Source organism: Trachemys scripta, chromosome 3 (genome assembly GCF_013100865.1).
Source record: "Trachemys scripta elegans isolate TJP31775 chromosome 3, CAS_Tse_1.0, whole genome shotgun sequence".
Lineage (NCBI taxonomy): Eukaryota > Metazoa > Chordata > Testudines > Emydidae > Trachemys > Trachemys scripta.
This window is the reverse complement of record NC_048300.1, coordinates 167903588-168047766: the sequence shown is the minus strand read 5'-3', so window position 1 is coordinate 168047766 and position 144179 is coordinate 167903588. Positions and strand designations below refer to the sequence as shown.

At 41.7% G+C, this 144179-nt stretch overlaps 1 protein-coding gene across 1 annotated transcript; it reads left to right on the top strand.

Moving 5' to 3' along the window:
• Positions 1-26424: 26424 nt before the first annotated feature.
• On the top strand, positions 26425-129193 carry PXDN (peroxidasin). The gene is made up of 21 exons (XM_034766414.1): positions 26425-26491; positions 28068-28139; positions 52755-52826; positions 53439-53510; positions 55161-55330; positions 63056-63173; positions 64273-64442; positions 66179-66451; positions 67913-68029; positions 69875-70033; positions 74631-74743; positions 77995-78151; positions 83790-83898; positions 84469-84626; positions 87740-89243; positions 89955-90089; positions 108155-108363; positions 117027-117147; positions 120222-120354; positions 123591-123704; positions 126205-129193. Exons 3-21 carry the CDS (start codon positions 52801-52803, stop codon positions 126328-126330), a joined length of 3984 nt encoding a protein of 1327 aa, XP_034622305.1. The 5' UTR covers positions 26425-26491; positions 28068-28139; positions 52755-52800; the 3' UTR covers positions 126331-129193.
• The last annotated feature ends 14986 nt before the right edge of the window (positions 129194-144179 follow it).

The following is a 144179-nucleotide window of genomic DNA, read 5'->3' as shown; positions in this document are numbered from 1 at the left end:
TGTTACTGGAATACAAATAATATAATTATGTAACAGTTTTTATTTGCAAGGTAGCTTAATTATTGCCAGTAATGATTTCAGAGGTATATGGCCTCGTGTGGATGCCCTATTATCTATGTGAAGAAAAGAAACTTGCTTTCACATTCCAGTATTATTCACAATGCAGAGACTCCAGACAATTCAGGCATTTCACAAAACAGTTTTCCATGAAGTTTCCTTCACTTTTTTCTCTGGATTCCATTGGGAATAGGATTTCTAATACTATTAACATATGATCTCTATCTAACTTCACTTGCCTGTATATAATTATTGCTCACATGGTTTATATCTGCTTATTTCTCTTTTACTCCCCCATACTCTTCCTTAGACTTATGATTGAATATGTATCTGAACACTAATCCTAAATGTTCATCTATCATAATCATACAAATGTACATTCTCATTTCTATGTAAAGACAAAATATCTTTGATTTATTTATTGGCAGTTGAAATGGATTCTGCTTTGCAGAGTATCTTTAACTTTGAAGACTATATTTCAAAATTCTGGTTCTTCCAGATGCTTTAATTTAAGAGGTACTAGACAAAACAAATGTGAGGGCATAGTGTCTTTTTAAAAATCTTTTTGTCCACTTACTGTATATCTGGAACAAGATCTGAAAATAAGTAGAAACCTATTGCATCTGGTAAATGATTTTTCTATAGCAAGCTGAACTTTGTGGCATTCATAGCATCTGTTGAAATTTAACTGGGAGCTAAAAGAGACACTTATTAACATTTTTTTAAAAAGGGAAAAAAAACTGTGATTAATATGTAGTTAAAAATAGATAAATACTTTCCAACTTCGACTTTTCCGTATAAGCAATTAGTATAGCAGTCACAGAAATATTGCATTAGCATGAACAGGAAATAGGGCTGGGTGATCTTGAATGGAGTTGGCTGAAATTTTTCATGCACAATTTTCTCTTTGAAAAATGTAGTTTTGTCACTGGCTGCTGCAATAGTGGTGTTTCCACCATAGTCCTACTTCCCAAGTCTCCATTTTGAATCCTCCTCTAGCTCCAGTACCTATGAATCTGCAGCTGCTTGCAGCTTTCCCAGAAATTGCAGTATGAAACTGACTTAATTCGTGTCAGTTTCTGAGAAGGTTCCCAATAGCTGCAATAAATACTGCTAAGTATCTTTTTGCAGTGTTGTAGGCCTGTTTGGTCCCAGGATATGAAAGAGGCAAGATGGGTGAGTTTAAAAACTTGTATTGATCCAATATCTGTAGCTTGCCAGCACCAATAAAAGGTCAATACCAATAAAAGGTAAGTATCTGGTCAACTGTCATTCTCCTAGTACTTGGAAAAGCTGTGAGCAGCTCCAGAGGCAATGAAGCTGTCTCTCTGCAGACTTTAGAAGACAGCAGTGAATCAGTTTAATGTTCATTTCACATCTGGAAGGTTATCTTGGGAACTTAAAGGGAAGACACTTTGGATACAACACTCTGGTGGCCTCCGGCAGCTCAGTATCTTTGTGGTGGGACAAACTAGCTGTAGCATCATCTTAAATGCCTTTGCCTGATTTCCCCTATGGCACTTTCATGGTTAATCATTACATCCTCACAGTTCTGTGTCAGTGCAAACTAATCACTCAGAATTCTGGACAGATATCTCATAATGCATGGTTCTTCCACACTGCTCCATGCTTTGTTTTTTCTCACGGTGCATTATGGGATGCATACTAGGAACTATGGGACTTGGGATCAAATTAACAAACTCCCATTATTTCTTTCCTGTCAATGCATATTGTTTGCTTGCAAATGAAAGTTTGGATGAATTAATTTTAAACCGTGTGTACTACAGTATTTGATATTCATACTGGGAAGAAATTCTCAGTTTATTCTCCAGAACAAGTTTTTTAGTGGATGAGACTGCATTTTGGATTAAAATGTAGTTTTGTAAAAAAAATCCATATTTCATAGCTGAGAAACTAATTAGGAGGGAATACTTTTCCTTATTACTATTTTGAGTTTTATTTACTTGGCTACACATGATGTTCACAACTATGACAACTTCATGAGAAATCTTGTCTATTTCAGCATGGTACATTTAGTATATTAATGCTACTGTGTGCCCGCTTGATTTATTTAAAATACACCTATCCCTTGCTTTAGGCACAAACACAGCATTTTAATTACAAAACAGAGATTGCACCAATCCCACGATTAAAGAATCCAGATACACCTAAAGTAAGGCTGTGTTTACACTACAGAGCTGACAGTGACACAGCTGTTCCGATGCAGATGTGCCACTGTAAGATCACTCATGTAGCTGCTCTAGAGCTCTCCCATTGGCATAATTAACCCACCCCCAACGAGCGGCGGTAGCTATGTCGGAGCTTGTGCCGCTGTAACTTATGTGGCTCCGGGGGGTGGAATATTCACAACCCCGAGGGACATAAATTTTGCTGACATAAGTGGTTGTGTAGAAATGCCCTAAGACTGCCCTCAATCACTCAATACCTTATGTCCCCAGAAGAAGCACAAGAGAATAAACTGGCTTTGTAATTTGACTTCAAGATCCACAAATTTGGGCTCTGTCAAATAAAGAGGTGGACGGAAGTGAATTCCATAGTTGAGGACCCTCTTGTGAAAATTCCCTTCTATTCTTTTTCCCCCTTCCTCCGCCACCAATTAAAACGGGTTTAAAACAGTGTAATTATTCAGATGGTCTTAATTGCCGCAATATCACATGAGGAGAGAGGCAGTCTCTGTGATAGCTAGGTCCCAAACCATTTACAGCATTTTAGGTATTCAAAATATTGACAATTCTAAATTATTTAAAAAAATTAATGTTGGTCCCATCTGCTCTGTCTGTAATGTTAGATTTTTGGGGTGTGTGTGGGTATTTTCACACACCTGCTCTTCTTAAGCACATGTCTGTTTATGCTAGGATATCTAGTTCTAAAGATGTTCTTAATAGCATTTTCTATTTTTCTCTGCTTATTCCATTTTTATGAGAGATGAATCAAATATTAACCTGCACAAGATTTAATTGTATATGTGTGTGATGTGTTGGGGATATTTTTTTTTATTAGGAACACTGGTGATAGAGTAATAAGTACCCTAATTAAATATGTTGTTTTTGTAGGATGTGCGTAAAACTGCTCTCAGTGCCCCAAGTTGTGTTTTCATTGTCTTGGAGCAAGCTGGTTTTACCTCACTGATGATAACAGATGATGCCGGTGCACAAGGAACTTAACTGTTAATTTTAAGATTTGGGTGCCAAATGAAAAGAACTAAGTCAATAATGAAAATAATAGTTTTTAAGCTGATGTTAACTGTTGGAGAGTGAAACAAAGTATAAAAAAGTATTTGACAAGGTATATGTCAAGGGTAATTCCCCATTCTGGCACTTCAAGTGCAGAAGGTGCGGGCCGCAAGGATTCTAAAAATTAATACTGGCCACTCCAGGCTTGTATTAAACTCCCAAGGTTACAGCTTTTCTCTCGCCTTGGATTGGTAGATGCTGCTACCAAACAAGTGCAGAACCCCTTTGAGAGCCCAGGAAGGCATACTTGGGAATCCTTCCTGTGGGGTACCCTCAAGCCCTTTCACCCCCCTATACAGGGTAGAACTGAGGAAGAAAAGAAAAGAAAAGAAAAGAAAAAAAGAAAGAAAGAAAGCAGCTGATGCCACCAGCTAATTAAACCAGATGTGCACAAATCTCTTAAGACACAAAAATCCAATTCTGTTCTTAAAAAAGGTAAATGTTATTAATAAAAAAAAGAAAGAAAATACATCTGGGAACTCAGGCTATTGCTAGATTTTAAAAGAGCAACTACAAGGATTAAGCACCAAGAATAGCTTTCTTGAGGTCCAGTTTAAAGATTACAAGCAAAGCAAAAGCACCTGGGTTAGCACAGAGGAATCTACCAGCCATAACAAAATAAAAGGGATAAACCTAATCACGTCTTTCTAGATGTTTCCTGATCTACTTACATAGCTGGGGTTTTAAATGAGTAGTTTCTAGATATGATACTGATGATTTTTTCATACCTGGCCCAAGCTTCTTACCAAGCTGCTGCCCTGTCCGCCTCTCCCCGGGAAAACAACAGACAGATAAAAGGGGAGTCTTTTTTCAATTTTAAAAAGTCCTAGCCTTCCCATTGGCTCTTTTGGCCAGGTGCCCACTCACTTTCTTTTACCTATGCATAGCAGTGAGACTTTTAAACCTTTTACAGGTAGAGCAATTTGAGAACAGTTACTAAGAGGGATTTTATAGCAACTGGCTGGCTGGGTGTCCATAAAATGGAGCTATTCCTCTCTCCACCCTCCCACCCCCCATTTATCACAGTATATCTTCATTTATATGGAAGAATGAACTTTGTGTATTGTCTTCTACCACTTTGGTGTCATTTAAAAAAAAAACAGACAAAAGTATTTGTATGTGTACAACTGCTTCTTCCTGATATTTTATGTTTCCCTTCTTTGTTTACTGTAATAAAAGAATTACAGGAGATTATAATTTACTTTGAAACATGTAATCTCCTATTTCTGTTTCGCTTGGATTCAGAAGACTTTCATGTCTACTTCCCCCTTTACCCACATTTTGTATGAATAACCAGTTGTTGGCTGAACACTGATGATACTATCATGGCTTTGTTTGTTAGGAGGAAGAAGGTAGACAACTTAGACTAAATGAATTTGATAGCCTGAGGCTGTCAATATGTAAAACGATTAACAACATATAAGACAGTCTTCTTGGAAATGACAGACACAGCTGTGGAATCTGTAACAGTCAGGTTTTCCACTTGTCCTTGTGCTTTTTTGTTAAGCAATTTAGACTTATTTTTGTGGTGAGAAGAGATGTGTGAAGGAGAAAAAGTTTCAAATATATGATATAGTTTAGTCCTATTTTCTAACATGGAATGAATTGCTTTGGTTGTCAATAATGTCTTTCCAGTGTGCAAAGCATTGTACAATATGATAAAAAGCAATAATACATCAACCTTTTATTTCCTAAATGTAAATATGAATGTAGAATTTAAGGTAATTTGATACATGATGAGAGGACTGTAGCTTTAAAGCTGTTATAGTAGAATTGTTTGTAAACTTTTATTATCAGGACAGACAAGACAAGCATAACATGGTCTTTCTAGTGGTCTCTTTTTATCACCTCATATATTTCTGCCTTTCAAAAAGCACTCTGCTAGACTATCTCATTGATTGCTCATTTCTGTTTTCAGGGAGACAGCACTGCTGTTTGTGGGAGTGAGTTCTCCTTTCTGGAGCAGCAGCAGGAGCATGAGAACTTTGCCTCAGTGTTGCTTCTCAACCACAAATGTAATCTCAGGGTGGGATTTAGTGGGCAAACATGTCCTTTTCTCCTGTCCCTACTGCTAGAAATCTAGTCTGGGGGTATAAGTCATAACATATCTATACCCTCTTTCCCCCATTGAGATAGGCAGTGTCAGCATAAAGATGGTACTAAGCATGTGAATAAGTGGGGGTCACCATAGAATGCAGTCTGCTCTCCTGACACCCTTAGATGACATCATCACTGAATCTTCTCCTCCCCTGCCTTTTGGGAACAGAAGGAGCCATTACCAGGGCACTCTCTCTTGTGGAGATAAGAGTAGTTATGCTCTGGACATATCTCACCTTGCACAAGTAGAAGGAGTTGCTAACCAGAATGACCTGTGGGGAGGAAAGAAGACCTCCTGTCCTAGAGCTCCGCAAGCAAAGGAGCTGTTCTCTCAGCTTCCTGTGCAAATCAGAGGAGCCCTAGTATATGCTAGCCACAGTCTTTTCCTTTCTTGTGTTGATGAGTCTTTCACATCTGCTTAGTTCCTTCTTGGGGTGACCAAGCTGTGGTACACTGGTACCTTCTAAGCAGGCATGGAGATTTTGATTGAGGTGGAATTGTGAATGGCTGCTTCTCCTTGTGGATTCTGGGGACAGAGGTTTCTCCTCACTTCATCATTATTATTTATTTCTGGCAATACCCACAATTTCCAAATAGAAAAAAGGGTGTGACTTCTGCTTCAAGGAACACATCACATGGGAGAATCCTAGAGCAGCTCCACTGGACCCTGTAAGATAGTTTGTCTCCTGAGAATAACTACTATTGCCCCTTGCAGGAGGAGCTGTTTTTCTGGGGGTAGCCTCTTCTGCCCATAAAAGGGGATGTCAGTAATAACGGAAGTTGGGTGGGAAAAGATAGATGCGATTGTAGGATTGGGATTTTTAGCATAAGTGACTGTATTGAGGCTACCTGCCTTTATGAGAGTGGGGAGATGGAGATTCAATCTTGGCTCCTTTGTTGGATCTGTTATGCTGGGAAGTGAAAGGATCTTGGAAGAGACTGGAGCACAACAATTACTAACTCACCTACTTCTATCCATGACCCACTTTGGTGTTCAAAAGCATCATGAGGCAGAAAATTCACGAAGCTGCAGCTTGCCCCACAAGGGGCATGGGGCTTTTCCATCCTATATCAGACAGGAGGCAGAACTGTCTGCCAACAACAAGTAGGCAAAAGGAAATATAGTAAAATATCCAAAATATCATTTCTAAAATTGAAGGCAACTTTAAAAGAAATTAAAAAACCTAAAGTTCATGGAACACTTGTCCTGACTTTTCCAAGCATTAAGTGTTAAATTAAACTACAGAAATGCTTTTGAGTCTATCTGCATAATACAGTTAGTCCAGGGATTGGCAACCTTTGGCAGGGGAAGTCAAGGGGAACAGAATTATCACACACACACACACACACACTCTCTCTCTCTCTCTCCATGCCAGATCCACCAAATACCCCTGAACCCATCCTGCATCCTTACCTACTGACAAAACATGGGGGCTTTTTAGAAGAGCATGTTTTCAAATGCTTCTGATTTAAAGACTAACTCAGGGATCAGCAACCTTTGGCACACGGCCCATCAAGGAAATCCACTGGCAGGTCGGGACGGTTTGTTTACCTGCAGCCTCTGTAGGTTCGGCTGATCGCAGCTCCCACTGGATGCGGTTTGGCGTTCCAGGCTAATGGGGGCTGTGGGAAGCGGCAGCCAGCACATCCCTCGGCCCACGCTGCTTCCTGCAGCCCCCAATGATCTGGAGCAGTGAACTGTGGCCAGTGGGAGCTGCAATCGAACGAACCGGCGGAGGCTGCAGGTAAACAAACCCGAGTCTTGGGCATCTGTAAATGGATATAACAACAGTTAAGTAACTTTTCTATTTTATTATCGATCAATGAAATTGACCTGTGCTTTGTTAATTTCACTTGCATAGCTGATTGGAAAAGCTAGCAAGACAGTAGCACCAGAAGCACTGAAGCTAATAAGATGACTGCATCAATTTTAATTTGGTTCACATTTGGAATATTATCTTCTCTTGAAAACAGCAAACTATTATTATTATTATTTATTTATTAAAATTAACTTTTGCAGAAATTAATGACTTAGGTCTCTCCACATTTAACTGGAAAAGCATATTGTGAGTGGATTTTTACATTTTTTTAAATGCAAAAGGTACTGATAAAAAGAGTGTGGAGAAACCAGCATGTATTTGTGCAAATTATAGACTATTTGAATAGGGCAGTGTTTCCCAAACTTGGGACGCTGATTGTGTAGGGAAAGCCCCTGGCGGAGCGGGCCATTTTGTTTACCTGCCGCGTCCACAGGTCCGGCCGATCGCGGCTCCAGGCCAATGGGAGCTGCTGGAAGTTGCGGCCAGTACGTCCCTTGGCCCACGCTGCTTCCAGCAGCTCCCATTGACCTGGAGCCGCGATCGGCCGGACCTGCGGATGCGGCAGGTAAACAAAATGGCCCGGTCCGCCAGGGGCTTTCCCTACACAAGTGGTGTCCCAAGTTTGGGAAACACTGGAATAGGAGAATGTACAAATGAGTGAGGCTGCACTGTTGGTAATTTTTATAAGCTATTTTGTAAAAAAAAGAATCACGGCTATGAAATAAGTTTGCATCCCGTGGTAATAGTTTCAGTTGTGGAAGAGTATTTTAAAGGCTTTACCATTCCCTTGTGTTATGAAATAATAGTTATTAAAATGAAAAATAAAATAAAATAAAATCCATTCACCAGCTAAAAATCCTCTCTTAGTTCTTGATTCAAAATTGATAGTGGTTGTATATTTATGTTCGGGTCTCTTTCATAGTTTGTGTTGTTTTTACTTATGAGAATTTAGGATGATTGTGTTTTGATATAATCAAATACTAAAATATTTAATTGTTTAATGAAAGGAGATCACTTACTGCTTTTAATGATTAGCCAGTGGGGAAGAAATCACCCACAAAATGAAATGCAAGGAGAATGAACATGCATTGTAGGTTTGATTCTAAAGAGTCTCTGAAAATAAAATTTCAGGTTTAACATTTTAAAATGATTTTTTTTTTAAATTTCCTTTGTTGGTCTCATATTCTAGAAGATTATAGGCTTTTACACAGAGGGATATTATAAGTAGCTAATATTGTTGAGAATTCACTTTAAGAGTAACAGAGGGTCCTGTGGCACCTTTGAGACTAACAGAAGTATTGGGAGCATAAGCTTTCGTGGGTAAGAACCTCACGGCTTGCATCTGAAGAAGTGAGGTTCTTACCCACGAAAGCTTATGCTCCCAATACTTCTGTTAGTCTCAAAGGTGCCACAGGACCCTCTGTTGCTTTTTACAGATTCAGACTAACACGGCTACCCCTCTGATACTTGACACTTTAAGAGTGACAAACTTATCTTGTTTGTTCAATGTGTCACATAAATGTATCGCTTTTTTTTTTAAACAGGGCTGTCATTAAAACAGCATTAATGTGCCATTGACATCTTCCAGTTACTGCATTGACTTGATTATATAACCTCTTTTGTGCAATTTTCATGCTTTGTTCTGTTTGAATGTTTTTGCTGTGCTGATGGTTGTTTTTCATTTCCTGCTGCAATGACCCTGAATAAAAAAGAATAAGAATAAAGTAGACATAAGCAATGTAGTCTTGTTGGCATTTGCAGATCTTTTGTTCTGCATTGAGAAACATAGTGGCTTGGCATTTATGCTAGGGGATTTTCTGTTGCTGGTAATTGGTCTTCAGCTGTTAGAAAAATATTTACTATTTCCTTAAAAAAAAAAAAAAAAAAAAAAAAAAAAAAGCTGTAGCAATGACAGAGTGATCTATTCGTGAGAATTCCGAGAGTAATGCTCACTGTTCTGAAGTACTCCTAGGAAACTGGAATGAATTACCAAAATATTTAATCAAGAAAAAAATTGTTTAATCACTGATCTTTATCTGTAGAATTTCTGTAATATAGGCCATTAACTTACATCCTTCTCTCTTTAAAGGAAAAAAAAGTTTTCTAGAGATTTGCGCTATTTTTCTTGACAAAGGAATATAACCAGTTAGGACCAACTACATTTGATGAGTTGGAGGCATCACCAGTTATTGCTAACTGGAGTTTCATAAGTGCCATTACATGCTGATGGAAGGATACATTCATTACATTTCACATCCAACTTTTTTTCAGACCTCTGCTGTCATCAAGTTTTGGAGAAAGTGCAATGATGAGCGAAAGGCCCACTTCTAATTTGATTAAAATCCATCCTTTGAAAACAGTTTTGAGTAATATCATCATTCCTATCTATTCAAGTAGAATCAAAGACCATATTTCCTCCCTTCAACTTGCCAAATTAAAGCAATAAAGATTGTTTTACCATATTATAATATTTATATCTACATATGGAGGAAAGATTTCATCTTTAAACAGGTGTTTTAAGTAAAGATTTTGGATGAAACTTTCAAAACTATTTATCTGAGATCTTGGTCTCCATTACTATATGTAGTATCTGATCTCCTTACAGTGTTTAATGTATTTATGGTAACAACACTCCTGCAAGGTACCCAGTACCAATATATTTATTTGCACCTGGGACAACTAAATGACTTGCCCAAGGTCACAAATGACATATGTGGTGGAATGGGTAATTGAGCCTAGGTCTCCTGTATCTAAAGATAGCATCTGAAATACTGGTCCATCCTTTCTCTCAAAGGAGCTAAAAATATGTAAATGATCAGGTGCCTAACTCCTATAGGCACCTTTAAAAATTCTAGACTTCATTCTTTTTCACTGATAAATGTTGCAGATTTTTCCTCATTTTGATGAAAGTCACTACTGGTGTCAAAATGTAATGTTAGAAACACTGGTACATTGTACAAGTCTGGTGTTTGTGCATCCAAATTAACATTTTTTTCTTCGTAAAAGCTATATAAATCATTTTTTTTGGATGGAAAAGAGCAGCATCTCACTTTGCATATACTGTAGTTTGCTGTTTTTAATGGGATAATATAACTTCTGTACTGCCAACCCTATATAAGTTAATGTGGTTTTGCCAATCTTACCTCTGATGCAGGCAACCTCACTGCATCCTCTGTAGATGACAGATACTATATTGAGACAATCGGGCAATGCTGCCTTATTCCCCTTTGCTGTGGAATTTAGTAATTTCCTTGCTTTTATTAATTTTTTATGTAGTGTTGTCATGACACATCTTTAATATTGTAATTTGTAGTCTGCCACATTTTAGACAGTACACTGAAAGAATTAGTGCAATTAGTGCTTCAGAACAACTTCTATAAAGTTTGCATTTGTCAGATGTTTATTTGCTGTGTTCAATGAGTTTTACTGATTGCATTCCAGTATTATAAAGCAAATGAGCAATGCATTTCCAGTATGGCTGGAAGAACTGTTGTGATGAAGGGGACTATTGAGCAATCACAGGGAGCCTGAGATGTTTTGATGATGTGGAATTGAGGTTCTTTCATGTCACAAAACATAGGATTTCTATATAAGTGAAATCCTTTATTGGAAAAATCTCAACTTCCTCTGTCTCCTCAATATGCTGCGAAACAGTAAAATAGCTAAATGCATTATTTTAAAATTTGCTTTGTCAGCTGAAAGGAGACTAGAATTTATAACAAAGAATTTTGTGTTGACCCTCCAGGAGAAGGACTAAAGCACAAACAAAAGAGAGATTACACATTATGTCTAAATCTTGGCATATGCATAAAGATAAATTCACCCTTAGGCAGTTTTTACTGCAAGAACAGAGGATGTCCAATGTAAACATAAGCTCCCTGATTTACTCAGTTTCAAGATTCTGAAGATATCATTATATGGAAAGTATGTTAGTGCATTCCAGCTGTTATTTCCAGAAACTATTTCCCCATGTTCTGTGTTATAAAGCTCTTTACTAAATATTGTAGCTAGCAAATGACTCTGTTTTCATTCTTTCACTGTGTGGTTGGTGTTAGTTATCTCAAGGATGTTTAAAGCTGTTGTTTCCATCACTTAGCCAGGAAGCTGAGGCTTTTGATTTCAAGAGTTCGGAGTAGCTTTCAGCTGCCCTTCCTCTTTTCTATGTTTTGTTTGAAAGAATTCATTTGAAGAACAACTGCATGCAGTTTAAAGTATGCTATTCATTAACTGATGAGAACACTATATATAATAACAACTTTCCTGATACTATACATTACCTTTGCATAGGAACATACAGAACTTGTTTCATGATAAATGTAATACGTTTATCACCGTAAAGATTTTTGGCTGATGTCCTGATTCCTTGCAAATAATGTACCCATATATAAGACACGTCATAGCAAAGATATTTCATTATCTGTCAATAAATCAGTATGGCGTAAGGCATCCTTTATTCATGTGAGTTAGAGTATCCAAATTTCTGATACTGCAGTTTTTTGTTGTTGTTTTTATTGATCTGAGAACTCTTTAAGAGGATTTTTCTTGCTTGGCTGTATATAGCTTCCCTCCCACATTCACCAATCTGAACGTTCAGGAGGCAAGCAGGGCCCAATAGACAAAAGAACTGGTACGGTGAAGCCATGATGCTGGGGGACTATGTGATGTGGGGAGGAGGAGCTCTTTCTACTGTATCAGATAAAGGAATTGTGTATCTGTCTAGTGGAAAATTAGGGAACCTGGATCCACAACTGTGTGGATCTACCAGCTAAACACAAACATGTCCAGTATGGCTCTGCTGCCTGCCTGGGAAGGATTTGGTCAGTCATCCACAGCCCAAGTCCCATAGAACTCCCGTATGTTGGTGGTTTACTTGGGATGTTTTATGGGGCGAGGATTTGGCCAGTGGAATATATAGAGATGGATATGCACCAAGCAATATTTAATACACATTTAATACCCCCTGCCAAGATGCAGGATTTGTAAGACTAAATCAGTGGTTCTCAACCAGGGATACATGGACCCCTGGGGTACGCACAGGTCTTCCAGTGGGTACATCAACTAATCTAGATATTTACCTAGTTTTACAACAGGCTACATAAAAACCACTAGCAAAGTCAGTACAAATTAAAATTTCAGACAGACAATGACTGGTTTATACTGTTCTATATTCTATACACTGAAATGTAAGTACAATATTTATATTCCAATTTATTTTATAATTACACCTCTACTCTGATATAACGCGACCCGATATAACACGAATTAGAATATAACTCGCTAAAGCAGTGCTCCGGGGGGGGGAGGGAGGGGGGACTGGGGCTGCGCACTCCAGCAGATCAAAGCAAGTTCGATATAACGCGGTTTCACCTATAACGCGGTAAGATTTTTTGGCTCCCGAGGACTGCGTTATATTGGGGTAGAGGTGTATATGGTAAAAATAAGAAGGTAAGACATTTTTCAGTAAATGTGCTATGATACTTTTGTATGTTTATGTCTGATTTTGTAAGCAAGTAGTTTTTAAGTGAGGTGGAACTTGGGGCACTCAAGACAAGTCAAACTCCTGAAAGGGGTACAGTAGTCTGGAAAGGTTGAGAGCCACTGGACTAGATGACTCTTGCAGCCCCTTCTAACCCTATGATTCTATGGTACTATGCTCTGATTTTACTTTTCTTTTTGAGTACTTCAGAGATTTGCGTCAGACTTACCATAATAATCAGAAAAACAACGAGGAGTCTGGTGGCACCTTGTGGATACAGACTAACACAGCTACCCCTCTGATACTTCATAACAATCATGTTCTTCTTTGAGTGCTTGCTCATGACCATTTCATTGTAGGTGTGTGTGCTTGCCATGTACACCGGTGCCGGAAGTTTTTCCCTCAGTGGTATCCGTAGGGGACCGGCTCTGGCACCCTCTGGAATGGTGTGGAAATGCACTGGTATACGTGCACCGCTGGATCCCCCATCCCTTAGTCCTTCTTACCATCAGTGACGGTGCTGGAATGTCTCCTTTCCTCAGCAAGCTTTCCTATCTCAACTGTGCCTAGTAGGGAATTTGTTGTATATAGTTGTTAAAAGTTGTATAGTTAATAGTTCCCTTAGTGTTAAGTTAGAAATAGTTAATTAGTCCCGTATGTCTAGGGACAGGGCATGCCCCGATCCCCAGGCTTCAAGGCTTGTGACTGCTGCAAAAAACCCATGCCAGTCAGGGATCCCCATAGAAGCAGTCTGAAGTGTTTAGAGGAAACCCACGTGAGCGATAAGTGTTGCATTTGCAAGAGATTCAGGCTGTGGACCAAAAAGGCTCGGACATTCATCTCTGAGTGCTCCTTATGGAGTCAGCCCTCGCACTGAACTCGGAGCTGATGAGATCAGACTCTGCTCCAAACACCACGGCCTCGTGGCAGAGCGTGCCGCTGGCACCGACCTCTGACCGGCACCGACCTCTGACCAGTGCCGATCCCCATCCCCGGTAGGATGACCAGATGGTCCAATTTTATAGGGACAGTCCCGATTTTTGGGTCTTTTTCTTATATAGGCTTTTTCTTATATTTGAGCTTTTGGACCCACTTCAGGACCCGCCCGCCAGGGCTTGAAGAAGGCTAGCGAGACATCTATTAGCCAAAGACTGAAAAGTATGTGTCAAACCAATGATGTCCAGGAGCAACACCCTGATGAGAAGCCCTGTTCTGCTCCTTCTCACCCTCAGCTGATGTAAAGGTGGAGGATGTTGGGATTCTTGCCAAGGAGCTGTACCTTTACCCTACCTCAGACTCCATCTTTTGGATTAGCCTCAAGTTAGTAAATGTCTGCTACTTACTGATGGCTAACAGAATTTATCTCAAGTGATAGGAAGGTGGGGTTTTGGTGCTTTAGTTCCAGAGCTCGATCTGTACTGGTATCCATTGTGCCTGAATGTCTGTGACCACAGTTCATCACAGAAAGAATGCCGATTCAAGGTTCCCATTGTACCAGCTTCTACATTTCACTATGAGCACTACCTTCTAGTAATCATATTAACATTATTCATTCTTTTATCTTAGTTTGGTTAATCAAGAGAGTATTTAAAAACCAAGCACATGCAAACCTTGCAAAAGAATATTTGGATTAATCTAGTTAAAGTAAAACACAATTATTAAAGTAAACCAAGTGCACTCTGTTGTACTTAAATAATGAAGTTCCAAGCCTTAATTTCCTTCCTTGTATACACATCTGCTAGACGATGTGTTTTCCAATTACTGGAAAGCAGACCTGGTTTTTAAAAATCACAAAAAACAAACAAACAAAAACCACTTACACCAAAAGAATGTTAAATGTTAATATTTTTAAAAGCAATTTCCTGATTACAAAATTAAATTATGTTAACTAAATTGAATAATATCACTGCCTGAGTATAAGAGCATGTTTTGTTCTGACTAAAACTCTTCACTAATAGAGATTACTGCTACTGGAGTGAAAGACGAAACAAAATACCTTTAACATGAGCCTTCTTAACAGCTGTTTGGTTTTTAAATTCAGTCATTTGGTACCCGAGGAATTTATTGTGTAGCACAGTAGTGTGGTGATATATTCCCTCCCCACCCACAGCCCCAATGTGATGTAATTTCTATGCCTTAAACAAAGCTTTATTTCTTTATTTAATCTTTTAGCTTTTAATTTAATTTTTCAGTAAAGTCCTGAGCCTCTATGTTCCCGTCCCTTATGCTCTCGCTCTAAATAGGAGGTCCCAGGCTCCATGCCTGTTAAGACTGGAATCTGTATGTGTATGTGGCCTTGGGTTTATGATGTTTCTCTCCAAGGGCTACCTCCTATGCATTCAGATAAATAGAACTAGCAATGTCATCTGATGATTCCAAATAATCTCCGCACTGCTCCTGAAAGGGGGGAAGGGAATGGGATGGACGGGGGCATTGTGGCGCTGACACACCCCCTGGGAATGTGAGGGCTGAAGGCTTTAAAAGGTGGAATCCTGGGAACTGGAAGCCCTTTCTCCATGCAGCAGGCAAGGCAGCACCCACCCTCCCACCCACCCTTCTGGTGTGAATATCAGGTTGGGTTAGGCCCTGCTGTGGGCACTGCACTAGTTGCTCCTTTGTAGGGGGGCTGGGAAGGAATTTTTCTGTCACCACCATATTGGGTTTGGTGAAGTGGGATTTTTTTTTGCCTTTCCCACAGCAGGTATTAGGGAGGGCCTATTATGGGAGGAGAAAAGTGGTTAGGTTACCTGTTGCAATTTATTTTGCAAGTGTGGGGCAAATGTCCAGTGCAGATACTCCATAGGGAAGGCACCCAGTGACCAGATAAATGTCCTGGTAAGGGACTTAAAAGAGATGCTGGTTAATGGAACAGGGCTGGGGGTTTGGAGCTCCTCTGATTGGTATGGAAGAGAGCCAACTCCCTCCCTTTCTTATGGCTCACCTTAACCCTTCTACGACGGGGAGAGAGGTGGATGGTAAGGTCCAAGCTATGGGCTGACTGGGGGACCTGGATGGAAAATGAAAGGGGGCTGGTGGAAACCCTGGGTAGTTATTTGAATGAACATGGATTTGTCTGCACCGTACACTTTTATCCACCAGGTAGTCCAAGACATCTAATAATAAAGTTGCAGCCTGATTAAATCCATATCAAGTGTCTCCTGTCCTTCTTTCGGTATAGCCAGGCAATGCTACCTTGCTATTCTGGAATATGAGATCTGTAGAAGTATTTCTGCTGACAGTAGATTTTGAATTTCAGGGCAGAGGGCGAGTGCTTGTATGGCATGGTCTCAGGTCTGGAATTCACTCTCCTTTTGTGATAGAATCAGTCTGTTGATCTGGAGGCAAGGTATATCTCTTTACATAGCTTTTACCTACGGGTGGTTAGTTCTTATGGTTTTGTTTAGATACATTGGTCTGCTAATGCAGTAACTTTCAACCTTTCCAGACTACTGTACCCTTTCCAGGAGTCTGATTTGTCTTGTGTACCCCCAAGTTTCACCTCATTTACAAACTACTTTCTTACAAAATCAGACATAAAAATACAAAAGTGTCACATCCCACTATTACTGAAAAATTGCGTACCTTCTCTTTTTTTTTTACCATATTATTATAAAATAAATAAATTGGAATATAAATAAAATATTGTACTTACATTTCAATGTATAGTATATAGAGCAGTATAAACAAGTCATTGTCTGTCTGAAACGTTAGTTGGTACTGACTTCGCTACTGGTTTTTATGTAGCCTCTTGTAAAACTAGGCAAATATCTAGCTGAGTTGATGTATCCCCTGGAAGACCTCTGTGTACCTCCAGGAGTACGTATACCCCTGGTTGAGAACCACTGTGCTAATCATTAGGTATGGAAACTGCTGATTAGAGTCAACATATTGCAACAGTAACTGATGCTGTATATAAATTTTAAATGCTCTTGGAGGCTTCACAATTGGCACAATTCACATTTTATTCTTAAAATGATAAATATCAGGAAGAAGTCTTCCTTTCCCTTGAAGCATGCTAATAATTTTAAGGACTGTAACTTGCCCCATTACAGTAGTGTTCCCTCTTAACTTGTAGTTGCATAATTTTACATAGTCAATGATAACTTGAGCATTGGGATACATTGTACATTCTAGAACTTCAAGAACTGAACAGCAACCACTGGGGTATTAGATCACATTTGTTGGTAATATCTGCACAATGCTCTCTGATATACGCTTAGAGGTTTGCACTTAATTTGGCCAGGAAAAATATTATTAAAAGATTTTATATTTTAAAATTGTATTTCCACAGTGTTGCCCTTAGAAAAGACATCAAGCCTAAACAGTGACTGATGAGCTTGCTTTTTCCAAGAAGCGAAGTTTACAAGAACATATTTTCCTGTCACCAGTGTCAAAAGTAACTAGAGCGCAGCTTTCCTATTTTGCTGTCCAACACATGCTGCTGTTATTTAAAAAAAAAATCAATGGTAATATTTTAAAATATCATAAAAAAATGAAAATGGAAGTAGAATTTCAGTCACTGATTTAAAAATATAAGATGCATAATATTTACTTTTTTTCCCACCTGAATTGATGGGTTTTCTTTTATTTAGGAGCTTTTATCACTCAGATATAGATTTATACAAAATACATGCACATATTGGAGCATAGGATGCACACTAAGCAATCTCCTATGTGACCCTCTGAACGCTGTATTTATACTCATGTTATACAGTAGGGACTTAATCCTGCAAACTTCCAAGTGCCTTCAACTTCTACAGAAGTCAGTGAGATTTAAGGCTGCTCAGTATATTTAATGGTCAGGCTCTAGAAGAGGAGGGAGGGGGACAGAAGAAAAACAAAACTGATTGCTGGCTGAGAGGTTTTAGTTCAGGGGCAACAGGGAAAGATCGAGGGTGGGCTTCACATAGGAGGCTTCGAAGGGTTTGTTGCAGCAACTCTTTTTTTTTTCCTAATACATTGGAAGGGGGGATGGACTGTAGTTCAGACAAAGAAGGTATTTTGTATCCTTTTGGGGTACTGTTCTTTGTATCAGACTTTGTAGTGGAAGACTATAATGTTTATTTTTCAGAAAAATATAATTATTGCAAAATTAATATATATACTTGACCAACCAAAATGTCATTAAATCATTTATAAAAGACAACTTCTGTAACATACAACATTACGGATTTTAGATGTTGAATTCTTTTCATTATTTAATTTATAATGAAGGATAGAAAATTGGAACTGGTTGCTGAGCTTGCCGAATTCCACTGGAAAAATTGCATGTTTGACAGTTGGCTTTGGCTGATGATTTAAAGGTCCGAAGCCTTCAGTGTGCGTGTGCGTGTGTGTGTGTGTGTGTGTGTTTTGCAATGGTTGAAGACTAGTGATCAATGGCTTCATGTCTAGTTGGCAGCCGGTATCAAGCGGAGTGCCCCAGGGTTGGTCCTGGGACCGGCTTAGTTCAATATCTATATTAATGATCTGGAGGATGGTGTGGATTGTACTCTCAGCAAGTTTGCAGATGACACTAAACTGGGAGGAGTAGTAGTAGATACGCTGGAGGGTAGAGATAGAATACAGAGGGACCTAGACAAATTAGAGGATTGGGCCAGAAGAAATCTGATGAGGTTCAACAAGGACAAGTGCAGAGTCCTGGGACCGAGTGGCTAGGCAGCAGTTCTGCAGAAAAGGACCTAGGGGTTACAGTGGACAAGAAGCCGGATATGAGTCAACAGTGTGCCCTTGTTGCCAAGAAGGCTAACAGCATTTTGGGCTGTATAAATAAGGGCATTGCCAGCAGATTGAGGGAGGTGATCATTCCCCTCTATTTGGCATTGGTGAGGCCTCATTTGGAGTACTGTGTTCAGTTTTGGGCCCTACACTACAAGAAGGATTTGGAAAATTGAAAAGAGTCCAGCGGAGGGCAACAAAAATGATTAGGGGGCCGGAGCACATGATTTATGAGGAGAGGCTGAGGGAACTGTGATTATTTAGTCTGCAGAAGAGAAGAATGAGGGGGGACTTGATAGCTGCTTTCAACTACCTGAAAGGGGGTTCCAAAGAGGATGGATCTAGATTGTTCTCAGCGGTACCAGATGACAGAGCAAGGAGTAATGGTCTCAAGTTGCAGTGTGGGAGGTTTAGGTTGGATATTAGGAAACACTTTTTCACTAGGAGGGTGGTGAAGCACTGGAATGGGTTACCTAGGGAGGTGGTGGAATCTCCTTCCTTAGAGGTTTTTAAGGTCGGATTTGACAAAGCCCTGGCTGGGATGATTTAGTTGGGGCTTAGGTCCTTCTTTGAGCAAGGGGTTGGACTAGATGACCTCCTGAGGTCCCTTCCAACCCTGATATTTTATGATTCTATGGAGATTTCACCACTTCCATAGGAAACCCATTCCAATGCCTCACCAGTTCCGAACAGATGGGAATAATCACTTCCCTTGATCTGGCTGGCAAAATGCTGTTCGCTTCTTGGCAACAAGGGCACACTGCTGACGCATATGCAGCTTCTCATCCACTGCAATCCTCAGGTCCTTTTCTGCAGAACTGCTGCTTAGCCAATTGGTCCACAGCCTGTAGCCATGCATGGGATTCTTCCTTTCTAAATGCAGGACTCTGCACTTGTCCTTGTTGAACTTCATCAGATTTCTTTTGGCCCAATCCTCCAATTTGTCTAGGTCACTCTGGACCCTATCCCTACCCTCCAGCGTATCTACCTCTCAGCTTAGTGTCATCTTCGAACTTGCTGAGGGTGCAATTTATCGCATCATCCAGATCATTAATCAAGATGTTGAACAGAACTGACCCCCGGGGCACTCCGCTTGATACTGGCTGCCAACTAGACATCGAGCCGTTGATCACTACCTGTTGAGCCCGACAATCTAGCCAGCTTTCTAGCCACCTTATAGTCCATTCATCCAGCCCATACTTCTTTAACTTGCTGGCAAGAATACTGTGGGAGACCTTGTCAAAAGCTTTGCTAAAGTCAAGCTATATCACATCCACCGCTTGACTAGGGGTTACTCTCACTCCATCCAAGAACCAATATGACACCGTCACCTATGTGGTAGATAAGTCTTACCTGGTAAGCATTTGTGTAAGCTATCTATTGTTTTATTATATGTTTTCTCTGTGATGCTTTTGTTCTTAAAAACAAAACAAAAAAATCCCTAAACTTTGCTTTAGAGGGCTGGCTGGTCAGTGGTAACCCTTTCAGTGTCCCTGGAGATCAAATAATTTACAGGTGGAATTGTAGCTTAAATCCCCAATTGGAAGGGAGAGCAATGTGGGTTCCTGCCCTGAGAAAGGTGACAGCTAGAGGCCTGAGACCTAAATGGGGTTCCCTCAAGGAGACCACAAAATGATTAGAAGAGCAGTTACCTGGGGAAATGTGACAAAATGGTTCAGCTATTTCTCAAAATTAGGTTAGGGGAAAATACATTATTTTGCACGTTAAAAATTTCTTATGACTGTTTTACTAAGAATCTCTTAACGTTTTCATGGTGTGGATCAGGGATTTGAAAGTTGGCAAGGAGTTGCTCTGAGGTCAGAGAGGTGCCTTTTGTTGTCCCCACGCAAATCCACCGGGGGTGGGGAGGGCAGAGACAGATTGCAGTGGTGGACATGGGCAGAGGGAGGCTAGAAGGGAGGCAGGGGACACGCAGGGGCAGAGGCAGCTGCAGAGGGTACATGCAGGGGCAGACTGGGTGAACGAAGAAGATGGGCCCCAAACCACTAGAGCACATTCCCTTCCTGAACCTGGGATAATACCCAGGATTGCTGAATCTCAGTATTCCTTTGTTGTCTGGCAAATAGCTGTGAACCCCACCGGCAAAGTGTCTCTTTCCATCGTAGAGTGACATGGGGATGAGGTAATATTTTCTATTGGACCAACTTCTGTTGGAGAGAGCGACAAGCTTTCAGGCTTTCACAGAACTCTTCCCTTTTTAGTCATTCGTGGACCTGAAGAGTATTGCTATTAGTTACTCTATATAACTATTTACTAAAACAGTAGATGTCAGTGGCATGGATCTCGGTTCCAGTCCTGATGCTGATCCATATGGGGACACATTATTGTTCCAACGTGATAGAATGTCTCTGGGGTTATTTTGGTTTTGGGTTTTTTGTAAACTAGGAAATGACATACTTAGCAAAACCCTACATTAAAAGAACAGAGCCCAGCACTGGAAAATTAGGTTGCCCATTCAATCTTAAATCTGCCCCCTTGTGCATATGCATTATGATAGTCTTTAATTGCATGATCAAATTTTTTTCCACCAGACCCTTGCGTTCTTTAGTCCTTGGGGGGGATGGTGGTCACACAATGAATCAGGGTTGTGGAGCACATGAAATTGTCTGTAAAATCCCTCAATTGTTGGTTGCAAAAGGTGCTGTAGGAAGAGAAAGGGTGGTCTTGTGGATAAGGTAACATGCTGAAGAACTGGGGTCTATCCCTGCTTTCCCCACAAAATTCTTATGTGCTGCTGAGCAGGTCACTTTAAGTAAAACTTTGGCCACAAATTGTGTTGATGGTTTTATGAGTGCCAAACTTGAGACATCTGGGGTCAGATACGCAGAACTACTGAACCGGTCACATTGGCAACTGAAATCATTAGGAGTTGTGCTTTGAACATATAAAGTGCTATAAAAATGTTAAGTACTTTGAAAAATGAGGCCCTAGATTTCTCAAGCTGGGCACCAAAAATTAGTGCACAATTTTGACCTTAATCCATTTGCGCCTTATCTGTAAAAATGGGGATGGTGATATTTTACCTTATGGGGGGTTTTAGAGAAAAATTCATTCTCATTTGTGAAGCACTTGAATGATGATGGTGAAGCACTGGTGATGAGTGTTCATTATGAGAAAAGCCTATGAGGAAATTAATAATTCTCTAGTTAGTGTAGGGTTTACATGATGTGAAGTAAATAAGGCATGAGGCCCTTCATTGAATAAGTAAGAAAAGGTAGACTGAATAGTTTCCTATTTAGCAAGCACCATTCATCCTATATACTGAGTGAAGCAGGGGTCCTTTATGTGTGGGGGAAATGGTATGTGAGCATGTAATTTAAGACAGAATCGTAATATATATGCATAAAGGGGTGAAATTAAAGTTGTACAGGCAATCTTAACTGGCATTTCCTAAATTTGGGGTGCTTGACTATGTTTTATTTGTTTGTAGTTTTTTAGCTTGCTTTATATGTGCTATATGTTTTCTTAAAAGTCTTGTCACATAGTCTCTAAGGTGCCCAAGGACTTCTCGTTGTTTTTACTGACACAGACTAACATGGCTATCCCTCTGAAACCTGTTACCTATCTGTGTATCTTAAGGTTTTCTATGGTGCTTTCTAAGCACGTCCCAGGTAAATTAGGTATGCATAACATATTTTTTATACATGTGTGTGACGCACACATACACACACATGTTATCTGTATTTAAAAGATTTTATTGGGGACATGGTTGGCACAATGAACTAATATTCTATTGCAATATTTATGGAGACCTTAGTTCAGAGCTAATACAGGTCACAAGTGAAATGAGTGTGATGATCTTAATTTAGCATGGTGGCCTCTCTCAATTTGGTATAGTGGTCTCTCTCTAGTCACTTAAAATATCCCCATTAATTTCCTTGAGACTTTTACAAAACTTAAAGGGACACTGTCAAATTAAAAATCATACTTCTGTCTAACAATTTCTTACCTGTTGTTACGAGTAACACCTAAGACTGCTCTAACTAAGATGGATCAGAGAAAAAAAGAAATCTGTTATTTCAGATTGCTTATTCTTTATTTTTAACAGCATTTTAAATATGTTTACTTTCTCAATTTCTCCCCCTCCATTTTGGGGTGGGGGTATTGAAGTGGAGGGGCTCATATATAACCAGGGGAGAGAAAAAAAATTACTAAAATTCAGAAAAACTTACTGCCAAACCATAAAGCTTGATGGGAATATGTTGCCATCTATTTACCAGATTGGCCTGCAGCATCCCTTTTCAAGGAATGGTACCAAAAATTTGACATCCATTATTATGAGCAGATTGATAAACAGATTGGTTTTTTTCTTCTAATATCACATCTGATTTTACTAGTTTTTAAACAAGATATATATGAGAGAGAGAGAGTATTTTTTTCCTTAAATATGTAAAGTAAACAAACTAAAATGTGTGTGGTCACAATTTTTAATGAAACATAATTCCGTGAAGATGCCAGAAGAATCTGACTTTAAAGAAAATGTATGCACTGTAATTTGTTTGTCATGGCACTTTCTGAAAACTACTGAACAGAATGAAATACGTTGCCATGCCTTTCTGCTTGACTTCTTATTCAGTCTTGCAGAAATTAATATGCAGATAGAAACTATAGGAGTAGCTAGGGTAAACAACCTTAACGCATCAAATAATGTGTATTTACGGTGGTCAACATTACCTATCCATAGTTATCACAGTGGTATTTCAGTTACTTCATTAAGGGCTTGCTCCTGCACTGTGCTGAGCATTCTCGTACTGATTCAGAGGGTTAAATGCTTACCTAACATATTTAGATTAACTACATACCGCCGGTACTTGTTTGCTGGATGAAGGCTTGGATTCTGAGTCCTAATTTCCCGTTCTAAATATAGATCACGATGATTGTGCTTGTTTTGGGCAAATGTTGACTTTGGTCACAGGTGCTTCTTTTAAAGGGATAAAGAGGCCCAGGAGCCTAAATCCCATTGGCAATAGGACTTAGGCACTTTTTAAATTTTACTCAAAATTAAAAGCATTGGAAGTATGGTGTAATTTTTACCTAAATTACAATGAAATGATATATTTTGCAAAAAATAAAAATAAAAATGGAATTATTGTATGTATAATTATTGTGTGGGGGAGGGATAGCTCAGTGGTTTGAGCATTGGCCTGCTAAACCCAGGGTTGTGAGTTTAATCCTTAAGGGGGCCATTTAGGGATCGAGGGCAAAAAAATCATTGGGGCTTTGTCCTGCTTTGAGCAGGGGGTTGAACTAGATGACCTCCTGAGGTCCCTTCGAACCGTGATACTCTATGATTTTAACATGCTGGTGAGTGTATTTCACAAGTCTCTTTCTGTGCCAGTCCACAGAGGATATGAATCTGTTAAAGCTGTAGCTAAGGAATCTTGGCTGTTTAGCACAAGCTGTAACAGCTCATGCTTTTTACCTTTGGAGGTCCCTGGTTAAATCCTTGGAGTGTCTGATGTTAGTGGGAATTTGTTCTGGGATTCAAACTGCTGTGGGTCTCAGACATTCAGGATGAGCTTCCTTTTATCAGAGCTTGTGCCTTTAGCTCTAGAGATCCCTAGTTCAATTCCTGGTGAAAATGGCAGCTGTTATATGCACATGCAATTTAACTAGAATGTGTCTGTGTGGAATGTTTTGAGATAAAGATAACATTTTATGTTATGTTCCTGGCATATAAACAGATACAAACAGATACATTAGATAAAAACATAAAATACTCTTTCTGGAAGTTTGCAATGTGACACTACTTTATTTCTTGGAAACCAGAAACATAACACACAGCAACCCAAACAGAAACAAAGTAGGCTGCTCCCTAAAACAGAGAAGCACAACTCATTCTACCTTACTATGGGATGTCTGCTGAGTAGAAACTGAGTAAGCATTTAAGGATTTGGTTCATAAAAAATAGGGGTTTAAGCCGGGGTGGGCAAACTTTTTGGCCCGAGGGCCACATCTGGGAATAGAAATTGTATGGTGGGCCATGAATGCTCACAACATTGGGGTTGCGGTGCAGGAGGGGGTGAGGGCTCTGGTTGGGGGTGCGGGATCCGGGGTGGATCCAGAAATGAGAAGTTCAGGATGCGGGAGGGGGCTCTGGGCTGGGGCAGGGGGTGGGGCACTGGGGGGCAGTGAGGACTCCAGCTGGGGATGCGGGCTCTGGGATGGGGATGGGGTTGAGGGGTTTGGGGTGCAGGAGAGTGCTCCGGGGTGGGATCGAGGGGTTTGGCGAGTGGGAGGGGGATCAGGGCTGGGGCAGGGGTTTGGGGCATGGGAGGATGAGGTGGTGCAGGCTCTGGGCAGTGCTTACCTCAAGCGGCTCCCAAAAGCAGCGGCATATCCCTTCTCCAGCTCCTATGTGGAGGTGCGGCCAGGCAACTCTGCGCACTGTCCCATCCGCAGGCACCGCCCCTGCAGCTCCCATTGGCTGTGGTTCCCAGCCAATGAGAGATGTGTGGGTGGTGCTTAGGGCGGGAGCAGCGTGCAGAGCGGAGCGTCCTGGCTGCCCCTATGCATAGGAGCTGGAGGGGGGCCATGCCGCTGCTTCCGGGAGCCGCGTGGAGTGGCCTCCAACCCTGCTCCCCACTGGAGTGCCAGAATGGGGCAAGCCCCAGACCCCACTCCCCAGAGGGAACTCGAGGGCTGGATTAAAATGTCTGGTGGGCTGGGTTCAGCCCACGGGCTGTAGTTTGCCCACCCCTGGCTTACGCATACCCTTTGGAAAAGACTTTGGGCTAAACTATGCCTTCAATTATGTACAATCTCAGTCAATGGAATAGGATGGGTGTAGCAGTCAGCAGAATGTGGTTTTTCTATTCTGTGATTTTTCCCTGATTAGTTTAAGACCTAGCTCTGGGATTTGGTATCTAAAATAATTAAAATATTATATGTATTTTTCACCTGAGATGATTGTTTTGATTCAAGGAGTGAGATGATTGTGATGTATGTATTTATATCATATCTTTTTATAGGTGGATTGAAGCTATTAATTGTAAGAACAGTAAAACAATAGTGTGACCTACACCACCACAAATTCTCATCTCCTTCTTAGTCTTTCCCTTTGTGTTTGCATGCTGAAGCTTGATGGCAACAGAGTTTATTGGGAGTAGACTCTTCTGTCCATGCTCTTGTGTGAGACTGAATGGCAAGATGTAGGCTCCAGAAATGCTTTACCGTCAGCATTTGTCTTTAAAACTAGCATGGTTCTTTTCTCTTTGATATTCTCTTTATATTACCCATACTGCAATAATTTGAATAAAACAACATTTATTAAAAACAGAGAAAATGGGATTAAAACAAAAACAGTTTGTTTAATGTAGTTAGATTTACACTTTTCATAAGCTACACTAGATAAGTAATTTTCCTCTTTGTTGTTGCGTGAAAAATAAGATGTGAATAGCTTATGTCTCTTGAAAGCAATCCCCTTGTTGGCCAGACTGGCAGCCTCTCTGGCTGTCCTTATACCAACTCTTCTTTTGTCCTCCTTATTATCCTTCCTTATTATCTTCCCTCCCCCATTCTTTCCTCATTTTTCCCAAACGGTTTCTGAAGACAAAAGATAAATCTACACTTCAAGCTGGAATATTTAAATTCCAGTTCAAGGAGACTACCTATACTAGCTCGATCACAATTGGAGCTGGAATTTACATCTTCCAGCTCGAAGTGTAGACATACCCAAAGAAAGACTGTAGAGTTTCCACCCACTAGGAGATGGTCCTCTGAGGAAGCGAAGACCCTTCATAATTAATGGCTACTATTCAAAGGCTTAATAACCTAGCTTGGATACCGCCCTTCACAGACCACATTGTCTGACTGCACCCATTTTTGTTCAGCCCTCATTTTAAATGAGTTTCACCCACCCTCCCCCTGTTTGGTCTTGAGCTATGAATTATGCACAAAGGCGAGGAGCCTTTGCCAAAATGGTGACCCACAGTAATGTTCTTCATACTGATGTGTTTTTGTTTTTTACCCCACAGAGATCTACGGTTTAATAGAATTAAAGAAATTCAGCCTGGAGCATTTAGACGGCTTAAAAACCTGAACACACTGTAAGTTATTTCTCTTGCTCCCCGAAAACACTTTTCCCCACTTTCAGTCAAATGATTTTTCTTAGATTATGTGCCAAATTCTGCTAATCCTAGTTAAAAAGTCAATGTGACTATTCACCGAGTGTGGCTAGCAAGATTTGGCCGAATTGTGAATGAATATACATGTGTCTTTGTTTTTTGTTTTGTTTGTTTTCAAATATGTTGGACACTTCGTTAAAACTTTAGAGGCTTCAGAAAACACATTGACAGCCCCAATATTTTATTAAAGTTTATTACACTTATTATGAAAGATATGAAAAATATATAACTACTGTGACAGACCCAGACCAGTGGGGTACAGGGATCTGGTAGAGGGCAAATATACTGGTCACTGGATGAGTAGTTTTCTGTTCCCTGAGTGACCAGAGCAGGGGCTGTACTAGAGTAATCAGGAACCTGCTAGAACCAGTTAAGGCAGGCAGGCTAATTAGGACACCTGGAGCCAATTAAGAAGAAGCTTCTAGAATCAATTAAGGCAGGGCACCTGGGTTTTAAAAAGGAGCTCACTTCAGTTTGTGGTGCGAGTGTGGGAGCTGGGAGCAGGAGGTGCAAGGAGCTGAGAGGGTGTGCTGCTGGAGGACTGAGGAGCACAAGCGTTATCAGACACCAGGAGGAAGGTCCTGTGGTGAGAATAAGGAAGGTGTTTGGAGGAGGCCATGGGGGAGTAGCCCAGGGAGTTATAGCTGTCATGCAGCTGTTACAGGAGGCACTGTAGACAGCTGCAGTCCACAGGGCCCCGGGGTGGAACCCGGAGTAGAGGGAGGGCCTGGGTTCCCCCCAAACCTCCTAATTGACCTGGACTGTGGGTTCTTCCAGAGGGGAAGGTCTCTGGACTGTTCCCCAACCCACATGGTGAATCTCTGAGGCAAGAAAATCTGCCAATAAGTGCAGGACCCACCAAGATAGAGGAGGAACTTTGTCACACTACATATTAACAGTTTTTCATAATTGTGTTATGTTTTTTAAACTCTAAGGATGTGTAACATCGGATTCTCTAGACCAGCCAGTTATAGGCAAGTTGTTCAAATGCTTCTCCACCACTGCGTTTTTGAAACTATGTGGAATACTCTAGAAATTGGCTGGAAAAGCTCAATGTAGGCATCTCAGAGGGGCAGCATCTCCTCTTCCAGCCCATAATCTAGAGTAGCATTTGGGGAAGAGATTTTTTTCCCCCTTCTCACCATTCTCAGTACCTGCATGAAGCCAGATTATTTAGGTTTTATGTGTTTTTGTTTAATTTCTCTCTGTTTTTTAAGGATTTCACTTTCACCTCAATGCAGCAGAGCACTTAAGCACATGATTTTGTAAGGAAATATTTAAGCACGTTTGGATTTAAAACAGAGAGCACAAATTCATCAGTGTATTTCTGGTAGCAATTCCTGATGTTCCATTAGTTTATTTTTGTTTAATCTAGTTTTTGATGCTTGGCTTGTGTAAATTTTCAGTCAGACAGCCTGGCATTCTGGGTTCTTTTCAGTTGAAAATTGTTTTAATGATTTATGAATTAAGAAACATACTGTTTTCATTTTTTTTTTAGGCTTCTAAACAACAATCAGATTAAAAGAATACCTAGTGGGGCATTTGAAGACCTTGAACATCTAAAATATCTGTAAGTTAATGTGACTTTTTTATATCAAAAGTGAATTAAACATGACTTCAGAAATGGGGAAAAAACAAACATAATTTAATTTTATTCACATTCTCAGCTATCACACTCTTTTGAAAATCTTAATTGTAATTTCTACTACTGTGGGTGGAGTATAAATAGATGGTTTGGCATTTGCTAATGTAATATTGAGCCTTTCACAGCGATATTGCTGGTTTGAATCCAAGCACAGTTGGTACTAACTGAAAATACTTGCTAGTTACAATAGAAATCTGTGTCGGGATTTGCAAAACATCTTTTAAGGATTGGATTTTTAAAGGAGTTCAGAGTCCAAATCCATAGGATCCTTTGAAAATCTACTGTACTATTTCCTATACTTCACATACACCTCTTCCAGATTTGTGCAATTTTCCAAAAGATGTTTTCTTTCTATTTTGCATTCTAGTTGTTTTTGTCCCTACATTGTGTTTTATAACAAATAAACAATTTAACAGGGTCATTTAAAATCTTATGTATGGATATGCTTTCACTGCTGCTGGTCAAAGCTTTATGGCAATTTTAACAGTTGTGCCATGCGGGTTTAACATTTTTTAGTTATTTAGGTTATGTATGCACCATTTTCTCCTAATTTAAGGAAAATAGCAAAAGACAGTCAATAAAACATTGGCCCATTCGTTGATATAATCTACCTATCCATATACACTATAGAGAAATAATGGTCTTCACTCTTAAGCACTCAGACATTGCACCCTTTTCAAAATTACTTTGTGAATTAAAAAAAAATCCTGAAATAATTCAGATTTGTATAATTATAATATACGAATTCAAATTTTGTGGTATATTAGATGCAGCTATGAAATAGCTATATATTGTCCCGACATATTCTACTTAGATATATCTATGCACATATGCCATCTGTGTGTTAAAACTGATTTCATTCCATGTTGTTTAAGTAAATCAATAAAAACATTGTTTTCTAATTATAAAACTGGAAGAAGAAGAGGAGGACCCAATGAAGTGACATTTTCTGGTGTTTGTTTCTATCATAAAGGTGTACAGTAATTGAGATAATGTTGAACACAACAATTTCAATGAAAGGTTGAAAACAAACACTTTTAAACAAACCTCCTGAGCTTCTCCAATATATTTGTCTTCCATTGTTATTCAGATCCTGAGTCTATAATATCCAGACAAAGGTTCTTTCCCTTTCCTCTGCCTCTCTGAAAGCTGGGGATGTGACATGGCAGTTGAATAAGATGAAACTTGGCACTGGACTCCTGATCAATAACAGGACTTTGTCAGCAGAATTCTTTTTTTAAATCCTCTCTCCATTGTTTAACATAGCCTTTAATAAGGCTCTTTTTACTTTGTTTTTAGTTGACTACTGAATGCAGTATAAACAGACACTGCTATAGTGCAGCCAGAAGATTTGTCAGCAGTACTGATGCTAATCTGGTGTTAATGTGTCAGAATGGAACAGTTTGCTTACATGGTAAAAGTGTAGTGAGAGTGGCCTGCAAGTTTCAGTTAACTAAGCTGTCACACCAGGAGTGGCTCATGACCATGAGTGCCTACCTTAGGGCAGGTTGTCAAAAACAAGCCAGACACTCCAAACTGGTGGTGGTTCTATAATTAGATTTCACCAAGCCAGTAACAAATGTGAACTCCTGCATCCCTGTAACAGTCTTACCATGGAGTCACAGTCCCCTTAGACCAGTGTTTCTCAAACTGGGGTCGCCGCTTGTGTAGGAAAAGCCCCTGGCGGGCCGGGCTGGTTTGTTTACCTGCCCCGTGCGCAGATCCGGCCGATCGCAGCTCCCACTGGCCGCGGTTTGCTGCTCCAGGCCAATGGGAGCTGCTGGAAGTGGCGCGGGCCGAGGGACTTACTAGCTGTCCCTTCCAGCAGCCCCCATTGGCCTGCAGCGGCGAACCATGGCCAGTGGGAACTGCGATTGGCCGGACCTGCGGATGCGTCAGGTAAACAAACGGGCCTGGCCTGGCCTGCCAGGGCCTTTCCCTACACAAGCGGCGACCCCAGTTTGAGAAACACTGCCTTAGCCTCTCCTATCTTACCCCCTAGACAAACTGGACTTACTGATAAATGGTCACTTACACCAAAAATCACACCACTCTGAGGTTGTTTCTAGTCCTAAGAGGCCAGTCACTTACCCCAGGTCAGTTGGTACCCTAGATCTTACACCAAAAATAATGCCTGTAGCCAATCCTGTAATAAATTTTCTCAAGGTTTATTAATTAGGCAAAAGAAATAAGAGAGTTGTTTACATGTTAAAACAAGTCATCTAAATCCTAAGAGTGACAGAGTTGTAGTGTAATTGTAGTCAATTCAAAGTGTCTTTCAGGGTGGACCCAGGGGAACTCATCCTCAGTTTAGAGTCTCTGACCCTGTCAGAGCTCAAACAGCCAAGAAGATAGAACATTTTCCTCTGACTTGGTTTTATATCCTTCATTCAGCTTCCAAGCCCACAGGATGAGGTTCCTGCCCATAGTATTTCCCAGATGTGATAGGGCCATTAACCAATCCTTTGTATTGTGATTTTCCTTGATGCCCGATCTTATTTTGATAGTCCTTCTGCATAGGGGTGGTGGTACAACAATTCCCAAACCTCAGTTCACAAGTTCATTTTCAAAGTTATAAAGCAAAACTTACATATTTTCGTATAGTGTGGAATACAGACATAACAAGTGAGATTAATACATGTAGCAATTTGCAAGCATTTCCTAGCATCTAAACACTAAATACATTCTTATAAGACTAAAACCTGTTTTGAGATAAACTAACATACCGGTGAACTGGTCTGGTCCCCAGCTATGAGTTTTTCAGTTCTTATGCTTGCAGCCTGGGCAAGAGCAGGGAAGGAAAGCTGGCCCCTTAACTCAGAAGGGATCAGCTAAAATCTAGGTGGGGGGGGAGGGATAGCTCAGTGGTTTGAGTATTGGTCTGTTAAACCTAGGGTTGTGAGTTCAATCCTTGAGAGGGCCACTTAAAGATCTGGGGCAAAATCAGTACTTGGTCCTGCTAGTGAAGGCACGGGGCTGAACTCAATGACCCTTCCAGTTCTAGAAAATAGGATATCTCCATTAATTTTAAAAAAAAAATTATTTATAATTTAGGTTCTTTTATTAAGAACCATAAATTTTTTCATGGGAAACATTGCCAAATAATCCAAATTATTCTCAAATCTTTAGGTATTCACTCAGAAGGGCCCTGATCTTGCTAACACTTACAAACATAAATAACTTTATGTACTTGAGTAGTTCCATTAAATTGAATGACATTATTTGTGTGTGAAGTTACTTATTGTGACTCTCCTCAGGGCAGCCCAGAACCGTAAACCACTATTACCTCTCTGCCTCAGTGAGTTTTATTGAAGATTAGACTGTATGTCAGTTTCCTGCCACACAATCTGTCTGCTTCACCAGCAAACTCCTCAAAACTCTGCCAGTTTGAATCTTGCCTTGCAGGCAACTGTCAGTGAACCCCAGTTCCTGAGTTCCCCAGCAACATCTCTGTAATGTCCAGTCCCTCTCACTGGGTCCTTACAGAAATTAAGTTTGCTGCCTCCAAGTGATACTAAGCAAGAGACTGTTATGGTTACAAACAAAACAACACATTTTCTAGTGACTAAAAATTAATGTTAGTAAGTTACATTCATTGCCTAAGGAGTTTTCTCACTTACATCATTACCAACATCTCTAGCCCTCCAGGCCAGGGAATCCAACTTTCACAGAATCAAAGGGTGCTGTCCGCTTTGTTCCCCAAGTGATGGGTAACTATAAGGTTTTTTTGTTCCTTCTTATATTTTCCAAAGAAATAACGTGTCTGTATCTGAGAAAAGTGAATATCTATTGAATTCTTTTTTTTTCCAGCAAATTCTCACAGAAGTGTTAATTTTCAAGTATTTATACTACATACTTTCTTTCTGAAAGTGAGCCTGCTCTTTCCACCTTTACCTTTCCACTGGAAGAAAGGTTAAAATGGACTGAAAGAGAGTCCCAAAGGTTACTTGAGATCCATAGGCTTTCATAATTGTCTGTTTATAAAGGACAAATGATAAACAGGGTTCAAAAAAGAATAGATACATTCATGGAGGATAAGTCCATCAGGATGGGCAGGGATGGTGTCCCTAGCCTCTGTTTGCCAGAAGCTGGGAATGGGCAACAAGAAATGGATCAGTTGATGATTACCTATTCTGTTCATTCCCTCTGGGGCACCTGGCATTGTCCACTGTCAGAAGACAGGATACTGGGCTAGATGAACTTCTGGTCTGACCCAGCATGGCCGTTCTTATGTTCTTAAATGTTGATGACATGGACACAATTTTACATTCTTCTTTGTGTGCTTGCAGATGCATGTTCCATTCAGGTGTGCGCTTGCCAAGCACACCGAAGCTGGAGAACTTTTCCTAGTAGTACTAATAGGGGTGACGCTTGCACCCTCTGACGCTCGCACCCTAGCCCCTCCCAGGAGTATTTAAGGACAGCACCACCTTGCGTCCCCTCAGTTTCTTCTCACTGCCTAAGGCTTGAATCACACCTTTTTCTGTCCAGTGTTTCTGGAGTTGTTGTATATAGTTACTTAGTTTGTTCATTAGCATAGTCAGTTTAGTAGTAACCGTAGGTGTTTGTTAGTGGTAAGCAATAACTTTTAGTTTGCTGGGATGCCCTTGCCAGGTTTTAAACACTACTTGTCATGGGGTGGCTATCCCTAATAGTGGCCCCCACGCTCAGTGCTTATTGTGCTTGGGAGAAGGGCACGTTAAGAAAAGGTACTCCATCTACAAGTCGTTTAAAAAGAGAATGCAGGTGATGAGGGATTTGCAGCTCAAGCAGCACCTTTTGGAGCAGGCCATGAGACCCATTTCAGTACTGGGGACCTCTGCAGATTGTCTGGTCCCACAGAGACCTTTGCAGCTGACATGGGATATTGTTCCAGACCCAAGGTTGGATATTTCTCCTAGGAGGATGAGAGATAGTTCTCCTTCCTTGGGTCCTCTGAGGAAGAGGTCTCATATGGCGGGACGAAGGACATTCCAAGGCTCAGAGAGATTTCTCCTCATCTTCTAAGAGCATTGACCAGCACCGTGAGTCCTTGGGTATGTGGGATGAAGCTGGGCTATCTAACCACTCCCAGGTGCTGCATAGAGATCAGTTGGACACCATACTGTCAATTCCGGTATTAGCCATAAGGCATCAGTTGAGTCTGGTACTGATGACATTGGCATCGGCACAGGCTGCCTCAATGCCAATACTGTACCAGGTGACATCAGACCTGATCTGTTTTTCCCTTCCTGACTCCATTAATTCAAGACACATCAGCAGCTGTGGCTTCTACTGTACCTTCGGCTGTGCCTGGACTGATCTCAGAGCTGTCTTTGTTGCCAGCGTCATCTCTCACATCGTCTAAGGTTCAGAGTGCAGGTCAGCTTCCCTTTTGGTATTGAGGAGTCCATTGACAAAGATACTGTCTTCGGCACTGACGATACTTTCACTGCAGACTTGAGGATTGGTACCAGCCTGGCTTCAGTGCCAACTGGAAGTGCAGTGCCTCTTTCAGTGCTTAGGGTGTTGACTGCTCCTCCGTACAGATACCATTGTCGTATTGTCTTTTGGATGAGGCTGGTCGTTTGTTTGCTTCATTGGAGGTGGCTCCTTCGCTACCACTGGACAATTTCCAGAGCTCATTGAGCTTGAGTTTGAGGACGTCTTCCTCCATTCCGTCACCTTCAAGGTGACACTGTCAGAGATCCTCAATACCCCCCTCGAATCACCATCAGTACCGATATTGGCACTGTTCCTGTGGCTCTCAGCCCATCATCTAGTGGCCACCAATGCCATATCCCTATCCTCAGTGGCTTCCCTAGTCTGCAAGCTCTCAGTCTTTGGCTCAGGTCAGGGCAAGGTTGCCAGACCTGTCTGCAGTTTTTCTACTTAAACCACGTATGTTGCAGACACAGATTGAGGTCATTCCTGAACCGGTTCAGCCTGAACCTCTTTTACAGGGACAAGTAATTCTGCAGGAGCCTCCATTTGCCCTGCTTCCTTCGTTGTCCTCTGCACTGGATGATTCCATGATACTGGAGTCGTCTTCTGCCTTGGACGTTCAAGCCAAGCTTGTGCAGTAGAATATGCATATGGATATTCTCGAGTCCTCAGTTCCAGAGAGAGCGGCTCGCCCAATGAATGAAACTCTCTTAGAGTATGCAGAGTCCTTGTGGAATACCCCAGCTTCATTACCACCTATAGCAAAGTGTACCGAGAAATGGTATTATATTCCTATGCATAAGTTCGAGTGGTTCTATTCCCAGCCACCCCCTAACTCTCTTGTTGTAACAGCACTAAATAACAGATCAAGGCATGGGAGATACAAGTCGAAGCCTAAGGACAAAGAGTCTAAGAGGCTGCACTTGATGGGGAGAAAAATTTGACTTCGCTATTACAGATGCACACTGAAAATCATCAGGGCACTGTTACCTAAATATGACTTTGTCAATTCGGACCTTATGTCTATATTCACAGATAAGTTGCCAGAATCCTCCAGGGTAGAGTTTAAGGTATTTATTTTGGAGGGCCATCTGGTAGGCCAAAATATTGTTACCATAGGCTCTGGAGGAGGCAAATGCTTCTTCCAGAATTGTGGCATCAGCTGTGACTATGAGAAGGGCCCTGTGGTTACCGAATTCTGGTGTAGCTCCTGACATTCAGGAGAGCATAGAGGACTTACCTTTTGATGGTCAGTTTTTATTTCCTCAGAAGAGTGACAAGACTCTACATTTTTAAAAAGACTTCCATGCTATTGTTACATGTTACATCCATTGGGGGTTTTTACCCCAGCCACAAAGGCATTATTATAGAGGTCAGTAGCAACAGCAGCAATATTATTGCAGCAGTTTTTCCGGCAGTCATCCTTCCCTGTTAGGCAGCAAGAACTTCTCCCTGAAAGGACACAAGTCACAGAGGTAGAGGTCTTCCGGGTCCAATTTTAGACAAACAGCCTGTCCTTCACCAGCATTGAGCAATCAGCCATTTTGACTTGCAGCATTCCAGTTGTGACCTCCCTGACTGTATCTCCTCAGTTCATGGACCAGCTGTCTTGCTTTTACAGTGCTTTGGATAGAGTAACCACAGACAAATGGGTCCTAAGCACTGTGAGATCAGCTTATTCCATACAATTCCTGTGCATACTTTCTTCCCACCGAACTACCTGGTCCCTTTTCAGGCACCCCTCTCATAAGCCACTGCTCCTTCAGCAGGTCCAGATTCTGTGTGCTTTGGGAGCTATAGAGGAGGTCCTCCTGCTGCATCAGGGAAAGGGTTTCTACTTATAGTACTGCCTGTTCCCCAAGTCTAATGTAGGAATGAGACCTATTCTCGATCTCTGCTGTCTCAACAAGTATATCAAGTACATGAGATTCCACATGGCTACCCCGGCTGCTATTCTTCCTGCTTTGCTGCCCGGGATCTGCAGGGTGCTTACTTCTATATTGTGATTTTTTTTCCAAGCTACAGGAGATTCCTGAGATTTGTCATGGTGGCTTTACACTACCGATACATCATGCTTCCCTTTGGCATGTCTTCAGCTCCACGCTTTTTGGCCAAGTGCATGACTGTAGTAGCAGCATACCTCAGAAAAGAGGAATTGATGTCTTTCCATACCTGAATGATTCCTTAGTGAGGGGTAAGTCCAGAGAACAAGTCCTCCTGCACGCCCAATATACACTAAGTCCCTTTGATCTTCTGGGTCTGACTTTAAACAAGGAAATGTCAACATTAATACCAACTCAAAAATCAAGTTCATTGGGGCCCTTGTAGATTCTAAGACTTGGAGGGTGTTTCTGCCATATGAACGTTTTGAGATGATTTGTCACCTGAGTCTGTCTCTCCACTTTGACCCTTCAACCACGATCCAGGTTTACCTGAAACTGTTAGGTCATATGATCACATTCACTATGAGGTCAAGCATTCAAAATTGCACCTTTGTCCTCTTCAGAGCTGGTTGAGATTGGTATATCCCCCCAATTTGTCAGTTATTGGACAGTTTAGTGTGAATACCATTGTTCATCCTGGAGTCCTTAATGTGGTGAAGGGATCAGGTCAATGTTTTCAAAGGTGTTCCTTTTGCTCATTCTCTTAAGACCAGGAACTTAGATACCAATGTTTCCCCAATAGGGTGAGAAGACCATCTGAGGACATTGAAGTTTCAAGGTTTGTGGGAAGAGCATGAAGCTTATCTTCATATCAATCTCTTTATTATGCATGCAGAGCATTTTGAGCGCAGATCAAGAACACAATGGTTAACATACTTACTGACAACACCACTGTAATGTATTATGTGAAGAAGTTAGGGAGGAGCCTGCTCCAACTAGCTTTGCCAGGAGGCAATAATGTTCTGCCAGTTCTGCATCAAGGAGAGCATCATTCCCTTAGTTGCTCATTTATGAGGAGCCCAGAATTACTTGGCTGATCATCTCACCAGGAATTTCTCCCAGAATCATGAGTGGTGTCTGAAAAGCAGTGTGCTGTGGTTCATCTTCAGGGAATGGGACGTTCCTGCTATTGACCCGTTTGCAACAAAGGACAACAAGAAGTGCCATCGATTTTGTTTGCGAGGAGGTCTCAGTCAGGGCTCCTTAATCGATGCATATCATCTGAATCGATGGTCGACACTGATGTACCTTCCCCCAATCCTACTGATTCCTCTCGTCTTCCTCAAGATGATGCTGGATCCAGTGGCATAGCCAGCTCCTAAGAGGCAGGGGAGCAAACATAAAAAAGGCTCCCCCCCTTGGCTGGCTCCTCCGGCCCTCCCCTCCCATGGCTCCTCCGGCCCTGCCGAGCCACCCCCCCGCCCCCCCCCCCCTCGCTCCTCTGGACGTGGCTGCCGACTGCCAGCCTGCGCCCCCCCGCTCTTCTGGCCACCCGTCCGCCGCCCCCCCATGGCTGCCGGACATGCTGCGGGCAGCCAGCCTGTGCCTCCCCCCCCCCGCCCCCTCCAGCCGCGGCTTCGGGCCGCATGCCCTGCCCCCTCGCTCCTCTGGCCGCGCACGCACACACGTCGCCCCCTCCATGGATGCCGGCCGTGCTGCGGGTGGCCAGCCTGCACCCCCCCTCGCTCCTCTGGCCAAAGGCACCGCTTTTGGAAAATTTGCTGAGGGGAAGCAGCTGCTTTCCCTGCATCCCACTAGATACGCTAGTGGCTGGATCATGCCAGACTGATTCTCATTGCACCAGCTTGGCCAAGACAATGTTGGTTCTTCAACCTCCTCTGTGTTTTGGTTTGTCTTCCCATTCCTTTTCCTTTTTACCCTGACCTACTGACTCAATGTCATGGTCAGATTTCACATCCAGTGCTGATCAGTCTGTATCTCACAGCATGGATGCTGTGTGGTTAGTTAAGGAAGAGGAGTGCTGTTCCAAAACTGCTTGACAGGTAATAGCAGAAAGTCCTTTACTAGGGCTACTTATTTGGCTAAGTGGAAGTATTTTTCAATTTGGTCCCTAGTTTGGGGAATTTGACTGATGCATGTCTGCATGCAGGACATTTTGGAGCATCTGTTACACCTTCAGTCCTCTGGTCTGTCTCTCAGTTCACTATGGGTGCACTTGGCAGCAGTTTTGGTGTTTCATCCTCTGGTCCAGGAGAAATCAGTTTTATTGGACTCCGTAGTAGTGAGATTTCTGAGAGGGATCATTTGTCTCTTTCCCACTGGTGAAGAGAGTGATTCCTTTGTGGGGCCTTAGTACTGGGCTGGCTGTCCTCATGGGTCCTCCATATGAGCCCTAGGCAACTTGTTCTTGGTTTCTCAAATGCCAAAAGACAGTGTTTCTTGTGATAATTGCTGTGAGGTGAGTTTGTGAGTTGTAGGCCCTAATGGCTTCCGTATACCTATTTTTTTTTTTTTTTTTTTTTTTAAGACAAGGTGGTCTTGGGGCCACATTCTAAGTTTTTGTTTAAAGTGGTGTCACAATTTCATCTCCAATCCAGCAATATACTTATCTGTATTTTTTTTCCCAAACCTCACTTGACCACAGATGAACAGCATCTTAGTTCTTTGGTTGTGAAATGAAGCTTGGCATTTTATTTGGAAAGAACTAAGCCATTTCATTCATCACCTTGACTTTTTATTTCTGATGCAGATTTCATGAAGGACCAAGCAGTCTCTGTGCAAACCATTTCCAGGTGGATATCATTCTGCATTCTGGTGTATGGGATAGCTCGGACTTTGCTTGGGGCCTTTTCAAATAAGCTCATAACCTCTCTGCAGGCAGAGTTGATCACATTCCTCTATGATGTTCTGATATTGGATATTCTTCTTCGAGTGCTTGCTCATATCGATTCCAATTAGGTGTGTGCATGCCGTGTGCACAATCGTCAGAGAATTTTTACGCTAGCAACACCCGGTAGGTCGGCTGTGGAGCCCCCTGGAGCGGCGCCTTCATGGCGCTGGATATATATACCCCAGCCGACCCAGCGCCCCCTCAGTTCCTTCTTACCGCCCGTGACGGTCGTTGGAACTGTGGAGTGCGGCATAGCTGTCCTCCACTCTCCCTAGCTCTTGCTTCCCGGTTTAGATATAGTTGTAGTTAGTTAGTTGTATAGTTATAGATTTAGTGTAGTTAAGTAGTTCATAGTTATAGAGTTAGTTTATAAGTGAAGTTAGTGGGCTAGAAGGGGGTCCCTCCCTCACTCCTCCCGGTGTGCCGCCTGGGCTCATGCTCAAGGCTCCGGGGTTTAAACTGTGCTCAGTCTGTTGGAAGCCTATGCCAACGGGTGATCACCACGACTCTTGTTTAAAGTGTCTCGGGGAGTCTCACCAAACCGAAAAGTGCAAGATCTGTAAGGTTTTCTGGCCTCAAACCAAAAATGAGCGGGACTTTAGGCTGAAACAGCTCCTCATGGAGGCGACCCTTAGCCTGGACCCTCCTTCGACACGCCAAGTTCTGGCACCGAGTGCCTCGGTGTGCAGTACTCCGGTGGTGACCTCCAGTACTGCACCGCGAGGAGACGCGAATAAAGTCCCACGGCACCGACCGCCGGCAGCACCGAGCCCTCCGCAAGCATCTAGGCGCCGGTCCCCGTCTCCGGGTCAGAAGAGACCTTGCAAACCGGAGGCACCGGCACCCCCCTTGTCAACTTCGGATTCGCACTCAGGACCAGAGCGATCGAGGATACAGGCGCCGATATCGGCACCGTTGACTCCGGCACCGGCAGAAGGGCTGTTGAGTCTGGTACGAACTGGCTCCCCGACCCGTACCGTGGTTGAGCCCTGTCTTCCATCTTCGCCGGAGACGTTTGCGACGGTGAGGGACCTCGTTGCCCTCACAGAATTGGCACCGACTCAGGCTGCAGCACCGCATCTCAACCGTACGGTGCAGTCTAGGGGCAAGCCCTAGTATGTCCACTATCTCCGAGTGTAGGCTCTCGGCACTGCTCCCGATCTAGGAGCAGGTCCCGGTGCCACTCGCAGTCTTGGCGCCGTTTTCTATCATGGCACCAGTCGTACTCGCGGCCCAGATCTTCCTTCCGGTACCCTTCCACCTCGCAGCACCCCCCCCAGACCTCGGTACCGCTCGGACTACCGACGCAGATCCCAGCACTGCTTGAGAGGCCGCTCCCGGCACTGCTCTCACAGATGGTCTTCATCACGATCCAGGTCTGGATCTCGGTACTGGCATGACCATCGGCACTGTTCTCGATCCCAGTACCGCTCCCCGGCACTGCGCAGAGACCGCACACCTGTGGGCCGGCACCACTCGGCACCGTTCCCAGTGGAGTCAACGCAGGCAAGCTCTGCACCACCCTGGCCCTCATGATCCTCCTCCCGCTCAGCCTATCCCACTCCGGGCCAGGCAGTGGACGACCTGGGTCACTGGCAGGATGGGGCTGAAGACCCTAGACAGGATCCTGCACAATGGTCTTTCTGGACCCCGTGGGCATATCACCAAGCCCAAGGGGTTCCACCTGCGGCCTCCCGCTCAGTACATTCGGAGCCCCGAGTACCGGAGGCCACCATCAGTCGTCCCCCCTCGGGGGGTACGGAGTCACCTGCGCCCACTCCTACGCAGGTCCCAGATCCCGATACGATGGATCTTGGATATCAGGACCCCTCGCAATTGGACCCACCACAGGATTCATTACCCCCTGAAGCGTCTTCCTCATCTTCTCCAGACCTCTTCCCCCCCCCCCCCCCCCCCCCCCCCCAGACCTACCTGCTCACCTTTTACACAGGGTGGCACGTAACATGGATCTCCAAGCAGAGGAGATAGTGGAGATGGAGGACCCGGTGGTGAGTATCCTTTCAGCTGATGCCCCGCACCATACCAACACAATATGGCAGACCCCTGCCTCTATCCCACCTACTGCCAGAGGGGTTGAGAGGAAATACTTTGTTCCCTATAAGGACTATGGATACCACCCTCAGCCATGTTCATTGGTGGTGTCCTCAGTGAACGCAAGGGAACGTCATGGTCAACAGGCTGCAGCGTCCAAATCTAGAGATGCCAAGTCCCTCGATTTGTTTGGATGCAAAATTTACTCAGCGGGCCGTCTACAGCTCAGAGCCGCAAACCAACAGGCGATCTTGAGCCACTATGATTATAAATCATGGAACTCCATGGGTAAATTTAAGGAGTTGATTCCCCAAGAGTCGAGGGATGAGTTTGGGGCCTTAGTGGAAAAGGGTGGCTAGGACCTCCTTATAGGCCTCTCTTGACGTAGCGGACTCTGCTGCTAGGACACTGGCGTCGGGTATAGCTATGCGATGCATCTCCTGGCTGCAGGTATCTGGCTTACTGCCAGAACTACAACAGACCCTACAAGATCTACCATTTGATGGGTAGGGCCTGTTCTCGGACAAAACGGACTCTCGGTTACAGAGCCTAAAAGATTCCAGAACCATCATGCGCTCCCTGGGGATGCATGTCCCAGGACCCCAGCGCAGGCCCTTTAGACCACAGCCCCAAAAGTTCTATCCTCCCCCTCGTCCAAGAAGACTTTTCCAGAAGATGTGGACGAGGTGGTAGAAGGAGATCCACCGGCCATCAACCCGTTCAGAACCAAGGCCCTCCTAGACCATCTTCAGGGCCCAGGCAAAATTTTTGAAGGTATGCCCGAGGACAGCGTACTAGTCGCCACCCAGGATCCATTCCCTTTATTTCGGGATCGCCTCTCCCATTTCACCATGCGTGGTCCCTTATAACTTCAGACCGATGGGTTCTTTGCATGGTGGAAAGGGGATACTCTCTCCAATTTTCTTTTCCCCTCTCCCCCCATCCTCCCTCCCTGTCCCTCTTCAGGGACCCCTCTCACAAGCAACTCCTTATACAGGAGGTTTTTATGCTTCTGTCCATGGGAGCGATAGAGGAGGTTCCATCAGAGTTAAGGGGCAGGGGGTTTTACTCCCGCTATTTCCTAATCCCCAAGACAAAAGGGGGACTTCGACCCATTTTAGATCTGCGCAGACTCAACAAATTCATGGTAAAGTTGAAGTTCCACATGGTCTCATTGGGGACTATTATCCCTTCCCTGGATCCTGGAGACTTGTACGATGCCCTCGACATGAAGGATGCGTATTTTCATATAGCAATTTACCCTCCACACAGGCGCTTCCTTCCCTTTGTAGTAAACCACGTGCATTACAAATTTGCCTTCCTTCCCTTCGGGCTGTCCATGTCTCTGAGAGTGTTTACCAATGTATGGCCGTCGTGGCAGCCTCCCTTCGTCAACAAAGGATACAGGTGTTCCCGTATCTGGACAACTGGCTCGTTCACAGCCACACGAGGGAAGAAGTACAATCCCACGTCCAAGTCACCCTGCGCACATTCCACAAGCTGGGCATCTTACTCAACAGAGAAAAGTCTACTCTGGAGCCAACCCAGAGAATAGAGTTTATCAGGGCAGTTTTAGACTCCAGACTCGCCCGCGCTCTCCTGCTGGACACTCGTTTTCAGGCTATCGCAAACATTATCCACAGCCTTCAAGGCTTCCCAACTTTCATGATCAGAATATGCCTCAGCCTTTTGGGGCACGTGGGTTCGTGCGTTTACGTAACCAAGCATGCCAGACTTCGGCTCCACCCGCTTCAGGCCTGGGTATCATCGGTGTACTGTCCAGGTCAGGACAGCCTGAACATGGTGGTCACAGTTCTGAAATCGGTCTTGACCTCTCTCAGCTGGTGGCTGAACCATACGTCGGTGTGTGAAGGGGTACCATTTCACACCCCACAACCTTCCCTATACCTGGTCACAGACGCATCATCTCTGGGCTGGGGCGCTCACCTTGGGGAACACCAGACGCAGGGCCTTTGGACCACATCCGAACTAGCCCTGCACATCAATGTACGAGAACTGATGGCAGTACGCCTAGCGTGTCAGGCGTTTTTTGGTCTCCTACATGGCTGTTGTGTGGCAGTCCTCACAGACAACACCACGGTCATGTTCTACATCAACAAGCAAGGGGGAGCCCGATCGTCCCCCCATGCCAGGAGGCTATGCGCCTGTGGGAATTTTGCATAGCCCATTCGATACATCTGATGGTGTCGTTTCTCCCTGGAGTCCAGAACATGCTGGCAGACTGTCTCAGCAGGTCATTCCAATCTCACAAGTGGTCAATTCGCCCAGATATCATCCACTCCATCTTCTGGAGCTGGGGGTTTCCCCAGATCGACCTATTCGCCTCACGCGTCAATCGAAAGTGCCAAATGTTCTGTTCTCTCCAGGGGTGCTCTCAGGGCTCCCTGTCAGATGCTTTTCTACAACTGTGGAGAGACCAGCTGTTCTACACATTCTCACCATTCCTGCTGGTCCACAGGGTCCTGCTCAAGCTGCGCAGGGACAAGGCATGCATGATTCTGGTCGCTCCAGCATGGCCAAGGCAGCACTGGCACACCGCACTCCTGGAGTTGTCGGTAGAGCCTCTGATCACGCTCCCTCTGTGGCCAGACTTGATCTCCCCGGACGACTCTGTCACCCCGACCTGCAATCGCTCCACCTTACTGCGTGGATGCTGCATGGCTAACTTGAGCGGAGTTACTCTGCTTTCAATCCATGCAGCAAGTTCTATTAGGCAGCAGGAAACCTTCTGTTGCCGGCACAGGGGCCCGAGGACAGCAACAGTGGGGTTCGTTGCCCGGAGTGCTTCGCGCCAATAAACATACCGGGGTGGAGAAACAATCAAAGTTTATTTGAGATATCAAAGTGGTGCAAGGAGACAGGCAAGTCTCAAATCAAGCACACCAGCAAAAACAGTTTCTCTCTTCTTTATACATTTTACAACTAAGCCCCCCTCTCTCCCTCTCTCTATCACCCCCCTCTCTACTCCCTCTCCCCTCTCTACTGAAGGCATATTTATATATTTAAGCAATTAAATCATTCTAGGGCTATAAATCTAGCTTGTTAGTAACTTCTCCCTAAACTGTTATTTGGTTCTGTTTACCCTTAGTTTATTACCCCTTCCCCAGCTAGAAACATGCAAACCTCATCATTATTGTTTGGTACCTGGTATGAACAAGGTCGTAATTGCTAACTAGCTGTTTACACATTCCAATTCCTGTCCTTGTTTGTTGAGGTCAATTAGAGTTAAACATGGAAGGACAGAGTTTTAAACATGGAAGAACTCTGGCTCAGGCAGGCCTAGTAACCCCAACACCTCCACTCGGGCCACCTACTTAGTCAAATGGAAGCGCTTCTCCTGTTGGTGCGAGCAACGTGCCACGCCCCCCTTGCAGATGTTGATATCACTTATACTGGACTATCTCTTATCCCTGAAACAGCAGGGCCTGGCGATATCTTCTGTCAGGGTACACCTGGCAGCTATCTCGGCGTTCCATCCAGGAGAAAATGCTTCCTTGGTCTTCTCTAACCCGATGGTTGTCAGATTCCTAAAGGGCTTGGATCGCCTATACCCACAACTGCGTCAACCGGTTCCGGTGTGGGACCTTAACCTGGTCCTCTCCAGGCTCACGGGGCCCCTGTTTGAACCAATGGCTACCTGTTCACTCTTTTACCTAACTTGGAAGACAGCCTTCCTTGTAGCCATCACTTCAGCAAGGCCTGTTTCTGAAATCAGAGCCCTCACATCGGAACCTCCATATACAGCAATCAAAAACGAAGACTAGAATATTGTCTTCATTTATTAACTAAATAAATGATGCACAGTATGTTTTATTCTTTCTGTGCTTTGTTACTCATTATATATGTATATGCTTTGTTCACTTCTGGTAAATTATTGGGTTGACTTGACAGTAGCAGTGAGGAAGGGACAGATTTTGGAACTATTAAGATGATGGAACAAGTGGCAAGATTTAGTGAAAGTTTGAGGGAATAGGTAGAGAAGGAGAGAGAAGTAAAATGTAATACCAAGACTACAATCTTGGGAGACTTCTTCAGGATCCTCCTCTCTAGATTCACACACACACACACACACACACACACACACACACACACACACACACACACACACACACACACACACACACACACACACACACACACAGTCCCTCACCAGTTCATACAAAATGTAGCTGCTGATATTATCTCCCTTGTTTGATGAGCTGATCATGTCACTCCCCTCTTTGAATCTCTCCAGTGGCTCCCCATCTGCTCTTCCTTACTTATACTCGCTTGTCAAGTTTTCTGTCACCCTCCATTAACATTGCTGTCTTTTTCCACATGTCTGTCAATCTCTCAAACAATCACCTCCCTGGCTTTCTTTACACAACCTTCTATACGTTACTTGAATGCTCTGAACTTGTATGCAAGGCCCATATCCCATCCACTTTTAAGTCTCACATAAAAATCCACTTCTTCTAGGCTGCCTGTAGTGAATCTTATTGATATATAATAAAATCCTTTTTGTTATTCCCCTTCTCTGACCGCTCTGTCTGTCTGTCGGCTGTCCATCCCTACACTCTGAACTCGCTGGGGCAGGGATCATCTTTTCCTGAGTATTTGGAAAGTGTAATTGCTACTAATTGTAGAATTGTGTTCCCCAAAACTCTGTATCCTAGTAAAGTATATCCACAAGTCACTAATAACTGTTTATTCACCCCTTATAAAGTTCTAATAGGCTATAGGTTATAACAGATTACAGAATTTATAGTTAGTTAAGTGATATATTACTCTGTCCTTAATTACACTTTTAACAAGTACAGTGTTTGCAAAGTTCCTGTTATTAGACACAGTTGGAGTTTAGTGAGTGTGTTACATATTTTTGGGTGATATTTAGTGTTTTGTCTCCTCACGGGTTTGTGTTCATTAGGTTGCTCTATTACTACTTGACATACATTTCTCTTTCTCTCTCTCCCCCCCACCCCCTCTGTTAATGTCACATCCCATTTTTGCATTTAAAAAAATCATATAACAGAGTGCTGACGTGCAGGTTCAGTAAGCATGTCTTACTGACCTAGCCCATTTTAAGGCCCAGGTATTGTTCAGAGTTGGAGTCTCCAGAGAGGGCACATGATGGAATGGGATCAGCTGACTACATGGCATAATGGTCCTGGCTCAGCCTGGAGAAAATGATAGTTGAAATAAGACCTGGAGTGAAGTTTTATTATGGGGGCCTGGGAGGTCTAGGCAATAGGCAGGAAAGTCTATCCCGGGGGAAGGATTGTGTCTTCCCTCCCCTTCCTTCCTCTTCCCAGTATGCTGCAGTTTAGAAATGCCTCTAGTGGCTGGGATCAAGTGTTTTTGAGTTGCTTTGCTCTTGCGTTGAATCCAGTATTGCCAACCTCAAGAAATCAAAAATCATGAGTCAGATCCCCCCAAAATCACAAGATTGGCCCCACAAATCATCAGATATTAACATCATGAAACAATGGTTTTTAGTCTGTCTTTTGACTTTTTATCTCCCCTCTACTCTTCTGCTATATGTTGTATGATAATTTCAGATTGAGAAGTCAACCCCTAATGCACACAAAATGCATGCTTCTTCTTTCCCAAAGCCCATGCTTGCTACCTCCACACCCATGACCAAATGACACCAGTCACTCCATTTCATCTTCATTTGTCTAATCCAGTCTAATCCGGTTTGCTCGACTAAAGCCCTCTAAGCACCCACAAGACCCTTTCTTTTTTGGATGACAACAAAATTTCTTCCTCCTGAAAAGAGGAGGACGAATCCTCATATTGCCTAAATATTTTAATTGAAATAACATCACCTCCCTCATTTAACAACTGTAGGTTGCAATAAGGTCAAAAAAGGATGTCTCTTAAAGTAAAAAGGGAAACATCTCTTCATCTAACACAGAGAAGCTGCTTAATGAAGGACACAGAATACAAATTAAATTAATTATGTCCAAAACCTGACTTCATGGGACATATTGGGTTTCCTTTGTGTAAGTGACAGGAGACTTTGATCTTCTGATTTCTGGAGTGCACCAGTACTAATGTTTTATAGAACACTGAAACATCAATGCTAATGTGAAAAGTTTATTTTGTTCCCTTCTTAAATATATAATTTAGACTTCTAGAACATCAAAATTGAGATGAGTTCAAAGTTTGTGTATATCCTGGGGGTACTTAGCACTTGCTCAGATTCATCCAGCAACTTGTTTGTTTTCATCCTCTAGGGGAGGAATACAAGGTACATAAACACAATTTAGTATTCTGTATGCGTTGATTCTGGGTAGTACTAGCATGGATATCAATGCAACATACCTAGCATCCATGTCCCATACAGGGAAAAATCATTTATTTTTGCTGTCTGAATGCCATTATACAAAGATACTGAGTTGTATTTATCTTTGAATATTTTAAAAGCTGGCAGATCATCGCAGAAACACTCCTTTTTTGTTATCTGAATTTGGTGAAGGAAAAATAGGTTTCCATGTTTGGTCCAAGCAACCTCAGTGTTCTTTGGGATATCCAGTTAATCAAACTAACACTCCCATCCATTGAGAGCTTGTCAGGAAATGAGGGCAAAGGAACCTCCAAAAGGGCATGGTAGCAATCAGAAGGCCAAAGGCCCTCCACTATCAGTGTCAGGGCATAGAGGCTCCCCCAGTCTTGTGTGCCTTTTCTGGTGGGCCTGGGGAATGGATTCTCAAGCAGGAAGCATTTTGAGCGTGTACATGTTTTTGTTTTGTTTTTCTAATATGTAGTAGAAAAACTGTCTTCATGTGTCAACTTAATTCTTCTTTTCCACCTTAATGTAGCTCTTGTTTGTGTACTAATATTACTGATTGTTTCTTGTTTCAGCTATTTGTACAAGAATGAAATCCAGTCAATTGACAGGCAAGCATTTAAAGGACTTGCCTCTCTAGAACAACTGTAAGTGCCTTTTCTCTTCTGTGCTGTCATCTACATGGTTGCCTTTCAGAGGAAAAGTGCACGTCTTGATCAGTATTTTCTTCCTGCATGCTTTGCATGTCTGCACTGGAATGGGATGTTAGTCAAACGTTCTTACAATCATTTGCATGTGAAAAAAAATTTGAAACGGTGTCAAATTCTTCATTTCTATGTTTGTCTTTTATTTGTGATTTATATTCCAAGCGTCCTAGTGCACTGTAGTAGACTTGGAGAAGAAGCATGATCACAGACCAAACTTGAAAACAGTGTACATTAATTAGAGATTCAAAGTCTGATTCTGCTTACACCTACATAGGTTTTACAATGCTGCAACTCCTATCACTGCACTGGAGTTGCTCTTGTTTTACACTGGTGTAAATTAAAGTGTGAATCAAGCCCTAAAATTTATTTCAGTACTTTTATCTTTAATTTAAAAAAACCTTTTAAATTAAAATATGAATATTATTGATACACATATGGCTGATCATTGCCGTATATTGGGGGAGGTGGAGGGTGGAGTGGTATCCTCGTTGTCTGCAATGTGGAAAGTGTTTCAGTTAGTTTTCTGCTAGCAACATTGTGTAAGCTATTGTTCTCTTACTGAGGTTCAAGTGAAGAGGAATTTAATTTGAAAATGAATGGAAAATAGCCTGTACTAGTATGATTAAAAAGAAATGTATTGTTTCAGCTATGTGTTTGGTTATTCACAGTTTACTTAATCAGAAAACAGTTCACCATTACACAGTAATTCAAGTAGTACTTGGACTGGTAGAAACAGTGATAACAAAATAGATAATATTGCAGATCTGTCTGTGAAGTCCGGAAGTTTAATTTTGCAGAGGATTTTTGCTTTGCAGGGAGAATTTCATTGTCATTGAGTTCCTATAAAAGAGAATCTCCTTTCGTGCAGGGCAATAGGAGTTTTGAGTTTCCAGACTATAATCATGTAACTATAGTTGTGCGCTACCTACTTTCTCTGCATTTTTATCCCTCATATCAAGTTTTATATGCAAGAACACTACACTTTGGAAAATACACAGAAAATCCATATACACATATTTTAGAGGGCACTTGGCTGCCTTTTAGGGGAACAGGTTCTATTTAGGTACGAAGTGTGAAACACATATGATAACTGTCATTTGTCTCCTTAATGCCTTTCTCTTCCTCCCTCTCTAGCACTGGTTACTGCAGCATACTGACAGCAACTGGTAGAGCTTACTTGCATGCTAATAGCACATCGTATTTTCTTCATAGTACATTAATTATTTAGGTGCGCCTGTTAAATTACTAACTTCTGTAAAATAATAAGTTTTTAGCTTAGGGTCTGTCTACAGTACGAAATTAATTTGAACTTATTCTATTTGAATTTTCTGAAGTAATTTTATACATTCGGTGTTGTGTGTCCCCACTAAAGCGCGTGAATTCGGTGGAGTGCGTCCACAGTACCGAGGCTAGCATCGAATGTCGGAGCGGTGCACTGTGGGAAGCTATCCCACAGTTCCCGCAGTCCCCGCCGCCCATTGGAATTGTGGGTTAAGCTCCCAGTGCATGATGGGACAAAACCATTCTCGCGGGTGTTTCTGGGTGTGTGCCGTCACTCACTCCTCCCTCCGTGAAAGCTACGGCAGACGCCATACTGCCAGCAGACGGTGCAGTATGGTGCACCGCCTGTCTCCTTGTACTATGAATCCACCTCGAATGTCCTCTCGTCTTTCTATCTACTCTTTTTTATCTAACCATTTCCTGCCTTTTTTCGGCTACCGTGAACCAAGCAGCACAGCTTCTGCCGCAAACTCTGCTCTCCCGTTCTTGCATCGCTAGCTAATTTTTCCATGTTGTCAGTCCTGAGCTCCCACGGAAGCTACAGACGGCAACAATTCCCCGCCGTTTTTCAGCCATCGTGACCTGAGCCGCACAGCTTCCGCTGCAAACTCTGCTCACGCTTCCGCCGCAAACTCTGCTCTCCCGCTCTTGCAGCTCTAGCGAGCTTCCCAACTCCATGAAAGCTACAGAAGACAACCATTTACCGCCTTTTATTGGCCATCTTGAACCGAACAGGCCTCCTATGTTTTGCGCCCTTTTCCCAGGATTACACGTGCAGGCACCATAGCGTGGCAATCATGGAGCCCGCTCAGATCTCTGCTACGGTTTTGACCATTGTAAATACCCCACGCATTATCCAGCAGTATGTGCAGTACCTGCAAAACCGGGTGAGGAAGCAATGACAGTACGATTACTATACTGATGAGAACATGGACACAGACGTTCCTAGAAGCATGGCATGTGGCGATTGGGAGATCGTGGTGGCATTGGGCCACGTTCACGCCGATTCTGGGCCCAGGAAACAAGCACAGCCTGGTGGGACCGCATAGTGTTGCACGTCTGGGATGATTCCCAGTGGCCGTGAAACTTTCGTATGCGTAGGGCCACTTTCATGGAACTTTGTGACTTGCTGTCCCCTGCCCTGAAGAGCAAAGACACCAAAATGAGAGCAGCCCTCACAGTTGAGAAGCGAGTGGCCATAGCACTGTGGAAGCTTGCAACGCCCGACAGCTACCGGTCAGTCGGGAATCAGTTTGGAGTGGGCAAATCTACTGTAGGGGCTGCTGTGCTGCAAGTAGCCAATGCAATCATTTACCAGCTGCTATCAAGGGTAGTGACTTTGGGAAATGTGCAGACCATTGTGGATGGCTTTAATGCGCAGTTAGGGGTTCCCTAACTGCGGCGGGGCGATAGACGGAATGCATATCCCTATCTTGGCCCCGGCACACCGGGGCGGCCAGTACATAAACCGCAATGGGTACTTTTCCATGGTGCTGCAATCACTGGTGGATCACAAGGGACATTTCACCGACATCAACGTGGGATGGCCGGGAAAGGTGCATGATGTTCGCATCTTCAGGAACTCTGGTTTGTTTGAACAGCTGCAGGAAGGGACTTACTTCCCAGACCAGAAAATTACCATTGGGGATGTTGAAATGCCTATAGTTATCCTCGGGGACCCAGCCTACCTCTTAATGCCATGTCTCATAAAGCCGTACACAGGCACCGTGGACAGTAGTAAGGAGCAGTTCAACTATAGGCTGAGCAAGTGCAGAATGGTGGTAGAATGTGCTTTTGGACGTCTGAAAGTGCGCTGGCACAGTTTACAGACTCAGTTAGATCTCAGCACAACCAATATTCCCATTGTTGTTGCTGCTTGTTGTGTGCTCCACAATATCTGTGAGAGTAAGGGGGAGACATTTATGGCGGGGTGGGAGGTTGAGGCAACTCGCCTGGCTGCCAATTTCACACAGCCAGACAACAGGGCGATTAGAAGAGCACAGCAGGGTGCACTGCACATCAGAGAAGCTTTGAAAGCTAGTTTCATGACTGGCCAGGGTACAGTGTGACAGTTGTTTGTTTCTCTTTATGCATATGAATTTATGTTGGCTAGGTACATTGGTGCCAGGTGTAAAAAAAATTCTGAGTTGCTCCATGATTTATCAGAGAGAACGTCACAAGCCAGATTTATTGGCTGTCTAGTAGATTTGACATGAAAATTTCACTTGTCGCATTCACCTAGGCTTATTGCTTTGGCTGTTTCTCTGGTCCCCCTACTGGAACCACTTATTGGCGTACACCTTCTCCTTGACAATAGGGCTGAGGCTGATGTGCCTCTTTCCTGTCAGCAGCCCATTTACATTGGATTATTGGGCACTTGTCTGGTTGCTGTGAAAGGAATAGTTTTACGGGGCAGTAGTTTCTGAGATTATCCCCGCTGGGTTTTTTCCCATCCCTCTCCCCACTTGATTTCCAATATCTGGCCATGGGGCAGGCACCTTGCTCTTTGGTCTGGCGCTGGAACATGGTCGCAGTGTTTCCAAGCAAGAGAATTTCTTCTCTTTAAGTGTCTTCCATCTTCTCATGCTCATGCTGCGGAGTTGGTTTTTTGGTGGTGTTTTTTGTTTTGTTTTTAGTTTAGTTTTTTTTAATTACTGTTTTTTTCCATATTTTCATTCCTGACAGAATTGTTAATACTCACTAATATGCATAAACCAATATGAACCTAACCTTGCAGCCCTTGATCATGAGTAGCCTGTTACCATTAGTGGAAGTACTCATGTGAGTAAGGATTGCAGATTCAGACCTTCCGTAAGTGCCAAATATTTTTTTAATATCCAAGGCTTTTGTACTCCAGAAGGAACCTTAATAACCAATATATATACACCAAATAGTGGGCATCTTTTTCTTTGTAGTGTTACAGTTAGATGTCTATTCATATACTAGACAGTAATAATTATTGGGTAGACTTTTTGGGGGGAAATCTGTCCAGATGGTGATACAGCTCACCTGCACTGATTTTGTGTTTATGAATTTATTTGAGAATAGTATCCTTCTGGTTAGAGGACAGGAGTCTTAAATTTTTTTTTGAGAGGGGATAGGAGGAGGTTAGAATTGCCATAGCTTTAAGTCTTACTGATAGGGCAGTGATATTACAGGCAAAAGACCTCTCTTGAGACCGCATCTTTGAAAGGTTTCAGTCATTCTCATAGTATTCAAAAGGTGAGATACCAAAAAAATGTTGGGATGTCCATTGAAGGTTGCAAATCTTTACTAATAAAGTTACAACTTTTCCTACAGAAAATTCGTTCATATTCATTTTTTCAACCACACAAAATAAATCAAGTGACTTCATGTTGTGGTCTGGGTGGTAGGATTCACTAGGAAAATATGATAGTTGCAGTAGAGAGGGTCAGAAAATGTAAAAGCAATATTTCTCAAAAAGCCCTGGTTCTACTGTAAATAAAACAAGTTTTATTACATATTAACTGGTTGATCCAAAATTTGTAGAAAAGATACTGGTTTTGAATTTCTAATATTAGTTGATAATAGCTATCTGGCTTTTTATGAAAAACATGTTTTTTGGATCTGTGATCTGACGTTTTTTGCAAATACTATAATCTGTCGTTTCTTACCAGTCCTATGATACATGTGGGTTTACTGATTGTCCCATGAGTTTTTGTAAATATTTAGTTTTGACAGAAGATTGTTTGAAGTATGATTAGTTGATACAAATATATTGTTATTTTTACCAATATAATTGCAACTTTTAAAACCTTCCTATTATGTAAGGCCTCTCTCTCTTTCATGGAAAAGTGTAGCATCCAAAAGACACGAAAAGACAATTATGCCACTACATCGTTAATCTGTAATCATTTACAGATGTGCTCGGCAGCATGAGAAGTCCTTTACATACCAAGTTTCTAGCTGCACAGTACCACTTCCATTCAATAAATTATTTCAGTGATGTTTTGTTTAACATATTTACAGGTATCTGCACTTTAATCACATAGAAACATTGGAACCTGAATCCTTTATGCATCTTCCAAAACTTGAAAGACTGTAAGTTTTATTTTTGTTTGGAAATTTTGGTAAGCTGTAGTAGTCAGTAGCTTTTTTTCTCTGACCCAGATCAATAGCTTTTATTTTGTACTGAAACTTTCATGGTGTAAGAGACTGAGGAGCGAAGTGCTGAGTGCCCTCTGGCAAGTGTGGAGCACCCTTATCTCCCAGTGACTTCTGGTCAGGCCCTAGTTGGGGAAATGGTTTAATAACACTGTTTTTGTGTACAATTTGCAATCTCAAAATGAGTTCAAAACAATTGTGATTGATATTTGTCTATCATAAAATAGATTGTATGAAACATGACATAGGAGGATTAATTTTTTGTAAAAATGGCCCATTTGATTACTCTCCCCCTCTTCCCCCATTGTCTGTCATGTTTTTATGTAGTTTTGTCTCCAGAGTAGACTAAAAATGTTTCTTTCTTGGGTGGAGGAGGAGATGAGGAAAGGGAAGTCTTTTTTTAAAAAAGTAGCAGAAGAAAGTTGATTTAAAAAATGTGTATTTGTACATTGTAAAATTAGTTTCTCTTTAAGGAATTCCAGAAGAATGTATATGGAATGAAAACATTTCAAAATCTGAACTCATACATGAACTCTGTGTTTTTAACAGATTTTTGCATAATAACAGAATAGCTCATTTAGTTCCTGGGACATTTAGTCATTTGGAATCTATGAAGAGACTGTAAGTAAATTAAATTTACATAATGAAATAATTGAAATAGTCTAATTATACTTATGTCTCATCTTATAGTGTCCACCTCCTTTGGCAGTTTGTTCCACTGCCTAATTGTTCTTACCATTAAAGAATCTAGTCTAAACTTTTCCTTCCATGGTCTTTATCCTTCAGTCTTTTGTGACTGTGACTAACCCCCTGCCTTGCTTTATTATCTTGAATTTATGTATAGATTGTGGCCTTGTCTGCAATGAGTCTTTTATATTTTAGACTAAATAAACAGCTTCTGCAGTCTTTCTTCCTAACTCTGTTTTAAATTCCTTTGATCTTCTTGTATAACATTCGTTGCCCATTGTATTTTCTCTAGGTTACTTTTTCTAGATCCTTCGTAAACTGTAGAGACTAGGCGTAAAATTATCTAAAGTGCTTAAGTACTTTCAGAACCTAAGTGACATTTTTCTAAAGTGACGCAGGCACTTTGGCCCAAGTTCACAAAGGGACGTAGTCATTGCAACACTTAACTTTCAGGTGCTAGCTACACTGTGGAATCCTCAAACCCTGAGTTAGTTGTCCAGGCTGCCTATACAATGAATGAGGAGAGATAGAAGCCTAAGAATGGGCTCCACAAAAACCAGCATGCTCGGCGGGAAGTCACCTAAGTTAGCCAATAGCAGATGCCATGGAAATCATTGTGTCCTAAGCCCTGGACCTCTCAGAGCATTAGGCACCTAAGATCGGGCTGGAGGAAGGCTCCTCTCTCCCCTTGGAAGCCACAGTTGGGAACTCTCTCCTGGAATCAGATGCGGCAGCCCATTCCCCTCGAGAATGCAGGTGGCACATGCCTAACTCTATTCAAAAAGGCCCAGAGAAGAAGGCAGTAGCCTTCCTTATGACCATTAGTCCAGTGGTTAAGGCACTCACCCAGAATGTAGGAGTCCCACAGTTCAATTCCTCCCTCTGCCTGACAAGGGGAAAGTATTTTAACATGGGTGTCCCACCTCTCAGATGAGTGCCCTTAGCTATTAGACTATGGGATATTCTGACATGGGTCTCTCTCAGCCTCACCTGTTGAAGCTGTTCCATTGTATATAAACAATTGTGCACTGGGCTAGAGAATGAGTGAGAGTGACTCCATAGTCCAATAGTTAGGCACTCACCTGAGAAGTGAGAAACTCATGTTCAAATCTCTTTTCATTAGGTAGACAAGGGAGTTGAATCATCCTGGGGGAGTTTCCTAAACACTGGTCTAAAGGTTAAAAAGGGAGTTCTCCTCCTCTCAGCGATTTTGTGTAGAGTTAGGTGTCCTCGGAGAACAACTACCAAATTGGGGTCTGCAGGTAGGATAGGTGGGGGAACCATTATTGAATGATGAGGATAAAAATATTGAATCGCCTGCGACAGAGAGCACTGTCTATCCTGTACAGTGAATGAGTTGTGGTCGGGGGGAGGAGGAGGGGAGGGGAGAGGAAATAGTATGTGATGATGTAATTAAAAACTATATCATAATGCATGTGCACAAGGGGACCTAGATGGCTTTCTTTTAATGTAGGTTTTTGTATGTAAGAATAAAGAGATGGGGAGTATTGCCAAGTCATATAAAATCTAATGAATTGTTCCAGCTGATTAGGAAGATTAATGGATCATCCTCATTTTCCACAGGCGTCTGGATTCAAATGCTCTGCATTGTGACTGTGAAATCCTATGGCTGGCAGACTTGTTGAAGACATATGCAGAATCTGGTAATGCTCAAGCAGCAGCTACTTGTGAGTATCCAAGGAGGATCCAGGGGCGATCAGTGGCGACAATAACACCAGAAGAGCTTAACTGTGGTGAGTTTTCCACTTAATGTTCAGGGAGAAAAAAATATTTCCAAAACCACCTGTTTTTCATGGGATTTCCCCCCCATTGTTTTGGCCAGTGATGCTAATAGCTACTTTCTGACCATCTCTAAATCTCTCTTCTCTGTATCCCTTCCCCTCAGTCTATCTGCTGCTTTTTGATACAGCTGATCACTCACTTGACTCAGTCTCTACTCTCAGCTTCTTTGACCATACTGTTCTGCTTTTCCTCCTATATCTCCACTTGCTCACTTTTTTTAATATTGTCTCTTCATCTCTCCTTCTGTCTCCCGCCTCTCTTTAACATCACTTTAGTTAGTGCAAAGGCACAATGTCATTTCTCAGCATAGACAAGCCCTGTGAGGGGAAATAAGCCTAAGAACTGAGCATGGTCATCCTGAAAAGACTTTTTTTCCTTAACACCTTTCTGTATTTGTCTGCTTCAACAGTAGAAATTGAGAGATCCATATCAGAATATCCCATAGCCCAGTGGTTAGGCCACTCTGCTGAGAGACCTATGTTCAAATCCTTTGGCCCCATCAGGCAGAGGGAGGAATTGAAGCTGGGGGGGGGGGGAGGGGTGGTCTCTCATCCTGATGAATACTCTAACCATTGGTCTAAAAGTTAAGAGAGATGGCACTGGCACCAACAACGCCTCTTCCCCCTCAATTTTGTGCAAGCCACGGTCGGGTAGGCATACTCATAGCATGCCTACTGGATCATGCGAGATAGGCAGAGGAGCATCTGTTTTCACATGATTTGAGGATCCCTCTCGGGCTTAGGTGTGAGACAGGCATCCAGAGTGAGATGTTGTGCCCATTCCCAGAGGCAGAAACTTAGGCACTTAGGGAACTTTTTCTGACTAAATTTAGGCAACGGGTAAGTTTAGTCACCTACAGGGTTAGATGTCAGCCAAGCAAGGGTTTTGTGGGTCACAGTGGCATCTAAATCTGGGGTGTAGGTTCCCTTTGTGGGTCCACAGTAATCATACAGGATGATAACCGTAGGTAGTCAAGATGCAAAAATCCAACAATAAATACGTCTGTATAAGGGACGTGCAGACATGAAATAATTGAACACCTACTGAAGATAAAAGCAGAAAGTATACTGGAGAAAATACTTTGTACTTTTGTATTGTAAGCAATGGAATATGAAAAGCTGGCTTCTGAGTTTGCCTTCTTTGCATTCAAAACCCCAGTTGACTCCAAAAGGAGACGTGAGCATAAAAAGAATGCAAGCTGGAGTCTTTAGTGGTCAGTTTTGAAGTTTAATATTATTTTGTATACTGCACTGCTCCTCAGACAATGGAAAGAGGGAAGGAAATGGGATGCTTAAGGAATTATTCCTGATTCCTCTGAAGTCTGTGTTAAATCTCTCATAGAAGTCAGTGGCAGAAAGATTAGGTCACTGGATTTCTATCACTCAGTCAGGTTTGAGAAGCTTAATCTACACCAGTGGCTCCCAAACTTTAACAACCGGCAAACCCTTCTCACTAAATTGTGAAATCTCGTGAGCCCCTGCCTAAAAATGAATATTTCCAGGGATTTAAGTTTAAATTTCCTCACTTTGATGGATGCACTTGCTTTGCTCTGCATAGCTCTTGGAAGTCCAGAACCACTGGAGAAAGATAAAGTCTCATGTCCGGGTTTGGCATCAAGTCTGTTTCTGTATTTGATTTTCAGATGTGCATATGAGGAAAATGTTTTCTCGCATAAGTATGTTGTTGAAAATGGTAACAAAACTGTAGTAGCTTTTTCTGCCAGAAGGGAGTTTCTTAAACTCAGCCAAAAGTTGATCAGTGACAAATTTTTGAAACTCTTTTTCAGTTCGTAATCACAGGAGATGTCACTCAATTTCTCTTTTTCCTCAGTGTTCAATATCTGTGTTGAGAAAGTGGTATCATTAAAAGGGTTGCGAATCCAGTCATTATTGCCTGACATAGCTGGAAAGTATTCCCTGAAAGTTGTGGAAAGTGCTTTTAGGTGTGCAGTTATATTGGTTTTAGTGTACTGATCCAACTGAAGTTTATGTTCTGCCAGGAAGTCATGAAGATTACTGAAACACTCAGTTTGATTGTTTTCCAAACAACTTTCCCAGAACTGCAACTTCTTTATCATGGATTCAACTCACTCTTGCGCATTGAAAACTGTTATATTGAGGCCTTGAAGAGATAAATGTAGGTCATTAATTCTTAAGAAAATATCTGCAAAATAAGCTAGGCTCTGGAGCCAGACATTATTTTCCATACAGTTGCCAAGGTGGAAAAGGTGGCTGTTGAAAAAAACTGGGATTTCCATTCTAAGCTCAACAAGTGCACAAGGATTTTGCCCCATGAGAGCCATCTAACTTCGGTATGAGTCAACAGACAATTGTGTATACTACCCATTTCTTCACAAAGTAGGTGAAATATTCTGCAATTTGTTGGCCGTGATTTTATGAAATTCACCATTTCCACTTCATTGTCCAGCACTTCCTTCAGTCCCTCAGGCATGTGTTTTGTTGTCTATGGATACTGCAATGCGTCCAAGAGACTTTTGATGCAACCTTTTTTGTTCGAGCTACAAATCCAGTATACTTCCCCGTCATTGATGTGGCCCCATCAGTGCAAATGCCTAGGCAATGAGACCAATCTATTTCCTTTTCTTGAAAATATGCATTAGTCAGATTGAAGATATCTTAGACTCATAGACTCATAGACTCATAGACTTTAAGGTCAGAAGGGACCATTATGATCATCTGGTCTGACCCCCTGCATGCTGCAGGCCACAAAACCGTCCCTACCCCTTCCCTGGACTCTGCTGTTGAAGTCCCCAATCCTGTTTTAGGTGGCTTCAATCGGCAGAAACCCTCCTGCTAGAGATCCCTGCCCCATGCTGCGGAGGAAGGCGAAAAACCTCCAGAGGCTCAGCCAATCTGCCCTGGAGGAAAATTCCTTCCCGACCCCAAATATGGCGATCAGTAAGACCCCGAGCATATAGGCAAGAGTCTCCAGCCTGACCCCTGTCAGCTATTGTACAATTTACCTACCATTGCTTGGTTTTCCTCGACTACTATGTTTTACCATTAAACCATTCCCTCCATAAATTTATCTAACTTAATCTTAAAACCAGACAGGTCCGTCGCCCCCACCGTTTCCCTCGGAAGGCCGTTCCAATATTTCACCCCTCTGACGGTCAGAAACCTTCGTCTAATTTCAAGCCTGAACTTCCCCACGGCCAGTTTATATCCATTCGTTCTCGTATCCACATTAGTACTTAGCTGGAATAATTCTTCTCCCTCCCTCGTATTAATCCCTCTAATATATTTAAAGATAGCAATCATATCCCCCCTCAGCCTTCGCTTTGTCAGACTAAACAACCCAAGCTCCTCTAGTCTCTTTTCATACGACAGGTTTTCCATTCCTCTGATCATTCTAGTGGCCCTTCTCTGCACCCGTTCCAGTTTGAGTTCATCTTTTTTAAACATGGGAGACCAGAACTGCACACAGTACTCCAAATGAGGTCTCACCAGCGCCTTGTACAACGGAAGCAGGACCTCCTTATCCCTACTAGATATACCTCGCCTAATGCATCCCAAGACAGCATTGGCTTTTTTCACCGCCACGTCGCATTGTCGACTCATAGTCATCCTGCGGTCTACGAGGACCCCTAGGTCCTTCTCCTCTTCCGTTACTTCTAACCAATGCGTCCCCATCTTGTAACTAAAATTTTTGTTAGTCATCCCCAAATGCATCACCTTACACTTTTTACTATTAAATTTCATCCTATTTCTGATACTCCAATTCACAAGCTCATTCAAGTCTCCCTGCAGGATATCCCTATCCTCCTCCGAATTTACAACGCCTCCCACCTTCGTATCATCCGCAAACTTTATCAGCCCACTCCTGCAATCGGTTCCGAGGTCAGTTATAAATAGATTAAATAAAATGGGTCCCAAAACCGAACCTTGAGGCACTCCACTAGTAACCTCCCTCCAACCCGACAGTTCACCCTTTAATACGACCCGCTGCATTCTCCCCATTAACCAATTCCTTATCCACCTCTGGATTTTCATATCGATCCCCATGTTTTTCAGTTTAACCAATAATTCCTCATGGGGTACAGTATCAAACGCTTTACTGAAATCAAGGTATATTAGGTCCACCGCATTTCCCTTATCTAATAAATCCGTTACTTTCTCAAAGAAGGAGATCAGATTCGTTTGGCACGATCTGCCCTTCGTAAAACCATGTTGTAATTTATCGCAATTGCCACTAACCTCCAGGTCCTCAACTAGTTTCTCTTTCAGAATTTTCTCTAACACCTTGCACACTACGGATGTTAAACTAACAGGCCTGTAGTTACCCGGATCACTTTTTTTCCCTTTCTTGAAAATAGGAACCACATTAGCTATTCTCCAGTCTAACGGGACCACCCCCGAGTTTACAGATTCATTAAATATCATCGCTAATGGGCCTGCTATTTCCCGCGCCAATTCCTTCAATATTCTCGGATGAAGATCGTCCGGTCCTCCCGACTTAGCCCCATTAAGGCTTTCAAGTTTTGTTTCTACCTCGGATACAGTAATCCCCCATCCTGAATGCCCCTCTGTAGTGGTGCTAGTATCCCTAATACCTTCATTGGCCTCATTGAACACCGATGCAAAATATTCATTGAGATATTGCGCCATGCCTAGATTGTCTTTAATCTCTTCTCCGGCAATAGTCTTCAGCGGTCCCACTTCTTCTTTCTTTGCTTTCTTCCTATTTATGTGGCTGTAAAACCTCTTACTATTGCTTTTAATTCCCCTCGCTAGGTCCAACTCTACTCGGCCTTTGGCCTTTCTCACTCTATTTCTACATTCTCTGACTTCGCTAAGGTAAGTTTCTTTACTAATCCCTCCCCTCTTCCACTCTTTGTACGCTTTCTGTTTTTTCCTAATCGCCCCTTTGAGTCGGTCGCTCATCCAACTCGGTCTAAATCTCCTGCTTTGTAATCTTTTTCCCTTTTTTGGAATGCAGGCCTCCGACAGCTCATGCATCTTTAACTTGAAGTAATCCCAGGCTTCTTCTGCCTTTAGATCCATTAATACGTTTTCCCAATCCACTTCCCTTACCAGTCCCCTTAATTTGTTAAAATTGGCCTTTTTAAAATTATAAACCCTAGTCTTTGACTTAATTCTGTTACTCCTCCCATGTATTTTAAACCGAATTAGCTCATGATCACTGGAGCCCAAATTGTCCCCCACTACCACTTCCTCAACGAGGTCCTCACTACTTACCAGAATCAAATCTAAAATGGCCTCCCCCCTCGTCGGTTCAGCTACCACTTGATGAAGGAATTGATCAGCAATCACATCTAGGAACATCTGAGCCCTATTATTACTACTAGCGTTTGTGCCCCAATCTATATCCGGGAAGTTAAAGTCCCCCATAATTACACAGTTTCTATTAGTAATTACTTCTCTAAACACATTAAATAGTTCCTTATCCATATCCTGGGTCGATCCCGGCGGTCTATAGCACACTCTTCTCCAGTTGTACATTCTTCCAATGGTCTGCAAAACAACAAGCCTTCTTCAACCATACCTTCATTCACATAATGTACAAACAGTAGCAAAATAGCTAGATTAGCTACATCAGTTGATTCATCCAACTGTATAGCATAATATGGACTATTTTTCACTCTATGTACAATTGCAGTCTCTACATTATTTAACATGTCATTAATTCTTCGTGACACCATATTATTGGACAAAGGTACCATGTCAATCCTTTTTGGAGCCTTTTCTCCCAGCATGCAATGAACTACATCTTTTATAAATGGACCAATGAAGCTCTCTGCAATGGTATGGGCTTCTGATGCTTTTGCAACTCAGTAGCTCATGCGGTATGACGGTTCAAATGCACTTTCATTATCAGTACTTGCTTTGGATATAAAACTGGTAAAGTCACTTTTCCTCTCAGCTAATTTTCGCTTGAAAAAATCAACAGGCTTGTCAAGTTGTGCAGGATGCCTAGTTTCTAAATGGCACTGAAGTAGAGCAGGGTTGAGGCTGCTGTTTGCTATAACATCACCACAAATTACACACACTGGTTTCGGACGTTCTTGATCACCAATACATGTAAAGGCATATTTTATATAATCGTCATATTTTCTTTTCTTTGTAAGTGACTTTCCAGGACCATCATGATCATTAGACTTAGATTTTCCACAATGTGGACTTGAGGAAACACTAGCTGATTCTTGCGTCTTTACATTTTCCTTTTTTAGCCACCTATACATTGAACTTGTGCACAAAAGTTCTAATAAAAATAACAGAGACTGCTAACAACCAACAAACTAGAAAATGAGAAGATTCACTCATGTCTCACTAAAGCAAAACAGCACCCCCGAGAGAATGACTTAGTATCAAATTGCTGAGGCACCTTAACACTGCTACACTGGCTACAATGTGGTACCAGCTAGTTTGGCGTGCAAACACCTTTTCTTCCGCAACCACAGCCGTCACGAGGCGGGGTGCCCGCGAGGGACAAATTAGCCTGGACCACCCCATACATACAGCATGGTCCCTGCTCACTCTGCCCTTCATGCTGCCCAACTTCCCCTGTCTGCCAAGGACAGGGGTCTGAGCTGTCACCTGCGCACCTGGGGTCCCAGCTGCCCCCCTGCCCACCATGGGGCTCAGGCTGCTGGCCCTGTGACGAGGTCTGGGTTGCTGGCCCCAACTACCCAGCCCCACGTTCTATGGGGCTTGGGCTGCCGACCCCATGCTGACAGCTGGGGCTCTGGTTGCTGACCCCCCCGCTGATGGGGGCAGGGCTCGGGCTGCTAGCCCCAACTTCCTGGCTCCACTCTCCATGGGGCTCGGGCTGCCAGCCCGCACTGACTGCTGGGGCTCGGGCTCCCGCTGACCGGGGTTCAGCTGCGTGCTCTGCAAAGCTCGGGCTGCCAGCCCCAACTGCTGCGGGCTCTGGCTGCCAATCCCCCCATTGATGGGGGCAGCTGTGCGCTCCACAGGGCTCGTGCTGCTAGCCCCAACTGCCCGGCTCCGCTCTCCCTGGGGCTCGGGCTGCCAGCCCCAACTTCCACGGGCTCGGGTTGCCGGCGCCCCCACTGACCAGGGCTTGGCTGCCAGCTCAGCGCTGCTTGGGCTGTCTGCCCTGCAACCGGGTCCCACCTGCTGCCTCCCATGCCTGGGATCCTCTGGCCGCCATTAGGGAAATTTTTCTGGCGAATCCCCTGTAACTTTGTACGAACCCCAGTTTGGGAACCACTCATCTATACATACACTGAAGAATTTTGTTACTGAAAAGTTATTGTTACTTATGTTGCAATACTTTGCCATGCTATAGCCCAAAAATATTCCAGTAGCCAGTATAAATAGTTTTAAATGGCACTGTGTTGGCTGGAAGCTCTTTCTTGTAATGCAAATCAAATTTCTGTAAAACTAAATATATACAAATTCTTTGCTTCAGAATCTGATCTAAATTTACAAAAGCCATGTTTTTAGTTTTCTAAATTAACACTAGTAAATGCTGAGACAGGTCAGAAAACCAATGATAATTTTGTGTAGAGAAAAATGTGTTTAATCTTGATTGATAAAGTATTTTTACTTGAAACACTTGTGAAAAATGTTCATCTATATAAGTGTGGGGGAAAAATAAATATTTAATTATTTACTTTAATCATTTTAAAACAAGCAAGTTTTCCTTGATACCTTTTATTGTTGATACAGAGAGGCCAAGAATTACGTCAGAACCTCAGGATGTGGACGTTACCTCAGGGAATACAGTGTACTTCACTTGCAGAGCTGAAGGCAATCCCAAACCAGAAATTATCTGGCTTCGAAACAAGTAAGTTAAGGAATAAAAGGAGAGAGAGAGAGAAATGGTTTGTATATGTTTGCTTTACAGTTGGTGTATGAAATTCACCATGCATGTACACAAACATGAAATACTTAAGAACATTATATTAGTATTATAAAAATTTAATATATTGGCAGTTATAATTATATCTCGTTTCTTTACAGTTCAAAGTATAACAATCATATAAAAAGAGCCTTGTATAATAAAGAACCCGATATATGATATCATGATACCATGGGCAATTTTTCAACTGCATTTGCACCCAGAAAATTTCAGAGACCTGCAAAACCCTAGATTAAGTAAAGTAATAGTCTTTTGTATATAAAGATCAGGTAATTCTATAAATGCATGTAATATGTAGTTTGCAGGTGCAGCAGGTATTGGTGCATTTTGTTCAAGGGCACCCATTGTTTCATTAACTACTATGTGATATCTGTCTGCAGACCCTATGCTGTAGCTAGAAGATCAGGTTTAATCCTGAATTAATATCTCTTTAACAAATCAAAGAGAAAACTTGAGAGCTACTTTTAAATATGAGATGGTAAAATATTTTATAGATTTAAAAAAACAAAACACTTCACTTTAAAATCTCAACACTGAAAATATCTTTTTATAATCAGCAAAAGCATGTATTCAGAATCCACATATGAAAGAGTTTTAAGAAGAAATAAGAGAGATTCGGGTGTGGGTTTATTGACACTGGCTTGAGACATTTGGAGATATTTGGCAATGAGAACAATTGATATCCTGAATTAAAAAAATGGAAATGGATGTGTGTAACTCACTCTCCTTGTTTTTCCCTCCAAACTGTATAAAACATGTATACTTCTAAGATTAGTCTAGCTTTTCAGTTCCGAAGTCAGAATGTTTACATTTTTAAAAATGTCACTGTTTGGTATTCATCTCTGCTGCTTTTTTGTTAATTTAAGACTAAAAGTTCTATTATTACACTTACCTGGACCTAATACGCTAAAGATTTATTCTTGTAGTTTACGTTTGTTAATACATTTAGACTTTTGTTCTTTGATATGTTTTTTCTGTGGTTTTGATTTAAAAGTTTTAGTTCAGCAGATTTCTGTCTTTACAGTAATGAGCTCAGTATGAAAACAGATTCCCGTCTAAACTTGCTAGATGATGGCACTCTGATGATTCAGAATACTCAAGAGACAGACCAGGGTATTTACCAGTGCATGGCGAAAAATGTGGCAGGAGAAGTGAAAACTCAAGAGGTTACTCTTAGATACTTTGGGTCACCAGGTAAATAGATTTTAGGTACAGAATTGTTTGTTTTTTATTAATCAGAAGACCATTTTCACAATGAAGTACATTTGCTTTTATACATTAACTGCAGGTTTATACTTCCTGTGCATCTTTGCAACTTCATTTGCATCACCACCTAGTTATTGCAATCCTAGAAATTATCAACCCATTATAGTAGTAATTGTATTATACCATTTAATCAGAGTAATAATGTAGATTATCTTTAGTAGTATATGAGGGAAAGAAGAAGATAATTAAATGGTGCTGTTCTAGTGTACTGATCTTTAGAGACCTGAGGTCAGATGCTCAAAACAAAAATAACAATGCCACCCACCCAGTTTAATGGGTGGAAGACTTGTTTGGATTTACAAGGTGCCAGACAGCTTTAGAATGAAAAGGGGAGTCTATCAGATGTGCCAAACCCGTGAAAAAAAACATAGACAAATTGGGCTTGTTTTTGGCTTAATTGGCTTGTGAGTTGCTTGTTGGCTAGTTTTTGGCTTGTTGCTTGTTTGGCTTGTAGCTCTTATTTTTTTTTTTTGATGGGCTCCTGGCAAGCAGGGGCAAGGGGGGGAGAGAGTCAGGGCGCAGAGCGGGCCCACCACAGTCCCAGACTGCATGCCGGGAGGATCTAGTCACATAGAGTGTCGGGGTTCTTAGGGATTGGCTTGTTTTGGCCTTGTTTTGAAATGGCATTAGCTTGATTTTTGGCTTATTGCGAAAGTCGAGGTGCTTATTTTCCATGTGAAAGTTGGCAACTATGGAGTCTATGCAGGCATAGGACTCTTCTTCTCCTGGGCACTCTGCCACCTATTGTCCAGACAGAGGGAGATGGGAGCTAATTGTCTCCTTGCTTCCCCCAATCATTCATTTAAAACATTGCCCAGGATTTCTTAAGTCTCTTGCCCCATTTCAGCTGCCCATTTTAGGGGTGAGTATGGTCCTGAGTTATGGTAGGTGATAGGAGACCTGTAAACCCTGCACTGGACCTACTTCAATGGGTGGTACAGGGAGATCGGACACATAACACCCTTCCTCCATATTAAGTTTAATAAAGTTGTGGCCTAACATTTTAAATCCATCCCTGTGCCGGTCATTATTCACTCGCATGTCCTGCTTAATGAGCTAGTTTGTCACATTACGAAGTCAAACAGTTTCTAGTTTCTGTTCAAGAAGGGCCCAGGATGGAGAATAGCAAAAGTGGTACAGGTCAATCATGAGATGCATTGGAGATGCATTGCAGAGGACTAAACAATACTTTTGTACAACCCCTTCCAGCACTATTTCAGAGTCTTGCCTGTGTTTCATATGACCACTAACTTCACCCATAGAATTGTTTTCTGGAGATGTGTTATATATGTTTAAAGGGACACCAGCAACTTAAAAATTACATTCCTGAAAACGTTGTACCTACTTTAGTCACAAGTTACACTTATGATTGCTATAATTGAAAGAAGTTATTTAAAAAAACATATTTATCTTTTTTCTCCCATTTTGTGCATTAAACAGCACTTTGTCTAAAGTCAGTTTGTTTTCTCTGTATCAGTTTCGTTCTTGGTGAAAAGAACCTTTTAAACAGCAACTGATTATCTAAAGTGTGCTTTGTGCTCTGATATTTTTTTCATAAATTCCTTCAACACAATTTTATAAGGGTTTTTCTTCTAGCCTGTTGATGTTTATAAAGGTCTGGAAATGGATGAAAGCCACATTTAAGCACGGTTCTCTTCTGACAGCCAGGCCAAGTTTTGTGATCCACCCACAAAATACAGAAGTATTAGTTGGAGAAAGTGTTACTTTGGAATGCAGTGCAACCGGCCATCCCCAACCGCGGATCACATGGACAAAAGGCGACAGAACCCCCTTACCAAATGATCCTCGCATCACAATAACTCCTTCAGGAGGCCTTTACATACAAAATGTGAACCAGGAAGATAGTGGCGAGTATACCTGTTTTGCAACCAACAGTATAGATAATATCCATGCAACTGCTTACATCATAGTGCAAGGTAAGTAATATTAAACAAGGAAAGACGTTATATTTTTCAAAACTACAAATTAATTCAAAGGAAACTTATTTATATTTTGTTTTCTAAATAGCTGGAAATGAATTAAACCATAAGTGCATTATTTTAATTGTGTACCCTGTTCCCTCTCCTAATATAGTCAATAGGATTTTGCAATTGACTTCAGCGAGAGCAGAATCTCAGGCCCTTAATCTAAAAATAAAACTTTGGAAGAATTATACACAAATGTTTATATCCTCATTCATGTTTTGAAATGTCTGCTGTTCAAGATTTTGTCTGCTGGTCTGTTTAGATAATCACATCTATACACACTGTCAGTGCCCAGTTTGTGTGGGCCCCAAATGTTTTCTGCAGCACATGGCTTGTCTAAAGATTAAGATGTATGCATGTACTACTGGACATGGAGTTCTGAGTATGGTTCTGTGTCACCCATCTTTCCTAATCATTTTTCTTTTGACTGATTTGCTGCATGGAAGCTAGGAATCCATTCAGCCCCCAGATCATTTGTACAGCTTTTCTGTGAACTGGCAATTATAGTAGTACAAATTATGTAATCAGTGTAATTTTATTTTCAGCGTAATTTGCCAGTAGCCTAGAATATAAAATATTTTCAGGAACACTATATGCGTACATAGGCTTTTATACATAGGCTATTGCTCTCTAGTCTTTAAAACTGGAAGTGATACTAGCAGTTATATTTTTCCATAGGTTTCTAATATCTTTTAAAAATTTAAATTTGTTCTCTCCTCATCAGTTTTGGGATTTTCCCACTTTTTTTTTTTCTTTTAGATTGTAAACTCCTTAGAGCAAGAACCATGTCAACGAATACATAGTTATTTTTCAAATTATAGAAAACAAATTGCCCTTACGTGTTTAGTTCCACTTTTCCATCAGCTGACTGGTGGATGTATTTTGAGAACTGAACAAATGCCCGCTCTCATTGGTAATGCTACAATGTTACTGCAGAAGCTGGCCTATACTTCGTTCATTGGTTTTCTTTTGTATAAAGGCACTGTGTGTGTGTTACAAGAAAAGAGCAGCTCAGGCTGGTTGTGATCACATTGTGTTTTCTTCATAATTTAGTTGAGGATTTTTTTAAAGAAAGAAAGAAAGCAAGATATTTTGAATCCAGAGAACATTCTCTACTTGATTATACCAGTCTTAAGGTACAACATATTTTGGATCTATTATTATGATTATTATTTATTATTTATTTGTATTATAGTAATGCCTAGAGATCCCTACTGAGATCAGGCCCCCATTGTGCTAGGCTCTGTCCATATATGTTAGAGACAATTCATGCCCCAAAGAGCTTACAATCTAAAAGAGCTAGCAGGATCCCTTTCCCCACAGAACTGTGCAAGTCACATAGAAAATAAGTAATATCAGCCAATGGAACATCTTTCAATTGTTGTTTAACGTGTTCTCTTCTCCCTCCTGTAGCTGTACCTCAGTTTACTGTCACTCCTCAAGACAGAATAGTGATTGAGGGCCACACTGTCGATTTCCCTTGTGAAGCGCAAGGCTATCCACAGCCCGTTATTGCCTGGACTAAAGGAGGTAAGAAGTTGATTAGAGGTTTTACTTTTAAACCTTGTAAATATTACATCCCTTTTAGAATCACTTATGAAATAGCAGAAAATGTGTATGTGTGTGCTATACAATTGCCTTAAAAACTTCTTTGTCTCTGATGGACGATCTCAAGTTGGTCAGTTAATGTAAAACACTTAGTAGTTATAAATCTAAGTAGATTAAACATATAATGTGATCATCTTTAACTGCCATCTGTAAAATGTTTGTACAAGAAATATTCTTTCCATTCATGTGGAGTAGATGAAAGACTTAGGCGCTGATCCTGAGCTATAATCCACTAGCACTGGCACCTGTTCCACTGCATAGAGACTTAAACAAAATAAATGACCAAATGGAGGTTCAAACTGGAGGTAATATGACTTGGCCTGGGCACAGGGGTCCACTCTAGTGGACTACATTTCAGGAATGGTACTGTAAAGATGCTAGGCCAAATTCAAGGGTGATAGAAATGATAGTGTACATAAGATCAGTAAGTAGATCTACTACAGGGGTCGGCAACCTTTCAGAAGTGGTATGCCGAGTCTTCATTTATTCACTCTAATTTAAGGTTTTGCGTGCCCGTAATACATTTTAACATTTTTAGAAGGTCTCTTTCTATAAGTCTATAATATATAACTAAACTATTGTTGTATGTAAAATAAATAAGGTTTTTAAAATGTTTAAGAAGCTTCATGTAAAATTAAATTAAAATGCAGAGCCCCCGGACCAGTGGCCAGGACCTGGGCAGTGTGAGCGCCACTGAAAATCAGCTCGCGTGCCGCCTCTGGCATGCGTGCCATGGGTTGCCTACCCCTGATCTATTACATGTACCAGCATAGTGGTAGGGTGAGGCTATAGCAGGAAAAGCAACTCACAGGAGGTTGCAAGTGGTGGCAGATAAAGCAGAGTTCTAGTAAGAACTTGATCATTGAGGCACTGACAGTATCTATGGATTTTCCCTCTCCTCCACTTCTTGAGGTGGCTCCAAACAAATATTATGTACAGTGGCCGCAGATGAAGAAAAATAGAGTAGGGTGGAAAGGTAACAGGGGTGGGTGGACAAGACTGGCACTTAGCCTTATTTTTATGCATTTTGTTTAATTCCTTTTACGTTGGTATATCCGGTTCAGCAGGGCTGTACACTTTTTTCTGATAGTTAGGTGGGTGAGATGGAGAGAAGAGATGAATGGTGACTTTTCTTCCTACGTGATGACATGAAAGTAACAATGCTCTCCATTTGCATACTTCCTATAGTGATTTGTTGACTTGATGCTTCTTCGGTGTGAATATCCTGCTTTTCTCTGTTTTCTGCTGTAAAAAGTAGATGTGGAAGAGGTCAGGGACATGAGGGCTTGTCTCCACAGAAATCACTACAGTGGCATCGCTGCAGCTGTGCTGCTATAGTGCTTCAGTAAAGATGCTACCTATGCTGATGGGAGAGGTTCTCCCATCAGCTTAGGTACTCACCTCTCTGAGAGGCGGCAGTTAGGTTGATGGACGAATTCTTCAATTGATCTAGCATTTTCTATACCAGGGGTTGAGTCAACTTTACTGCATTGTTCAGGGTTGTGGATTTTTTACACCCCTGAGCGATGTAGTTATACCGACCTAATTTCCTAGTGTAGACCATGCCACAGTGTGTGTTCTGGAGAGTAGGTAGTAGTTTCAAAACATTTTTTCTAAATAATTTGTTTTGTGAAACCTCTACTTTTTTATTTAAAAAAATTATATGGGCTTTATCAAATACTAAATGGCTCTGGGTTGTCTCTGGAATATAGATAGTATTTTATTATACATGGCTGTAATTAGTAAATAACAAATGCTGTGTTTCAGGGAGCCAACTCTCTGTAGATAGAAGACATCTAGTGCTATCATCTGGAACACTGAGGATTTCCAGAGTTGCTCTACATGACCAAGGCCAATATGAATGTCAAGCCGTCAACATTGTAGGATCCCAAAGAACAGCTGTACAGTTAACAGTACAACCTAGAGGTATGTTCACTATATCCATATTTGTGTCTGTTTAGAAAAAGTACATTTAGGGCCAGATTTTAACAGCTATTGAGGGAGTATCAAGGGAAGTTAGGCAATTAAGCACCTTTATAAATATGGGTCTTAGACTTATGTTAAAATACTCATTGGAATGCTTGACTTATTATTTTCCTCTTGTAAACCATGTTTGAAAGTTGGAGTTAATATTTGAGTATCAGAGGGGTAGACCTGTTTGTCTGTGTCCACAAAAACAATGAGGAGTCCGGTGGCACCTTAAAGACTAACAGATTTATTTGGGTATAAGCTTTTGTGGGTAAAAAAACCCACTTCTTCAGATGCATAGAGTAAAAATTACAGATGCAGGCATAAATATACTGACACACGAAGAGACGGGAGTTACCTTACAAGTGGAGAACCAGTGTTGACAGGGCCAATTCAATCGGGGTGGATGTGGTCCACTCCCAATAATTGATGAGGAGGTGTCAGTACCAAGAGAGGGAAAATTGCTTTTGTAGTGAGCTGGCCACTCCCTGTCCCTATTCAAGGCCAAATTAATGGTGTTAAGTTTGCAAATGAATTGTAGCTCTGCAGTTTCTCTTTGAAGCCTGTTTTTGAAGTTTTTTTGTCGAAGGATGGCTACTTTTAAATCTGTTATAGACTGTCCAGGGAGATTGAAGTGTCCTCGTACTAGCTTTTGTATGTTACCATTCCCGATGTCTTATTTGTATCCATTCATTCTTTTACGTAGAGACTGTTTGGTTTGGCCAGTGTACCCGGTTGAGGGGCATTGCTGGCACATGATGGCATATATCACATCAGTAGATGTGGAGGTGAATGAGCCCCTGGTGATGTGACTCATGTGGTTGGATCCTCTGATGGTGTTGCTAGAGTAGATATGGGGACAGAATAGTCAACAGGTTTGTTACAGGGATTGGTTCCTGGGTTAGTGTTTCTGTGGTATGGTGTGTAGTGTAGTTGCTGGTGAGTATTTGCTTCAGGTTTGGGGGCTGTCTGTAAGCGAGGACTGGCCTGCCTCCCAAAGTCTGTGAGAGTGAGGGATTGTTTTCCAGGATAGGTTGTCGATCTTTGATGATGTGCTGGAGAGGTTTTAGCTGAGGACAGTATGTGATGGCCAGTGGTTTTCTGTTGTTTTTCTTGTTGGGCCTGTCCTGTAGGACAGCAGTCTGGGTGACTTCTAGGTACTCATCTCACTCTGTCAATCTGTTTCCTCACTTCCTCAGGTGGGTGTCATGGAGTTTGGGGGAGACAAGGCCCTGCACCCCCGGCTTCCTGCGATTCACCATGCCTTTCAGCCAGCCAGTAAAACAGAAGGTTTATTTAGACTACAGGAACACAGTCCAAGACAGGTCTTGCAGGTACAGACAATAGGACTCCCTCAGTCAAGTCCATTTGGGGGGGCCCCAGGGAGGCCAGAGCCCCATCTGGGCTCCCCTCCATTTTCCCAGCCATCTCCAAACTGAAACTCCCTCCAGCTGTCTCACCCAGCCTCCCCCCGGCTCCTCCCCCAGCCTTTGTCCAGTTTCCCAGGCAAAGGTGTCACCTGGCTCCAATGTTACATGCTCAGGTATCTGGCCTCAAGGAAAGTTTCTCATCTCCTATGCAGACAGTCACAGCAAAACTCCCCTGCAACCTTCCCAGGTCAATACTCCCCTCTCCCTGCTGCGTCACAGGCACCCACACAGTATTCAGAGAAAACATTAAGAACAGTCCCATTTCATCACAGTGGGTATTGTAGTTTTAAGAATGCTTGCTAAAGATGGTTTAGGTGTTATTCTCTGTCTGAGGGATTGGAGAAATTAGGTTGTATTTTAGGGCTTGGCTGTAGACAGTGGATTGTGTGATGTGTCCTGGATGGAAGTTGGAGGCATGTAGGTAAGTAAAACGGTCAGTAGGTTTCCTCTATAGGGTGGTGTTTATGTAACCATCACTTATTTACACTGTAGCGTCCAGGAAGTGGAGCTCTTGTGTGGACTGGTCCAGGCTGAGGTTGATGGTGGGGTGGAAATTGTTGAAATCCAGGTGGAATTCTTCAAGAGCCTTCTTCCCATAAGTTCATATGATGAAGATGTCATCAATGTAACGCAGGTAGAGGAAGGGCACTAGGGGAGAGAGCTGAGGAAGCATTGTTCTAAATCAGCCATAAAAATGTTGGCATACTGTGAGGCCTTGTCAACACTGGTTCTCCACTGGTAAGGTAACTCCCTTCTCTTCATTTCTCAGTATATTTATGCCTGCATCTGTAATTTTCACTGCATGCATCTGAAAAAGTGGGTTTTTACCCACGGAAGCTTATGCCCAAGTAGATCTGTTAGTTTTTAAGGTGCCACCGGACTCCTCATTGTTTTAGCTTAGAACCTAGTCCAGCAAATCCCTTACATACATGCTTAACTATGGACATGTGAGTAGTCCCATCATTCAATGGGTAGCAAAGATAAGGAACTCGGTTGTCTCTGTTTGTTCAGCATCTAGCTCAATAGGACTGTGATCTTGACTGAAGTCAACAGGAAAGCTCATATGCTTATAGTTATGCATGTGTATATGTGCTTTGTTGGCTCAGAGCCTAACAGAATAGGATTTTTTTTTTTTTTTTGTCAGTTGGAAACTTTGCTGTTCATTCTCATAAATTCTGACGACGTGTATTTTTAGCTTCCGGTTTTCCTTACTGTTTGCTTAATAAATGAAAAGGTCAGAAGCTGACCAGTATTTATGTCAGAGTACTTTTGTTTGAAGAAAATGTTGCTCTCTTTAAGACATTTTTCTGATTTATTTTTTTGTGGAGGGAGGTTTACTCTTTGGATGACTGTTTTCTCAGATTTTTTGGGGTATTTTTGTGTTGTGAAAATTTTCCCTTTCTTCTGCGTGTGTTTCCCATAAGACATGCTGTACATGTGTAACTAATTAGGCTATGGTTTTTTTCATGATGTGTTGGTGGCCAGAACCCCAAAATTTTCTGTTCCCAGAGCAAGAGAAAGATGGCCTTCCCATAGTATTCAGTGTCTTCCTGAAACAGAAAATCAAACAACATGAAAAATGTTGTCCATTTCCCATTTTTTTTTCTTTTTTCATAATCTGCCTCTAAGGATTAAGTGGAAACATTTTAGTTTGTGTTTTGTACTTGATCCTCTTTGTCGACATATCAGTGTTTCAAGTAATATTACTAACTGAAAATGCTTTTGAATTATGTTTAATCTCATTGAGTTCAGTCGTTGCTCAGGGAAAACACCCATTGACTTCAGCTAAAAAGAAACCAGTACTGATATCAGTGAGGAATCTAGAGTGGACAAGGACAGAAGCTGCAGGGCTAAAAAATTATGTTCACTGACTAAACTCATTAATTAAAGTTAAATCTAAATGTTGCTGAATTTATACAAAATATTACATTCAAGAAACTATGTTGAAAGAATATTATTTAGGTTGCAAAGTCAATCACACAGAAGTTAGAAAGTGCCACCAAAAAGTTGCCTGTACAACAGACTAGAGGGGGGAGAGGGATAGCTCAGTGATTTGAGTATTGGCCTGCTAAACCCAGGGTTGTGAGTTCAATCTTTGAGGGGGCCACTTAGGGATCCGGGGCAAAAATCAGTACTTGGTCCTGCTAGTGAAGGCAGGGGGCTGGACTCAATGACCTTTCAAGGTCCCTTCCAGTTCTAGGAAATAGGATATCATTATTTATAATTTATGGTGCTCACTTAATGAGAAGTAACTCAAAATTTTGTTTTCACCTCATTGTTCAATATGTTGCTCCATGCCTTAATTGTCTGCAGACAGGATTATTCCTTTTTAACCTGAGCTGTTCTGTGGTGCTCATCACTATAGTATCTGAGGGCTTCACAAATATTAATGAATTTATTTTTGCAACATCTCTGTGAGATGAGGGAATACTATTATCCCCGTTTTGCACCTGGGGAACAGGGACACACAGAGATGTAGGTCAAAAGTATCCATTAGTTTTGGGTGCCAGTTTGAGACACCTGGTACCTGATTTTTTTTTTTACTTAGCATTACATACCACTTTATATGTCAAAAGCACAGCGCCCATTGTCTCCAGTTCTCAGCACTTTTGACATTTCAGTGTCTGGATGGGAGGGCACAGACTCCTCTGCCTATTTCCCCCAGCCATGACCCTTTGTGCCCTGTCCCCTCCAACCTGTCCCAATTCTGTCTTTCTCCTGATTTCTCATCTCAGTCCCATTCTCCAGACTTAGACAGTCCCAGTCTCCACTCTTCAGGCTTCTCATCCCAGGCCCAGTCTTATAGCCCTGCAAGTCCTAGTCTTAACAAAGCATTTATGAACTGCAAATTTTTCCAAGTCTTCCAACTTCAAAATTTGGTCAGATTGGCCTGGAAAAGCACATCCCTCACAAAAAGGCCATACATACCTCTGATACTTACTTGAAAAAGTTTTCCTGTTTTTAGTGCCATAATAAAGATTCAACTGTTGTATGTGCAGCTCTTACTGCATTCGTTCAGCTAAGTTGTTGTATGTGATTTTGAGCTATGCCTTTGTAATTTTCTTTATTGTATAATCTTAAAATACTTTCATATTTTTTATTGTGTCCATGTAACATCGTTTTAGTTACCCCTGTGTTTGCTAACGTTCCGAGTGATATGACAGTAGAAGTTGGCACAAACGTTCAGATTCCATGCAGTTCTCAAGGAGAGCCTGAGCCAGTAATAACATGGAATAAGGTAATAAATCTTTGTTAGATTACTTTAGAATGCAGTGACTTTTTCAGATTTCACCACAGTTAAATCAGGCTTTATTAGGTGTGCTGTGGCTGATTGTTGCTTGTTTTGTGTCTAACCTCAAATGACATCAGCAGCTCAGGCATCTGTGCTGCCAAGGGTGTTCAGAGTGTAGGTACTTAACCTGAGAATTTGTCTACGTTACAGTGGCACAGCTATTGCACAGTGGCTGTTCCACTGAAGTACTGTAGTGTAGATGCTTCTTACAATGACAGAAGGGTTTTTCCATTGATGTAGGTAATCAGTCTCTCCAAGAGGCGATAGCTAGGTTGATGGAAGAATTCCATCAATGTAGCTGCATCTACAATGGTGGGTAGGGTCACCTAAGTACATTGTACAGGGTGTGAAATTTTTCACATCCCTGAGCGATATACCTAGGTTGATCTAAGTTTTAGGAATAGATGAGGCCTGTGGAGCACCTCTAATACAGGAATTGTGCCTAAAATTCACATTCCAGATTTGAAAAAGGATGTTCAAAGGTATTGCAAAGGCTTTTCTATTTCAGTTTTGTGTAGCTCTGGAAATTACAAGCCTATATCAAGGATAGGATAAGGACTGCTTGCAGATGTTTTGCTGGCATTGTGGAGGCCCTAGACAGTACTGTAACTTCAACCAGGAAAGTGGTTGGTGGCTCATGGTGAAGTTGTTGAATTGTACCTTTCTATTTGTGCTTCTTTGACAAAGATCTTGAAAAATATTTTCTGTAAATGAGAGTATCGTAATGAAAAAATCTCACACAGAGATATTAACCTAAACAAATGAAAACTAACGAAAGCAAGAAAAGTCAGGCAGGCCTCCCACTCAGTCTTCGATTTCCACTGTAGTCTTAACCATTGCAAGAATCTGACAACAGTACGTGATCATGTATAGCATGCTACACTATACTAGTGTCCAATTACATGAGTTAAGAATAAAGCGCCAATATGAATCTTTAATTTCCTTGATTCTCATACCACTATAATACTGCTTTAATTATTGCATAACAAGTCTCCCCATATGCCCCAACTTTCAAAAGCATGGTTTTTGTAAATGACTGCAGATACATAACATGTGGATTAGATGAATATCACTTTCAATTAGGACTCGCTGCACTTTGATGGCCTTATTCTCGACAGTTCTTTGGCCTCCTTCCTTTCTTGGGTTTGTGTGGTTCTGGTTTTTGTTTTTTAGTTGCATCTGTTAACCTTGTTTTATTCCCATTCTTTCTATCAGTGATTAATTGATTTCTTTTTGTAGTTGACTTTCCTGATGATTAATGGGTTTGCCTTTTGCCACCTATGTTTCATATGATGATTTCGTATCTGGGTTGGTTGGCTTCTAATTTTTTAATTATTTTGTTTTGTATTTTTTTTCTTGCTCTCTTGCAATAAGCACTTCCATACATTTTTTAAATAAAAATAAATTATTCAAAATTTGATTGACTATTTTAGCTTAATGTTCATTGTATGTCCTGCAGGGAACAGTATCTGCTCTCCCATCTCATTTTGGCAAGAGCCAGGGAGTCCTCATCACCACTATGCCTTGCTCCCTACTCCTTTCTGGTGGTTGAGAAGCCCAATAGTCTTTACTTTATTAAAAAAATAAAACCTCTGCTGAATCCTGCCACTGTTGCTGTATTCACACTCAACTGCAATCTGAGTCTTCCATGATTTTTAAGTTCCGGAGTACGCTGGATTGCACATCTGAAAACCCTGGAGCTAATTTACAATGACCACTGAGATTTCTGAAATTTAGTGCCTATAAAGTACACAGTATACTCCTGGGGGGATTCTGCGGGACTGCACACCCGCAGAAAATGGCACGCACTTCCTCTCCTTCCTCTCCCCCCGCAGATTTCCTGTGTTTCCCTGCAGAAAATGGCAGGGAAGCAAAGGAAGCCACACTGGGAGGGGTTATTGGGGGCGACCGTGGGCGCATTTGGAGCGGGGGAGGATTTCTCCCCTCCAAACAGAGGCGAAGCATGGCGGGGGGAGACATTTGGTTACATGCCACTGCCCCCACTCATCCTGCAAGCGCAGAGCTGCCCAGGAGAGGAGGCTGTGTCTCTGCTCCACTGACTGCAGCAGATAGTCTCTTGGCTTTTGGGATGGGCAACCTTGTGGGACAGAGATGAAGGCAGCTGTTCCTGGTGACTATTCAGCATGACTAAGCTGGAGTTTCAAATATGTGGTAGGCATCTCTGGAGTCTGTTTTGGTTGAAAAATAACAGAACTCGCCTACACAATGCAGATGAGAACAGTACATAGTGGAAATAAACAAATGATAGTGCACTTGACATCAGTTTCTCTCCAATAATGGAAACTGACCTGCAGCAAGGCCCTAAGGCCTCAACCACTGCTTAGCTGAGAGGCAACAATAATGTACTGAGAAGGCACAGAACACAGGGAAATGTGTTCAGAGCTACGGCTCATGGCCCTGTGGAGAGGGTACTGAACTCCATCTTCCTGCTGAATTATTGGCAATATTCCTCTCCTTCCCCGTGGAATGGGTGGGGTACTGAGATCAGGCTGCAGGGCTGAGTGCCAGCAGAGGGGCTACTGGGTGCCTCTGCCACGAGTGGGGACTAGGATTTCCTCTTTTCCCAGTATTAGAGGTGGGAAAGGAGTCTGAATGGCAGTGTTTCTGTTCTCCCTCCTCTGAGGATAATTAGCATTTTGCCAAAGCATTCAGTTACAGGAGGTTGTATTCAAGTGAATATGAATGAGAATTTGTATTCAAGTGAATTAAATCCATTCCCTACAGTATATGGCCCCACAGGGTGTTGTTTTAGTATTTGTTGGGCCTGCATTTTATATGGAAAGGGCACACAACTGTGAAGATATTTTGTATTGCTTTTTTAAGTTCATAGACATAATAAATACATTCTGTATACTGTTCTGCCTGCAAACCATCCTGTCTCAATAGAATGGTGCAGTACTGTGAGTTATGCTGCTTTTTCTTGGTAAATTTTGTTATCTAAACTATAAAAAAAGTTTCTCTCTGAGATTTATTAATGGATTTCTGTTGGGTTAATTTAAATGATTGACTTGGCATATAAAATTGGTATGAAATAAAGATAATCTATTACTGTTCTGAGAACAAGTTCACACTGCTAGAAGAAAAAAAATATTCAAAATCTAAAAACAATTTAAAATGCTAATAAAATTGCCAGAGATGATACATTCAGAATAACTGAGCATTGTGCTTTGCTGCAGGATGGAGTTCAGGTAACAGAAAGTGGAAAGTTTCATGTTAGTCCGGAGGGATTTCTTACCATTCGTGATGTTGGAACAGCTGATGAAGGTCGATATGAATGTGTTGCCCGGAATACTATAGGATACTCCTCTGTTAGCATGGTACTAAGTGTTAATGGTAAGGTTTATAAATTATAATGGGTAGCAAGATATGAGTTAGGTAATACAATTTGTACTGTTTAACCTTAAAGGCATAAAAATGCAGTTTCAACACCAAAGGCCAGCTTGTGAACTCCTTCCTCACCTAAGTGATTGTGTTGATTTCAGTGAGACTACTCAGGTGAATAATAGCTCACCAATGTGAGTAACAGATTCAAAATCTGGCCCTTGGGGAATAAGTCAGCCAAAATCTCTAATATTCAAGCATCTATGTGACTTCATAACCTAGCATACTTGAAGCATATTCATGACTGAAGTCTGAAAGAATGCTTTGGGCTGCAGGAGGCCACACTAGTTTCCTCTTGAGATATTTTTTGGCTCTATCTGAACTTGCTAGTCCCATGCACAAACTGACATTTGGGAATGACTTGACAATAAATCCACTGGCAATTTTAAAGGTAAAAAGGTTGCAGATCAGTTTTTAAATTAAGAGATGGGGGGAGGGATAGCTCAGTGGTTTGAGCACTGGCCTGCTAAACCCACGGTTGTGAGCTCAATCCTTGAGGGGGGCCACTTAGGGATCTGGGGCAAAATCAGTACTTGGTCTTGCTAGTGAAGGCAGGGGGCTGGACTCAATGACCTTTCAAGGTCCCTTCCAGGTCTAAGGAGATAGGAAAGCCGATTGCTGCAGAGGAACAAATGGATTGGACTGAGACTTCTCTTAGAGGACAGTTATTGATAGAGATTCTCTAGGTTTTAGTCAGGAGGAGAGGATGGAAGAGCATAAAGTATGGGCCAGATCAGACAAGAAACATTCACATAAAAAAGAATCTGGCACATCAGAAAAGGGCAGATAAATAAACAGTGACAAGTTTTTAAAGAGCTTGTAAAGAAATGCTAGAAGTCTAAATAATAAGATGGGTGAACTAGAGTGCCTCGTGTTAAAGGAGGATTTTGATATAATAGGCATCACAAAAATCTGGTGGAGTGAGGACAATCAATGGGACACAATCATTCCGGGGTACAAAATATATCAGAAGGACAGAACAGGTCATGCTGGGGGGTGGGGAGTGGCACTGTATGTGAAAGAAAATGTAGAATCAAATGAAGTAAAAATCTTAAATGAATCCACATGTTCTATAGAATCTCTATGGATAGTAATTCCATGCTCTAATAAGAATATAACATTAGGGATCTATTATCGACCACCTGACCAGGACAGTGATAGTGACGATGAAATGCTAAGGAGATTAGAGAGGCTATCAAAATAGAGAACTCACTAATAGTGGGGGATTTCAGTTATCCCCATATTGACTGGGTACATGTCACCTCAGGACAAAATGCAGAGACAAAATTTCTCGATACTTTAAATGACTGCTGCTTGGAGCAGCTGGTACTGGAACCCACAAGGGGAGAGGCAATTCTCGATTTAGTTCTGAGTGGAGTGCAGGATCTGGTCCAAGAGGTAACTGTAACAGGACCACTTGGAAATAGTGACCATGATATAATACCATTTAACATTCCTGTGGTGGGAAGAACACCTCAGCAGCCCAACACTGTTGCATTTAATTTCAGAAAGGGGAAGTATGCAAAAATGAGGAGGTTGTTAAACAGAAATTAAAAGGTACAGTGACTAGAGTGAAATCCCTGCAAGCTCCATGGACACTTTTCAAAGCTAGGGTACAGACGTGGGGACCCACATGAAAGACCCCCCTAAGCTTATTTCTACCAGCTTAGGTTAAAAACTCCCCAAGGCACAAATTCTCCCTTGTACCTTGGATTAGGTAAGGCTGCTACCACCAAGTGATTAGACAAAACTCAGGGAAAGGACCACTTGGAGTTCCTACTTTCCCCTAATATTCCCCCAAGCCCTACACCCCCTTTCCTGGGGAGGCTTGAAAATAAACAAGAGAAAGAAAAATGTTAAAAGAAGCACCTCTGTAAAATTAGAATGGAAGATAATCTCACAGGGCAATCAGATTCAAAACACAGAGGATTTCCCCCTGGGCAAAACTTTAAAGTTACAAAAAGAAAACCAGGAATACACTTCCCTCTCATCACAGAAAAAATAACAAGCCAAAATAAAAGTAAGCTAACGCATTCCCTTGCTAGTACTTACTAATCCTAATGGAGTTGGATTGCTTGCTTTCTTGATCTGTCTGCGGCAAGCACACAGAACAGACAGACAAAGAACAGACAAAACAATACCCTCCCCCTTCCCCAGATTTGAAAGTATCTTGTCCCTTTATTGGTCCTTTTGGTCAGGTGCCAGCAAGGTTACCTGAGCTTCTTAACCCTTTACAGGTGAAAGGATTTTGTGCCTCTGTCCAGGAGGGATTTTATAGTACTGTATACAGGAAGGTTGTTACCCTTCCCTTTATATTTATGACAACACCATAATAGAGGCCCAACTTAAATGTATACCCCAAATTAAAAAAACACAGTAAAAGAACTAAAAAAGAGTCACCATGGCTTAACCATGTAAAAGAAGCAGTGAGAGATGAAAAGGCGTCTTTTAAAATGTGGAAGTCAAATCCTAGTGAGGTAAATAGAAAGGAGCATAAACACTGCCAAATTAAGTGTAAAAATGTAATAAGAAAAGCCAAAAAGGAGTTTGAAGAACAGCTACCCAAAAGCTCAAAAGATAATAACAAAATGTCTTTTAAGTACATCAGAAGCAGGAAGCCCTGGACAATCCAGATAAAAAAGGAGCACTTAAAGACAATAAAGTCATTGCGGAGAAACTAAATGAATTTGGATGCTAATGTGATGGGTACATTAGAAAAGCCTAAGAAAGACAGGTCCACGCCTCTGAATATTTCTGAGGAACTGAGCTCAGGTTTTGTCAACTATCCTTAGCTATGTGCAAATTCTATTTTTATATCAAAAAAGACAGGGCTCAAGTTTATTGATATTTCTGGAGGAGGCTATCATCTGGGGGATCTTTCTCCATTGTGTCCTACCCCAGATTGCAACTTTCTAAAATCTCTGGATTAAATTTAAGGTGGGATACAATGGGGATAGAGTTTATTAATTTAAAAAACGATATTTGAAAAATTCGAACCTCTTTTTTTAAAGATTAAAACAAAAAAAACCCACCTAGTTGCTTGAGCTCCTTTTGTAGGACCCTCATAAGTCTTTCCCCCCTCTCCCTTTTGAAAACATTGAGACTCTCGGTCTTTGAATTGTAAACTTGCCTACCATATCAGTCTAAAAAGTGAGTGATTGGTAACGAATACTTAAAACAAAAATAAAGTAATGCAAAAATGTGTTTAGACATCCGATCATTGCTTCAATTGTTTAGATCCGGTCACGGGTTGCTCTACTTACCGCTGGATGGTGCCGCTTCCTGGCGGTTCTAGGGATTAGCTTGGTCAGGCTGACGCCCCTTCCAGCAGTTACACCCCATCAGTTTCTCCTTTGCAGCTGTTCTCTCATTCTAGGAACCACAACCTTCTCTTTGAGAGTCAGCCCTCCAGCCTTCTGGGGGATGGGGGAGAGAGACTAGATGTGTATCAAAGTTCCTGCTCTCCAGTAATCTCAGGCAGTCTTTCACTTCACTGCCTCAGTGCCTTTCCCACTGTGGCTGGCAGGGGAACCCGGGCATACCCGCTACTCTGGGTTCCAGCTCAGGGACCTTCTACACAGGAGCCAAGGTCCATTCCCTGCACGTTACTGTCTTTCCATGAGCCACTTCCATACCTCCTGGCCCTTCCCACTTCTCTGGATTTGACAGTCTCTTCACTCCCTAGCTTCTGTTTGCCAGAAGCTGGGAATGGGTGACGGGGGATGGATCACTTGATGATTACCTGTTCTCTTCATTCCCTCTGGGGCACCTGGCATTGGCCACTGTCGGAAGACTGGATACTGGGCTAGATGAACCTTCGGTTTGACCCAGTATGGCTGTTCTTATGTTATGTTCTCCCTCTCCCCAGGGAGTAACTCTAGGCAACTTGTCTCTGCAGCATCTCAAACACATCTCCTTTCTCCCAGGGAGTAACTGCAACCTTCTCCCTGCCACCCTTTCCGCTTCCAATTTCCTGTCTTTTGTAGAAACCCCACCTGTCCCTCGCAAGTGAAATTCTCTCTAATTAGCTGCCTTCAGATTAAAGCTCCACTGTTTGCAGCCTAATTAGCTGATTGGGCCCACCTGGTCTAATTCAGCTCTGGCAGGACTGGTGTGGGGAGCTGCACACCCCATAACAGATCCCCACAATTATTTTTCCAAGCATGTTTATCACTACTCAGAAAGACCACTCTACTACAGCTGTAATAGAGTCAGACGCTGAGCTTCCAGTTATGGAAAAGTAGTGAAACCTTGCTCTGAAGAGTGCGCTGGGTGTTCTAAAAAGCACATTGGACAAAAATATTACAGTAAAGTAAAACTTTCATGTCAAACTAACAAGAGCAAGGCAGAGTTAAAGCTGGTTTTGTATATTCACACATCCCATTCTGGCCTATTGGCTGTGGCCTCACATTAAAAGTTACAGTGCTGTGACATTATTAATAAAATACTTTTCACTTGTATAGCATCTTCATTTGAAGATCTCAAAAATCTTTACAAAAATTAAGCCTCATAACAACTGTGTGAGGTAGGTAATAATCAAGGAGATCAGGTACCCACTGAAAACCTGCCTCTTTTCCCCCCTCTTCTCTCAGTGTCACTTTACCAACCTTTCTGGGGAATCTTTCGATATTGCCACTGGATCTGGTGATCCCCGACACAGGGTAGGAGAGAGGCACTAAGGGGTAGATTGTATGAACCCAGCTGCGCTTCAACAGCAGCAGTTGCTGATCAAACATTTCATAAAAAGGCAGTCTCATGGATGCGTGAGATCTTGCATTGTTAGCATTATGAAGATTTATATGTGGTCTTTGAGCTTGTGATCTTGGCCTACTTTTCTGAGGCTAGATAACGCTGAAAATAAAACAAAGATTTAAAGCCCCCCCAAAAGTGGTCTCTCTTGCTTTCTAGAGAGATCCCAAGATGATAACCATGAATGATTCCCCGTGGCTACTTCGGAATCTCTAACAGCTTTTTAGGAAAAGCCTCCAAACTTATGTAATACAGCAATACGTGTTCTAAAATTAAAAATGAAGCCTAAAAATATGTGGGTTTTGACTGTAGTGTTTCATGTTAACCACTTAGACTCATATGCTTGGGGCCCAATCCAATATCCATTGAAATCAATGGGAATGTTTCCATAGACTTTAGTGGATGCTGGATAGACTTTTGGTTGCAAACACTTTTAAGGTGCTTATATGCTGCACCACAAGCAGAAGCTGAGCTAGAATATTGACTTCACTTTTTTTGCTTTGGTCATGTTTGTATAACAATTGTAAGACTATTTAACAGCTACTTAAATAGTTTTGTTTTTCACACATAGTTTTATTTTTACGGTAGCTTAATTTTAACTGAACATTTATTTGTAACTGGCATTTAAAACAAAACAAAACTTAATTCTGCAGGGATGTAAATGTGTTTCAATAGAGTTCCCAAATGATTAGTAATTTTAAATTTGGAGGAAGTAAAACTTAAGGAAATGTGGTTTTCTTTGTAAAACTGAAATGATGTAGTGTCTAGACATTGCTTTATATGAGTAACTTTTTTGCATGCAGTAATTTTTGCAGTAATATGCAACTTCATGTTTTTCTAGTTCCTAATGTCAGTCGAAATGGAGATCCATTTGTAGCAACATCAATTGTTGAAGCAATTGCAACGGTTGACAGAGCTATAAATTCAACACGTACACATTTGTTTGACAGGTATCATATACTTTGGGGGCTTTTTATGAGGAAGTGAATATTAATTTTGGGTATGCTGAAAGAAATGCTACAATCAGTAAACCTATGTGACTACAGTACTAGTATACATCTGAAAGATGAGACAATATAATGATTTTAAACTTTAACATCTGGTTAGTTTCTGGAATTCTAGCAATTTAGCAAGAAAGCCATATTTTTAAATGAAAACTGCACTAGGTGCCCCAACAAACAAATTTAGCTAATAGGTTTTGAATAGTTATTTCAGTTATTTTGGGGGAACCAACGTTTAAAAAGCTTGGTTTTATTCAAAAGCCTACTGGTATTTTAATGTTGGATCTAATGCATTTTAATACAAATTTAATCTATTTGCATGTTTAAATATGTTTTTCAGTCATCTTGTATTAAATGTGGATATTTATTTTTATTTATTTTTGCCTTCCATTTTGGGATGAGTAACAAAGGTATAGTCAATCACGTCTAGTGATATCTTAAGTTGCAGAAACTTTTTTAACCATTTGTAGTCTTTTAGTACTTGTGTATACACTTACTATTTTTTCTATTATCTGTTAGTCGTCCTCGTTCTCCAAATGATTTGCTAGCCTTATTTCGATACCCAAGAGATCCTTACACTGTTGAGCAAGCAAGAGCTGGAGAAATATTTGAAAGAACATTACAGCTAATTCAAGATCATGTACAAGATGGTTTAATGGTTGATCTAAATGGAACAAGTCAGTACCTTTTTCTTTACTTTCTGTGTTTTGTAGTGTATAAGCCATTTCAATTCATTATGCTTCAAGGAGTATTAATTTTAAAAGCTCTGTGCCCCATTGTGCAGCTATTACTCTTGTTAAAGTCATTACGGCTTCTTGAGTGTGCAAGAGCTCACCAACATGAATAAAGATTGCTCACTTGGGTCACTGATTCACACATTCTTATATTTTGATATAACTTGTTTGTCTGACATGAGCTGGTACGTTATTTTAATTCTTCACTATTTGTCATACTAAGGAAAAAAATGATGCAGTCAAATTTTTCCCTCAGTTAAAACTAACGCACCTCAAGTACACGGGGTTGGAGGGTGTTAACAAAGGGGTGAATTTGGCTAATAGTTTCTTAGCAAGATTTAGAATTTTTCAGTATGTACTGTTAAGACAGTATTTGTATTGGTTATTGCATCAAAAGAAAACATGGGAATCCCTGTTTGTCTTATCACAGAGAGGATATAGTATAACAGCAAAGATTTGTGCACTGTTTGTGATCACTTTACAGAACAATGTTTCTACGTTTTCTGTACCAGTTTTCCTGAAGTAATTGTTACTTGTTCTTAAAGCAGAGTACAGTATCAAACTAAGCTACAACAGTTTCCTGGTAGTCTGTTCTCAAATTTAATTTGCTATTAAGAAATATGTTTGTTGTTGTTTTTTATAAATAGTAAGAAAAAAGTAATTCAGAATTATAACGTCCAGCCTAAAAATTTAGAGCTAGACACCCTTGCAAAGAGAACTGTAAGCTAATTGTTCTGCCGTGCCTATACGTTCTTGCTTTTGGCAGTTGATCTACAATGTGTCAATGCGTGAGACTTATGACTAAAGCATTTGGAAATAATGATGGAGTTTTAGGAGAGATTCTGAGACGTGGCATGTAGCCAAATGTTACAGCTAGACTGGAATCTGAGGAAATACTTTTACTTATAAATGCTACTTTTGATGTTTATAATTGAGAATTTCACTGTAACTTCCTAAAATTTTAACTGTGGCCCTGAATTAGGTCAATATGTACAAGGCCAAAGACTGTAAGCTTTGTAGAATTAGAGCACTATAAGATTTTTAGTAAAAATGGACAGTTACTTATAATGCTGAGCAAACAATTTGCAAGGAATAATTTGTCACACAAATTTGACTTCTTTGAGTACAGAACATCCACAAACAGATCATAATTTCATTGAGTTTGCTGCTAATCATTCAGAATTATTTGACATTTTCTTCAACATTGTTTTACTACAGATTGCAAGTATTTGAATCTTAACATTTGAGAAATTGCAGTTTATTAGGATAATTACAGGGTTTTTTTGTTTGTTCCATAATTGGATGCAAGCATTTGTAGTATAAATACTGGTGCATCCAAATCTAACATTCTTTTTTCATGAATACTCATGTATGAAACACTGAAATTTAATTTTTATCAACTTTAATGCTAGTAAAACCAATCATTCTAATGTTTGCTGAAAGTGAACACAATAGGGTCGTGAGCATGGCCAAAGTGAATTCATTTAAAAATTGAAAGCTAAAATCTCAGACAACATTTTATATCTATTCACAACCAGAGCTGGCTTTTGGTCCCTTCAAAATCCACAACCATGGCCCCAGGATTTCAGAAAACCAGAAATGTAAAGAGAATATGTTTTCATTTAAACACCCTTCCCCCTAAGTTTCTAACCCTAGTCCTTGCACTTGTTTGGTTTGTGTTTTCAAAGCTAACGAATGTAAGCTGCTACTAAAGTTGAAAAAAACAAGTGGATGGGTCCCACTTTTGCAGCAGAAAAACTGGGGGAACCTAACAATTGCCAATCTATGAACTTTTGACTAAATGAAGCTATTGAATGTCAGCTGTATCCCAAAGAATCATCTTGCTAACACTTCAGAAAAAAATCTTAAACCAGGCTTATATATAGTGGTGTGGTAATGGACAGGAATGTGTTACATTTGGAGTATGGTGGCAAAAATTAATTTTGCAGGCCAGCTTGTCCAAAAATGTGGAAGTTTGATTCTGCTCACATCCTTGTTCCAGAAATTTTGATGGAAACCAGGATTACCACAACATACAAGCATTTATCTCAACTGCACACAAGTAAAAAGCAAAAGGAGAGAGATTCAGAAGACTATATAATAAATAATAAAGGGGTGTTATTGAAAGGGAGACTTGATTACAAGGACAGGCCTTGGAGTAGCAGAGCCACATCATCCTCATCTTAAAGTGTTAAAAATCCTCAAAATAGTGTATTATGTTCTGTTCTTTAGTAGCCAGTGATGATTCTGCACCATGGTGTACAGAGGCCAGAATAGTCCTGAAAATATTATTTGTAGGGCAGATAATTGACACCTACTCTTTGAATTTTGCATTCAGATCATATGTAACATTATTCTTGAGTGATTACCATTTAATTGTGCACGCTGTTAGCCTCTATAAACACATTATTTTATTACCGTTAACCTCCTCCCCTCTTCCTGCCTATTGTTTGTTACACTCACTTGTCTTTGATTAGATTGTAAGATTAAGGACCACAACTACCGATGTGTTTAGTGGTTCCTAGCATAATGGGGCACTTGTATTCTGAGCAGGGTGGAGGGTGTGTATGTCTTTTTTGTATTGCTGTAATATTTATAGAACATATAAAACAATACATAATAGTAATAAATATATTTTGAAGTAATCAAAAGCTTGTATAAGATAACAGAGTTCTGAGAGTAGAAAAGCTTCAGCTGATATTAGTTTTGGGCCACATTTTCAAATGTTCTCAACATCCAGTTACGACCAGATTTTCAGAAGAGCTCATTTCCCATTTAGGCACCTAAATGAAGTGGGCAGATTTTCAAATTATTCTCAATGGCAGATGTTTGGTGTTGAGTACTTTTGAAATCTGCCTATTTCATTTAGGTGTCTAATCTTTTGAAAAGCTTTGTATCATTGTTGTCATGCAAATTCTTTTTCCTTTGAATTTGTCCAAGGGTATGTGGAATTTTTTTAAATCAAAAGATGATAAAATGATGTCTAGGATATTTGTGATTTTGTATCCAAAATCTGATAAGTCTTTAATTTTTCCTATGCTTCTGTTCTGTTTCAGGCTATCACTATAACGATCTTGTATCTCCACAATACTTGAACCTGATAGCTAATCTGTCAGGCTGCACAGCCCATAGAAGGGTGAATAACTGCTCAGATATGTGCTTTCACCAGAAATACAGGACACATGATGGAACTTGCAATAACCTGCAGCATCCAATGTGGGGTGCCTCTCTGACAGCCTTTGAACGTTTGTTAAAGTCAGTCTATGAAAATGGATTTAACTTGCCTAGGGGCATTGGACCTAATAGACACTATAATGGATACACACTCCCCATGCCTCGCTTGGTTTCAACATCTCTAATAGGAACTGAAACAATAACCCCTGATGATCAGTTTACTCACTTTCTAATGCAATGGGGTCAATTCCTTGATCATGACCTAGACTCCACAGTTGCGGCTCTGAGTGAAGCCAGATTTTCTGATGGTCAGCACTGCAGTTCAGTTTGTACAAATGATCCTCCATGTTTCTCAATCATGGTACCACCAAATGACCCCCGAGTTAGAAATGGTGCACGGTGCATGTTTTTTGTACGCTCCAGTCCTGTTTGTGGAAGTGGCATGACATCTCTTCTAATGAATTCTGTTTACCCACGAGAACAGATTAACCAGCTGACTTCATATATTGATGCATCCAATGTATACGGCAGTTCAGACCATGAGTCACAAGAAATCAGAGACTTGGCAAGTCAAAGGGGTCTTCTGAGACAGGGCATTGTACAGAGATCCGGCAAGCCTCTTCTTCCATTTGCTACTGGTCCACCAACAGAATGCATGAGAGATGAAAACGAGAGCCCAATTCCTTGCTTCTTAGCTGGGGATCATCGTGCTAATGAGCAACTGGGTCTCACCAGTATGCACACATTGTGGTTTAGAGAACACAACAGAATTGCTACAGAGTTACTGCAACTCAACCCACACTGGGATGGGGACACAATATATCATGAAACACGCAAAATTGTTGGTGCAGAAATGCAACATATAACATACAACCATTGGCTACCTAAGATCTTTGGAGAGGTAGGCATGAAGATGCTTGGTGAATATAAAGGTTATGATCCCAATGTTAATTCTGGCATAACTAATGAGTTTGCAACTGCCGCTTTTAGGTTTGGTCACACACTTATCAATCCCTTACTGTATCGGCTGGATGAAAACTTTGAGCCTATTCTACAAGGCCATATACCTCTTCATAAGGCATTCTTCTCTCCCTTTCGGATTGTAAATGAAGGAGGCATTGATCCACTGTTAAGGGGATTGTTTGGGGTTGCTGGTAAGATGCGAGTACCATCACAGTTACTCAATACAGAATTAACAGAGAGACTATTCTCCATGGCACGTACCGTGGCTTTAGATCTGGCAGCTATGAATATTCAGAGAGGCAGAGATCATGGAATTCCTCCCTACCATGATTTTAGAGTTTACTGTAATCTTTCTTCAGCTCATACTTTTGAAGATCTGAAAAACGAAATTAGGAATCATGAAATCAGAGAGAAACTTAGCAGGTGAGCTTGAGGTGAAAGTTAACTGTTAAAAATTCAAATGTACTTTTATATCTAAATGTGCATGTGAAAATAATAATTATTTAAATGTCTAACCTAGAAGTAAGTATTTGTTAGGAAAGGTATAAAGGGAATATCCCACAAAACTTCCTGCCAACATCAGGAGATATGTATGGAAGGCTCAGGGTTCCCGAGTACCTGCATAAGCTACAGAATGTCTTTCCCCCAGTGAGACTTACACAGATCTGATTCCTCCACTCCTTGAGTTGTAGAAAATCCATGAAGCTGAGCCCATTCAGAGACCATGTGTTCATGTATACACCCATAGGAGATGTTTTTTTATGAGTAATATTTAAAAACAAAATACATTTAGGACTGAAATCTCATGATAGTATTTATATCTTCAGTTTTCATAGAATCATAGAATATCAGGGTTGGAAGGGACCTCAGGAGGTCATCTAGTCCAACTCCCTGCTCAAAGCAGGACCAATTCCCAACTAAATCATCCCAGCCAGGGCTTTGTCAAGCCTCACCTTTAAAACCTCTTTGAATTAAGTGTAGCACAATGCAGGAAGAAAATGCTAAAGTGATTTCATACTGCAGTCATTTTTGCTGTGAATGGTTTAGATCCATTGTCCTTAGTTTTGTCATAATACTGAATGCTTTTATATATGTATAATTTTAACATAACTATTTGTGTTTCTCTTGTTATAGGCTCTATGGGTCACCTCTGAACATAGATTTATTTCCTGCTCTTATGGTAGAAGATTTAGTTCCTGGTAGCCGATTGGGGCCAACTTTGATGTGTCTATTGAGTACACAGTTTAAACGTCTTCGAGATGGAGACAGGTACAGCCAAAATGCCCATGGAAAACTTAAGTGAATTTAGAATAGATTTTTTTTAATTGTTTAGTGACTTTTTTCAAATCCAAACTCTGTTTTCTTTTTCTTTTATGATCTGAATATAGAAATGAAAGTGATAAAAAGCTGATTTTATAGTTTGTCAAAGCAGCTGAAATAACAGCTATGCTTATTTATTCTTAAGACCTGTTATCTTTTATGGTGAAAATAGCATATAAAGCGCCAACAGGCAATACAGTGTAGCTGACTGAGCAGGGGACTGGGACCCAGGAACTCCTAACTTTCCTATTTCTGACATTGTTTGACTGGCCTTGTGCAAATTACTGCTCAGGCTACTTCACTGTAAATTGAAGAAAAACTTTCTTCAGTGATTGTCCACGTGTATTCCACTTCCGATGCACATGCATCCATATGTGTGAGATTGGATTCTGTTGGCCAGCAATGTCCACTGGAGCCTTTCCTGCACTTTTACTGCCTGTGGCTGCAAGATGGAAACCCTGTAATGTCCACTTCTCTGCATACTGTGTAACTTTACTAGTTGTGTGTAGTTAGCTAGTAATACTAGCATAGTTATTGCAGTGATTTTTGTTTTTGTTTTTTACACCTATTAGCTATATGTAAAAACAACAACAACAAAACCCTCTTCTTAGTGTTTGGGACTTCCCCCATCCTAATGGGGATTAGCTGCTATGGCTGAAATGAAGCCCCTGGGCTTCAAAACTTGCCCTTCCTGTGAAGCAACTATTTCATTTAATGACAGACACTGAATGTGCCTCTTTTTTCTGGGAGAGGATCATTTGTCCAGTAGATGCTAGATCTGTTGCTTCTTCTCCAAAAGCATGTAGAAGGCAAGAGAGGCCCATCTTAAACATTTTCTCCGGGAGCACTCAATGCAAGCTTCCTCAGAACGGAAGGAAAAAAAAAAAGCCAACTGGGCTTCAGCAGGCTTCCTCAGTCAGTGCTCCTGTGACCTGCTGCCCAACTCAGCTCCCAGGCTCCCTCTTCAAAGAAAACTTCATCCACTGAGACCAGCAGAGCAGCCAAGTCATATCCTTCACTTAGTTGTCTGAAAGGGGTCAGAAGGGGCATAGTTTCCACAGTAAGTGTAGGCCTTGATTACCCTCTCTGGAACCTAATAAAAGGAGGCATAGATCTCTCACTACTCTGCCAAAGTGTAGTTCACAGCCCAAATTTGGCCCCTCTGACAACCTGGCAAAACCTGGTCCCCGAGCCCATAGGGTGCTGTCTCAGGCAGCAGTCCACATTTTGCTAGCACCAACCTCTCAGTAGTAATATTGATGCACACAGTGGCGCTGACTCTTGTGGCACAGATGCTCCTGGCACTGACTTTCTTGGCACCAAAGTTATTCTTGGTACTGAGTGATCTGGCAAGGAAACCTAGCTCTGCTACCACCACTAGATGTTGATCTCCCTTCCCTGTAAAACTTGTGGTTCCTTGAGAAGGACATCTGGCATTGACTCACGTTGTACCCCAGTAAGAACAGGAAAGTGAGGAAGAACACTTGCAAATAGAGAAGCACTTGATCTCAGCAGTGATCGCCTCTTCCTCACCAGATGAAGCAGTTGTGCACTGCATATCCATTCAGTCTGACTATTTAAAAAAAATTCAGGAACTTCTGCATCACATGGTAGACACATAAATTTAAGAATTTAGGGAGGAACCCAAGTCTTTTGTAGCTGAGGGACAACTAGTAACTCATATATCGCTGCAGGTAGCATTAAATGCATTGGACATGGCAGCACAATCAATGACAAACTCCACTGCCATGCACAGGGCTTCTTGGTTACAGTCTTTGACAGTACGAAGGAGGTCCAGGCAGCTACTGAGGTCCTCCCATTTGAAGGTTATAACTCAAGAACTGATAAAGCTCTACACTCTATAAAAGATTAAAAAGCTATTGTCCATTTCTTGGCGGCTACATGCCAACCCCTAAGACAGAGCAGGCCTGGTCATAAACCACTGTAGATAAAGGTTTCTGTATGTATTATTATAACCCTTGAAGATACTGTCTACATCAGTAGCAAGCATGTTCCAGATGCATGGAAGAAATCGAAACAATACTATTGATGAAGAAAGGCGATCCAAAAGAATTGAGCAACTACCATCTGATCACAGTCCTCTCACAAGATCTTCACCTGCGTCATACTCAGTTGGATTAAGAAGGATCTTGAAATGCACGAAACCAGAGATCAAGCTGGTTTCCACTCAGGTTATTCAACAATTGATCACATCGGCTCAGTGCAAGGAATACAAAGTACCATTGTGTCTTGAATTTGTCGACTACAAAAAGGCATTTGACTTGGTGGAGATTAACTCTGTATTCAACGCGCTCAATGAAATCGGAATCGACCTGAAGTACATTGACGTGCTGGAAGAAATTAACCATAATTGTTCTACAGAGATAACATTATTCCATGTCCCGTGCATTCTTATTATACATAGAGGAGTCAGACAGTCACTGAAGCTGTTTTCAGCAGTAATGGAGTCGCAGTTAAAGAAATTGTACTGGGAAGAAGGAATCAGAATTGACGGAGAACGGTTAACGCAGCTTCTCTTCACTGCCAATTGTGTAATATTGGCAAAGGACACAGGAGAACTGGAGAAATTGCAGCAACTGCAAACACTTTTGCATGATATCAGGTTGGAAGTGTACACTTTGAAGATGAAGTGGATATGGAATGAGCATTGTGCAGCAGGAATCATCACTGTAAACGGGAAAGTAATCGAGGAGGTTCACAAATATATTTACCTGGGTCAACAGGTGAACAGAGACAACTCATTTGAAGGGGAATGCAGTAGGAGGAGAAAGGCGGGGAGGGGAAGTTTCAACAAAATAAAGACATCTCTAACAGATTATGAACTTCCCATGAAGAAAAGAACTGTTTAACTCCACTGTTCTGCCAGCAATTATATATGGAGCAGAAAGCTGGTCAATGAGGAAAGCGGAGGAAGAAAAAATTCGCTGTCACCCAGAGAGCAATGAAAAGGCAAATGTGTAAGATATCGGTCCTTGATCACATACTGAATCAGGAGATTAGAAGGCGTACAGAGGTGATTGATGTAGTGCAGACAATGTAGGACGCAAAGCAGAGATGGGCAGGTCATGTAATCCGTAGGGAAGACACTAGGTGGACAACTTGCATCAGTGACTGGATCCCTAGAGACCACAAGCAACTGCTGGGCAGACCGAAAACATGTTGGGCTGATCCCATGACAGAACTCTTTGGCCAGAAATGGAAAGAACGTGCTCGCAACAAAATGGAATGGTGTGGCGTTGACTTGCATTCATGGAGAGGCGGACAAGGACAAGCTGGACAAAGGTGATTATAATCCACAAAGCTCATGAGCCACCAAGGAAGGAGCAAAGTTTCCAACACAGAGGCTCTCTTCCTTGGATGCTGCACCTCTAGATCCCCCTCATGGCAGCCAGTTTGGACACCATCATTGAGAGCCATATAGAGCGTTTGGAAAATCTATACCCTTCTTGCCACCCCCATTTCTGGCAACCACCTTTTTATTTTTAAGAGGTTTGGAATTGATTTAACTCAAACCACTGGGTTTTAGAGATTAAAACAGTGTGAGGTATTATTCATTTGCAGTCCCTTCCTACCCCTCTTCAAGGACTCCTCTTCCAAAAAACTGTGAAAGTAAGAAGTGAATTCCCTTCTAAATCTCTGAACAGTGGAAAAAGAGCCTCTGGAGTTAAAAGGGGAATGGATTTTGCTGCCATTATTGCATAATCCCTAAGAACAAGGGAGACAAGCATCTAGTACTAGATTTGAGACAACTCAACCAGCTTCATCCGTCTTTTCAAATTCAGTTTGGTAATTCTAGCCTCTATAATCTTATCCTTAGATCCTCAAAAATGGTTCACAGCTCTCAGTTTAGAAGACACATACTTTCACATATCAATTCACCTGGCACACAGAAAATAACTAAGATTCCAAGTGGGAACTTCCCACTACCAGTACAAAGTCCTCCCTTTGGTCTTTCAACAAAACCAAGAGTATTCAGCAAGTGATTGACAAGCTCATCTTACGAGGCAAGGTATGCCAGTACTCGATGACTGGCTCATTTGAGGAAGATCACCATGGCACGTGAACGATTCTATTCACTTAGTCCTACATCTTTTCACCACACCAGATCTCAGAATCTAAAAAGGAAAGTCAATCACTGTTGCAAACCCAGAGACTAGAGTTCATAAGGATAGTGATAGATTCCCCATCAGCAAGAGCTAATCTGCCACAGGACAGATTCAAGACAAAGGTAGACCTCATCAACCAGCTGCAAGCTCACCCAAAGACATGAGCGAGAGCATGTCTCTCACTTACGCCACATAGCATGCCAGATTTCACCTCTGTTGCATAGAAATGTGGTTGAAAATAGTGTATCTTCCCAACATACATCATATGGACATGAGGACACAGGTGCCCTGAGAAGCCTTCTCATTATTAATTTGGTGGAAGACTCCCATGTGTGCAAAGGAGTACTGATTTCTCCAGCTGTGCCTACCTATCAAAATATTGGTGATTCCACACTCGGGTGGGGAGCTCACCTAGACCACCCACAGGTCTGTGACCCAAGTTGCCTACGGTAGCCCACACTGAAAATGCCAAGGTCAGGGCAGGCTGCAGAAAGGAGAGCAGATTCTCCCAAACCTGGTGCTTAACACTGTAGTTAGATTCACTGGCCAGTCACGAACTGTGCTTCTGGTCCCCCACACAAGTTATCAAGGAGCTGGGGAAAAAAAAAAAAGAAACTGCACAGCCCTTTTTATTGCATTCCATTCTCTGGCTCACAATCAGCAAATAGGTCCAGTAAAGTGAGAAGTTATTTAAAATTTGTATGCACTATACAAAATGTTCTTCTGATCCCCAAAGGGCCAGCCACAGTACCAGATCAATATTAGTTTGGATCTTACCCAAAATATTATGCTGCCAGCCAATCCCTAGTATCTAAAACTAAAGGTTTTGTTATAAATGAAAAGAAAAAGAGAAGAGAGCTGTTAAATGGCCAAAGCAATCAGATACATACACATGACTTCAGAGTCCATATATCAGGTTCTTAGCAGCACTGGTGAGTTTGCTGGCTTGTAAAGTCCCTCTGGAACATCTCCAAAGCTTGGGTGAATATATTAGTCCTTTTCAGTTTATAGAGAAGTTACTCCAGAGGTGAGAAGCAGGATTGAAGACAAAATGGAGAAGATGTAGCTGCCTTTTTATATCCTTTGTCATGTGGCTTGGTTTGTACATCCTTTATCCCAAACAGATGCTCACAGCACATGGGCATGGAAAAGCTCTTGGAGTCAACTGTCCACAGGCATGTCCCTACATGTCCTGCTGACTCATACTCATAGCCCCTGGCTTCTCTCTGTTGGTTCATTGTACAGTTGATTGCCCTTGATGGGCCATTAAGCAGGCTGGATAGTGCTGATGCCAATCTGTATGGAGATGTCACTCAGAAAGATAACACAAGTTTGAGATACAGATATTTATAACTCATGAAACAAAGATGATACGTACATATAAACAAGATTATCATACTTAGCAAATCATAACTTTTGTACTGATACCTTCCATGGCATACTTGTAATATTCATTTCTATTTTGTAATATTGGTATCAATAATATTATAAATGGTCACCCATATTCCATACAGCATTACAAGGCATCAGGCCTCTGGACTGCCATAAATGTTCTGGAACTCGGAGCTATTTGTCGAGCAGGCAAAGCGTTTCTTCTTATGCTATGGACTAACAGTTGAGGAAATGACAGACAACACAACAGCAATGTTTTATGTCAACAAACAAAGGAATACAATTATCCCTCCTTTGCTAAGCAAGTTCATCTCTGGAATTGGTGCATTCTTCAACAGATTGTACCAGTAATTCTGCTTCTGCCAGACTTTCAGAATGTCCTGCTGGACCAGCCCTCTCATCTGCAAATTGCCCGCTAAGGATTTGAGCCTGCAAACCATCTTCTGCAGGTGAGGATAATGAGCAGTGTTGCTTCAGATGGGAACAAGAAATGCCAAACATTCTGTTCCAGGGTAGGAGATTTGGGGAAAGGCTGAATACAGTCGTCTTGTCAGATGCTTTCCTTATCTCATGAACTCTGAGAATAAAGTGTACCTATCCACTGATTATGTAGGTGAGGCAATATCTTTTATTGGACCAACTTCTGTTGGTGAGAGAGACAAGCTTTCAACCTTACAAAGAGCAGTGACACTTGGGGTTATTTTCCCAGACTAAAGCAGAGGTCTTTGTAAGCTCAAAAGCTTGTTTCACCAATGGAAGTTGGGCCAATAAAAGATATTACCTTACCCACCTTATCTCTGTCTGTCAGTGAAAGAAGCTGTTTAGCTGAAATCCAGAATATTTTTGTGCATAGCAGGAAGTATTCTACTAGATTGACCTATGCACCTAAATGGAAGAGGTTCTTTATTTAGACAACTATTTAGAGACTATGCCACTTGTCTCCCTTAGAAGTCGCAATTCCTACTATTCTGATCTATCTGATATGGCTAAAGCATTCAGGGCTATCCATCAGCTCCATAAGGGTACATCAAGCAGCAATATTGTCCTCCCATTTAAGGGGAAAACATATTTTCTCACCCTATAGTTGCTATATTCCTTAGGGGCCTTATTTCATGTGTTTCCCACTTTCTATGAGACCCCTTCCTTTTGGGACCTCAATATAGTGTTAGGTGGGTTAATGGGGACCCCCTTTTGAGCCATTAGCAACTTGCTTTCCGTATAATCTTTCTGTGAAAATGACCTTTTTAGTGACTATAACATCAGCCTGAAAGGTAAAGGAGATGCAGGGCCTCACGGCTGGTCCACTTTACACTGCGTTCCATACAGACTAAGTGATCCTTAGGTTTCGTCATAAATGTTTTTCAAGCTTGTCTTAGATTTTCATTTCAATTAGACTGTTCACCTGCCATTTTTCTTTCCTTAGCCCCACTTCAGCCAGGGGGAGGCCAAATTGCACATCCTTGATGTGGTTAGGACTCTTTCATAATACCGTGAAAGAACAAGAACCTTCAGGGGTTCCCCCAGGCTATTTGTAACATTTGCAGATTGGGTGAAAGGTCAGGCAGTATCCACCCAAAGACTGTCTAAATCAGTATTTAATTGTATTAGGGCATGTCTACATATAAACCACTACAGCAGTACCTCTGCAGCTTCGCCACTGTAGTGTTTCAGTGAAGACACTATGTCGGCGAAGGTAGTCCACCTCCCCAGGAGGCAGTAGTTAGGTCGAAAGGAGAATTTTCCTGTCGACCTAGTGCTGTCTACACGGGGGGTTAGTTCGGTTTAACGGCATTGCTCGGTGAGGGGGGGGGGGTTCACACGCCTGAGCGACACAGTTATGGCGACTTAATTTCCTAGTGTAGACCAGACGTAATGTAGACAGTGTCATGGCCTTAGATAAATCTATGAGTTTTATTTAGATTATAGCCTACTCCACCAGGGCTCAGGATCTTTTCTGTCTTCTGTGGGAAGCATGCCAATTTCAGAAATTTGCAGTGCAGCTACAATGGGGATGAGTCCACACTTTCAGCCAGCTATTCTTTAGTTGAGGCCTCAAGATTTGATGTCCTCTTTGACAGGGCTGTCCTTGAGTTAAATGGGGCTTCTAGCGACCTTCTCCTAATTATGAGGTCACTTCTCACTAGTCACCAGAAGTGGAATACATGTGGACAATCACTTGAGGAAGAAAGAACAGTTACTTACCTTCCAGTAACTGTGTTTTTTCAAGATATGTTGTCCACATGAATTCCATGACTTGCTCTCTTTCTCCTCTACTAGGGAGTTCTACACCACTTGGATTTTGAACTGGACAAAGGAACTGAGGGACACTTGGGTCCACTCCATCCTTCATGCCCTTAAGTGAAAATATAAAGGGGATAAATACCTGGCACTCTTTTTGGTATTTGACCGCTCTCCCTTCTCAAATTCTGACGTCTGAAAATCCACACTTCCCTCCTTTTGATGTAACTTGTAGTCTGTTGATGTCTTGCCTGGTTTTGCCTCTCTTGAGGGAAGAAAGTCAGGTTTCTTTTTATTGTAGATACCTGGCAATGATTAGCCACATTTTAATAGTTACCACTATCTAATTAAGTTTATCTTTTTTATAATTAAAAGGTGCCTTAAGAGAGGGAAAATAGAGAGTGAGCATGAATCATGAAATAAAATTTAATTTAAAACAATGCCTCAGGCAGATATTGCTAAAATATCATTAGAGAGGGTGGATCAGAGCTTATCTTACAAAATTGTAGTCTGGTACTTTAAACTCTTAAATCATAAATAAAGTATTTGGATACCCACAGGTGAGTGTTACAGCCCTCTCAGTACACTTTTCTGTATTTTTTTCCTTTGCATAAAACCTACTTAAAATTTTAGAAATGGAATCCAGAACTGTGTAAATCAGATGTTTGTATGTAGATGAATAGAAGGCAGAAATTCTGTCTCAGAAATAAGGGCATAATTACTTTGGTGCCAAACTTTAGGAAACCTTGTTATACACTTAGCGAGCCCTGGATCATTCTTAATTTTGTGTTGTATTATAGTGTTTGTCACTGGCAAAGGTTCCATTTGTGCTAACATAGAGTATATTGACTGTCTCTGGTTCTACTTCATGATCCTTACCTGCTACTGCCAATGACAAGCATGATAAGCAATCTTCACATGCATGTCGTTAATATTAACAATAAGGCGGAAGGAAAACAAGCCAGAATAGAGAAAGAACAGGCTAAAGAATATTTAGATAAGTTAGATGCATTCAAATCAGCAGGGCCTGACAAAATTAATCGTAGAATATTTAAGGAACAAAGAGAAGAAATCTTGGAATCATTAGCAATCATCTTCAAGAACTCATGGAGGATGGGTGAGGTCCAAGAGTATTGGAGAACAGCAATCATAGTACATATCTTTAAAAAGGGGAACAGAGAGGACACTGGGAATTGATCAGTCAGCATAATTTCAGTACCCGTAAAGATCCAGAAACAAATTATTAAACAATCAATTTGTAAGCACTTGGAGGATAATAGTTCAAAGTAATGCAAAAACAAATCCTGACGGAGCAACCTAATTTCCTTCTTTGACATATGTTTCACTCTATATTATGCATCCGAAGAAGTGGGTTGTAGCCCACGAAAGCTTATGCTCTAATAAATTTGTTAGTCTCTAAGGTGCCACAAGTACTCCTGTTCTTTCTTTGACAGGGTTTCTGGCCTAGTGGCTAGAGGGGGAAGCAGTAGATGTGATTTATCTTGATTTTATTAAAGCTATTGACACTGTCTCACATGACAGTCTCACAATCAAATTAGGGAAATGTGGTCTAAATGAAATTGCTATGAGGAGGGTGCACGACTGGTTGAAAACACATACTCGGACAGTAATCATTGGTTCTCTGTCAAACTGGGAGGACATCTCTAATGGAGTCCCTCAGAGGTCAGTCCTGGGTCTAGTGCTATTCAGTATTTTCATTAATAACTTGTATAAGCACAGTCTCCACTCCATTATCCAATTTGTGGCTGTCGCCAATCTGGGAGGAGTTGCAAGCACTTTGGGGGACAGGATTAGCTTTCAAAATGACCTTGATAAATTGGAGAATTGGTCTGAAATCAACAAGATAACATTTAGTAAAGACAAGTTCAAAGTATTGCATATAGGAAAGAAAAATCAGAGGCATTGCTATAAAATGGGGAATAGTCGGCTTTGTAGTAGTACTGCAGAAAAGGATCTGGGGGGGTTATAGTGGATCACAAATTGAATGAGCCAACAATGTGATACAGTTGCGAAAAAGACAAATATTCTGGGATGTATTAGTGACTGTGTTATATCTAAGGCATGGGAGGTAATTACTCTGCTATACTAGGTTCTGGTGAGGCCTTAGCTGGAGAACTGTGTCCAGTTGTGGAAGGTACACCTTAAGAAAGATGTGGATACATTGGAGAGTCCAGAAGAGAGCAACAAAAGTGATCATAGGTTGAGAAAGCCTGACCTATGAGGAAAGGTTTAAAAAAAAAAAACGGGTATATTTAGTCTTGAGAAAAGAAGATGTGGGGGACCTGGTATATGTTAAGGACTGTTATAAAGAGGACAGTGATCAATTGTTCTCCATGTCCACTGAAGGTAGGACAAGAAGTTAAGGGCTGAAGCTGCAGCAAACATTATTTAGGTTAGATATTAGGAAAAAACTTTCTAACTATAAAAATAGTTATGTAGTGGAATAAGTTACCAAGGGAGGCTGTGGAATCCCCATTTGTGACATTGGAAGTTTTTAAGAACAGGTTAAACAATTCGTTAGGGAAGGTCTAAATATACTTGATAAACTAGGTATACTTGATATACTTAGTATACTCCCCAGTGCAGGGGGAGGGAATGGACTGTATGACTTCTCAAGGTCTCTTTAAGACTTCTATGTTGGTTGCTACTGTTGAACAACATCAAAACAGTGAGTGCCCCAAAATATTGCCCATCTCTGTAATTGTGCTGCAGCCGTTGCCGGAACACCTTTCTTTGGGTTGAAAATTGAAACTAGTGGCTGCTGCTCTGTAACCAAAGTAGATTGTTTCCCACTAAGATATCGGTGAAACTTTTTAACTCTCCAGATTAAACTCATTATTTTTCTATCAATTTGGGTATAATTATATTCTATTGAGGTCAGATCTAGAAGCAAAGACAAGGCCTTTCAGTATCCTCTTCCAATACATGTGAAATTACTGCTCCTATTCCATATGGGGAATAGTCACAAGCTAAGTTTATAGGTAAGGAGGTATTGCTGTATGTAAGCACTTTTTCAGATGTTATAAACTTCTTTACTTCATCCTTAGTCTTGACACACTGTGTGGGCCAACACCATTTCTGTCCATTCTGTCACAGTTCAGTCAGGAGATGTTATACATTATCACTATGTTAGGTAGGAACTTCTGGTTCTTCTTCGAGTGCTTGCTCATTTCCATTCCATATTAGGTGTGTGTGCTTGCTACATGTACTGGTGCCGGAAGTTTTTCCCTCAGTGGTATCCGTAGGGGGCCGGCTCTGGCGCCCCATGGAGCGACACGCACATGCCGCGATATAAGGGACACCACCACCTCCCCCCACCCTCAGTTCCTTCCTGCCGCCAGTGGCGGTGCTGGAACGTCTGCTGCTTCGGCTAGCTTTTTGCTTTGTTCAGTGTGTCTCACGAATGTTTTTTCCCCCTGAAAAATAGTTGTATATAGTTAGTAGTTACCCTTACTGTTAGTTCTAGTTAGTTGGTCCCAGACGGGACTCAGCCTAGGGACGGGACATGTCCCGGTCTCCAGGCTTTAAGCCATGCGATCGTTGTAAGCGGCCTGTGCCCATCAGTGACCCGCACATTAGTTGTTTAAGGTGTCTAGGTAAAGGACACATAAGCGACAAGTGTCGCATCTGTAAATCATTCAAACTCCAAACAAAAAGGGAGAGAGACATCCGTCTTAGGGCACTCCTGATAGTGTCAGTGCTGACCCTGGCACCGGAGCAGAGGTCCAACTTGGCCATGAGCACCGCAGCTTCGGTGCGGAGCGCCCCACCAGCACCATCTACGAGTCGGCACCAATCCCCCTTCCCGGCCCCAGCCAAAAAGCCCAAGAGAACCGCAAGGGGATGATCTCCCACTTCCTGTAAGGGAAAGGAGAGGGCCTGAGAAGAGCCAAGACCCGTGCTGGATGGCTCAATACCTCCGTCAGGGAGTCGGGTCCCAGCTGAAGTTGAACGGTCTAGCCCCTCCCTTACTATGCCTGCCACACCGGACAGTGATGAGGGCCTCTGTCAGCTAGAAGTCCCATCGATGCCCGAGGCCCTGGAGGCAACGCAGGAGATCCTGACACTACCGGTGCCACCCAAACCGGCCCTGGAGGTATCCAAGTCCAGGGGTAAACCCACCTTGGGACCATTGCACGTGACCCTGTCTCAGCAGCACCACTCCCAATCACAGGGGACGTCCAGCCAGCGCTCACCCACAAGGAGCCGTCATGCCACGGAAGTAAGGAGGCAGGCTCAGAGAAGCCCTCTTTGGTCTCCAGACCCTGGGCATCGACAGCGGGATTCAAAGCGCGGCTCACCGGTAACCTGGCACAGACCTGCGGAGGCACGCGCCCCCGGCATGAGCATAGATTCATAGATTCATATAGATTCATAGATTATAGGACTGGAAGGGACCTCGAGAGGTCATCGAGTCCAGTCCCCTGCCCGCATGGCAGGACCAAATACTGTCTAGACTGACCTCTCATGTCTCCAATGCCTTGGCACTCATCACGTGACTGATCAGTTGAACAGAGCTACCAGTCACTCGCCTGCCGGCACCTGTCGCCGAGACGCAGATCTCCACGGTTGGGGAGATCCTCCTGATGACCAGCCCGCTCTGGCTCCCCGTCCCGCTCTAGGTCCCAGTAACGAGTTGAGCAGTGTGAGGCATAGTTCACCAGTTTACCGACGCAGATCCACCGAACACTGAAAATCCCCGAGGGCCCGCGTGAGGGACTTGTCTCGATCGGACAGGTCGACTTTGGGCACAGTGGCGGCACCACTGGGCTGCTGGTCCAGCCAGTCATGGTCACGCCGCAGTGACCACTCCGCTTAGGACTCCGGCACTGAACAGGAGTCCTTGTCAGCGGGACAAGCCCCGGCACCAGCTGTACCATCGACATCATGAGCACCATCGGCACCGCAACCAACCCCATGGCCTCCTGGCCAATGGATGGTGGCATGGTACCCCTGGAACCCGTTGGGGTTTACCCAGCCTTTGCAGGCCACCTGGTTAGTGGTGGGGGCCTCAGATAGGCCACTGGCTGCAGCATCCCACCCTCCTCCGGAGGTGGAGGCCCCACAGGAAAAGACCCTCCAGGCCCCTGAGGACCCAGACGTGCAGTCAGCTGGACCACCAGGGGATGTGGTAGATCCCTCAGCACTGAAGTCGTCCTCATCGTTGTCGGACGAAGCTATTACGGGTTCCCCTCACCCAATTCCACAAGATGACACCGAGGCTCATCATGAGCTTTTGAAGAGGGTCGCCTCTAACCTCCAGGCAGAGGAACTCGAGGAGCCTTCGGACTCACTGTTCGACATCCTTTGTTCCACAGCACCCGCCAGGATGGCTTTACCCCTACATGAGGGGGTATTGAAAATAATTAATGCTCTGTGGCAAACCCCCTCCTCCCTGCTACCCATTTCAAAAAGGGCTGAGCGCCAATATTTTGTGCCAGCTAAAGGCCATGAGTATCTCTATACTCACCCGGCTCCAAACTCCCTCATTGTTGAGGCCATTAACCAGAGGAAAAGGCAGGGTCAACTGGGGCTACACCCAAGAATAAAGACTCGAAGAGACTGGATCTGTTTGGGTGAAAAATTTATTCATCTTCCAGCCTTCAGTTGAGAGTTGCCCCTGACCATGGCCAGGGTTTGCCTGTGCCTGCTGGGACACATGGCAGCATGTACGTATGTTGTCTGCTGTGCCAGGCTCAGGATGCGGCCCTTATAGTAGTGGCTGGCGACGGTCTATTACCAGTCTAGAAATCACCTGGAAAGGTCGTTACCATCCCACCGATGATGCTTACCTCGCTATAGTAGTGGACCAACCCCAGGGTGATCCTGAAAGGAGTTCCATTTGACAGCACTCGTCACTCGATGGAGTTGATATTGGACACCTCGGACCTTGTCTGGGGAGCACATCTCGGTGGCCTCCAGACCCAGGCATGTGATCCCCAGAGGAGATGAAGTTGCACATAAATGTGAAGGAGCTCAGAGCAGTACGCTTGGCCTGCGGAGTCTTTCTACTGCACCTGGCAGGCAAGGGGATGAGAGTGTTGACGGACAATACGGCCTTGATGTTTTACATCAACAGGCAAAGGGGAGCATGCTCATTGGCCCTCTGTCAAGAGGCACTCCGGCGGTGGGATTTCTGCATCGACCATGCGATCCAACTGGAGGCCGGTCACCTCCCCGGCATCAGGAACACACTGACAGATCGCCCCAGCAGATCCTTTTCTTCTCACCACGAGTGGTCACTCCATCCAGAGATAGTCCGGACCCTCTTCCAGAGGTGGGGAACTCCCCAAGTGGACCTGTTTGCCACCAGACAGAACAGGAAATGACATCGCTTCTGTTCCCTACAAGGCCTGGGCAAAGGCTCTCTCTCGGGCGCCTTCCTCCTTTCATGGTCGGGTGCTCTAATTTACTCTTTCCCACCAATCCCACTCATCAGCAGAGTGCTGTCAAAGGTCAAGAGAGACAATTGCCAAGTCATCATGGTCGCCCCGGATGGACCTAGCAGTGGCCGCTCCCTGGCTCCTTCCCAACTGACCGGATCAGCTCTTGCAACATCATGGTGTCTCCTATACCCCAACCTTGCCCCCCTCCACCTCACAGCATGGATGCTGCGTGGTTGAATTTGGAGGAGTGGGCCTGTTCTAAAGAGGTCCAGCAAATCCTCTTGGAAAGCAGGAAGCCTTCCACTAGAGCAACTTACTTGGCCAAATAGACGAGGTTCTTCCACTGGGCGTCTGAGTGTAGCATCTCTCCAACGTGCTCCTCCTTACAACCTATCTTAGATTACCTGCTCCATCTTAAGAACCAGGGGCTTCCCCTCTCTTCCATCAGAGTACACCTTGTAGCTATCTCCGCTTTTCATCCACTAGTCCAAGGTCAGACAGAGTTTTCACATGACATGTTGGTCTGATTCCTGAGAAGCCTTGAGAGACTCTTCTCACCAGCCTGGGCTGCTGTTCCACAGTGGGACCTTAACTCGGTTCTTTCTAGGCTCACAGGTCCGCCCTTGGGAGTCACCTAATATGGAATGGACATGAGCAAGCACTCAAAGAAGAAAAGACAGTTACCTTTTCCATAACTGATGTTCTTCGAGGTGTGTTGCTCATGTCTGTTCTATAACCTGCACTCCTTCCCCACTGTCAGAGCTTCCGGCAAGAAGGAACGGAGGGTGGGGGGAGCCGGCAGCACCCCTTATACCGCAGCATGTGCGCGCTGCTCCAGGGGGCGGCAGAGCCGGTCCCCTACGGATACCACTGAAGGAAAAACATCCAGCACCGGCGCATGTAGCAAGCGCACATACCTCATATGGAATGGACATGAGCAACACATCTCAAAGGACACCAGTTACAGAAAAGGTAACTTTCTTTTGTAACTAACTATCCCTAGGAAGGCGCATAATCATGACACATTTTGTGGTTGGGTTGCCTTTAGGACAGCTTCAACTTTTTCTTGTGATTTGTATAAGCTATCTTTGTCAATGGTGTGGCCACAATATGCAACTTAATCTGAAAAATTCATATTTGTCTTTATTAGTGCTTATAGGACCAAATAGCCTTACCATGTGCCTTTTGGGGGTTCTCAGTGTGTTATTCATCACTAGCTTCCATGACCAGTATATCATCCAAGTTGCATGAGTATCATGAATGCCCTGTAATCTCTGGTCCATAGCTCCCTGCCAACTAGCTGGTGTGGATGTTATTCCAAACTCTAACCTGCTATATTGAAATACGCCCTTGTGCATGTTAATTGGAAGGTACTTGTCGCAGGATCATAAGAATGGCCATACAGTGGTCCATCTAGCCCAGTATCCTGTTGCTGACAGAGGCCAGTGCTTCAGAGGGAATGAACACAGCAGGGCAATTTTGAGTGATCCCAGTTGTCCAGTTCCAGCTTCTGGCAGTTAGAGGTTTAGGAACACCCAGATAATGGGATGCCTCCCTGACCGTCTTGGATAGCCATTGATGAGCCTATCCTCAACTGGATCACCTATTATCCAATTCTGTTTTGAACCCAGTTATACTTTTGGCCTTCACAACAACCTATGAAAAGGAGTTCCACAGGTTGACTGTGCATTATATGAAGAAGTACTTCTTTGTTTTAAACCAGCTGACTGTTAATTTCATCAGGTGACGCCTAGTCATAGTGTTATGTGAATGGATAAATAACACTCACTTTGTCCATACCATTCATGATTTTATAGACTTCTATCACATCCCCCCATAGTCGTCTCTTTTTTGTAATCTGAACAGTCTGTCTTTTTAATCTTTCATCATGTGGAAGCTGTTCCATGGTCCTAATATTTGTTGCTCGTCTCTGCACCTTTGCCAATTCTAATGTATCTTTTTTTTGAGATGAGGCACCCAGGATTGCATGCAGTATTTGAGGTATGGGCATACCATGGATGAATATAAGTGGCAATGTGATGTTTTCTGTTTTATCGTATATTGCTTTTCTAATGATTTCTAACATTCTTTTAGCTTTTTTGATTGCCACTGCACATTGAGCAGATGTTTTCAGAGAACTATCCTCAATGACTCCCAAGATCTCTTTCTTGAGTGGTAACAGCTAATTTAGACCCCATCATTTTGTATGTATAGTTGGGCTTATTTTTTCTAATGTACATTACTTTGCACTTGTCAGCAGTGAATTTTATCTGCCATTTTGTCACCTAGTCATCCAGTTTAGTGACATCCCTTTGTAATTCTTTGCATTCAGCTTTGGACTTAACCATCTTGAGTAGTTTAGTATCATCCGCAAATTTGCCACCTCACTTGTGATCCCTTTCTTGAGATCACCAGGTTCTTGAGGGGCCCCTCTATTTACCTCTCTCTGCTGTGAAAACTGGCCATTTATTCTTACCCTTTCTTTCCTGTCTTTCAACCAGTTATTCATCCATGAGAGGACCTCTTATCCCATGACTAAGCAGTTTGCACTTTGCTTAAGAGTCTTTGTCAAAAGTCTTTGTGAAAGTCCAAGTACACTGTATCAACTGGATCACCCTTATCTACCTGCTTATTGACACCCTCAAAGAATTCCAATAGATGGTGAGCCATGATTTCCCTTTACAAAAGCCATGTTGATTCTTCCCCAACAAATCATGTTCATCTGATAATTCTGTTCTTTACTATAGTTTCAACCAATTTGCTTGGTACTGTAGTTAGGCTTACCGGCCTGTAGTTGCCAGATCACCTCTGGAGCCTTTTTTTAAAATAAGCATTATGTTAGCTATCCTCCAGTCATCCGTCTGTACAGAGGCTGATTTAAGCAATAGGTTATGTACCACAGTTAGTAGTTCCACAATTTCATGAGTTCCTTCAGAACTCTTGTGTGAATACCATCTGGTCCTGGTGACTTCTTAGTGTTTAACTTATCAGTTTGTTTCAAAATCTTCTCTATTGACATCTCAGTCTGGGACAGTTTCTCAGATTTGTCACTGTCTTCAGTTTCCATTTGTAGGTAGGCTTGAGCTAGATCGATCTTGGAGAAATTCTTACCACCAGCTGATGACGCAATTACATACTCTGTTCTAAGTAAAGAATACTGAACTGCACACTATATTAAAGTGTATGTTTTATCTACTAACAGATACACTTTCAGTTATGTAAAACAGCAAAAAAAATCATTAACCCAAAGTATTTCTTTTCACAAACTACTGGTGCACCAGATCTACTCCGTAGAGGACAGGAAGGACAGATATTCTAGGGGTATGTATGTGCAGGGGAAAATGGGAAACAGGAGGGAGGGGGAAATTGAGGAATGTGTGTGGACAGGAATGTCTGGGTGCCTTGCGAGGGTAAGAATTTGGTGCATATTTGAGCATGCGCATGACAGGAGGGAGAGGGAAATTGGGGTGTAAGCTTTGGTGTCTTTGCGCAAAGCAACTGTAAATCCATCTTAATTTGCAAGTATGTTCTGTCTGCCATGTCTTTCCTGCCAAAAAAATTGTTCACTGAGGAAGATTTGTGGACAGAGGCATCATGGGTAATTAGAAGGCAACATTAAGACAGAGTGTAAAGTCATCTGCTTTCAGGAACTGTATATTTTTCCTACGGTGATCTGTTTTTCAAAGAATAATATTTTGTGTTGATTATAATATCCCAAAATCTCTAGTAAAGTGCCAGCTATTTGTATGTATATCTTTTTATTTTATTTTATTTTATTTTATTTTATTTTATTTTATTTACCATTGTCTTAACTGTCTAAGAACTTAACTTTCTTTCTGTGAGACTACAGGTTATGGTATGAGAATCCTGGTGTATTTAGTCCACCTCAGCTGACTCAGATCAAGCAAACATCTCTTGCCAGAATTTTGTGCGACAACGCTGACAATATAACCAGAGTGCAACGTGATGTCTTTAAGGTGGCCGAGTTCCCACATGGTTATGGTAGCTGTGAAGAAATTCCTAAACTGGATCTCAGGATGTGGCAAGATTGCTGTGAAGGTCTGTATCCAGGGAGAGTATTGGGAGTGCATCCTTTGTTTCTGGTTACATTTTAAATGGCCTGCTTTGAAGAAATTTTAAGAGATTTTTAGTTCTCTTAATTCAGCTCTAACTCAAGCTGAACTAGAACATGGATAATGTGCTTACAAAACCAAATTCGGAGTTTGTAGAAGTAATATTCCACTTCCCATAGAAGTAATAGGCAGTGAAGGAATCTGGTCAGGAGATTGATTTAGTTATTGTATAGCTAAGGTTTTGGTTCTGTTGTATTAGCAGCTTACTTATAAAAAAAAAAACACTGAAACCTTACAGTTTTTCCTAAATGACATTAAAAATTCTGGTAAATTGCATAGTTTGATTAAAATTTGGAATGCAAGAATCAATGTTGTGCTCACTATACTTAAATGTATATGTACTAAGTCATCCATGTATTTAATTGTTAAGTATTACAATTGTTGTGTAAGTAGGAAGCATCTGTTTTTGTTATTCTTCCTGTTTTGTTCAGTTTAAAATACTTTTCCACATGGAGGGCAGAGGAGCAGACACTTAGTTACCAAAAGCTGTTACCTCTTAGATTGCTTGAACAAAACCCGGATTTAATTTTTTTTTTAGATGCAACACTGTTCTATTCTATAATAACAAAACCAGATTACCTCCAAAGTTTACTTAACTAATCATACAGCAGAATTACTGATTTATCATTATAAAAGAATTAGAGTTTAAATGAAACACCCAGGATTTTCTTTCTACTTTCTTGACATTCTGACTTGCTGCTTGGAATTGTCACAGGCCCCAGGCAGTAGCTGCCAGAGTGGCCGCTCTCCCACTGAATACAAGTGGCGCCTTTTCAATTTCTTGGCGCCTTTTTAATTTTTACTCACCCGGCGGCGCTCCGGGTCTTCGGCGGCGGGACCTTCACTTGCTCTGGGCCCGCCGCTCTTCACTCGCCAAAATGCTGCCGCCGAACGAGTGAAGGTCCCACTGCCGAGGTGCCGCCGAAGACCCGGAGCATCGCCTCGTCAGTAAAAGTGCCGCTGGGTGAGTAAAACACCACAGTGGGTGGCGCCTTTTTTTGTGATCACTCCCCCTGTTCCCTCCACCTGGCTACGCCACTGGCCCCGGGACCTAACTTTTCTGCAAGGTGAACTATTTGAGCTATGAGCTAGCTAAATTCAACCTCTGCGGCTTTTTTCAGTATCTTAACAGAGGAACAATTACCCTATGTTTCAAGTAGTCAACTAAGGGCTGGTCCACACTAAGCCCCCAGTTCGAACTAAGATACGCAACTTCAGCTACATGAATAACGTAGCTGAAGTCAAAGTATCTTAGTTCGAACTTAAAGGTACTTACCCCGGGTCCCACACGCAGCAGGCAAGCTCCCCCGTCGACTCCGCCTACTCCTCTCGCGGAGCAGGATTACCGGCGTCGACGGCGAGCACTTCCGGGATCGATTTATCGTGTCTAGACAAGACGTGATAAATCGATCCCAGAAGATCGATTGCTTGCCGCCGAACCAGCGGGTAAGTATAGACGTACCCTAAGATTCAGGAGAAATGGTATCAATTCATGGCTCTGCCACATACTTTCTGTATAACATTGGGAAAGTAGCTTATTCTTTCTGTAACTCAGTTCTGCACCTGTAAAATGGTGATGATGATCCTTTCTTACCTCAAAGGAGTATTGTAAAGATAAAAGTATTAATCTTGGTAAGACGCTTAGGGTATGTCCACACAGCAATGTAAGCCCAGACTCGAGCCTGGGCTCAAGCCTTGTGTCCACACGCCAATTGTGTTAACCTATGGCTCAAACCTTAGGTTCCAGGACCCAACAGGGCTGAAGGGTCCAAGCCTGTGTTAAACTGGGACCTAGGGTCTGAGCCCTATTGCTTTCCTGTGTGCACGTGGCCCCAGCTTCTTGACTCAGGTCCTGGAAGTCTTCCCGATGTATCCCAAAGTTCCTTGGGACAATTTCCTTAGTCTTCTCTATGCTGACAATCTGTGGTGCAGTCTGTTGCACTCTATTGCAAACAGAAGCCACACTTCTCTTTGCACAGGCAGCAGCTCAGGTCAGCATTAACTCATTGTCTGCTGAACACTGGTCTGCGAGCATTGCTGTCAGGAAGCTTGCAGGGTTTTCAGGGAGACCATTCAGAAGAAGCTTTTTGCAAAGAGAGCTGCTTTCTGGTCACAAGAGCCTAGCCAGATTTTGGTGTACGCTGCCCAGGTGCCCCTACACACGCAGCCTGGGGAGGGCAGGGGCAGAGAGCAGATCAGGGACTAAGCAGATGCCCTGTTGGTAGGGGGAGAAGCAGAGCTCCTGGCTCAGCATGGCTTGGGGAGGATGACCCACAACTTCCCAGCCATACCCCCTCCAGGACAATTCCCCTGTCCCTGCCCTATCAGGGTGGCGAGTGGGAGCAAGCCCCAAACCTCCCCGCAGCCTCTTGTGGTAGTGACTCCAGCTCCTCCTCGCTGCTGCACAGAGCTTGCCCAGAGCAGCTGACAGGTGGGAGGCAGCTCCTGGATTCCAAGATGTTGGGGGTCATCCCTCCCATGGCCGTGCTGAGCTGGGAGCTCTGCTGCTTGCCCTCCCTGCAGGGCATCTCTTGGTCCTGCTCCACTCGTTGTCCCTTGCTCCTGCTCTCCCCCACACCTTCCCTGGGGCTCCTGGACAGCGTTCACTGTGAGGGCCGTGACTGGGAGCCTCTCGGGTGTCCCTTATCCCTGCCTTCCAGGGTGCAGTGGGGGAGGGATAAGGGATCCCTGGGGTGTGCTGAAGCACACTGCACCCCAAGCCTTGGGGATACACTTCTCTGTTCCACAGCCGACAGCAGCCAGGCTAGGGCGTGTGTGTGTTTTTCCTCTGAAACCTACATTTTATGTCAAACTTCAAAACAGACAAATAAATAAAAAACCAACCAAGCAAATACATTTGAACCACCCCATTTTAAAAATTAAGAATGGCAAAGTTTCATTTAAATAGTTTGATAGTCTTGGAAACTGATGTCCCAATTATCCTCAGAACAGGTGCACATGGGCATTTTCTTGCCAATGTGATTCAGCCTAGAGGGGGAGAGCCCAATTTTCATTTAGTTCAGTGTAAAGCCATCTCAAACTGTAGCCATTCTACTGAGACAGCCACCCAAAGGAGCTAATTATTCAGTTTATGTATTCATGTGCTCCGTTTGGGCACCTGAGTCCCATTGATAGCATCGTCACAGTGAGAAAACAAGGTGGGCAATAGAGTTTTCACACTGTGCAACACATGCATAGGGCTAGAGTGTCGACACTGGCAGGCAGGGACGCTAAACACTGAGATAGGGTTACTTTGACTCGGGTCTGTACACTGCAGTGTGGACTCCAGAGGCCTAGGTATGAACACATGTCAGAAAATCCTTAACCTAGGGTTAAAATTCAGTGTAGACTCTTAAACCCATGGGTCAGTTGAATAGGGTCCTGCTAATCCTAAGCTTACATTGCTGTTTAGACATACCCTCAGATACTGTAGTGATGCGGGCCATATAAGAAGATGACAGAACATTAGGCATGAAAACATGACAAACCGAGGTCAATGGCCTATTTACTTTTTTGGAGCCAGGATTTCAAACCAGTTGCCTAGGGTATGTAGCATTCATCAGTACAATTTTTCTAAGTTTCTACATTTCTTTCCTAAATCTTATCTAAATCAGAAAATAGGGGTATCTGATGTGGTATCCTATCTCTACAGTGGCTCAAGACCTGATCTTTCAGAGAAAGTTGCAAGAAACCCCATATTAGAATAACTTGTCCAGAGGAGACATTTCTTCCTAATTCTTACCAGTTAGTGATGGGCATATGCCCAGAAACATGAGAGATTTCTCTCTTGTACATTTTTATCCTTTCGAAGTCTGATTCAGGAAGGCATCCATTAAAATCAACGGGATTAAAATACATACTTTATTTCAAGCATGTAGATTATAGGTTTTTAGGCCAGAAGGGACCATTAGGTTATCTAGTCTGTACTCCAGTATATAGAATTTCACCCAATTACCTCTGTATTGTGCCTAATAACTTGTGTTTGACTCAAGCATATCTTCCTGAAACAAGACATGGAGATTCCACCACTTCCCTTGGTAGTTAGTTCCAGTGGTTATCATTCTCACTGTTAACATTTGAGCCTTATTTCTAATCTGAATTTATTTGCCTGTAACTTCTAGCTATTGGTTCTTGTTATGCCTTTCTCTGATAGATTTAAGTGACCTTTGGTACCTGGTATTTTCTCCCCAAGAAGGTACTTATACACTGTAGTTGTCACATCTCAATCATCTTTTTGATAAGCTTAAATAGATTGTTTTCTTTAAGGGTATCACTGTAAGGCATTTTCTTCAGCCCTCAAATCAGATTTTAACTTTTCTCTTCTCCTTCTCCAATTTTTCAGCATCCTTTTAAAATGTGAACATCAAAACTGTGTGCAGTATTCTAGATCTGTCTCACAAATGCTGTAGATGGAGGTAAAATGACCTCCTTACTCCTACTTTGCAACTCCTCTGCTATAGATATCCAAGGATTCCATTAGCAATTCTTTTTGCCATAGCATTGCTCTGGGAGCTCATGCTGAATTGCTTGTCAACTATGAACCCTACATCTTTTTCCAGAGTCACTACTTTCCAGGAAATAGTCCCCCATTCTCTAGGCAGAGTGATCATTCTTTGTTCCTCAATGTTTGACCTTCCATTTGGCGGTATTAAAAGGAATTTTGTTTGAATGGGCCCACTTTCCTAAGCAATCTAGATCACTCTGTATGACTGCTCTTGCCTCATTGTTATTTACCACTTCACCAATTGATGAGTCATTTGCAAATTATACCAGCAGTGATTTTACGTTTGCTTCCAGGTCATTGATAAAAATGCTGAATAGTATCAGGCCTAGTTTTGAAGCTTGTGGAACTTCACTAGAGATGCCTTTTTTTAGTGATGATTCCCCAGAGACAACCATTTTTTCAGATCTGTCATTCAACCAGTTCTTAATCCATTTAACATTTGCTTTATTGATATTAAATAGTGCTAATTTTAATGAGAATGTTGTGCAGTAACAAGTCAAATGCAATACAAAAGTTTTAAATGTATTACATCTACACAGTTACCTCTTTTAACGAAACTTGTAATCACATCAAAAATGAAATTGTTTTTTTCTACAAGACCTGTTTTCCATAAAACCATATTGACTGTCATTAATTATAGTTCCATCCTTCAGTTTTTAATGATTGAATACCATATAATTTTTTCCATTATTTTGCCCAGGATTGTTATAAGGCTAACTGGCCTATAATTACTTAGGTCATCCTAGTTTCCCTTTTGAGTATTGGCACAACATTAGCATACTTAATTCAACAAGAGCCAAGAGGCTCTTGCTCTTTGACTTCAAAACCTATGCAGTAAGTGTCTGTTATACTTTGGGTATTAAATTTAAGTGCTGCTAAATCCTGAAAAGTCACTTTGTAAAATTGTATTGCATTTCAATGATTTGCATAGCTGATTTGCTCAGTTTTCAAGTTAAAAGATGTTTTTGAGATTTTGACCTCTGCCCCAATCAGGGGTGTTTAGGTTGTGACTCGCTCGTCCTGCAAATATCATAGGCAGTTCAGTCCATGAGGCTCCTGGGCTTGACTATAACCCTTTCATCCTTTACTAGATTCTCTGTCTCCAGTTTTGCAAACAGTGTTGGGTTAGTGCTCAAGCTTACTCCATTGCAATCCTAACTTTTAAAACTGATTTGTGGTAGTAGTGAGCAAAATTTCTTTTCCACGTTCTCTCCTCTCCCTCCAAGGGGCTTTTATTTCCAGTTTTGTTCCATAAATGGGACGTCTTCCCATCCCCATCAAATGGAACAAACTGAAGGCAAGACAAGCTCTCCCTATGAAAAGACCCTCTTAGGAGTCTCAGAAGTGGAGCTCGGCCATAATTTCTTCCAGCTCCCAATCCCTGCTTTACAAGGGGAAGTCTGGGTGGCTTATTAGGGGCCTCAGCATCCCTGCATTGCAGCATCCCTACTGCTAGCTGAAAATCCTCAAGAGGTGCTTCTGCAGGAGATGGGACTTGGCAAACCAGACTGTCTGCACTTATCAAAGATACTTCAGGGATAAGTCCAAAAATCCTCTTTGGGTCCCATAAATCAAAATAAAACCTGAAAAGACCAAATAACATGAAGGGTTGGAGGAAGACCATAAAGCACTCCAGATTATTATATTCTTCCATTGTCATTTCGTTCCTCTCCAAAGATGAAGACCGCTCTTTCAGATTATAATCCAGAGACGGAGAAGCATGAGAGGTTCTTTCCTCTAGAAATTTTGAATGTCTTGGGAAGAAAATGGTTGTCACCACTGAATTCCAGCCAGAGAGGGAGGAGAAAATAAAGCCAAGGACAAATATCTCCCTTCCAAAACTAGGACAGAATTTTCCATCCCCTACATTCCATTTTCAGCGATCATTAGCAGAGGTCACTGCTGATCTTCACAACTACCCTGTCTCCTTTCATCCAATTCTACATCTGAGTTTATCTGTCTGACATCTCTTTGTACGTGGTGTTGTCGTGAACTAAACGTAGTTCAGAACTAACACAGAACACCTTATCTTCCCTCCTGTTAATGCCACCACCATCATCCACATCGTATTCAGGTCATTCCATTTCTTCCACCTTGACATCTCCAAAATCTGTCCTTTTCTTGCTATCCCTAGTGCTCAATCACTCATTTGGGACCTCATATCTCTCCTCAAATACTGTAACATCCTCCTTTGTGGCCTCCCATACACACATCCCCCATCAGTTCATACAAAATGCATCCAATAAAGTCCTTTTCCTTCTCTGTGCCTGGGAATGATTTGTAGGCATCATGGCCGATGCGGGTTTTAAAATTTACAGATTTTGGCAGGAAATTTTTTCCCATGTGTCAGGGACAAGAGGAAAGCAAAAAGATGCTTAAGGGAGAATTGGGCAATTGGTGATGGCTCTGTTGTCCGAGTGAATGTGGGGAGTGCCAATCAGGGAGCTAGCAGATCTAATAGATGGGGTGGGCTAAATGGTAAAGGGCATAAAAAAGGCAAAGACGAGGAGCTTGGGTCTGATGTATTTTAAAAAAAAGGGGAGCCAGATCAGTATTCCCTCTAATTTTTCCCACCCATGTGCGGAATGAATTTTGTTATGTGCACCAATATGGAGGTGATGTGTGACACATCACCTCCATATTGGTGCACATAACAAAATTTATGTGGTGGGGGTGGGGCTGAGGGGTTCGGAGTGTGTGTGGGGAGTGAGGGTTCTGGCTGGGGATGTGGGCTCTGGGATGGGGCCGGGGATGAGAGGCTCAGAGCTGGGGCAGATGGTTAGGGTGCGGAGGGGTGAGGGCTCCGGTTTCGGATGCAGGCTCTGGGATGGGGCCAGGGATGAGGGGCTCAAGGCTGGGGAAGAGGGTTGAGGTGTGGAGGGGGGTGAGGGCTCTCCAGCTGGGGGCATGGGCTCTGGGGTGGGGCTGGGGATGAGGGGTTCAGGGTGCAGGAGGGGGGCTCAGGGCTGGGGCAGAGAGTTGGGGTGCAAAGGTGGGTGAGGGGTCTGGGGTACAGTGGGGCTCCCTGGGGCTACGGTGGGGAGAGAGGACTCCTCTCCTCCCCTCTTACCCCCCAGCTCTCTCTCCCCTCTTACCCCCCAGCTCTCTCTCCCCACAGCAGCACCTGGGCTCCTATTTTTTTCTTTATTGCTCATTGCTTCCCAGATATCTCGCACTGAGGGAGAGGTTATGACTAGAATGGAAAATTAGTTATCTGATTACTTCCTTCCTTTAGGTGCTTCTACAATGGCCTCTTTTGGTGGGCGTGTCTTCAGTTAACAGAGTGGAATAAGAGATTAGTGTTAAGAAATGTATATTTGGAATTGAGTATTTCCTTTTAACTTTGCAAGGTCTTATCTAGAGAGAGAAAAGAGAGGGCATGCTATGTCCTGGAGCTTTGTGGACAAATCTGAACTGCCTCCAGTATTTGCAGATATTTCAGACTTGGAGAGAGGTCATTTTGAGAGGGGAAATCACCATTTTTTCCCCCTTTTCTATCTTCCAGTGATGCAACTCAAACCTGGGGCTTTGAAAGTCCTTCTTTTGAACTACTAGTAACCAGAATTCCGATTTCAGAATCTTTTTAATAATGAGAGGTTCTGTAAAATCTATCTTGCTGTCTCATATCTTTGTTGACTGTCATAAGCCAATAGAAGCAAAAAGTAGTTTGAAAACTTGTCATTGAATAGATACAAGAAGAACTGATGAATGCCGTTTTTGTTTAGCACCTTTTCAGAGCAGAACTGCACTATAAACAAAATTATAGACTTCATGAAGCAGGTATAGGTCTGAATTGTACAAGGAGGTGTGAAGATCTGATAATTTATGGAAGAAGTGAACATAGTTAAAGGACAAATAATTTAGTGCCACTAGGTGAATAATTTAAAAAAAAATCACAAGATTTAATTAAAAGAAAAGAAAAACATCCATAAGAAGCCATATTGGAGAAAACAGGATTTAATTTTGTAGTTTTTTTTTAAAATATATATATATATATTGCTAGTGTATTATTTACAATTATTCTTGTCGTAAAATTATCAATTTATAATTTAATTTCCAACATATAATTTGTTGTCTTATTTCAGATTGTAGAACTAGAGGGCAGTTTAATGCATTTTCATATCACTTCCGCGGAAGACGTTCTCTTGATTATAGCTTTCAGGAGGACAAGCCCTTAAAGAAAATGAAAATGCCCAAAACAGTGAGGTAAGGATTTTGTACTAAGTTACAGAAAAGATAACTGTCTTTTATAACTAGTGCAGCAATAGAGGCCTTCATCTGCTCACTCTCCCACAGAGATGTTGGAATCCTCTCAGATTCTGAAAGAGTCTGAAAGAAACAAGCTTTTACATACATTTTGTCATAGATTATTTATTTGTGTTTATATGTATAAACCTAAGACACTGTATCTTTCTCAACCAGAGCCCCAAAACAGTTGGGACAAAATTACTCTGACTACCCAAATCTATACCAGGGTATAATCGACTCTGTTACACATTAATGCTCTATCCAAACAATGCTTAAGACTCTGTACACTTCTTTTTTTAATCATAACAAATGTAAGGACTACCAGACTGTAGCTTTCACAAAACTGGTTTCTGAATCTGAAGTATTCAGTTACATGTTTACAAGGTGGGCTAGTATGTATGAAGGGCCTTGTGCTTTAGCTAATATAACATTCTGCTAGCAAGGGCTCCGATTTTAAAAGTAAAATTCTGATCAAGCCACTGTTCAGGGCCCTTTGATTCATTTCTTTCACAAGCCCGAAAGTGAATGAGCCAAGAGAGTGATCCTAGTCTTCTCCAGGACACCCTTCTCCCTCAGGGTCAGTTGGAAGTTCTTCTTATGAAACAAGAACACTGGGTAGGACAAAATGTGTAGTGTGACCACACTTTGAGTATATAGCGTATAGTTGTATGCCAACTCTTATATAACATGAACAAAGGATACAGACAGAAATTTGCAGTTTATTTATTTGATTTTTATAACCACGAAAAAGTGCCTATCCCTGGTTCTCGGCTCCCTTGACAATCTCTTTAAATATATACAACATACACATTAAATAAACTATCTTTCCTCAATTGCTACCAGAACATAAAATTGTGGCCCCCAGCAAATAACTAATAAAAATGTAATTGCTCCAACAGAATATCCACTAGTGTTCTTTTCCATTTTCTAGCCCCATAAATCCCCCCCCACCCCCAGCCAGGGAGGAAAGGTGGGCCTGCATAGGCTTCCTGAAGGTAATGAACTAGGGATGTTATGGGGAGCCGATTCCAAAAGTAAAAAACCCTTAAGGAGAATGTGTCCCGCCATCACCTTTTATTTTATATCAGTATGGCTCTAGCTCAGGTCCTTGTGCTGACCATAATTGTGGAAGTATGACATGAGGAGAAAGGTTTAAAAATGTTTAATTTAATCCAGCAGTTGTTTGGTATAGAGACCTATTGCTATGTTATAAGAGATACAAAGAGAAAGATATCCTTGAAGTAAAAGTTGCATCTTGACTTAATGAGTCCAGCATATTCCAGTGTCCTAATAATAGTGTTATGCACTCACAAGGACCTCAAGTGCTGTATAGGGTCAAGATGAAGATAGTCCCTACATACAAAGAATTTATAATCTAGAAGGCAGGATACGCTTGGAAGTGCATATAAGGTAACAACTCAGAGGGTATTTACTTGGCTTACTTTGTGTGAGTATTATGAAATGAGTGAACTGGAGGGCTTCTGTGGTGACTCAGAGAAATCTGAGCCTCTGCTGTCAAATTTTGCATTAGTAAAATACAAGGCTATACACACAAAACCACGTGTTCTTACAGCAAACAAAACATTTTATTGCTGCTTCTACATGTCTGATGAATTATAAACAACATTGAACAAAATTCATGTGTGGAATAACTCCACTGAGAGTAACGAAGTTACACCAGGAGTGAATTTATTGCACAACATTTCAGCCATTTTAACAACTTATATATACATTTAATAACACTAAGGAAGAGTAGGAATAAAAAATGCTTAACAAACACTGTAACTTTCACTTTGACTGTTAAAAGTTGCCCTGAAGTAGCAGAGCATTGTAGATTATGGTTCTCCTTCCCAAGTGAACTTTTACCAACTTTTCCAAATTTCCATAGCATAAACAATAATATACAGCAAACCATCTTTGTCACATATTTATAAAGCTATAAAGAAGTTAAATCCCATAAAAATTAAAGTGAAAAGAAAACATCAGTTTCTCCTACCCTGGTAACAAAGAGAATCTTTTGAACTTTTTTAGTTAGAACAGAAATATCAATAGGGAGGAATTTCCCAGATTACTAAGTGAGAGATGTAGAAACTACATATACAGATGAGATGCAAGGGCTATATTCATACTTGATGTAAAAATTGTATTACTACAGAGATGCCTCTGGCATCAGCAACCCTCAAACAGGAATGTTTGGCATACCCTGCTACATGAGCCCTGAGTGCTTCATGTGGTAAATTGTTTAATAATTAATACTATCTCTATTTTTACTCAGTGTTTTATGAAATCTGTCTAGATGATATAATTAATACTGACTATGTCAATTTTCTCTGATGACTTTACACAATATTTTCATTGAAGATTGAACTGATTAAAATGATTTTGGAATGTAAGTTTGCCAAATGTCAGTTGCAATAGGCAATAGACAAGTGGCTCCCCATTATTCTGTACTGTAAAAACACTATTGACTTCAAATGTTTATTAAATTGGAAACAGGCAAGTAGTAAACCAACTTGTTCCATTTTCAAAGACTGAGGTTTTAAGCATAGATGCTTTTTCTGACGTCTATTCATGGAAGAAACTTAAAGTGAGTCCAAACACAGTGCTGATTACAATTACACACGTAAATCAGTAGTATTCTTTCATTCTGAATTATTGTTGGATGTTTAGCTTAACTGCTTCATTGGTTCTTTTCTCTGTGAATAGTAGGCAATGCCATGAAAATGGTATTGACTAACAACTTTTTCTGTCCCCTAACATAGTAGACATAACACTTTTAAGACTGATGCATTCTGTCCTCAAAAATTCCTGCCCCTGCTGGTATAAGGAGTAATACATTAATCTACCCTGACCCTGAGACTATATCCTGCTACAATGGCACTGGTGTTATGTTGTTCTTCATAAAACTCATACAACCAGCTGCCTATACTTAATTTATTCATAATTTACATATTGGATAGCCCCTATGCAAATAGCCTGTCTATTGAAAATTTATTGGGTGAATATCCTGATCTATTTTCCTCTTGTTGCAGTTCTACAAAACAGGGTAAACATTTTAATGATTCCACTTCAGCATCTGATGAACATATAAAATTACCTGTGGTGAATGACTTCAGAGAATTTGTTTTAGAAATGCAAAAGACCATTAAAAGTCTCAGAAATCAGGTAAGAAGATGTAATGAACAATTTCTAATCTTAAATTTAATTTAAATCATTTTAAACTTTAAACAGCATATTTACAAAGAATATTGATCTTTCTGTGGCCTTAAATATATAGACTTCCCTTGCATTTCTCAATCCAAAATTTATCTTGTAATCTTTTGACAAAATGGAACACAGAGCATAGTGTACATATTGTTTATTTTTGCATATTTTGTTAATCTTATTTAAAACAAAGATTATACAGTTTGTCTTTGTTGATTTCTGTCACCAAAACCTTGTGTAAGCAATGCATTCCACGTATGTATGGAACTCTTTATGGAATTAGCTTTTTCCTTCATGCTTAGACATGGAATTTATAGAATCTGGGTTTACGGTTTGCATCTGAGTAAAATGTGTTGATTGAGTCATATCTGTGATAAACTATGCAATTGTTATGAAATAATGTGGTATGTGCCAAATTGTAATTGTAAATAATTATACCCAGGATTCAGATCTTTTTGAAAAGACTTTTACAGTGTGACATAAATTAAATCTCTTAATAATCAGACTAACTAAATTAGCCATAATAGTAGCCACTCAAAAAAGGTATTATTTATGCACAAGATATTCTACATATCAGAGAACTCCCAAAGTTGGATTTAAGGAATGAAGTTCCTTCAAAAGTAACTCCACATTAAATGTACTGGATATGTTAGTGATTTCTAAGCATATATTTGTCTGGACTGTAGTTTGACCTCCCGGTTCTCAGGTGCAATTTACACCCACAGTGTGTATCTATAATCTAGGTAATTCAGCTACTCAAACTTGGAGTTGAATGACCAAAATTCAGGTACAAATTACACTGCAAAAGGAAGTTCACCAATTTGGAATTTTCACCTTATTATATCACAAGCATGTTCAGAAATAACTAACGTTATTATCTAAATATAGTTTAGGTCTAAATCAGAACTCCAGATCTGAACATCTTACAGCTTTGGACAAGTTTGGATTTGGATCTGAACTGTACAGCCATAGATAATTTGTAAATTGGAGCCCAAAACAGTATAAGTTCAGATGACTCTGGCATATATTTTCAACCTTACTGTCGTCATTCTGCATGCAAGTGTAGTTTCTAAGGATGAGTATCTATTTCCCAATAAATGTCTAAAGTTTTTTTTTTTTGTAATACAGAAATTGGTATGGAGGAGGTTTGGTATCATGTAAATGGACCTTCTTACCTCAAACTCTAGCAAATTAAAAATGCTGTAAGGAAGGTCTCATATTTCCATCAGTAGAAGTGGCTGCGCAATTGTTCTCCAAAATATAAACATTCATTTGGAAAAATAAAACCACTCTTGGCCATTTATGGTTTAATATTTTGTATCAATAATTACTTTTACACTCACACAAACACTGTAGCCAGTAGCAAGTTATCATCATACAATTTAAGTCATTGCATTAGTTCCTAGAGCACCCGACTAAAACCTTTTAAAAAAAATCATCTTAACATTTAAATTTTCTCTTTAGATGGTAATCTAATCTTTATTATAAAAAATACTTGTTAATAAGTACATTTTAATGTAAGTTATATAACTTTGACATGTGGCTACAATACTGAGGAAATCAGAATTATGGTGCAATTGTCATTCGCAAACCATTGTCAGGAGCAAACTACCTTTTTGAGAGAGGATACAGAATACTATGGGCTGGCCAAGCACCATTCAGCATTTCCATTCCCAAACGAGAGATTGTCTTTTGGCTGGTTCTACTACTGGTGCAATTAAGGGTTTGTCTACACTGTACAAATCTTATGGTGGTGTGTAGAGTACATACACTTCACACAGCCTATCATAGGTATAAACAGTTGATTGTGAGGCACTGCTTAGGCAAGTAGTGTACAGACATGCCAGAACCTTCGGGAATGGTAGAGAACCCCCAAGCAGTGCCTCTACCATCTACATTGCTATTTTTAGCAGTGTGGTATCCCACTAGTGGAGCCTTTCCCCATCACCGGAGCCTTTCACTGACAAGTGTACCTACACATTACATGTGGACGCAGCATGTTTTTCACTGCAGTATGTAGCTTCACATATAGTGCTGGTATCCTACATGCCACTGCTAGTGTGGACAAGGCCTAAAAGATACCTGGATGGGCTCTGAGTTGTGCCCTTCTATCTATGGTTCCAAAGGATCATTCTGACAGCTGAGTGTTGCTGCAGTACACGGGGTCTCCAGGTACACTCCCCTGCCTTAGGTAGACAGATGAACTAGTTTTATGACTCCTTGGCATCATTAGAATGGTTACGGAAGTCAATAAGAGTGGAGAAGTTACAGATGCTTTCAAAGTGGCCATTTATTCAGTATTCTACAGCTGACTAATCTAATCTTCCATTTCCTTATGGCAGTCTTCTGAGTTTAGTTTTCTCTCTCTACATTTGTTATCTTTTTTTGTTTGCTCACGTGTTTGTAGGTGTGTATTTCAAGGGTAAGAAAGAAAATATGTTTGTGGTTAGTCTTCTCTTGTAGAGACTCTTTCTATATGTGCTGCTTGCCTCCAGCCTTTTAGTTTTTCAACAGTTATATTGAGTAGAGTTGACCAAAAAAGGGGAATCCCTTTCTGCATTTTTGAGGAAAAGTTTTGTCCCCAAATTGGGACAAAACGTCAAAAATATAAAAAAATTAATGGAAAGGGATTTCAAGAAAAGTCCACTTAGAAAGAACCAAACTGGAATATTTTGGCTTCCCAGCTGCTCTCAGAGAATGTCCTTGTTATTTTTGCTTGTGAAATTGACACGAGCCTGCCAGTGTGGCGATCAGAGAGGTAGAAAACCCAGTCGCGTTGCCTCCCTGCCAACCCCAGAGCTTCAGGAGGCTCTGTGCCTCTCCATCACCTGGAGTTGGGAATGTGGGGGGGAAGCAGAGTCCCCTGGCTCTGGGCTTCTCCATCCCCTGGATCTCGGGGGTGGAGAGGCAGAGCAACTGAGGGTTGTGCCTCTCTATCTCCTGGAACTGGGGGGAGTCATAGCTCCCTGTGCTCTGCTGTGTTTCAGCCAAAGTTTTGTTGAATCTGTAATAGATGAAGTGAAACATTTCACCACACCCAATCTCCAGTATATCTGACCAGATCAAAAACTGAGTAATCAGCCAGATGCACCCATATAAATATTGTTAGGGGATTGTATATAAGGTTAAGGACATACCGTCAGCAGGAAAAGCTTTACTTTGGTTCAATTAATCACTTACGTTTTTTCTGTCTTCAGATAAAGAAACTGGAATCACGTCTCAGTAGAACTGATTGCACTGATGAAAAGGGTAAATCGTACTCCAGCAATGAAACCTGGAAAAGAGACCCTTGTACTATGTGTGAATGCAAAGTGAGTATGCTGGAATCCATTTTCAATGTTTAAGCCATATTGTGATTTGTTTTTGAGATGCAGCTTCTGATGATGATGTACTCACAATTTTGTAGGTTCTAGTCATTATTGGTTCAATCTGTACCTGTAGTTAGTTGCTGGGGAAATTGACACCATTCAGACATCCATCTATCTAACAGTACTTACAAATCTAATAATTAGACATCTACATAATCTAATTTCCATCATTTGGCTGGTGTTAAATTGTACTTGCAGAATTGTGGGTAAAAAGGGGGAGGCCCAGAAGAAGCCTTTCCAAAAGCAGCCTTTTATAGAACGTAAAAATTGGTAAAAGATACCAAAGATACCAAAATTTTAATATTTGCCTTGTTTTTTACCTGTAGTGAAAGAAATAAAATAATGTAATGTAGGGAGAAAAAGCTTTGGCTTTGTGGGATCCCTGAACTTTAGATGATAAATCAATATATAACCTTTAAATTGTATTATTAATCATGTTTCGTCTGGTAATGCCTAAGGACTAAGCAAGAATATAGCCCCATTGTGCTAGGTGCTATACAGTAGATAAGAACTTACAGTCTAAATCAAGGGTGGGCAAACTTTTTGGCCCAAGGCGAATAGAAACTGTATGATGGGCCATGAATGCTTACAAAATTAGGGTTGGGGTGCGTGAAGGGGTGAGGGCTCTGGTTGGGGGTGTGGGCTCCAGAGTGGGGCCAGAAATGAGGAGCTCAGAGTGTGAGACAAGCTCGGGGCTGGGGCAGGGGAGTGGAGTGAGGGGTTCGGAAGGGAGGGGGATCAGGGCTGGGGCAGGGGGTTGGGGCATTGGAAGAGGCTCAAGGGTGCAAGTTCCAGGTGGCGCTTACCTCAAGCAGCTCCCGAAAGCAATGGCATGTCCCTCTCTGGCTCCTACACGAGGCATGGCTCTGCACACTGCCCCATCCGCAGGGACCGCCACTGCAGCTCACATTGGCTGCAGTTCCTGGCCAATGGGAACTGCAGGGGCGGCACTTGGGGCGGGGGCATTGTGCAAAGCAGAGGCCCCTGGCTAATCCTATGCGTAGGAGCCGGAGGGGAGACCATGCTGCTGCTTCCGGGAGCCCTGTGGCGCGGTCCCTGACCCTGCTCCCCAGCTGGAGCGCCAGAGCGGCGCAAGCCCCGCTCCCCAGTGGGAGATCGAGGGCCAGATTAAAACAGCTGGTGGGCTGGATCCGGCCCTCAGGCCGTAGTTTTCCCACCCCTGGTCTAAATAGGGAAGACAGACACATGGTGGGATAAAGGAGTATAACATACAAGCAGAGTTGTTAATAATATGCAGCACAAGGTCATAAAATCATAGAATCATAGGCCTGGAAAGGACCTTGAGAGGTCATCTAGTCCAGTCCCTGGCACTCATGACAGAACTAAGTATTATCTACACCATCCTTGGCAGGTATTTGTGTAACCTGTTCTTAAAAATCTCCAATGATGGAGATTCCACAACCTCCCTAGGCAGTTTATTCCAGTGTAATTAACTACCCTGACAGTTAGGAACTATTTCCTAAAGTTCAACTTAAAGTGCCTGTGGTGCAATTGAAGCCCATTGCTTTTTGTCCTATCCTCAGAGGTTAAGGAGACTAATTTTACTCCCTCCTCCTTGTAACAATCTTTTGAAAACTGTTATCAAGTTCCCTTTCAGTCTTCTCTTCTCCAGAATAAACAAACCCAATTTTTTCAGTCTTCCCTCATAGGTCATGTTTTTTTAGACCTTTAATCATTTTTGTTGCTCTTCTCTGGACTTTCTCCAATTAGCACACATCTTTCCTGAAATGTGGCACCCAGAACTGAACACAATCCTCTAATTGAGGCCTAATCAGCCCGGAGTACAGCAGAAGAATTACTTCTCGTATCTTGTTTACAACACTGCTGCTAATACATCCCAGAATTATGTTTACTTTTTTTGCAACAGTGTTATACTATTGACTCATATTTAGCTTGTGATCCACTATGACCCATAATCCTTCCTATGCAGTCATTTCCCATTTTGTATGTGTGCAACTGATTGTTCCTTTTCCAAGTGGAGTACTTTGCATTTGTCCTTATTGAATTTAATCCTATTTTCATGTTAGTTCAATGGGTTTTTTAGATGGGTTTGGTTAAGAAGTGATAAGCTAAATGGGGGTGGGGGAAATGAAAGGGGAGAAGACATTGAAGGGAAGTGTTAGTGAGAGGAGCAAGGTAGGGAAGAAGAGGGTAGGAGGGACAGGTGTGGACTGACACTGTGAGAGAGGGGAAGAAAGTATTAGAGCAAACTGCCATTAAAAAAGTTGTCATATAAGGTGCTTTCTTCTAGATTCAAATTTTAAAAACCTCAAAACAAACCATGATACATTCAGAATTTGTCCCAAAACCTTAGAAAGAATGGCTGGGAATACATTCCTGAATAATGTAAATACCATATCTCTTATTTTGTAGACAAAGCTAAATAATGTGTTAAACTGTTGTTATATTTTTGCTAATACAGGTTGGTCAGATTACCTGTTTTGTAGAATCATGTCCACCAACTGATTGCTCTACACCGGTGAAGGTCAAAGGAGTTTGCTGTCCAGTCTGTTTAAAACAAACTATTAGCAAGGAAAAGAAGCCATAAATCTCCTCTAAGAATTTAAGATGTGTCCTCTTCAAATCATAACGATGCCTGCTGATGGCAAATACAGGTAACCAGAAGCTTAAAACAACAGCAAGAAATCAAGATTTTACATGACAACATTCTAATGGTGCTGTAACAGTATAAGATGATGTATTATTTTATTATTTTCCCATAAAAAGAAAACCACAATGCAAAAATGTTGAAAGGGAAATAAACAGGTCAAGATAATTTTGTGTTAAGATTCTCAGGTTAGACAAACCGAATCTGGTGCTACTTCAAAAGGACACTGTCAAGTAGTTTTAGGCACCCAAACTGACTTACCTTAAAATGTTTACATTATAAAATCAGAACATCTCCCATTTATGAGAAATAAGCACAATAAAAATATTTACTTTTTTTTTCAGTATTAGTGTGACTTGATGTTCAGTGCTCTGCCAATAAAGTCAGAAGAAGAAAAGCTAGAATAAAAGCTTAATAAAAACTATGTTCAGAGCTGTGCTAATACAAGGGCAATTTCTGCAAGCCATCTGTGCATTTGGATTGCTTAGTCAATTATTCCGGCATATAGACAATGAAGTAAAAACAAAAAAAATCTGTAGCATTTCAACCTCTCTTTAATTGAAGAGGAAAATGAAGCAGTGTTTGACAAATTGAAGAGCATAAAATTGCTAGGGAATGAGAAACAAACATCAAGTTTCTAGGAAGGTATTAAAACAATGTGTATTACAAAAGTGTTTGACAGTGTCCCTTGAATGTTATTCCTCACTTTAGGAAGCAGTACATGACTCATAAGTAGCATTTGATATTAAAATTAATATAATATTTTTTGTCAAAATATATGTAATTGCTTGGCTACTTTTTAGATTCATTTATTTTAAATCAGTGTAAAGTGACCATCCAAAGTCCAGTTTGCAAGCATGCTTCTCTCCATCTCAAACGTGCTCACACGTATAGTTGCTAAGGCCCTGTTTTGAAAATGTGAAAACATCACATGCCATTTTGCATACAAAGATAGCTACTGATTCATTGTACATATTGTCAGTAGACATATGTTCCTGAGTGTATTATGGCACTGATTGTTTATGAAAAGAACGATCAAAATGAAGCATTAACCATTAATTGTGGATTGACTACTCCTTTTTACTTTTTTCTGACAAGGTATTTGAGTTTAAAGGTTTTCTCCATTTTTCAGCTAGTACATGCATACTTATAACTGAGTCCCTTTATATGACTCATGTTAAAAATGATCCTCCAGTGAACTTCACTCCTCACATAATTCATTTTTTAGCACTATAGAATATATGTCTATGTCAATGCAGTGTATGTGTTAGCACACCAATTCTTCACCTTTTTAACAGGCATATGTTATTACATTCAGTGAAAGACAACTATCATACCTCATTTTACAGTTTTGTTTTTCATTTATAGTGCATCTTCTGAAAAAATCCCTAATTTCCTACAATTCAGGGCTTAGTCCTGCAGTCCTAATGCACAACTCCTACTGAAGTTATTGAATTCTCTGGATTCTGAGTTAATTGTTAGGATTTAGGAATCAGGGATTTAGGGATTAATGAAATCTGCACAAATGTAAACATTAAAGAGACAAAGTGGGTGAGGTAATATCTTTTACTGGACCAACTTCTGTTGGTGAGAGAGACAAGCAACATGTAAATTTGCATAGTAAATCACATTTGTGTGTAATAGCTAATCTATAGCAACAATGCCATTTCCACTATAATATTTTGGCACATAATTTCCCTGGTTAGTAGCTTTAATGTTCTGTAATTTGATAACTACATACTACGACACTGCTTTCAAACTTTGGTATATATGACAAACTTACTACAATGACTTGTTTGACAGTGTAGTAAGAGTAATATGTACATGTGTGTGGGATGTTAAGCAAAGATGTATGTTAGAGGTACATGGGGTATTTTTAAGAATATTTCAATTGATTTTTTATATATAAAGTTTTGACTTATATAACCTATTTTAATATTTTTAGAAACTGTGTGGAAAGCATGTTTGGGTATCATATGGTATCTAGGGCTTCACATTCCATCCCCTTTTTTTGATACTCTAGTACTTTGTTCTGTTTTCTTGAGAGTCCAAATCACACAGTCACCCTGGAAGCCCTATGCACATGGAACTCCTATTGACCTACAATAAGAATTCCTCAAGAGAAAGGCTTGCAGAACCAAATCAAATATCATAATTTAAGTATGTATATGGTTATATAGACCAGTAAAAAAAAAAAAAGTGCTTCCAATGGGTTATTAATTTCATCCTCCCCCCACACACACATTTATATGAATTAAATATCCTTAGAATTTCAGATCATAGCAGAAGAGCTTTTCCATTTATACACTATATAACAGTACCATGTATCTCATTCCCCCGCTCCCTGCCGCAGAATAAAGTGAATATCTGTTGTTCTTTGTTCAATGTTTACTCATACAGTATATAAAAAGATTCTGAAATAACTCGTGAAATGCTTATACCGCTGTCATCTTGAGTTATTTTACATAAACATAAAGAAAAAGCAGATCCTCACCAACAATTTTAAATGTAATAAGCAATCAAGAATTGTATAAATTTACTTTTATTACAGTGTCTGCAGATTCAGCACCGACATTAACATTTCTGAAACAGTGGCCAGTGGCTGCATGATCATTTCCTCAGTATCCACTGTGAGAATATTGCTGTAATATGTTGCAAATTGTGCATATTTATTTACTTTTTAAAACTGTTACCAAAAGCAGTCTTTGTTATTTTTATTGTAATCAGTAAATTTACCAAAGAACTGTTTGCACTGTGTAATGAATGCTTCTCAGTTGAAATAAATGGGCCACATTTCCAAGTATTCTACTTGTTAATTTCTTGAAGCTGCAGTGTGTATGTTTTTTATCAGTCAGACCAACGATTTCCTCGAAGAAGCTTAGTATTAACCCTCCATATCAATTAGTGGGATAAGTAAATGTCAATTTAATAAAGTTATAGATTTGTATTTAGGTGGTGAAAGTATATATTTACCATTTACTCCTTGCAGGGAGGGAGGACAGAGGGTAAAGACCGGATCAGGGAAGGAATTAGTTATTAGCAGCTGGACACTTTACAGCTTCCCAGTCTGGTCCTTTCTCAGGAAAAAAAATTGAAAGTTTTTTTGGTATTAACCTTTCTTCACTCTAAGTAAATTGCACAGAGATATTAAGGACACTTGGAGACCTCATATCACCTACCCATGCCTCATTCCAGCACAATTCCTTCAGTCTCCCTATCACCTTCAAAATGAGAGCACTGTCACTTTCCTATCTCCCTTTTCTGCAATTAGAAGAGGTTTCCTTCCATCCCACAAATGGGTTGTCAGGCTCATACTGTTTGTTAGCAGCCGGCTGCTGCTACACCATTGAGCTTCTGTGGATGCCATGCCAGAAAGTACTGCTTCTGGCCTCTACTACAAGCGCATACCATTTTCCTTTTGTTACTTTTTGGGCTGTGGTAGAACATGCAGGAGTAAGTGTTTGTCACTGAGAAGGGCAGTTGGGGTAGAGCAGGATTAGGATTTAATGCAGACAGGAGTCATGACCCAGTCCCTCTGCTTAGCAGCCGTGAAATCACCCTCCTTTCCAGCATAGATCTTCTTAATACCTTCACCGCAAGCTTAGAGCCCTGTTCTCTCACCATAGGATATGAGTTATTGTTGAAATCAGTTTTAGTTACTCATATCTTTTGGTGAGAGATTAGTGGTCAGGGGATACTAGCCAGTCCCTAGGACCATCAACCTGGAAAATGGCCAGTTTCTTAAACATTTAGTACAATACAGGCGATGATGTTTATAAAACAACAATTTGACTAGTATACCTCCAGGAAAACACGGTATGCAATATCATGCAATAGGAAAAATTAAAGACTAATGTATTCCAGAAGCATAATTCCAAAATCTACAATAAACTGCTGTAAGAAATATCAGTAATTGCACTCGAGTTCTGCGTTCATCAAACTTTTTTCAGTCAGCTGAAGAGATGAATTAAAGAAGCAGAAAACATAGATGGTACACTTTTCCGAGTAGTATTCCTCTGGGTGCTCTGCTTCAGGCATGCATTCACCTCACTGTGCCTTTGGTCAGAGATGTTTGGAAGCAATGCCCATTTAGCCGACTCATGCGCCCTACACATCTTCATGCCCAGTAGTATACAGGTCTGTGTGGGTAAACCACCCTCAGTTCCTTCTCAATTGGCTTTGGCCTGAGACAGAGCATCGAGCATTCCCACTCTGCTGTGTTCATTAGATAGTAGTTAGCTATTTTGAGATTTCTCTTTATATTTTCCCCTATTTCTGGCATAATTTTTGAACATTTATTATGGGATATGACAGGATTGCCTGGCTTTAAACATTGTTCTTCCTGCCAGGAATCCTTCTCGATTAGCAATGGACACTCTAGATGTCTTAAGCACTTGCAGGATACAGCTTGAGAGTATATAGGTAAAATCTGCTCTTCATTTAAAAGCAGATCCCATAATAATAGGGAGATAAAATTCAAACTCTGCATAGTAGATGAAGCCCTGAAATCAGTTTCTGACCAGAGCACCAAGAACGCTCCTGTATGTAGTGTCCCATCTACTTCTAGATCCTGGTCACCAAGAACTTTTATGGGTAAGACTGTTGCTATCCCATCCTTTGTCGAGTCCCAGTCATCGAGAGCAACAAGGGTTCAGACAACCATTACCCCATTCTCCTCGAGGTCTTGGTTATTGAGAGCTTCGAGGGATGAGATCTACATCTGCATCTGTGGTACCAACCATCAAAAAGAGCACAACTATTAGATCTCCTTTAAAGAAGTCTTGGTCACTGGAGACCTGAGACCCCAAGAGCAGTGTTACTGAGGCGTCAGGTGTGTCCAGTACTGCAAAGGTATCTAAGGCTTCTAAGAGACATGCCTCTATGAAAAAAGACCCAGTACCGAAGACCGTTTCTGCTACAGCTGATTACAGCCCTGTTAGCAGACATTCTACTACAAAGAGATCGGCACCATCTGGCTCTTTAGTATCCTTGATATTTTTTCAGCACGCCGGGCTGCTCCATGTGAGTCTACACTTGCACAGGCTCATCTTACCATGCGTAATAGCCAGATATCCACCCTTGGTATTGACGTCAAACTCCATTGTTCCTCTTGTACCACAGGAGTTCCAGGACTCAAGAGACCTATTTTTACCCAGTGAACCAGTCTCCCCTCTACTGTCAGGTTCTACGCATCTCTCAGTACAGAGATCCTCTTGGTCACCGACAGCACCTCGTCAAAAAAACCCAATTCATCAACTTCTACCATCCAAGGAGAGCACTTATCACCTCCCATGGAGAGATTCTGATTGTGACTCACAACTCTCAGTTCAGGGAGATCATGTTTATTCAGTGGGACTTACTCTCCTTCAACCTCCAATCTTTTAGGATGACTGAGGGTGGCTATCTCCTCCTATGCCTTATGGTCCACCACAGTGGCCTTATTGGGCCCAGAGTTCCCCCTGCAGGGAGCACAGTGATTCTCACTCTCCCACACCTTCCTCCCTCCTCACTAACCAGAACCAATAGAGGACACCTTTGAAGAACAAGAGGCAAGGGCTGATAAGGAGGTAATACCTCATATGAATATTTTATTGTCATTGCTGGATGAGTCTATAATACCCCCACCATCTTCCATATCAGATGGCTTCAGGCAATTCCAGGAGTTGACTGGAAGTTAATCACAGATATGCTTCAGATTTGCCCTGAGGAAGACCAGGATTCCCATCATAAACTCTTGGGCATTTTACACACCTCAGCTTCAGAATGTGTGGCATTTCCAATTAATAGGGCTTTTCTGCAGCCAGCCAAGACAATCTGTCAAACTCCCACTATGACACCCCCCTACGTGCAAGTTTTCCAACCAGAAGTACTATGTCCAATCCAAAGACTCAGAATTTTTATTTATACACTGAATTCCTTGGTTGTGGATTCAGTGAACGAACACGGGCAGCAGTACAACACCAATGGTACCCCGTATAATAAGGACCAGAAGTGTCTTGATCTTTTCAGTAACAAGAGCTACTCCTCTGCAACATTACAATTCAGGATAGCGAATCATCAAGTTCTCTTGTCAAAATATGACTATCTGAATTATAACAAAGTTAACACTTTTATTGAACATTTACAAGTGGAGCACTGTGAGCAATTCAAGAACGTCATTGCAGGCCTCCTTAGATGCAGCAGATACTGCAGCTCAATCTGTTTCCACTGTTTTGGTGATGTGACGTGCATCTTGGCTACAGATGTCGGGACATTGCTGAGGACTTTGCTTTTTGAAGGTCACAATTTTTTTTCCAGAGTTTACCCTTGCCTTCCTTTACACCTTGAAGGACTTGAGGGCCACAGGACTTGGGATCTATACGGTTGCAAATAAAAGAAAGTTTAGCACTTCTCAGGCTTCTCAGAGATCTCACCCAGACCATTAGTCTACTTCCAGAGGCCACTAAAGCACCAGCCAAGAGGCCTAGATATTCAAAAAAGAAACCAACTACTACCAGAGCTGCATCATCTCAGCCATGTACATCATCTAAGTTCCAGTTTTGATGGATAAGTTGAGAGTTTGAACCACCTGCTCAACAGGGAGTTATTGCTCCACCATCCCAACCTCCTTTTCCATTTGGAAACTACTTCTCCGAATTTCAACCCGAATGGGAGAGCATAACATCTGACAAATGGGCTTCTGAGGCCATAACATCTGGTTACACCATTCATGTCACCTCTTTCCCTGACCCTCTTCAGGGACACATCTCATGGTCAATTGCTGAGACAGGCTGTTGCCTCTCCCCTATATTTAGGGGCCATAGAACCAGTTCCGTCCAGACAGGGGAAAGGGATTCTATTCCAAGTACTTTCGGTCCCCCCAAAAGAATGGGGGATGTAGACGAATGTTAGATCTCAGACTCTCAACAACTATGTGAAACAAAGGAAACTCTGGATGGTAACCCTGGCAGCTATAATTCCCTCTCTAGATTCTGGGGATTGGGTTGCAGCTCTCATAAGAAAATAAGAATGACCATACTGGGTCAGACCAATGGTCCATCTAGTATAGTATCCTGTCTTCCGACAGCAGCCAAACCCAGGTGCTTCAAGGGAATGAATGGAACAGGAAATCATCAAGTCAGCTATCCCCTGTCATCTATTCCCAGCTTCTGGCAGTCAGAGGCTAGGGCTACCCAGCGCATGGGGTTGCATTCTTGACCATGTCAGCTAATAGTAGTTGATGTATCCTATCCTCCATGAACTTATCTAATTTGTCTTTGAACCCCATTATAATTTTGGCCTTCACAACATCTTCTGAAAATGAGTTCCACTAGTTGACTGTGCATTGTGTGAAGAAGTACTTCCTTTTGTTTGTTTAAACCTGGAGTCTATTAATTTCATTGGATGATCCCTGGTTCTTTGTGTTATGTGAAGGAGTAAATACTACTTCCTTATTCACTTTGTCCACACCATTCATGATTTTATAGATCTCTGTCATATCCCCCCTTTTCCAAGCTGAAAAGTCCCAGTGTTATTAATCTCTCCTCATATGGAAACTGTTCCACACACGTAATCATTTTTGTTGTCTTTTTCTGTACCTTTTCCAATTCTAATATATTGTTTTTGAGGTGGGGTGACCAGAACTGCATGCAGTATTCAAGATGTGAGCATACCATGGATTTACACAGTGGCATTATATTTTCTGTCTTGAGCAGATGTTTTCAGAGAACTATCCACAATGACTCCAAGCTCTCTTTCTTGAATGGTTAAATAGCTAATTTAGATCCCATCATTTTGTATGTATTGTTGGGATTATGTTTTCCAATATGCATTATTTTACATTATCAACATTGAATTTCATCTGGCATTTTGTTGCCCAGTCATCCAGTTTTGTGAGATTCCTTTGCAACTCTTTACAATCTGCTTTGGACTTAGTTACTCAAGACAGTTAGTCGAGATGATTATCTTGACTCTTGAGTTGCAAGACACATATTTCCATGTTGCAATTCACCCCCTCACAAGATGTTTGTTCTATTTATAGTCAACAATGACCACTTTTAATACAGAGTGTCCTTCCAGCCACTCTTCTGCCTCACAGATCATGGCAATTGTAGCTGCTCATCTACATTGTCTGGGCATAATTGTCTTCCCTTATCTCAAAGACTGGCTTCTAAGGGGCTGATCCTATAAGGAGGTCCTATCAGCAGTACAAACAACTAGGTCCTTGTTTCACAATCTAGGCCTCCATATCAATCTCAAAAAAGTCTGTTTTGATCCCAGGTTCAACCAATAGATTTTATAGGAGCCTTTCTAGATGCCATGACAGCCAGGGCTTGCTTACCATGTTTGTGAATCTGCAGAATCCTATTGCAAAGATTCAGTTAAGTCACTTCAGGAAGAAATTGTCTTCAGCTGCCATATGGCAGCATGTGTCTTCATAACCCAGCATGCCAGATTGCATCTCTGCTCTTTCCAGGGAATGCTCAGGACAATCTACATACCAGATACCAGACAAGCACTGTCTCAAAAAAAAGGTCTCTATTTCTCTGGATTCTGGACTCATTCGGTTGGTGGAAGAATCCCTCCAAAGTCTATGCAGGAGTCCCTTTCTTTCAAGCACATCTTGGTCCTCACACCACCCAAAGTAAATGGTCCTCCCAAGAGAGTCTCCTCCATATCAATATTCTGAAATTGAGGGCAATCAGGAACGCTTATTCCTACTTCCTCCCACTGATCAGAGACGAGTCCAAGGTCACTCCAGGCAACATGGCCTTCATGTTCTACATCAATCATCAGGATGGAATTCATTCCTCTCACTTTGTGCTGAAGAAATAAAACTCTGGAACTGGTGCATAATCAACCAGATGGTCATCTCAGCTTCTTACCTACCAGCCGATGATCTCAGCAGACAGTTTTCCCAGTGTTATGTGTGGCAGCTGGATTCACGAGTCCTCAACAGCATATTTTTAAGTTGGGGATTTCCAGAAATGGAGGTTTGTGCCACTACAACCAATATGAGATTCAAGAAGTTTTGCTTGAGAAGAGGGCTTGATCTTTAGTAACTAGAAGATACCGTCCTCATTTCATAGACAAAGGACCTTCTTTTTTTATGCATATCCACCAAAACAGTTGTGCATGAAGGTTCTCAATGGGGACGAGCAGGATAAAGATAAGTCAGTTTGATTGCACCATCTTGACCAAGACTGGTTTGGTATCCTTACCTCATCCAACTTGCTTCTTACCCTCTATTGCAAATTCCACTCAGCCCCATCTATTGTCTCAGGAGGCAGGTCAGATACTTCACCCCAGTCTCTGGAGATCCTGCAGCTTCAGGTGTGACTACTTGATGGTCTCTGGGTTTGAGACTTTATATTCAACAGTAGTGCAAGAGGTGGTATTAAACAGCAGAAAGGAGTCCAGGCATCACGCTTATCTTCAGAAATGGAAGAGATATCAACTCTGGTGTACCCATAGACAAGTTTCTCCTGTCCACTCCTCTCTATCGGCTGACCTAGACTACCTGCTAGAATTAAAGGGATTAAGTCTTACTATGAGTTTGGTCTTGGTCATGGTTCACTTGGTTGCTATAATAACCTTTCATTCACTGATATAAGGTTTTTGGGTTTTGGCTTATCCCACTGCATCAAATTTCTCACATGCCTGGTGAATCTTTTTCCACAAATTAGAGGACCTACTCCGGTTTGGGACTTGAACCTTGTCCTTAATTGTCTTATGAAACATCCCTTCGAGCCATTAGCCACATGTTCATTGCTTCACCTATCAATGAAAACAGCTTTCTTGGTGGCCATCATTTCTGCTAGAAGGGTTGGTGAACTGGGAGCTTTAATGGCAGATCCCACCCCCATTTACAGTGTTCTTCAGGGAAAAGGTCTCTTTATGACCACATTGTAAGTTTTTACCTAATGTATCCTCTGAATTTCATATTAACCAGTCCATTTATCTCCCAATTTTTTTCCAAAACCGCATCAGACTAGAGAGGAAGCTGCCTTCCATATCCTGGCTGTCAGAAGGGCATTAGCCTTCTATTTGGAAAGAACCAAACCGTTCAGAACGTCTCCCAGGCTGTTTGTTTCAATTGCAGATGATCCATAATCCGCCCAGAGACTTTCAAGATAGATCTCTGATTGTATCATTTCATGTTATGATTCTGTCAGGAATGATTAAAGGATTAGAAAACATGCCTTACGGTGACCGTCAAGGAGCTCAATTTATTTAGCTTCACAATGAGAAGATTAAGTCTATAAGTACCTTGATAGGGAACGCATATTTAATAATGGGCTCTTGAATCTAGCAGAGAAAGATATGACATAATCCAGTGGCTGGAAGTTGAAGCTAGACAATAAGGTGTAAATTTTTAATGGTGAGAGTAATCAATCATTGGAACAATTTACCAAAGGGTCATGGTGGATTCTCCATCACAGACTAGAGCAAAGGTTCTCAAACAGGGTGTCGGGACCCCTCGGGGTTCGCGAAGTTATTAGAGGGGGGGTTACGAGCTGTCAACCTCCACCCCCAAACACCGCTTTGCCTCCAGCATTTATAATGGTATTAAATATATTTTAAAGTGTTTTTAATTTATAAGGGGGGGTCACACTCAGAGGCTTGCTGTGTAAAAGGGGTCACTAGTAAAAAAAAAGTTTGAGCGCCACTGGACTAGACGATCACAATGGTCCCTTCTGGACTTACACTCTAGGAATCTATGAAAACTCAACCTTCTTCTATACTGTAACTCATTTTATAAGGCTGTGGTCTACTTCCATGGCATTACTCAAGGATGTGCTATTTGATGAGATTTGCAAGGTGACAACGTGGACTTCCATTCATACTTTTTCCAAGTAATATGCCTTACTACATGTCTCTAGAGTAGATGCTGTGGCTGGCAATGCAGTTCCTTTTTCTATATTAGACTCTGTTCCAAAGCTCCATCTTCTTTGTGGGGATACTGCTTGGGAGTCACCTGAAATGGAGTACCAATAGGGATACTACTCAAAGAAGGAGAGGTTATTCAGCTTTTGCATTAACTGGAGTTCTTTGAGATGTATGTTTCTATAGGACTCTCCTTTCTCTCTACTTCAGATTTTCTTCTGTGGGGCTTCATGGTAGAGAAGGAACTTGGTGATGGTCATCCATGGAGCTCTATCTATCCTTGCTACAGGGCATGAACATATATGGGCCGCATGCATGGACCAAATAGGCACCACTACCAAAAATCTCTGATCAAAGATAAAGGAAGCTCACATGCACCTGGAGTAGTGCGTCCATAAGGACACATCTGTCAACGAACTCTAGTTACTGCACAAGATGAGTAACCTCTCCTTCTTGTGTATTAGCCACAGTTTAGTGAAGCTATTTGAAGTAATGGAAGCAGCAGGTAGTATCTATATAAGGTTTTTCTAGTTCTGTTTCTAACTTGGCTTTTTTCATATATTTTGGATTAGATATAGCAGGGGTGGCCAACCTGAGCCAGAATTTACCAATGTACATTACCAAAGAGCCACAATAAGAAGTCAACAGCCCCCCATAAGCTCCACCCTCCCAACGCCTCGCACACACGAGCAGCCCTGCAGATCAGCTCCTCCCCCTCACTCCCCATATCTCCCAATCAGCTGTTTTGTGGCGTGTAGGAGGCGGGGTGGGGGGAGAGGAGCGAAGGCATAGCAGGCTCAGAGGAGGGGGCGGGAAGGGCTGGAGTGGGGGTAGAGCCAGAGGTTGAGCAGTGAGCACTCCCCAGCACATTGGAAAGTTGGCACCTGTAGCTTCAGCCCCGGAGTCGGTGCCTATACAAGGAGCCGCATGTGGCTCCGGAGCCACAGATTGGCCACCCCAAGATATAGGGTACTATACTGTCAAAGCCAAATGTGAGCGTGATCCTGTTGGGCAATACTATCACAGCTGAGATGAAATGAGGCTCCCTATAAATATGTGTGTGTGTATATAAAACTTGTATATTAAATATATAATATTTCATGAATGAAAAGTAGGAGGGAGCCGTTTGCAGAGTGTTTTAAATGAAACTCCCTCAGCTCTGGAATTCAATTCCCCTTTGGTCCACCAGAGCCTGGATTTGTTATCCTTCAGGTCATACTGCAAGGCCCATCTTTGCTCCTAGACATTTGGAGAAGGTGGCGTTTATGGGGAGGGATGAGCAATTTAGAATCCATGAGGCTGCCAGTTGGCTATCCCTTCTTATACAGCGTAGACTTTGAGTGTCAAATTGAAATGAAGACACAAAGAAGCCAAACTAATATGCCACTGAAATATGCCCCCCCCCCCAAAATGTTGATAGAGAATATTCAACCATTCTCCTTTTAAAATGCATCCATTTCAGGAGACCTGAACAGTATTTTTTGTAAAAAGCAACAGAGGGTCCTGTGGCACCTTTAAGACTAAAAGAAGTATTGGAGCATAAGCTTTTGTGGGTGAATGCCCACTTCATCTTGTGTCTGATGAAGTGGGCATTCACCCACGAAAGCTTATGCTCCAATACTTCTGTTAGTCTTAAAGGTGACATGGGACCCTCTGTTGCTTTTTACAGATTCAGACTAACACGGCTACCCCTCTGATATTTGAGTATTTTTTGTCTTCACCTTAGGAGAGAATTGGTGTGGCAAAGTTTTGGGATACCCTGATCTAGTTAATTATATGTCTGACTTGTGGTTTTCTTCACAGATACACTCAAATTCTCTTCATAATCTAATAGGGACCAAATGTTTGAACTTCAGTAGAGGGCAAGTTAATAAATAAATACGTAAAAGGGGAGAACCTACTACCTCCAAGCGAACCTTTAATAATAGCAGAGTTCATAAGTACATTAATAAACTTCGTCCCTTCACTACAGTAATATATTCACAAAAATAAAGACTCAAATCTAGGGGACAATTTGTTTGTTTAGTATTTAATTCTATTACTGTGCTTTAGTATTCATCACTGAGAGTCTCTCTTTTGGTAACTTGTCATGATTGTAAAATAGATGGAGCCTTGCTTAGAAGCTTTTGCTTCCATAAATGTCTTTGTCTTCGGCCAAGCTGGAATACTGCCAGGGTTCAACAGAGTTAATTGCCAACTTTAGTAATGGGGGTTTCAAAAACTTTCTGGCTGTATTTTGGGAAGGATTAAATTAGATTTGAAGTGCTCTGGGCTAATTGATTTATTCCTGTTGTTTAACTTCATGCAAGGATCGGCTGGCTGCATGATAGCCAGAGTTGCCTTTTATGGAATGACTACCTACCACACACATCACAGCTTAAAAAAAAGGCCTTGCATTGTAAAATAATAATACACTGCTATAGTGCCCTGTCATTAAGGACCTAAAAACACTTTACAGAAATTGTCTTGAACCCCCCCTTGCAAGTTATACTCATTATATGGATGAGCAATTTGAGGTCCAGAAGGCATTAAGTGACTTGTCCAAGGTTACAGATCAAGTCAGACGTTTAGCTGAGACTAGAGCTCAGGGAGCATATCCTCAGCTGGTGTAAATTGTCATAGTGCCATTGAACTCAATCTGCCCCCAGCTGGAGTCCTGACTCCCAGTCCCCTGCTTTAATCACTGCCTACTCACTCCTTAAATGGTCATATACTCAATAGTGTACAGAAAAACACAAAAGTCTTGCTTTATACTGAATTAGTATATCTCTGGTGAGACTTTCTAAAATGTTGGGAATATTGCATAGTTTTATTATACTGATTAGAGCAAAGTATCAAAAAGCTGGTGGAACTAGTTTCTTTATCAACCTTGCTGGACTATGTATATTCGGGACTATGGCATCATAGACTATCCAGAAGAGAGAGAATCAGTTTGTAGCCTTCTGAAGGTCTCTCGCATACACAGAGCTCTGCATATCTGCAGATATCAGTGGACCATTTTTGCGGCTTGCAGATGACTGCGGGTCCAAATTTAATATCTAACATCCTGCAAATCTGCGGATATCTGCTTTATATCGGTGGAGGCAGATATCCGCGGATTATTTTAGCAAATCGCAGATCGAATGTGGATACAAATTTTGTATCCGGGCAGGGCTCTACACATATTCTATAACAATTAGTACAGTGCAGATTTCATTCCATTCATTTTATCATCCACTAAAAGGAAGTGGCTAAAAGCTTGTTAGATTGAATGTGTCATAATTAAATACCCATATGAATATTGATAAATGGCAACCTCAAATGTTTAAAGGATTATTGAGCACAAGTCAGTGTCAAAATCCACGAAGGAGAAGAAGAATGTTATCCTTATTGAAATTAATGCGAGCAAAATAAATTACTAGAGAAGTCCTACTCAAGCTTGAAGGGCTGGAGGATAATTTCATTACGAAATGGACTCATACAGAGTAACTAAAGTGATCAGGGCAAAGTGTTTGCATTATGATGCACATGAATATGCTGAGTCATGGAGTTGTAATGATTTCACCTATTGACACAATATCCTGAGGCAGACATTCCTATTACTATCAGCCTGTTTCACTGTTGTTATTTTGTGGCTTGTGTTGCTCAATTTCATGCAACATCTCTACTCTCCCTTCCCTCCTCCCCTGGCCTGTGTGTGGTGGAAAAGAAATCTCTTCAGCTCCCACACACTAGTTCATTTTCTTAATAATCTGTGCTCTACGCCAGGCAGGGGTGGGAGTGCTCCTGTGATTGGAGCTCTGGTATTCAGCCTGGTAACAGACAGAGCACAGCATCGATCAGATATGCATAATCTACAAGAGTAACTAGAGAGTTGTGTGTAGCTCAGGAGCTATAAATTGAACCTCCTTCTTTAGATCCTGCAGCAAAGCAAATAAGAAACTTGTGTAAAAAAGCAAGAAGCATAATGGCTGCATACATTTAGGATGTCTGCATCTAGCGAATGCTTTAAGGCTTCTTCTTGGTAATATAACTTTACAACCCTGCAAATCAAATGCATTTAAATTTTTTTTGCTATATTCTGAAAACCAAACTAAATCACTTACTCATATCTTTAAGGAGGCTGGTAGTCTTCTATTATCAGGATTACAGCTGATTCTGGGAGCACTGCAGTGAGGTTTCCCTAGTTTGTCTTGTCTTTTCATAAAAATATACCTACAGAAAAAGAATTGGGGTTGGCTTGGGGGATGGAAAAATGCTTTTTATGGGGGATGAAAATATTCTAGCCAGTATTGTGTAGTTTTTCTCCACTGTTTATCCCCTGGGGCCCTTTAGAATATGGAAACTGATTAACGTATGCACTTCATATATGAATATGCACCAGTCGTATTATAGATAGAAGTGGATATGTCCCCTACCCCCCAATGCACCTGCCAACATACACACGTATATTAAGGAACATATGCTATGTAAAACATATACCTGCCCAGAGCTATGGGGAGGCTGGAAGGAATATCTATTGATACATGTTTGGCAGTTTTAGTGACAGATATTGCAACTACATGCAATATGGTTATCTATTGCTGTGGGGCAGGAATTGCATGCAACAGTTACAGGGCTGGGGGAGAGGGTTTGCCATAGCTTGGAACTAAGAACAGTGGGGGGGAGGGGTGATGATGGTGAATCATTCAGGTTGTAAACACTTCCAGAGAGGTACTACCCCCAGGAAGGCTTGCATATATTGGTCCAAACTTGGTTTTCCAGTGACCAACAGACAAATAAGAGGTTTTTGGCATAAAATGGTTGAGCTGAAACTGACTTAGTGCCTTCTTTCTGATGTAACAAAATGACAGGACTATAGGTCCTATGGGGTCTCCAAACCTTGCTGAATGATTGGAAAGACTGATACCTAGTAGAGCCCTATGTTGAGGCTGGGAGTGACCTCTAATAAGCTTTTAGTAAGTGTGTGGGAGCTTCTGTTTTTGTATGTTTTCTCTGTAATGCTTTGACCTTAAGAATTAATGGGGGGAGGGGGAGAAAGAAACCCTCAATTTTATTTTACAGACATTACAATATTTGCTATTGTTTATTTATCACAAAAATAAAAAGTAGACTTTCCCAACCACGCCTTTGCTCATCCTATGTTGCCTCAGAACATAAGAATAGTCATGCTGGGTCAGACCAAAGGTCCGTCTAGCCCTTTGTGTCCATCGCTTTCCTGGTCCTCATCTGTAAGATTAAGTATCCTCTTTTTCTTCAGATTCCTTCTCAAGACCCTCTTCTGTTGCCATGCCTACAAGAAATCAGCCAACATATATAAAGCCATGGTAATTCCATACTTTGAATTTTGCATGCAGTTCTATTCACCCCATTTCAAAAAAGATATATTAGAACTGGAAAAAGTACAGAGAAGGGCAACAAAAATGACTAAGGGTATGGAACAGCTTCCACATGAGGAGAGATTAAAAAAGAGTGGGACTGTTCAGCTATGCAAAGAGACAACTAAGGGGGGGATTTGATAGAGGTCTATAAAATCATGAATGATACGGAGAAAGTGAATAAGAATGTGTTATTTACCCCTTCACGTAACAAAAGAACCAGGAGTCACCCAGTGAAATTAATAGGTAGCAGGTTTAAAAACAAACAAAAGGAAGTACTTCTTCATACAATGCATAGTCAACCTGTGGAACTCTTTGCCAGGGGATGTTGTGAAGGCCAAAAATATACCTGGGTTAAAAAAAAATTAGATAAGTTCATGGAAGATGGGTCCATCAAAGGTTATTGGTCAGGGATGCAGCCCCGGCTCTGAGTGTCCCTAACCCTCCAACTGCCAGATGTTGGGACTGGACAACAGGGGATGAATCATTCAAAATTGCCCTGTTCTGTTCATTCTCTCTGAAGCACTGGCCATTATCAGAAGACAGGTTACTGGGCTAGATGGCGTTTGTGTAGTTAGCACAATGGGGGTGGGTTTCATATCCTCCATCATGTAGGGGCGGGGGCTTTCTGATGTACCAGTTTTCATTAGAAAATGCTTATTCCCCAAAATTGAAATACTCCACAGAAAGTATTGATTTCGTTAAAATTTTTGATGAAAAATTATCAATACATTTCATTTTGATAAGGTCAAAGTGCTTAAATTCAACTTTTATATTAGATGTTGAACATGACAATGTACAGTGGGGATTAGTTCAACTTAATTACATTGCACATGGTATGAAATTTTTCACAGCCCTGAGTGATGTAGGTATGTTGACCTAAGTTTTAGATTTAGACCAGGCCTTAGGTAAACTGCATTAAACCCCTGTTTGGACACTCTCATTCAGAATTAAAGTGGCTTTAATTTGGTTTAGCTTAATTCATTTCATCTAAACCCTTGTTGACTTGGGGTTCAACAGAATGACATAGGGATAAATCTAGATAGTCCTTACCTATAATTCCCATTGGTTTTCTCTTTCATCTTCCTAGCAGTGCTGGAGGATACCACACTACAGTAAGATGGCACTGTTCAAGTAGGACATTGAACCGAAGTCCCGTGAAGATATTTTAGCAGGAAATAAAGATGAAGGGTTAAATCTTGGTCCCACTGAAGTCAGTGTGTGAGTATTGCCATTGTCTTCAATGAGGCCAGGATTTCACTGTAGATCTCAAGCTCTCCTAAAAATATTTCTGAGATTATGAGGTTTGCATGGAGAGAGGAGAGAGCTGAGAATCCCTTTGAGAGAATACAGGCAGGCTTTTTGTTTCTACTGGGTCATAGTGATACAAGAGGAAAGACGCTGGGATAGGAACAGTTCAAAAACTAAGCATATGAACACTGAACAGTATCTTATAAAAGCCCCTAAAAATAAATAGTGACTACAGCTTATATAGTCTCTGTCCTGCTACATGGCTGTTGCCCCCTTTGGCATATGACCAGTACTATGGATGTTTGTGTGTGTACA

What these genes read in the sequence shown, in the direction of transcription:
- PXDN (XM_034766414.1), top strand. Translation starts at nt 52,801, where the DNA reads ATGCATCTTCCAAAACTTGAAAGACT. An exon ending in CGTACACATTTGTTTGACAG is followed by an intron (nt 83,899 to 84,468) that starts GTATCATATACT and finishes ATTATCTGTTAG; the next exon opens with TCGTCCTCGTTCTCCAAATG. An exon ending in ATCAGAGAGAAACTTAGCAG is followed by an intron (nt 89,244 to 89,954) that starts GTGAGCTTGAGG and finishes CTCTTGTTATAG; the next exon opens with GCTCTATGGGTCACCTCTGA.